The sequence below is a fragment of the Sphaerodactylus townsendi genome, linkage group LG07, assembly GCF_021028975.2.
Source record: "Sphaerodactylus townsendi isolate TG3544 linkage group LG07, MPM_Stown_v2.3, whole genome shotgun sequence".
Taxonomy (NCBI): domain Eukaryota; kingdom Metazoa; phylum Chordata; class Lepidosauria; order Squamata; family Sphaerodactylidae; genus Sphaerodactylus; species Sphaerodactylus townsendi.
In genome coordinates, this window is record NC_059431.1 from 12,714,216 (window position 1) to 12,857,818 (window position 143,603).

Here is a 143,603-nt window from a genome sequence, read left to right on the forward strand (position 1 = left end):
ACTCCACTGACTGTACAGCTAGATGCTTTCCAGACTTACCAAACATAAGAACATAAGAAAGAGCCTGCTGGATCAGACCAGAGTCCATCTAGTCCAGCACTCTGCTACTCGCAGTGGCCCACCAGGTGCGTTTGGGAGCTCACATGCAGGAGGTGAAAGCAAGGGCCTTCTGCTGCTGCTGTTCCCGAGCACCTGGTCTGCTAAGGCGTTTGCAACCTCAGATCAAGAAGGATCAAGATTGGTAGCCAGAGATCGACTTCTCCTCCATAGATCTGTCCAAGCCCCTTTTAAAGCTATACAGGAGCTGGTGTAGAGTACTTGGTTGCCCCAGAATCCGGGAGGTGCATGTTTGAATCCTCACTCACGCTGGGTGACCTTGGGTCAGTCACACACTCAGTCTAGCCTACCTCACAAGACGGTTGTGAGGATAAAATGAAAGGAAGCATAAAACTGTAAGCTTCTTTGGGTCCCAGCTGGGGAGAAAGATGGGATAGAAATGTGCTGCTAACTTGCCTAATTTTGTATTGTCGAAGGCTTTCACGGCCGGAATCACTGGGGTGTTGTGTGGTTTCCGGGCTGTGTGGCCGTGTTCTAGTAGCCTTTTCTCCCTACGTTTCATCTGCATCTCTGGCTGGCACCTTCAGAGGACCATCACCTAATTCAGATGATCATTATGTAATGTTATGCATTAAAAAAGAGTAACGTTGACAGTCAGACTGCTTGTGTACTAAAAACAGCTTGTACAGTTTCGTCTGCGCACAAAAAAAGCCCAAACACCCACTTATTCCAAAATCTTTATTTCCAGTTTTTTGTTTACGCACAGCTGAGTGTCAGCAATTATTTCCGTCGTTTTCCTGCAAACAAAAGATGCTGTTTACGTATTTATCCGATGTGGAAAAATATCTCTTATATTAGCAGTTCTATTTCATCGCTGGTTTTGGGGTGTACCCAGTGGTGGGATTCAAATTATTTAACAACCGGTTGTTTACAAGCAACATTTTAACAACCGGTTCTGTTGAAGTGGTGCTAACCGGCTGAATCCCTCCGCTGGGTGTATCCTCCCATTTCTTGAGGTTTTGTGTTAATACGAGAACGTGTGTGTGTGTGTTTTATTTTAATACGAGAACGATAACTTTTAATGAAGCCTGACGCTTGGAAATCTTGCAGGACAACGTTGGTTATTCTGAATTCCTACACATTAAATTCCTGGGAATCTGAAAAGCCTGGTACCGTTGCCAACCTGTGGGTGGGGGCTGGATCTCCCAGAACTGTGAGTGATCTCCAGACTATAGGGATCAGTTCTTTTGGAGCAAATGCCTGCTAAGGAGGATGAACTCTATGAGAGTATATCCCACTGGGGTTCCTCCAAAATCTCCAGGAATTCTGAGAGCAGGCAATCTTAAGTCGGTGCAGTTGTAATGTTAATAAGTCATGGTTAGAAGAAAGGGAGCAGACGGTGGGATATAATGTGCTCCTTCGCACTTTCTCACTGCAATACAGATTTGTAGGGGCTTCAAATACAGATGTGTAGGGAGCCAGCATGACGCAGTGGTTAAGAGCAGGTGGATTCTAATCTGGAGAACTGGGTTTGATTCCCCACTCCTCCACCTGCATGGCAGAGGCTTATCTGGTGAACCAGATGTGTTTCCACACTCCTACATTCCTGCTGGGTGACCTTGGGCCAGTCACAGTTTTCTCAGGACTCTCTCAGCCCCATCTACCTCACAAAGTTTCTGCTGTGGGGAGAGGAGGGGAAAGGAGCTTGTAAGCCACCTTGAGTCTCCTTACAGAAGAGAAAGGTGGGGTATAAATCCAAACTCCTCCTCCTCCTCCAGTGGCATGGATACAGAACGAGTTGATGCTCACCAGCATTCCCTGGCAATTGGTATTTGAAAACAGGTTCAAAGCTGGCTGGAAAATCCCAGTTAAGAGGATGCCTAGTCAGCATTCATCAGGTTAGCTGTGGTGCTGATCAACTGTGATTAACGGCTACAATAACAAGGGGTGAGGGAAAGGGAGCACACATCGCCTCAACCTGTGGACCAGCACTCTGCATTGGCCCAGTGACTAACCAACGCATGAGCTTTTTAGCAGGCACAAGTCTGTTGCCAAATTCATCAGTCAAATTACATCCACCGTTCTCGCAGAGATCAGTTCACTGTCTGGATTTGATGACCAGCATCTCTTCCTGGAAAGCAGCAATAGTGCCTGCCAAGAGAGCTATGGCAAGTAGGCAGCAATGTGTGACGGTGCAGATCATTTGGGCTGTTAATATTCCACACATGCTGACCATTTATCATCTATCTGCCTTGAATATGCCGGTGGCGAAGCAGGTGTGGCAACCTTCATCTCTGCCGACTACATCACCAAACGCATTCCGGTCAGGCAAATACAATCAGCAAAGATTGTCAACAGTTCCCCTAAACAAGTTATTACAACTGTCCCTAAGATGTTTGCTGTTTCAGCAACATTAAAACAGCATGGGATTTGTTAGATCTAGGAAACTGGAATGTCCTTTCCTGTGGGCCAGCACCTATTTTGCTGGGTGTGTGTTAAGTGATGTCAAGTCACTTCTGAACTATCGAGACCCTGAGAATCAATGTCCTCCAAAACCTCTTATCATTAACAGAGAAGGGAAAAGGGAGATGATTTTCCCAGTAGTAGCAGGCTTTTTCCAACTTCAGCACAGTCCACAATACATACAATAGCTACCTGCTGGGTTTAAGGAAAGGGTTTGTTGGAAGAATAGGACCAACGGAAGAGTCTTGGGCTAGTAAGAAGAAGAAGAGTTTGGATTTATATCTTCCCTTTCTCTCCTGCAGGAGACTCAAAGGGGCTTACAATCTCCTTGCCCTTCCCCCCTCACAACAAACACCCTGTGAGGTGGGTGGGGCTGAGAGAGCTCTGAGAAGCTGTGACTAGCCCAAGGTCACCCAGCTGGCGTGTGTGGGAGTGTACAGGCTAATCTGAATTCCCCAGATAAGCCTCCACAGCTCAGGTGGCAGAGCTGGGAATCAAACGCAGTTTCTCCAGATTAGATACATGAGGTCTTAACCTCCTACGCCACTGCTGCCATTTGGGCAGAAAGGGCAAGCCATAGTTTCATTAACATCTGATTTTTTGAATACTCCCCACCTGGTCATTTTGGATTTCATTGCTTTCTGCAGGGTCTTGTTGACGAAGCAAAGATTGTACGCAGGGATTCTCAGCTGATGTGGCTAATGCTGTCATTCTCCAGCCTCCAGCATCGGTCATTTTCAACAACTGTATATCAAAAATCAGCCTTCCAAAATGTAATCAAGACCAGGTATGTTTGACGAGGAAGGCTCTCACTTTACTTAAAGATTAGACCCCTTTCCCACTCTGAACTGCTATAAAAGAGCAAGGTTCGAGCCCAGGGGCACCTGAAAGGTCCCACAAAATTGACAGAAAATGAACTTTTGAGACTGAAAGCCCTCTTTGCCAGGTATTACTGGACTTGAATCTCGCTCATCTAGTGCAAACCAAGACAGATGGTTTCCGCACAGCCCAAATATAATGAGCGGAGGAAGCAATTTATCCCGTTTGGGGAAAGAACTTTGCACAGGGCTGTTCTCCAAAATGGGTTCAAGCCATTAAATTTCCCTCCACCCGGGTTCTCCAAAAATTGCTACGCTAGTGATCTTTTTTTGGAGAAACCAAAGGGGCCACTGCAACCTGGACTGTTTGCGTTCGTTTCCTGGAGGGGTGAAATCTCCTGTGCAAAGGCAAACAGGAAACTGGGTTCATTAATAACGTGTTACAAGCGTCGTTGGTGTGCCGTGCAGAAACCACCACTGTTACCTACCAGAAACTAACTACAGTTAAGTTTTGTGGATTTTCTAATTTTATTAACTTGGCTGCCAGACAGACCCAGGAAACTGTTTCTTGTGATGATAACTGAATACATAAGCCGCAATTTCACATTTTTTGCAAATCCTGCCTATTAGCAGGTGGTTTTGAAGGTAGAATTGCGCTGATAATATCAATGCAAAATTGGGCTGATACATTCATGTCCCTGATGAACAGTGTTTCCAAGTTTACTTTTATTTATAGCCTGCCATTCTCCTCAATATGGACCCAATCCAATATGGACCCAATCCTATCCTCGTTTCTGTTTACATCTTTTTATTGATGGAGCCAGCAGTCTTCCCATTTAGGGAGGGTTTTAAAATGGGTTTGCTGGGCGCCCGATTTCGATTTTAAACTTTGTATTAACCGCTGCTTTAATGGGGATTTAGTAATTTATTTATATTGGAATCTACTTGTTTCCCCTGTTTCCCCTAATATAAGACATCCCCGAAAAATAAGACATAGCAGAGGTTTTGCTGAAGTGTGAAATGTAAGGCATCCCCCGAAAGTAAGACATAGCAAAGTTTTTGTTTGGAAGCATGCCCGACGAACAGAACACAGAAAAATAAGACATCCCCTGAAAATAAGACATAGCGCATCTTTGGGAGCAAAAATTAATATAAGACACTGTCTTATATTCAGGGAAACACGGTAGTTTTGATTGTATTTAGCTGTATTATGATTTCACTTTGTTGTACACCGCCCAGAGCCCTTCGGCGATAGGGCGGTATATAAAACTAAACAATAAACAAACAAACAAACAAAGCAGCTCACATTGGTCTCTTCTTGGTTTTATCCTCAGATCAACCCTGTGAGGTAGGCTAGGCTGAGCGGATGTGACTGACCCAAGGTCACCCAGCAAGTATCCATGGCAGTGTGTGTGTGTGTGTGGGGGGGGATTGAACCTGGGTTTCCCAGATCCTAGTAGATCTGGGTTTCCCAGATCCTTTTAACTACTATCCCATGCTGGACAGCAAAATGCTTTCCAATCAACTTTGTGTCCGTAGGTTGGTATCTCACAGAGTGTGGGGGAAGGTTTTTGTCTGGCACTTCCACATATCAAAAATCAGGTTTTTTTAAAAAAATTGGGGGATTCTAAAAAGCTTCTTGGAGAAAAATACACACATGAATCTGGCACTGCTAGACAGAGGTGTAGCAAGGGGGGAAGCGCCCGGTGCACTGGTGCGTCCTTTGCCCCCGCCCCGCCCCGGAATGCCCCTGTCCCGCCCCGGAGCACCCTCACCAACGCCATGCAGGGGCGCACGCCCGGTGCATCACACACCCCACCCCGTCCCCCTGGAGCTACGCCTCTGCTGCTAGATGACAGCTATTGTTTACTATGTGCCTTGAAGTTTTTTTAGGTTTATTTTTTAGTCTTTTTGAGTTTTTAAAAAATGCATTTCTAAACGTGGCTGAATCTGTTTCCAGTTTTGTCTGCCTACGTATAAAGGTCCCCCAGGCAATTTTTGTGACATTTTAAGTGTTTGCCGCAATTATAACATTTTGTTCAGGAACAAAAAAACCCCACCGCCAGAGAAATTGAGAATGACAGTGAAAAGGCACGCAATCAGAAACAGTAAAAGAAAAATGAAATAAATGACAACATCCATATCTCTTTGAATTGTGCGAAAACGTTTTAAATGAAATTAACATGAATGATTTAGCAAGAGGGAGGGGGAAAGGCATTTTGTGCATGGCAATACAAGCGAATTGGCTTCTTTGTCAAAGCAAAGTCCCAGATATCTTAAAAACAGATAACATAAAAATCACATATACTGAAGATATTTAACATGAGATCCTCAGGAAAGAAAATGGAAAAATTTGCAGATAAATATTAAATATTTACTCCGTTCCTATGCCTTTCTATACTAACCGTTTAAGATTTCTTTTTTACATATACATAGATATAATACATATAAATTAACTTCTCTGCATCAATGCAGCAAAATACCATCATCTTCTGGGAAAACGTTACCACGCTCTGCAATTTGTAGGATCCCTGGAAAAGTAAATTCTTCAGATTGCTTTTAATTCGGCCTGCCTGATTAGAATTGTTCAGTGACCCCATCTGGAAACTGTGCAGTGATTACGATGCGCCAGGAGGACATCATTACACATCACAACATTGGATAAGCTCCGACTGGTGTGGCTTACACAACAAGAACAGCTTTGTGGACAGGGGTGGTCTTGTGTGAATACAGTGCCCCTGGTTTGTCTAGAGAGCAGGGCAATGCTAAATGTTGCATCGCTCCGGAGAAATCAGAAGCGTTGGCCCCCGGCGGTACAGCCCGCAGCCCAAATAGCAAAGCTGCTCAGCAACTGGCCCATTCTGTGTTGGGGAAGTACTTCGGGGCAACGTCAGACCTTCTCAAGGTGCCCTAATTCGGAGAGGCAAAAAAATCCCCCAAACGCAGCAGTAGCGAACACAGCTTGTATCCTGCTAATTAAGACCGAGTCTTGCTTTCGTATTGTTTCTATGACGATGTGTTGGCCAACAAAGAGGATTGTGAAAGTACAGTTTTAACATGCTTTTGTGGCAGTTGGAAAGAAGGAGCCTCGGTGGAAATAAAGAAAACACGGCAAGGGCAGAGAGAAGGAATTTGTTCCACTGCAAAAGACCAAAAGAGCCCTGCTCCTTTTCTCAAAGTTAATAGTGGCAGAGAGGGTATGCTGAAATTCAAAGAAGCCTTCAACTCTTGTTAACCTAAGAGGCGGATAACTGCTGTATTCAAGGTTTATCTGGATGCCCCCGAGAAATCACACAAGAACCGAGTCAGAACTGGCCGGCTGCTTCTATTACCAGGGTCTGAACGTTGACATTTGGGGAAATCTGTGATTGAGTGGGAAGCAACCCAGCCAACTCCATGAGCACTGGCTACCTTTGGCCAGGCTACTGGAGCAAGAGCTGAAGGAATGTAGCTTCCCTTTCTGGCTTCCAACGTTTGCTCAACTGCTGTGTTCGTGTACCGAGGTGTTGCAGAAGCAGATAAACGCACATCGGTTAAATGTGCGGAATTAAAAGGAATGCTCTGTTCTACGAGGCAATTGTGGAGTTTTGTCTGTGCCATCTTGGTGGGCACAAGTGGCGGGTGTTGACATAACTCAACCTGAATCAGCACTGGTGGCTCCTGGGTTCGTTTACTTTCCAACGGGCTGGCGCCCAGATTTTTCCACAAATGGGGTCAGGATGCTGTAGGACAGTGGTGGCGAACCTTTGGCACTCCAGATGTTATGGACTACAATTCCCATCAGCCCCTGCCAGAATGGCCAATTGACCATGCTGGCAGGGGCTGATGGGAATTGTAATCCATAACACCTGGAGTGCCAAAGGTTCGCCACCACGGCTGTAGGATAAGCCATTTAGTGAAGCTTCGTTCCATTGTAAAGTTAGGTTTGCAAGATAATTTGTGTAACTAAAATAAGGCTAGGAAAAATGAACGCACACAGTTTGCCACCAGAGATGTATTTGCCACCAGAGATATAAGCGGAGGTTCATTTTTTTTTAAAGACTGGACTAAGCAACCAGTAAACAATATCTCTGTTGAAATGGGCCAGCTGTCATAGCACACTGTCCATTATTCTGAAGGGGCTGCTACCTCAACATTGCAAAATTATGAATTCTGCCATTATCCCTTTGCCGATAGATGAGGCTTGAATGAATCTGTAGGGGCGTGCCTTTTTGAAAACTTGGATAGTTTTCAGAGCAACGAAAGAACCCTTGGGAGGGGCAGGTGTATTTTAATGCCAACATAAGAAGGGGATGGGGGAAACGAATTTATATTAATAAAATTTTAAAGAGAACCCTTGCGTCAGAAATGTTTTGACTCGCTGTTCACTAAGTCTTCGGCAAGTGGAGATGATTGAAGCAGTCTTATTCTTTACCCGGCTGGGAATGTAGCTCAATGTTTTACAGTGTTGTCAGTTGCTCAAATAGCCCTGCCAGGGTTTCTGTAGAAACTTTTCCAACCCTCACTTGTTTGCTTTAAAATGCTGACAGGCCTGTAAGTTTATTACAGCTAGTGATGTTCTCTGTGAAGGCCTCCGTTTCAACCAAGATTTTGCCACTGAAGCTGGGGCAGAATCTGAAGATTGTGCATATGCATCTGTGGCGGGAGATGGAGTGTTGTCCGTAGCTGGCTTTGGAAACTTGCCAGAGTTAGCAAGTTGACTGACGATAGATGCTCAGCTGCTCCAATAGAAGATTCATAAGGTGACTTTCAGGTCTACCAATGATACATCACTGAGGCATGGAAGAAAATAGTGCCCTAGATTGGCGTTTATCAGTAGCGAGGTCACGCTGCTTGTGAATTCCACACAACTGTTTTGGCAAGGTGTCGTCCTCTTTTGTGAGGTACAGGGCTGTTTATATACCACAGTGCCATCTTCCGTACATGCACAGTTAACCAAAGTAGTCCAACACACATTATTTGGATTAAGCAGGGGTACAGCCGTTACATGCCGCTGACCTAGATTCTAGGTTGGCCTAAACATCCCTACAGCAGACAACAGTAAGAATTATAATCCACGGAATTACACTGGCACAAAGGGCCCCATAACCTTTCTTTTTCTCCCATGTTAATGGTGGATGGAGAACTTTGCCAATGGCCACTCCCAGGACAGAGGCAGAAAGATGCTGGAAGGATGTTGAAAGAACTATCGGAGTCATCTTCCGAAGCTCCAGGCACTAGAACCAAGTATCCTTTTTTAAATGAAAAACAAAAAACAAAACCAGAACTTTCCCCCATTTAAACTATAAAACGGGTATTTATTCTGCCTCCTGCAGCTTTTATTTCCTGAACCAATCATCATAAAAAGAACCCAACAATGTAGTACAGCAGCAACTGTGGATCATGTCTCGGATACGTGCAAAACCCAGAATCAGCAATGGTTTGAAGACTGGTGGCCATTTTATGCTTCTATTCTGATATTTCACAATTGATATCGGTGACCAAGAGATTCTATGAAAATAAAAAAAAAATAGGATTTCCCGCTTGCCAAAGCTGTCACCTTAAACGGCAGCCAGGAAACGTTATTTTTGGAACGCTTATCAAGTCGTAGAAAATCCCCGTCGTTTCAAGTGTTCTCAGCTGCGAGATCGACCCTCTCAAAAAATACCGTACCAATTAAAAAAAAAAAGCATCCAACCCAAAATACAAGATTGTTTCTTAGGTTGTACAGTTTAGCACTGATAAATTTAATTGTATTGGTTCTCTTGACAATTTGTTTGGTCCCACGCGTGAAGAGATCTTTAGATTCCATTTTGTGTTTTTTTTGCTTGAGTTCTTGGGGGAAGGGCAGGGAGTCGAGTTCTCTTCACACTTTATTGAGGAACTCCAAGTTGAGAGAAGCGGGGATGTGAATTGAGTCCATGGTTAAAGAAGAAGGGTAGAATGGGAATAAAACGGGGAACGTGTACTTGAAGTCTAACAGCAGCGTCGGAGGATCGTTCCGTTCTTGCAACTGTGCCTACGGGAAACAAGGAAGGCAGGAAAAAGGAAATCAGTTTGGCTTGAATGCATTTGCAGTCTTTGAAAGAGCACCCATTTGAAACACCCTTGCGCGCAGTGGTGGGATCCAAAAAAAATTAGTAACAGGTTCCCATGGTGGTGGGATTTAAACTGTGGCATCGTGCCAGTGGGGATGGGCGGGGCACAACGGGGGCGTGACTGGGCATTCCGGGGCGGGGCATTCCTGGGCGGGGCTGTGGCAAGGACGCAGCCGCTGCACTGGTCCTTGGGCGGGAAACAAATGCACGCAGGCGCAGGCTGCCACACACGCCGGTGCACCTCCTGCTAGACTGCTTCAAATTCTGAGCGCTACTGCTGAGAGGAGGGGCGTAACTAAGGCAAAAATCATGTGGCAAAATCACCAATTAGTAATCCCCTCTTGGAACACACAAATAATTAGTAACCTACTCTCGGGAACCTGTGAGAACCTGCTGTATCCCACCTCTGCTTGCGCGGTCAGGCTCTAGCATTGGGTTGGCTTTGCAGAGGACCAGGTAGCTAAAGCATGTGATGCTTAAACTATTTGAATCCTAATCAGTTTGCCACTGCTACATACCCCTGACCTCACCAGCCAGATGTGAAATTCTGTGCCAAGGTAACTCCAGCTTATGTGCGAAAATAAAACTGGCTTCAGGGACCTGCGTCAGTCAAGCAAACACAGATGTCTCTCTACTTTCTTATTTAAGGTATTTATAGTCTGGCAGAGTTCACAAAATAAGTCAAGGCGGAGTACACAAAATAAGGGGATCTGATCAGTGGGTCAGGACATCTGATAGATAGCGCAACAGGATTTGACTTGGAGAAATCTGTAAACTAATCAGGAGTGAAGCACAGCGTTGGGGTGAACACAACATGCTAAAATGAATGTAAAGCGGCAGATGGTATGAACAATACACAGTGGTGTAGTCTAAAGTCTCTAACTCTTTACTCCGAGCTTCTTTCTGAATCCTGTTGCTGCACTGAGGCCTGATTTCCTGTGCAAAAAAAGCTCAACTGAATCATTCCGTTTTGCACAGTATGCAGAAAGCTAGGAGGGTGGGAATCTTCCTGACCTTCTCAGGTAGGCCATTCAACACGATGGGGGACGCAATGGAAAAGAACATGTTCTCAGGGGCCTAATGCTCATTGGGCAAGGTGGGCAGCTGCCCAGGGCATCACCTTGTGGGGAGCATCAAAATGCAGGGTTCGTTTGGGGGTATTTTTAGTGGTTTTCCATTTTTGGCCTGCAGGGGGCGCAGTTTTTAGGCTAGCGGCACCAAAATTTCAGCGTATCATCAGGAGACTGTCCTTATGCTACCCCCCAATTTTGGTGAGGTTTGGTTCAGGGAGTCCAAAGTTATGGTTCCCCATCTCCCATTGTTTCCAATGGGAGTTAATAGGAGATGGGGGCTACAGTTTTGAGAGTCCATAACCTTGGCCCCCCTGAACCAAACTGCACCAAACCTGGGGCGTGTCATTAGGGCAGTCTCCTGATGAGACCATGAAATTTTTGAGACTGTGCCTTCAGAAATGTGCCTCCCCCAGCCTGCAACCCCCATTGACAGCAATGCAGAAAACTCAATGCAGAACAAAGGTTCTTGGGCAAATTTCTGGGATGTTCCTGCAGGGGGTGCATTTTTGGACGTATCAGCACCAAAATTTCAGGGTATCATCACCAAAATGTCAGGGTATCATCTGGAGACTGTCATGATGGCACCCCCCAAGTTTGGTGCAGTTTGGTTTAGGGGGTCCAAAGTTATGGACCCTCAAGAGGGTAGCCCGCATCTCCTTAGCAAAAACTTTGGACTCCTTGAACCAAACCTCACTAAACCTGGGCGGTAGCATAAGGACAGTCTCCTGATGATACAATGAAATTTTGGTGCTGATATGTCTAAAAATGCACCCTCTGGTGCAAAAAAAAATTTGGTCGTGGTGGAGTGGCCGCCCATTGGGGGGGGCGCGGCATCCAACTCAAGTTTTGCCCAGGGCTACAGTTTGCCTCATTACGCCCCTGCATGTTCTGGCAGGGTTTTTCTGCCCATTTGCAGTGTGGCACCTGTGGAAGCCCTTGTGCAAATCAGCAAAGATGTCGTGGGGAAGTGTAGAGGGAGAGGCAGTCCCACAGATATGAGAGGCCAAGTCCATGAAGGACTTTGTGTGTGACAGCGAGTCCTTGAAACAGAACGTTAACTATTCTGTGTCTAGTGAACTCCAAATGCAGAGAGAAGCAAAATGCTTATCTCTGAGGTCCCCTGCGATATTTGGGCCAGCACACTACAAGTTCTGCCTTTTGCATTACTCTGTTCCGTAGAAAGATGATAGTAGGGTCCTCTGCCACAGAGCAAAGCATGTAAAATTTGCGGTAAAATGCTCTGGTGCCTACCTAGCCCTGTTCCCCCTTATCGGTTTGAAAGTAAAAATACATTTTGGCATAAATGCTCTTGTATCAAAGTACCGTGTTCAATAAAGCACAAAATAATAATTTTGACAAAGACAGCATGTAGAAATGAACAATAACGCTCATATTTCTTCAGGACTATATTCTAACGCAGAAGCATACAATTTTCTCGATGCTGCACCTCAACCGACTGAACGATCATCGTTCTGTGGAACAGAGTATAGCATCGGTATAAACCCGGGTGGCCCATCCAGCAGTGATCACAGGCTTCGTGGAACAGCGCGTGCTCTGTATGAAGGAGTCTCAGATTGAGTTCTTGGCATCTCTAAGTTAAAAAGATCTCAGGAGGTAAGGGTGGGACAGATCTTTGCCTGAAATTCTGGAGAGCTGCCCCCAGCTAAAATGAGAGGCACTGGGTGTCGTGACAAGGACTCCCTATCACAGTGATGGCGAACCTATGGCACGGGTGCCAGAGGTGGCACTCAGAGCCCTCTCTGTGGGCACACACAAACAGAGTCCCTCCCCCCTCCCCCAACACACATCCAGACTGGCCTGGGCTGCTGGGCTCGATTATTAGCATCAAACCTCAGACCTAGTTTTGGGGAAGCAGTGTAGTTAACCCTATTAAGCGCTGTTAAACCCCACTGATTTTCATGCAAATAACTAAAGTGCGATCCTTTACCTGGGAGTAAGCTCAGTTGCTGGCAGTGGGGCTTGCTTCTGAGTAAACCCTCCTAGGGTCGTGATTCACCCGTTGGAAGAGTTGCACGGTTGCTTCAAAGCAAAGCCACCGACGACCACCAAGCTTACTCACGAGTAACGTGTGCCTCGGAGCCAACCGTTTTTTCTAAACTAAAACCTCAGTATTCAGGTTAAATTGCCATGTTGGCACTTTGCGATAAATAAGTGAGTTTTGGGTTGCAATTTGGGCACTCGGTCTCGAAAAGGTTCGCCATCACTGCACAATCACCTCGGGGACTGTCTGCGGGTCCCAGATGTTTTCAGCCTGGGGTAGGGCCCTGTGAGCCACTGCTGGTGGTTGACTGGCCTCACAGTGGGCAGCCACCAACTAACCTTCTCCTCCCTGACCCTCCGGCTCCCTGAGGCTTTAATAGCTTCCTTCTCCTCTGAGCCCGCCCCTTTGGCCGGGCCCTTCCGGGGCCTCCACCTTGAAAGCTCCGGTGGGCCCTCCTTGGGTCTTTGGTTCCTGGGAGGAAAGGGGTGTTCCGGCTGCTGGACCTGCTGCCTGCTGGGTGTGGAACTCTGAGACAAACCTCACCTTTGCTGGCTTGGGATAGCTGCCTGCCTCTCCCACCTCCTTGGGATGCCATGGCTTTCCAAGTCCTGCGGGTAAGTGGCTTGGGGCAGGGTTGCTAGGGTTGTCGGGGAAGTCTGGAGGCCCCGGCCTCAGACACTGGGCTGGTTGTATCACAGGCTTGTGTGGTTTGGCATGAATAGCATTGTACGAGAGGAGGGAACTGCCAATTGGAATCAGCAACGCTGATGCTCTTCTGTCCCCTTGGAATATACCGTATATACTCATGTATAAGCCGACCCGTGTATAAGCTGAGGCACCTAATTTTACTGCTCAAATCCGGGAAGACTTATTGACTCGGGTATAAGCCAAGGGTGGGAAGCTGATGTCACTGCCCAAACAAGGAGCACCCCCCTGATGTCACTGCCCAAATAAGGAGCTCCCTCTGCGGGGTTTGAGGAAGCCCAGCCAGCCAGGGTGCCTCAGAGTTCCCCCTTCACCCTCAACAAGCAGCTTCCCAGTGGCAGGGGGGGTTTCCCGGCCCGCCCCCAGCCTTCTTGTGATGTATAGAAAATGGTGACTCGCGTATAAGCCGAGGGGGCTTTTCTCAGCCTTTAAACAGGGCTGGAAAACTCGGCTTATACGCGAGTATATACGGTACTAGGGTGTTGGTTTGGCTTTAAAAGCCGTGCTTGCTTCCAAGTTCCTGACCGGCCCTGGTGCCCCCACCCCACCCCACCCCACCCCACCCCACCCACCACCACCGATGTGTGTGACCAGGAACAGGGAAACACAACTGTCCTCTTTTTCCTTCCCAGGCACTGAGAAACCTGCCGTTTTTCCCCTCGATGCAAAACTCACCTGTACGGTTTTTGTGAAGCTGCCTGTCACCCGCTCTTCAAACTCATTCACGGGAGTGTAGAGAGTGAGTATTTTTACAATCTGCCAGTGGGGAAATAAGATAGGGATTTTACTGAAGGGGAAACGAGGGGAGAACCACTATAGAACATTTTGTGCCAGCAGCATTGTGAGCAGGCTTCTCCTTTGAAAAGGAAGAGGCCGAGCTGAGCAACTATGGGTGCGGTAGCATTTTATAGCAGAGGATTCCTAGATCCACCCCTTCACCATTGCTGTTTTTTCCCTGATAGACAGGGAAAGGCTTGAGAAGACCCCCCCACCCCCCGCAATTGTAACAGTCACCTTCTTTTTGTATAACAGTGTCAAGCACAAATTTAGAAGTATGAAAAATGGGAGAAGGAAGGGTTTTTAGATACTAGAAACACTGAAAATGAATAGACAGTTGGAAAAATATAAAGTCTCCTGCAGGAGACTCAAAGGGGCTTACAATCTCCTTGCCCTTCCCCCCTCACAACAAACACCCTGTGAGGTAGGTGGGGCTGAGAGAGCTCCGAGAAGCTGTGACTAGCCCAAGGTCACCCAGCTGGCGTGTGTGGGAGTGTACAGGCTACTCTGAATTCCCCAGATAATCCTCCACAGCTCAGGTGGCAGACCTGGGAATCAAACCCGGTTCCTCCAGATTAGATACATGAGCTCTTAATCTCCTACGCCACTGCTGCTCCTAGCAAATATGGTAAAACTAGCATATATGATAGCATATATGATAAAAGGACTTAGTTCCAAATGTTGGCACTGTGGAGACCAGGAGGCATATTATAGTCATATGTGGATAGAATGTGCAGAAGTGAAAAAAAATTGGGCAACTGTATTGTTATATATTGAGAAACTGGTGAGGATTAATATTGTTTTAAATAATGATTTAATGTTCATGGGTGTAATGGAGGATAGAAGGGTGGATAAAAATATAGTTATATGTATAAAATAATGATTAAAGCAGCCCATGCAACAATAGCTTTGGGCTGGAAAGAAAAGAAAAAAATTGACAATTCAGAAATTGGGACTATATTTGGGAACAAGCGACACTAGATATCTTTGATATAATAACGAAAAATAAACTGTGGCAAGGTAAACAGAGCGAAATTTTGAAGATATGGACAATATATGTGGACTGGATGAAAGAAGCTCGAGTCAATGAAGAACTATGGGAGAAGAGGCTACAAAGAATGAACTTACTGCTGTTTGTGTGATAAATTTATGAAGAAGATATAATGGGGAGGGACAAAAGGGGGAAAATGTATTGTTTGAAAATATATGATGAAGGATACTTATATAAAATGGAAAATTCAACTGATACAATAATTTTTTTAAAAAATGTCGAAGTTTGGTATAGTTCTGTGATGTAGTGGTTAAGAACAGGTGGATTGTAATCTGGAGAACTGGGTTTGATTCCCCACTCCACCACACTTCACCTCTTGACTGGTGAACTGGGTTTGTTTCCCTGCTCCTACAGCAAGGGGACCCAGGTGCCATCTGGACATGGCCCACCCACCCTAGGAGAGGGAGGGGAGGGAGGGGTGGCATGCAAGGGGAGTGGGGGAGGGAATGAGGGGTGGCATGCAAGGGAGGGGAAAGAGGGGGCCCGGCATCTGGACATGGCCCACCCACCCTAGGAGAGGGAGGGGAGGCATGCAAGGGGAGTGGGGGAGGGAATGAGGGGTGGCATGCAAGGGAGGGGAACGAGGGGGCCCGGCATCTGGACATGGCCCACCCACCCTAGGAGAGGGAGGGGAGGGAGGGGTGGCATGCAAGGGGAGTGGGGGAGGGAATGAGGGGTGGCATGCAAGGGAGGGGAAAGAGGGGGCCCGGCATCTGGACATGGCCCACCCACCCTAGGAGAGGGAGGGGAGGGAGGGGTGGCATGCAAGGGGAGTGGGGGAGAAAGTGAGGGGTGGCATGCAAGGGAGGGGTGCGCCCGGGGACATGGGATACCCTATGTCCCCATTAGCGATACGCCACTGCTGAAGGTGAGAAGCCCCTTACCTGTTGTGTGGTGAGGGCCGTGCAGAGGGAGCATATGGCCTCTGCGTCTTCCGAGGTTTTCTTTTTCAGCTGCAGGAGCTGAGCTGCCTGGATCAGGGGCTCCAGGGTCTCCACCGCCTTGCTCTGATGCAGGTTCTTCCCTCGCAGCCAGTCTTCCAGCTGACTGATGTTAAACCTGGACCCAACGCGAGAAAGCCACGAGTCAGAAGTCGGCACACATCAGGCCCAGCCTCAGGAAGTGGCTGGAAAGGTTTGGCATTTCTCCTCTGCACGAAAACGTACAGATTTTACCCAGCCAGTGTGATCAAATGGCCAAAGAATTAATTTTAGGTCTGTGTTCATGTCCTAATTTGGTTGTGGACAGTCCTGCCCAGGAATTAAAATCCCAAAGAGAGAGCCTCTGTCAAGCCGCTCTCGTTATTTCCTTTATTTAAGCCTCAGTTATACCCTTAGATAGAATGGGCTTAATTGTTTTTGTACAGTATTCTGTGGGAGGGAACTTTAATTAGACCCTGTCCCAGTGTTTCCCAACATTTTCGACGTCATGGTACCCTTGACCTCACTCTTCATATCTCACGGTACCCCTGCCATCCCCCCCATCTTTCCCTCCCAGTGCCCCTGCTTGCCACCATCCCCCACCTTCTCCTCCCACGGTGAAGGGAAGAACAGGGTGGGGCAGGAAGTGGCTGCTGACCTTGCATCAGGTCCTGCCCCCTGGGCCAGCTCCATGTCCTTGCTGGCACCAGCGGAAGACACCACAAAAGTGAGGGGGGCTGGTAGTATTGCTGCGGTACCCCTGGGACATGCTCACGGAACCCTGGTTGGGAACCACTGCAGTGTCCCTTTAAGAAGCCCTCTAGAGGCAGTTTTGTTCTAGTCTCAGGTGTCTGGGGAAGGCTGGAGACAGCAATATCTCAGACATATTAGGTGTTAGAGATCCATAGTATTTTGAGTTATCTTCAACAGAATTGCAGGAAAACCAAAGTCCAGATAGAGGACACCTGGAGAACTCAGAAGCGGCACAAGCAGTGCAGACTTTCTTAGAAGCAGTTAAGGAAGAATTGGTGTCTGCAAGCTCTTCAAATAATCTCCAATTGTTTCCAGCATTGCAAGTATTTCTTATTAGGTAGACTTCCTGGGAGGAGTTAGAGTTCTAAATCCCCAATACTATTAAATTTGCTTTTGAACCGCTGTTCATTTGTCTACAGGTCTCACACTCTGTTCTGGCCAAGTGCAAGGCACCAGATATTAATTTGCTTGGGGAACAGAACACCCTCTTGACTATTCCACCTAGCAAAGAAGCTTGTTCGGTGGTTACAGAAGAGAGGTTCATTTTCAGTGGCAGCCCCATGATTCTAGTACAACCTCCCAGCACTTACAATCTTTAGGAGGCAGCTGAAGATAGTTTTATTTGGATCAGGGGTGTCCAACTCTGGCCTTCCAGATGTTCATGGACTACAATTCCCATCAGCCCCTCTCAGCATGGTCAATTGTCCCAGGTTGCTATGCAGACACAGGGAATGGCAAGCCACCTCTGAAAATCTCTTGCCTTGAAAACCTTCATGGTATACTGAGACTTGGTGGCACTTTCCATCACCACAGTATCTGAGTCAGTGGCGGAGTCACAAGGGGACGGGGGTGTGTGCGCTGTACACCGGGCGCATGCCTGGGGGGCATGGAAAATGGCCCCCATGCCCCTCCCCCTTCCCCCCACGGCGCCCCCTTGCTGCGCCCCTCCACCCCCCTTCCAACGCTTACCTTAGTTCCTTTCCTTTTCCTATAACTTTTTCAGGCTGGAAAAAAGGCCTGTTCACAGTACAAGCTGAGGAACTACAGTTCCCAGGAGACCTTGGGGCTCAAAGGTTTCCTGAGAAGTATAGTTCCCATCAGGCCGTTTTTAAGCCTGAACTGCGAATAGGCCTTTTTTTCAGCCTGAAAAAGTTCTAGGAAAAGGAAAGGAATTAAGGTAAGTGGGGGAAGGGGGGCGGCGCAGTGGGCCATGGGGGAGCGCCGCGGGAGGGGGGGGGAAATATAGACTGCGCACTGGACACAGTTTGGCCCAGCCACGCCTCTGACCTGAGTTGTAACCCTGTGCTCCACGAACAGACGTCCTTCCTCAGCAGCAGGTTGTTCAAGGCCACGGCGTTGATCATGTAGAAGAGCTGCTTGAAGGTCTGCTGGATGATCTCTGGGTCGAGGCCGTGGTCGCACACAACTCCGTGGAACGTGCTCAGCTGCTGGATGAGCTCCTCCAAGCTGTACGCGTTATCCACCTCCCCCCTGCTGGAGGACCGCTTTCGGTAGCCCATCGGCTTCACCCCCGACAGGCCCTGGATGCTCTCGTTTTCCAGCACCGCCGTCACTGGGGGAGAAAGGAAAACCGTTCTTAAAAGGCGAACGGGGAAGGCCGAGAAAAGCGGCAAGGGTAGCATTTCAGAGCTGAGCATCTTGGGGCAATCGGCTGCAAGCCACAGTTCCCAAACCGCCAAGAGTGATGTCTTTAAATTACATGTAATTTGCATCTCAGCCCCGTGAGCAAATAGTCACGGGTTGTAATTTTAGTGGCAATTAAGCACAACTGTTTGGGTGGACTGTGAGGAGTGGCGAGAACCAGGAAATCTCGCACGGAGTTGAAGCTTGGTTGCTACCGGCACGTAAAGGATAATTTTACTCCGTATTTTTGCCCTGTCCTGGATGGCCCGGCCCAGCCTGATCTTGTCAGATTTTGGAAGCTAAGCAGGACTAGTCTGATTAGTATGGAATGCAAAGCCTCCAAGGAATACCAGGGTTGTGATGCAGAGGCAGGCAATGGCAAACCCTGGACATCCCTGGCCTCAAAAACCTGCTTGATGCCCCAAAAGCAGTGGTGGCGAACCTATGGCTCGGGTGCCAGACGTGGCACTCCGAGCCCTCTCTGTGGGCACGTGCAAACAGAGTGCCCCCCCCCCCAACACATCTAGGCTGGCCTGGGCCGCTGGGCTCGATTATTAGCATTAAACCTAAGACCTAGTTTTGGGAAAGCAGTTCAAATAACCCTGTTAAGCACTGTTAAACCCTAGTGATTTTCATGCGAAGAACTAAAGCGCAATCCTTTACCTGGGAGCAAGCTTGGTTGCTGGCAATGGGGCTTGCTTTTAAACAGCCACAACTACAAGCTGTTGGAAGCGGTGGCTAAATTTTAAAATGGTGTTATTTTAACTCGTCAGAAGTTGTAAAGGCTGTTATTATCTGTTCAAATGATCTGTAGCGGCTATTCTGCAATTACAAGCTGAATTTCAGGAACCCGAATCTCCCCGGATAGGCCACTGTTGTCAAATCACAGCCCTGGTTAGCACTTGGAGGAGGAAGTCCAGGGCTGTGACGCAGAGGCAATCAGTGGCAAACCACCTCTGAGTGGTTCTTGCCTTGAAATCTCTACGAGGTCGCCATAAGTTGGCTGCCCCGTGACGGCCCTTTCCTCTGCCAGTTCAGGGAATGGAACCAATGTGGACATTCGTTCTCAAAATACCCCAACCGCGCTGAGTCAATGGCGATTGCTGTGGCCGGTTCACCTATCATGGGTTGCAAGACGCCTCCGGCGATCTTGATGAGCTGCTGGTAGATCTGGATGGAGAGATCGCTGAGGACCTGGCGATACTCGGTGAGGTCGAAGTTCTTCAGGCAGTGCTCGTTCTGCTTGGCGGTGTTTTCAGTCATAAAGCCCTAAGAAGAGAGAAGAACCAGTCAGCCACCCAGAGTTTATCGCTTCAGCTTGAGACTGAGCTGCCTGCGCAAGCTCCCCCTATTGGGAGGCTGCTCAATCTACAACAGCACCAACAGGTGTGTGGCCACACAGCTTACGGGGAACGTTGGATACACTTGATGCCAATGGCCACCCCAACATCCAGTTTTCTTTTACAGTAACAGACAACAGGAACATGTATTTTAGCTATGTCTACTTTTGGGTCCAGTAACACCTTACAGACCAACAAGATTTTTGGGGGTATGAGCTTTTGAGAGTCAAAATTGCCTTTTTGTCAGATACGTTTCTCCCTTGCTTTAATCAAGGTGATTACCTTTCGAATTGTGCCTTTGCTTTCTTTTTTACAGTACCTCTTCCACCTTCAGATTGGAATATACGGACTAAGAGATCTCCATCTGATGAAGGAAGCTTTGACTCTTGAAAACCCGTACCCCATTAAATCCTGTTGGTCTCTTAAGGTGCTGGCTGGATTCAAATCAATCAATCAATCAATCAATCAATCAATCAATCAATCAATCAATCAATCAATCAATCAATCAATCTCTCTCTCTCTCTCTCTCTCTCTCTCTCTCTCTCTCTCTCTCTCTCTCTCTCTCTCTCTCTCTATCTATCTATCTATCTATCTATCTATCTATCTATCTATCTATCTATCTATCTATCTATCTATCTATCTATCAAATTTATAAACCGGCCACCCCGAAGGGCTCTGGGCGGTGTACACTGGGCCAAACACAATGGCCAAAACAACAATACACAGAATAAAATAAATTAGAGCAGGTTAAACCAATTTACAACATTCATAAAACTAGCAGCATCAGTACAGTATATATAACAATAAGATTATAAAAATGTGTGGCGCCCGAACCCAAGGCCGGGCGGGAGTAGCAGTGTAGATTAGATGTTATATTGGGCGTGCCGGTGATGGAATGGCACGCAACATAGGGGCATCCCAGAGGGGGAGTCCGCAGCTGGCCTCACCAAAAGCCCGGTGGAACAAAACCATTTTACAAGCCCTGTGGAATTCACCAAGGTCCTGCAGGGCCTGCACATCTGATGGAAGGGTGTTCCACCAGGCAGGGGCCAGGGCTGTAAGAGCCCTGGCCCGGGTAGATCTTGCTCTTCTGCTGTAGTACCACATGGCTACCTGGCTATGTCTGGGTTTGTTGTGTTTAAAGCCCCTCCCCTAACCCGATCTAGCTTCCTCTCCCCTTGGGGCCTGGAATAAAATTAAAGGCAATTTGTTAAACATGGAGTTCTGCAACCTCCTTGCTGCTACAAACAAAACCTGCTCCCCTGTGAGTGTTGAGATTCCGGCCATACGTAGATGTGTAGCTTATTACCTTTTCACTGTATGGAACTCTAGATTCAGGAGAGCACTTACTCTGGCTAGATTCAATGTAATCCCTTCTGCTCTCCTGTACAGCAAGTGTGATCAGACAGTAAAAGAGAGGAGATTTTGTTCCTGTGGTTTGGGAAACCCTGGAACACACTCTTTTCCACATACTCAACTGAGGATGAAATTTTAAAACACTTTATTTGTTAAGCGCTCAGGCCTGTCTGACGACCACAAGTTACTTTTCTTTTTCAATAATGAGGATACTGCACACTGTGCACTAGTTGCAAATTTATCATTAAGACATTATAGAGACTCAGCGTATGGTTTAGAGATGCAAACTGCATTTTGACTACTTGTTACTGTTTTTGACTTTTTATGTGTAATCAGTGGTGGGATCCAAAAATTTTAGTAACAGGTTCCCATGATGGTGGGATTCAAACGGAGGTGTAGTGCCAATGGGGCTGGGAGGGGCACAGCGGGGGCGTGGCCGGGCATTCCGGGGGCGTGGCATTCCTGGGCGGGGCTGTGGCAAGGACGCAGCCGCTGCGTCAGTCCTTGGGCGGGAAACGAATGCGCGCAGGCTGCCACGCATGCCGGTGCACCTCCTGCTAGACTGCTTCAAGTTCTGCGCGCTACTGCTGAGAGGAGGGGCGTAACTAAGGCAAAAATCAAGTGGCAAAATTAGTAACCCCCTCTCGGCACACACAAATAATTAGTAACCTACTCTCGGGAACCTGTGAGAACCTGCTGGATCCCACCTCTGTATGTAACCCTTTTCTTTCTTTTTCCTTATGCCAATAAAGGCTTACTTGGCTTGACTTGATCTAGCCTCCCTGAATATTCAAAATCTCAGGCACGTCATCTAGTTTCAAGACCAAATCCAAAAAAATGGCAGAGCATCTTGGACCAAATTCAGTAGCAACTATGCCAGGGCAAATCCCACTGAGATGAGAAATGGCCCACAAATTGAGCTTGTTTCAGAGGGGAGGTTCCGGACAGTGGACTGCGTGATGAATCAGGGAGACGTTTTCAGCAGCTAGACAATCCATCTACTCTTCCAGAGTTCTCTCACCGCATCTCCGCTGTATTGCTTTAGACAGTGCAGGAGGCGACAGGCGTTGGACAGCCAAAACGAGGTCATCTCAAAGTCATCGCTATGCTTCTGTGAAGAACCCGAAAACAAAACACTTATTTTATTTATTTAGAACACTTCTGTGCCGCCTTCCCCCACAAACAGGTGTGAGCACCAACTCACTGAAAGATGTCAGGGTTACAACATTTAAAGAAGGTGAGAATCCAATTTGAATCTCCCTGCTTTTATATATAAGCATTTAAGCATTTATTTATTGTCATTGTGCACGCACAACGATAATTTACAGCAGCATTCCTCGATGCACACAATTCCAGACTCATACCCCATCCTCACTTTCCCCTTCCTCCACCCATCACTACACAGCCCCAAACACATCAACACAAAGCCCCGGAGTTCAGCATCGCCACAGCTCTAGAGTAGAAGCTGTCTCTAAGCCTCTTTGTCCTAATTTTTATAGACCTGTATCGTCTGCCAGATGGTAACAGTTCAAAAAGAGAGTGCGCTGGATGAGACGGATCTCTCAGAATATTTTGGGCTTTCTTTAGGCTTCGGGAATTATAGAGTTCTTCCAAGGAGGGGAGAGGGCAGCCGATAATCCTCTGTGCAGTAGTGATCACCCTTTGGAGCGCCTTCCTCCAACTGGGTCCACCAATTGCCTTCATTCCTTTGTCAGTTACGGATAAGTAATCTGACTGCTTTACAATAATAAATTCCAGTGTGGTGTAGTGGTTAAGGATCTGGAAGACCCAAGTTTGAATCCCCAGTCTGCCATGGAAGCTTGCTGGGTAATTCTGGGCAACTCACACACTCTCAGCCTACCTCAAAGGGTTGTTGTGGGGATAAAACAAGAGGACAGGCAAACAACGTAAGCTGCTTTGGGGTCCCATCTGAAAGGTGGGGTACAAATGAGGCAAATAAATCTTCCATTATATTGTCGAAGGCTTTCACAGCCGGAATCACTGGAGTGCTGTGTGGTTTCCGGGCTGTCTGGCCGTGTTCTAGCAGCATTCTCTCCTGACGTTTCGCCTGCATCTGTGGCTGGCATCTTCAGAGGATCCTCTGAACCACACAGCACCCCAAATCTTCCATTATTTCCAAATTTGTTTGTGATGAGCTATTTGGGAAGGAATGCTGGATCTCTTGGGCAACAGCAGAATGGGAAAGAAATGATACTAGTGGAAGGACCGAGATCGGGGCCATTCAGGTTTCTGGACTTTGCAGCCGGAACTCCTAACTTGCCTCCTTACAATGGTCACAACGCTGAAAAGGATGTGCCCAGCTATCCCTCCTTCTATGTGAGCCTTCTGGTTTGCAGAGTCACACCTTCCCCTTATTCACAACAAACCGCTCCTAAGTTTGCATCCCATTATTCAGAACGTGTTATGCTTTCTCAATCCATAGCAGAAGCTTAGCAATAGAAATTCTGAGAAACAAACAAATACATAATTTAAACGCCAGCGTATTGTCGAAGGCTTTCACGGCCGGAATCCACTGGCTATTGTGGGTTTTCCGGGCTGTGTGGCCACAGTCTGGTAGTTTTTGCTCCTAATGTTTCGCCTGCATCTACAGCTGGCATCTTCAGAGGCATGTCACAGTGAGACGAGTGTGGAGATTTAAACATTAGTCTTGTAGAATTCCTGGCATTGACAGACATCTTTCAGGACTTTGCTACCATCTTCAACAGGGCTCTCGGTATTTGCAGGACAGCATTTCTGCACATGCTTGGCTCCAGTCATGTGCTACTTCCCCACCTTGTTAGGTTGTGGATTCTTCATAACTGGATGTTTTCAAGTATCCATCTGGATACCTATTTATCAAGAATATTATAGCTGTAGATTGGATGGCCCCTTCCAACTCTGAGATTAAACAAAGAAAAAACAAAAACTTCTATCAGGAAAGAGGCTTTGCTTTATCTTTGGCGTTTATTTTGCTTACCTTTAATACTTTTTTAACGCCGTTGATGGTAGACGTAAGCAAGGAGTGAACTTTGTGGTCATCGTTGATGTAGTCCGCATGCCTGATGCACATGTATAAAATATAGGCTGGAAGACACGGCACTGTGGCAGAGACCGCCTGGGGCTTCAGTTCTGTAAAAGCAGAGGAGGAAGGCTTACAAACAATGTGACACCCTAGCAGGGGCGTAACACCCAAGGGGACATATGGGGTCAAATGTCCCTGGGCTACAGCCATTTAGTCATGCGGGGGGTGAAAAAATTGCCCCCCACGCCCCTCCTCTTCCTCTCTGGATCCATACACTGACTTCAAGATCTGGTGCAAAAAAAGTTGTTTGATCGTGGTGGGGGAGGGTGGCCGCCCATATGGGGGATGGGGGGGAGGGGATGGGATGGAACACTCAGGTTTTGCACCAGGCTACATTTTCCTTAGATACACCTCTGCATCCTAGCAGCATGAATAAATAAACCACACTTGTGCATACATGCTGGTGATCAAATGTCACAATTGCTGGCGTTTTTCTTTCAGTGATCTCACCCCCACCAATATTAAAACAAACAAATTTTCTTTCTAGGGCTTTATGACCGAAAAATTACTCATGCATTTCAGACATAATTGAAACTGTGTAAATGAAGCTGGGCTGGGTGAAGAAGAAGACAAAAAAACCTGTTCAAATCTTTTGGCAGGTTCAGAGTTGACCTCTGCAGGTCAAGTTCAAGGGGCCCTCAGAGAGATACCTGAGTTTTGGAAACATTCCCATTACATTTCATAGCCAGATGAGTGGTTATTGACAGCCATGCGTTATGCACAAGTTCACAGCTGCATTTTGCTAGAATGAGTGGAAGGAATTAGTACCTCCTAAAGATTTTTTCTGGCATGAACACACATGAAGATGCCAGTCATAGATACAGGCAAAACATTAGCAGGCTAAAACTACCTGACCACGGTTGCACAGTCCAGAAAACCCACAACAGCCAGTTGATATGAGAGCCTGCGTGGTGTAGTGGTTAAGAGCAGGTGCACTCTAATCTGGAGAACCGGGTTTGATTCCCTGCTCTGCCACCTGAGCTGTGGAGGCTTATCTGGGGAACTAGATTAGCTTGTGCACTCCCACACACGCCAGCTGGGTGACCTTGGGCTAGTCACAGTACTTCGGAGCTCTCTCAGCCCCACCCACTTCACAGGGTGTTTGTTGTGAGTAGGGGGGGAAGGGAAAGGAGATTGTAAGCCCCTTTGAGGCTCCTTACAGGAGAGAATGGGGGGATATAAATCCAAACACCACCACTACTACTACTACTTCTGGAAATCGCAGTTATACTGGGCGAACTTAAGGTATGCCTTACAACACCCTTACCTGTAGACGTAAATTTCAGGGAAAGATTAGTAAGTTTTAGGCAATCACTTTTCAGGAAACCCTTTCTACCGTTACATTGAGTGTCTCTGCTGGAAAGCTTCGGGGTCTCTCTGGTGCACTGTACGAAAACTGCCAAGCTGTGAAATGAACAGACAGGTTGACGGCAAACCGAGAGCGCTTTACCTGTAATGAGATTCCGGATGAGAAGCGGCTCATCTTCTTTGTAATACTCCAACATGCCCTGGAATTCTTTCTCCTTCCTTTGGACGGCGACCTGCCTGGTGAGTTCGTGCTGTTGCTTTTCGGTCTGAATGGTGACTTGATTGGCTGAGAAGACCACAAAGATTCAAACAGGAACATAGAATGAATGAAACTGTGGAATGCAGTATCATTAAAATAACATACAGGCAGGCTGAAACAGTGATCTTTAAAGACCGTCGGCACCACAATCCTAAACAGCACCGCAATCCTAAATCCTAAATTATTAAAAGTAATAGGATTTAGGATTGCGGTGCTGTTTAGGATTGTGGTGCCGATGGTCTTTAAAGAGCAGGCTGAATAGCCCAGTTTAGTCCAAGGCCACCAGGACCAGGAAGCTAAGCAGAGTTCATAGTTAGGACTCGGACAGGAGATTACTGAAGAAGTTCTAGGTTGCTATGCAGAGGCAGGAATGGCAATCAACCTCTGACTCTCTCCTGCCTTGAAAATCCCCTGCAGGGTTGCCGTAAGTCAGATGCACTTCAGAGCCACAGGGCCCTGATTTGGATGGCCCAGGCTGCCTCGATCTTGCCAGATCTCAGGACCTAAGCAATGTCAGCCCTGGAGAGAGCTTAGATGGGAGGCCACCGAGGAAGCCCAGGGATGCGATGAGAGGCAAGCAATGGCAAACCATCTCTGAACATCTCTTGCCTTGAAAAGGCTATGGGGTTGCCATAAGTCGACCATGACTTGATGGCAAACGAAAAAAGCTGGCTGAACTCAAGTGAGTTGGATTGACTTAATATAGGAAACCCATGGCCCCCAGACTCTTGGTGAAGAGGAGGTTAAGAAGAGGAGAAGAGTTTGGATTTATATCCCCCCTTTGTCTCCTGCAGGAGACTCAAAGGGGCTGACAGTCTCCTTGCCCTTCCCCCCTCACAACAAACACTCTGTGGGGCTGAGAGAGCTCCGAGAAGCTGTGACTAGCCCAAGGTCACCCAGCTGGCATGTGTGGGAGTGCACAGGCTAATTTGAATTCCCCAGATAAGCCTCCACAGCTCAGGCGGCAGAGCTGGGAATCAAACCCGGTTCCTCCAGATTAGATACGCGAGCTCTTAACCTCCTACACCACTGCTAGCCCTGTTTAGATAGCTGAAGGGATGTCATGTTGGTGAGGGAGCAAACTTGTTTTCTGCTGCTCCAGAGACTAGGACCAGGAGTCATGGGTTCAAGGTGAAGGAAAAGAGATTCCACCTAAACATCAGGAAAAGCTTCCTGACCGTCAGGGCTGTCCGACAGTGGAATGCACTTCCTCAGAGTGTGGTGGAGTCTCCTTCTTTGGAGGTTTTTAAAGAGAGGCTGGATGGCCATCTGTCGGGGGCACTTTGATTGTGTGTTCCTGCATGGCAGGGGGTTGGACTTGACGGCCCTTGGGGTCTCTTTCAACTCTATGATTCAAGGCTGCTAGCAATCAGAGGTTTTGGAAGTCATTAACTCATAGGGTTGTCATAAGTCGGAAGCAACTTGACAGCTCATAATGTTCGAGATTAAGCTCTGGCAAATCTGAGTCAGCCCAGACGGAACAAAACCCAACCCTCTAATTGCCTGCAAAGGTGGTAACTGTCCTGGTTATCAACCAGTGTTATTACCCCCACTTTGACAAGCGGCTCCTGGCAGCATCTGACCTCCGGGGCTCCTGGGCCAAGGAACGCAGTTGCAAAAATTTATTAACCGAGTGGAGATTAAGACACGATCCAAATAATGCGGTGTCAGTTTGAAGCAAGTAAATTACGACGACGGGAGCCATCTGTGCCAGATTCAGCAGCACAAAATCCTGACAACTCCCCCAGCCCTCCGTTCATTCAGCTTAATTTCATTTAATGACCAGCTTTCCAAAACTGGTCCTCAGGATCACAGCCTGCCGTAGCTAATCAATCTGTCCAGGCTCTGAGGCAAAAAGCTTAACGGGCCCGTGCAGATGTCGGCTTTTCTCCATCCTTTCTTGCTGAGGCATTTTGACTACGGCTGGGGAAAAAAAACCCATACAGGGACCCATTACGCACGGAGTGTTTTTTCCTCACGGCTCTTCACTGCACAGCGGGGTCATAGTGGGGTCTCCTTGTGTTTCTCTGGAGCAGCAGTGGCGTAGGAGGTTAAGAGCTCACGTATCTAATCTGGAGGAACCGGGTTTGATTCCCAGCTCTGCCGCCTGAGCTGTGGAGGCTCTCTCAGCCCCACCCACTTCACAGGGTGTTTGTTGTGAGGGGGGAAGGGCAAGGAGATTGTAAGCCCCTTTGAGTCTCCTGCAGGAGAGAAAGGGGGGATATAAATCCAAACTCTTCTTCTTCTACATGTGAGGAGGCGCCCCGCACCCTGCTGCGCAGCTGGGCTTCCCCCGCTTCTGGGTGGCTCCCGGTCATTGCAAGATTGCTGGCTTTGTTTTAAAAGCCCTTTAAATTTTTCTGTGGATATTTCTATGCTGTATCGTTGTTTCTGTGTTTTATTGATATATGTTATATCGATACTTTTGCGCTTTATTGCAAAAGTCGGCCATAGATTCCATGGAAATGCTTGTGAGGAGTTGGGCGGGGGGTGAGTGAAAACACCGAAGCGAGAAAAAACACTGGCGTTTCCCCACTCTCACTAACCATGGGGCTTTCGGGACATGTGGCATGGTAACACAGAGTGCCTCAGTACAGAAATCTCTGCCGAAGGAAACATTCCCTCGCTGCAGGGCACAGCGGCTGTGTATAAACAGCCAGGGATTCTGAAAGTCTCTGAATCATTCCATTAAGCCCCAGTTGTGGAGCAGAGCAGCAGTGTATAAACAGACAGGATTCTGAAAATTCCTGCTTTATTCTATTAAGCACCAGCAGGTGGAGCAGTTCCCCCTTGGTGTTGGTAGCAGCCCAACTCAGAAAACGGATTGGGGTGGGGGCTGAATGTATGAAATATGCACCAAGACAGCAGAACTTTGTGTCCACTCAAGAAAAGTATACTAGAAGAAGATTTATACTCTGTTTTTCCCAGCTGTAAGGAGTCTCAAATGGCTTACAAAGTCCTTTCCTTCCTCTCTCCAAACAGACACTTTGTGAATTAGATAGGGCTGAGAGAGTTCTGAGAGAACTATGACTGGCGCAAGGTCATCCAGCAGGCTTCATGTGGAGGAGTGGGGAAACAAACCTGGATCACCAGATTAGAGTCCCCCCCTCTTAACCACTACACCACACTGGGCTCTCTAGATTATGTAAAGCAGCGGTTCTCAACCTGAGGGTCGTGACCCCTTTGGGGGTCGAATGACCCTTTCACAGGGGTCGCCTAAGACCATTGGAAAACGGTCTTTTTATATTTTATATATACCAATGTTATGGTTGGGGGTCACCACAACATGAGGAACTGTATTAAAGGGTCGCGGCATTAGGAAGGTTGAGAACCACTGATGTAAAGGAAGACTGACTACAGTCATGCAATCCTATTATTTTGGACCAACAACCTGAAGGGAAACAAAACTCAACCTGTAAAATCAGCTGGAAACCAAAAAGTTGAGAGAAAAGGAAATTTGAAAAAAATTATATTCTAGGTTTTATTGCACAGTGCCAAATAACTAAAACTTTTTAAAAATTATTTTGTGTGTTTTTAATTATAATCATTTGGCATTGTGCGCTAAAATACGGAACTTTAAAAAAATGTCCTTTCCTCTCAAGCTTTTGGTTTCTAGCATCATTATTATTTTGGCCACTAGCCCGGAGCAAACAAACCAGGAATAAAAATGACGGCCTGCTGCTTTTGACAGTGCCTTTGTTCTAAATGCGGTTCTCTTTATTTTTTCAGTCAAGATCTTGAGCTGCATCTTAAAAGTGAGAGGTCCTGCAAACGTAGGCCACTGCACTGTATTTTTGCCTCAGTTCTGTTTTCAAATTTTCAGTTGGTGCCAAGACAGGATTGTTTTCCAGGTTCCCGAGAGCTCGAGGGAACAGAGTATAATGTATTGTCGAAGGCTTTCATGGCCGGAATTACTAGTGTGTTGTGGGTTTTCCAGGTTGCATGGCTGTGTTCCAGTAGCATTTTCTCCTGACATTTCGCATGCATCAGTGGCTGGCATCTTCAGAGGATCCTCTAAAGATGCCAGCCACAGATGATCCTCTGAAGATGCCAGCCACAGATGAAGGCAAAACGTCAGGAGAAAAGAAGAAGAAGAAGAAGAAGAAGAAGAAGAAGAAGAAGAAGAAGAAGAAGAAGAAGAAGAAGAAGAAGAAGAAGAAGAAGAAGAAGAAGAAGAAGAGTTTGGATTCATATCCCCCCCCCTTCTCTCCTGCAGGAGACTCAAAGGGGCTTACAATCTCCTTGCCTTTCCCCCCTCACAACAAACACCCTGTGAGGTGCGTGGGGCTGAGAGAGCTCCGAAGAACTGTGACTAGCCCAAGGTCACCCAGCTGGCGTGTGTGGGAGTGTACAGGCTAATCTCAATTCCCCAGATAAGCCTCCACAGCTCAGGCGGCAGAGCTGGGAATCAAACCCAGTTCCTCCAGATCAGAGTGCACCTTAGCCACTGCTCTTAGCCACTACGCCACTGCTGCTCCTGCTACTGGAACATGGCCATGCAACCTGGAAAACCCACAACACCCTAGAACAGAGTATAACTTAGTGACAGCTTAGAATCCATCAGCATGGAGTAATAGAGTTGCCAGTTCCCCCTTTATTGTGGTGTGAAGACTGAAATGTGAGAAAAGAAACAATTGTTTCACAACCTTGGCATCTGCCCCACCTTACCCACTGCTGATGCCCCTACTGGGACTATTCCAAGATTTTTACAATCCAAATCCTACAGCACTAATACCAGATGTCCCTATCCTGTTGACTGTTAGGCCTCTGCGTAATCCACCTTCAGTCTCAAAAAGTCAAACTATAAATAATGCAACAAACTAAATAAATTTCAGGTGCAGTAGACAAACACTACGACTTACCTGGATCTAATTCAACCTTTGAAATATAAAGAGCTCCCCCCCATCCTTTTTGTTAAATATCAACAAATTTTCCAGCGGCCCCCAAACTATTTCCCCTCATAACTGAAAAGCAGCTGTGAGCAGTGGTGGGATCCAAAAATTTTAGTAACAGGTTCCCATGGTGGTGGGATTCAAACTGTGGCGTAGCAGCAATGGGGCTGGGAGGGGCACGACGGGGGCATGGCCGGGCATTCCGGGGGCGGGGCATTCTTGGGCGGGGCTGTGGCAAGGACGCAGCCACTGCGCCGGTCCTTGGGCGGGAAACAAATGCACGCAGGCGCAGGCTGCCATGCACGCCGGCGCGCCTCCTGTTAGACTGCTTCAAGTTCTGTGCACTACTGCTGAGAGGAGGGGCGTAACTAAGGCAAAAATCACGGGGCAAAATCACCAATTAGTAACCCCCTCTCAGCACACACAAATAATGAGTAACCTACTCTCAGGAACCTGTGAGAACCTGCTGGATCCCACCTCTGGCTGCAGGCCTTCTCATCTATGATGAGTGGGGCTTGAGTTCGAATTCAGCCTTACCTTCGTAATCTTGGACTTTCTTCATGTAGATCTTGAGTTGTTTCTTCAGTTTCCTTTCATTCTTTTCTAGTTTTTCTAGCAGCTCTTTCAGGTCCTAAAAGGCAGGCACAAAGAAGGCAATCCACACGTCACACAAATGCACACTCACAAACGTGCTTTGAATGCACAAGTATGGGGGAGGATCACAGTTCACCAAACTTCCTCAGGTGTTTGAACTAAACGGCTGAACTCGCTAGTATCAAAAAGCTGGCTTGGGGTGGTAATTAAAGTCTCATTCTGTAAGTGGGCTTCAAACACCTCCTCAGAGAATTGCTGTGACGATAAAATGGAAGAGGAGGGAACCACATACGTTGTTGAGTGATCCATGGAGCAAGGGAGGGAAAGAAAAGATAAAAACACAAGATTTCCCATCCTTGCTTTCAGGGTCAAGGTTTTACAGCAAATTTGAAAACTCAGGCTAATTTCAATGGCTAGATTTAAGTCCAGTAGCACGTTAGAGATCAACAATACTTTGGGGGGTGAGACAGCCAACTCCTCCTTCATCAGATATGAAATTATGAGCTTTGACTCTCAAAATCTTGCTGGTCTCTATTGTGTTACTAGACTGGTGGATTCTAATCTGAAGAACCGGGTTTGATTCCCCAATCTTCCACCTGAGTGGCAGAGGCTTATCAGAGGAGGCGTAGCTAGGAAAAATGGAGCCTGGTTCAAAATCTGAGTTTTGCTCCCCCCCCCCCATGTTTGTTTGCGTTTTTTGTCTTTTTAGGTTTTTTTCAGTTTTCAGCCTGCAGGGGGTGAAGTTTTTAGGCTAGCAGCATCAAACTTTCAGGGTATCTTTAGGAGACTATCCTGATGATACCAGCCCGGTTTGGTGAAGTTTGGTCCAGGGAGTCCAAAGTTATGAACTCTCAAAGGTGTAGCCCCCATCTCCTATTAGCTCCCATTGGAAACAATGGGGAGGGGGGCACCCCCTTTGAAAGTCCATAACTTTGGACCCCCTGAACCAAACTTCACCTAACTTGGGTGGTATCATCAGGAGAGTTCCCCCAAAAACTCGTGTAAGTAGACGCTGTTATAAATCTTCCCTGGGTGTTGATATTCAAATTATTCTCAGATGGTTTGTCACAAGAAACCAAAATTAGAAAGGGTGCAGCAGCATGGATGTCAGACTTAGGCCCCAATTCAGATTCCTCTTGAGTCATGGAGGTCACTGGTGATCCTGGATGAGTCCCAAGTTCTCAATTTGACCTACCTCACAGAGTTATTGCGGAGATAAAATGGAAACCTTCCTGCACGCTACTTTGATTATTTTGGAGAACCAACAGGATCCAATGCAATTCTGGGCTGTATCAGTAGGAGTATAGTGTCAAGATCGAGGGATGTAATTGTACCTCTCTATTCTGCATTGGTTAGACCTCACCTGGAATATTGTGTACAGTTCTGGGCACAGCAGTTCAAGAAGGATATTGACAAACTGGAACGGGTCCAGAGGAGGGAAACCAAAATGGCAAAAGGTCTGGAATCCATGCCCTTACGAGGAGAGACTTAGGGAGCTGGGTATGCTTAGTTTGGTGAAGAGAAGATTAAGAGGTGACATGATAGCCACTTTTATATATTTGAAGGAATGTCATGTTCGTGAAGGAGCAAGCTTGTTTTCTGCTGCTCCGGAGACTAGGACCAGGAGTCATGGGTTCAAGGTGAAGGAAAAGAGATTCTACCTAAACATCAGGAAAAAATTCCTGACAGTCAGGGCTGTTTGACAGTGGAATTCACTACCTCGGAGTGTGGTGGAGTCTCCTTCTTTGGAGGATTTTAAACAGAGGCTGGATGGCCATCTGTCAGGAGAACTTTGATTACGTGTTCCTGCATGGCAGGGGGTTGGACTTGCTGGCCCTTGGGGTCCCTTCCAACTCTATGATTCCATGATTCAAATTGTGATAAAATTAAAATTTTAGCAGCACTTCTTGGGAAAGATTTGTTTGTTTTTCAACTGAAAGAAGTTGCATTTTTCCTTGCGAAGAGCTAAAAAAGTTGAAAACACAAAACCGAAGATGGCCTTTGAATGCACAACCCGGCTTTTTAAAGCCATACATTGATTTCTCTTTCAGGGTCTATTTCAGCCGGCACCAGGCAAATCAATCTTGCCTCATGAGCTTCTCGCAGAACACACCGGAGCCCGTCATTTGTCAAGTAGAATAATGTGAGGCTGAATGATTTTGAAAACCTGGCTGTCCTGTTCTCTTCAGTGCATAGGCTGGGCTGGCTGCTTGACGCAGCGGCACTGAAATCCAGTTTTCATAAAGATGGAGGCTGTGTTGTTCAGCACATGTGTGGGCCAGCACTGGAGTCTCTGGATCTCAGGTCTGCCATTCAGAAACTCTGAGTACTGAGGCCTCTCCTAGATTAGTGAGAAGGCGGCCTATTTCAACACTCCACCTCAGAAAAAAATAGTCTTCTCCTCAGGGAGAACCACTGAGCACAGGCGTAAGAAGGGTGAGGCAAGGGAGGACTCTTATCCTGGGTGCCAGTTACCTGGGGGTGCCCTGACCACTCCTCCTCCCCACCCCTGCAAAGAAAAGCCTGTGGTTGCTTTAAAACAGTGATGGCAAACCTATGGCATGGGTGCCAGAGGTGGCACTCAGAGCCCTCTCTGTGGGCACGCACAAACAAAGTTCATCATGTGGAAGGGAAATCGGCCCCCCTTCCACACACACACACACTGGCTTGGGCCGCTGGGCTCGATTATTAGCATTACACCCAACACCTAGTTTTGGGGAAGCAGTGTAGGCAACCCTGTTAAGCGCTGTTAAACCCCACTGATTTTCATGTGAAGAACTAAAGCGCGATCCTTTACCTGGGAGTAAGCTTGGTTGCTGGCAATGGGGCTCGCTTCTGAGTAAACCCTCCTAGGGTCGTTGATTCACCGGTTCGAAGAGTTGCATGGTTGCTTCAAAGCAAAGTCAACAACTACCACCAAGCCCTACTCACTGAGAGTAATTAGAGATGCCTCAGAACCTGAACCCGTTTTTTCACAAATCTAAAACTACTCGAGGTATTCAGGTTAAATTGCCGTGTTGGCACTTTGCGATAAATAAGTGGGTTTTGGGTTGCAGTTTGGGCACTCGGTCTCGAAAAGGTTCGCCATCACTGCTTTAAAATGACGCTTAATTTCCTTACAGGTAAGCAGAACAGTAACCAGGAGGAGACTGAGGATGGACACAGGAGAGGACAGGCCGCTGCTCACCTGGAAGTAAATGAAGCTTAATTTTAAAGCAACATTTTTTTTGGCAGCGAGGGTGTCGGGGCTGGGGGAGAAAAGTGTCCTATGTTCACACTTTGCCGCTGCCCAAAAAAGGCCTGTGGTTACTTTAAAATTATGATTAACTTGCGTCTAGGTGAGTGGGGGCTGGGAGGAGACTGGAGGAGGGAGAAGGTCAACAAAAGAGCACCCACTCTGGTCTGTACCTGCCCCCAGTCCTCTCTTGGCCACCACTTGCCTAGAAGCAAGTTAATCTTAATTTTAAAGCAAAACAAGGGGTTTGGGGGCAGCACAGGCTGCAATGGTGGGGGTGGCGAGGGGGAAAAGTTTCCCCTCACCCCCCACTGTTGAAGTTCTTTCTTCCCCCCTTCTTCTCTCTTCCCAGTTCTGTCCCTTTCTCCCATTCTGTCCCTTCCCCCTTTCTTTCCCTTTCCCCAGTTTCTCTCCCCTCCCCTTTTCTCTGCCTTTCCCCCTTTCTCTCTCCTCCCCCTTTCTCTCCCTTTCTCCTTTTCTTCCGCTCTCTCTTTCTCCCCCTCCTTTCTCTCTGGATTGAAAATACACTACTGATTAGTAGCGTGAGAACAAGATCTTGGGGTATGGGTGGACAGTAAGTTAAATATGAGCAGCCTGTGTGATGCAGCGACAAATAAAGCTAATGCGATCTTGGGGTGTATCAACAGAGGCATAACATCCAGGTAGCAAGAGGTTGAGAGTCGTTTGAGAGCTGGCCCCAGGCGCCATTTTGTGATGGGCCTAATTCCTTCCCCAGCATCAAGCTTGGAATCTTTTGGGCACCGAGCAAAAAAAATGCTTCTATTGCCCTGAGCCTTGGTCAGATGTGTTCCTATTTTGAAATGAGTGAGTCACACAAGCCGTGTGGTAGTGAGTGGCTGACAGCTGCTACCAGGCCTTGAAAACTCTGCAGCACAGGTGTCAAACTCGCGGCCCTCCAGATGTTACGGACTACAGTTCCCATCACCCCCTGCCAGCATCGTGCTGGCAGGGGATGATGGGAACTGTAGTCCATAACATCTGGAGGGCTGCGAGTTTGACACCTGTGCTCTACAGGATTGGCAGCAGCTGACTGCAATTTGACAACACTTTCCACCAACTACAGTCTCATGTGGCTATCCACCTGAAACTACCTTTCAAAAACAAAGGTGAAGATTTTGGGCATGGCTGAGAAAACTGTGCTTGGACCACCCTATTTCAGATCATAGATGAATGGGCTCAGATTTGAACAGATTCAAGTCTGGATGTTTCGCCATGGTAAAGGACTCGCACGTAGAAAACCAGTGTAACAGGGAAAAGGATTCAGCTTAGCCTTCTACCTGGCGGGTCATTTCCCTATGCATCGAGCTCCCTGCAACGAGAGCATCCAAGCACAGCAGGGGCCTTATTTCTAATTTGAAATGGTATAGATCAGGAAGGGCTTTAACTCACTCGATTCTGCTGAATGTTTACAATGAGCCTCAGGAAGTACACAAAGGTTATAAAACACTCCGCTAATTAAAAGTGCTGCAGAAATGATAAACGGCTGTTCAGGTCTAGAGGTTGAAGGCTGTCAAAGAAATTGGCTGACATCGGCTCCGCTCTCTCCCTCACTTAGCGTAGCTTCTTTCCGATGGCTGCTTTTTAGAATAAAGACTGATTTGATTTAAAATTTACAGCTCTATTTTGTCATTCACTATGGTTACAGGCAAGCTATTTTTTTTTTTTGGCATGGCTGAGTCCAACTCAGCAATAGCAACGCAGACCGTTTCCCCTCTATCGCTTTTTTAACCTGAAGAAGCTCAGGAACTTTACTCATAGAATCATAGAGTTGGAAGAGACCCCAAGGGCCATCAAATCCAACCACGATCAAAGCACTACTGTCAGCTGGCCATCCACTCTCTTTTTAAAAACCTCCTAAGGAGGAGACTCCACCACACTTCGAGGTAGTGAATTCCACTGTCCAACAGCCCTTTTTCCTGATGTTTACCATGTTTCTCCGAAAATAAGACAGTGTCTTATATTAATTTTTGCTCCCAAAGATGCGCTATGTCTTATTTTCAGGGGATGTCTTATATTTCTGTGTTCTGTTCGTCGGGCATGCTTCCAAACAAAAACTTTGCTACGTCTTACTTTTGGGGGATACCTTATATTTCACACTTCAGCAAAACCTCTACTACGTCTTATTTTCCGGGGATGTCTTATATTCGAGGAAACAGGGTAGGTGGACTCTCTTTTCCTTCACTTTGAACCCATTACTTCTGGTCCTAGTCTCTGGAGTCGCAGAAAACAAGCTTGCTCCTTCACCAACATGACATTCCTTCAAATATATAAATGTGGCTATCATGTCACCTCTTAACCTTCTCTTCACCAAACTAAACATCCCCAGCTCCCTAAGTCTCTCCTTGTAGGGCATGAATTCCAGACCTTTTACCATTTTGGTTGCCCTCCTCTGGACCCATTCCAGGCTGTCAATATCCTTCTTGAATTCTGGTGCCCAGCAATGAACACAGTATTCCACGTGAGGTCTAACCAATGCAGAATAGAGAAGTACGATTACATCCCTCAATCTAGACACTATACCAGTGTTGGCGAACCTTTTTGAGACCAAGTGCCCAAATTGCAACCCAAACCCCACTTATTTATCACAAAGTGCCAACCCAGAAATTTAACCTGAATGCTGAGGTTTTAGTTTAGAAAAAAACGGTTGGCTCCCTCTTCCTCCGTTCTACCCGCTTGAGCAGGGGCCAGCCTGCTCTAGTCTCCAGCAAGTCCTGTGCCTCTCTAGCATCTCAGCCTCCTCTGCACTCTCCCCCCTCGGGCAGCAGCCACCCAGAGCACAGGCACCAGGCCCGCCAGCCGAGTCCTTCCTGCTCACCGCGGTGTGTGCACATCATGCTCAGTAGCCTAGATGTATGTGTGTGTGCAGGGGTGTGTGTGTGATTTTCCGCCACCCACATGACGAACTCTGTGTGCAAGTGCCCACAGACAGGGCTCCGAGTGCCACCTCTGGCACCCGTGCCATAGGTTCACCATCACTGCACTATCCTCACTTCCTTCCTCCCCACCATTTCTCCCCAACAACCACCCAGCGAGAAAGGTTAGCTGAGATGTAGCCATTTGTCCAGGATCTCCAAGGGAGGTTCACGTCTGAGTGGTGGTGTGATCCTGAATCAGATCTCCCCAACATCGAGCCCACGAAATGATTTTTCCAAAGTGGGCAGAATCAGCTGGGGCTTTTGCCCAGCAAGGCTTCTGATTGTCCATTTGAGATTTATTTGGCTGTGCAGATTTTTTAAAAATGTGGCATCTGCCACTGCAATGCAAGGGATCTTCACGTGTGACCAAGGGGGAGCTGCAGCCACCATGTGCTTTGCCTCTTGCGGCAGCCGTTTTGTGTCAGAATTCCAAAGGTACTTATAGGCTGCAAAAGGTTGGAGATCCCTATCCAATGTCTTTCCCATCTGGACTCTCCTAAACAAAAGGACATCCCTCCCGTGCCCCACTTCTCTCTGGTTGAATCACCATTCTCTACAGTTTGATTTACATGCTGATGAACAATGAAGGTGGGGTATGGGGAAGAGGTTAAGAGCTCGTGTACTCTAATCTGGAGGAACCGGGTTTGATTCCCAGCTCTGCCACCTGAGCTGTGGAAGCTTATCTGGTGAACTAGATTAGCTTGTGCACTCCCACATACGCCAGCTGGGTGACCTTGAGCTAGTCACAGCTTCTCAGAGCTCTCTCAGCCCCACCCACCTCACAGGGTGTTTGTTGTGAGGGGGGAAGGGCAAGGAGATTGTCAGCCCCTTTGAGTCTCCTACAGGAGAGAAAGGGGGGATATAAATCCAAACTCCTCCTCCTCCTCCTCCTCCTCCTCTTCTTCTTCTCCTCCTCCTCCTCCTCAGCCGTATCAGGTACTCATATAAGGCCTACCTTGTGTTATTAATTTCTGTATACCCTCTAGCATTTTGGAGAGGCTTTACAAATAATCCTAGCAAGACAACAGCAAACAGATTTAGACCGGTAGTGCCATAATAGCCAAGCTAACCACTAAGGCCCCCCCGTGTTGGATTTCATGAAATGTCACTTAAGATAAATAATTAGATTAAAAACTATAAGGGAATTGGCAACTCATCTGTCAGGGGTTTCTCCTGCCAATTACGGACAACTGTCAGTCAGAAACTAGACAAATGCTCTCGGATGCTCCCCGGAACATCTCCAGGTCACTGATTCCTGACTCCTCCAGGAAGTATTATACCACAAATGATAATTTACAATTTACCACCTCGGTGCTTTTGACTCAGCTCCTGACATTCACATTTAAATGATTCTGACATGTCTGCTTGAAGGCGATAAAGTTCTCCTAATAAAAATGCCACTGTAAGAGTTGAAGTGCAATCAGTACGCCCTGATCCACAAAAGCTCGGGCGGTGAGAAGAGATGATACCCTATTCTATCAAATGCAATATTCCCAAGCGCATCATTTCACAGGCACAGAGATGACAGGTGATAGCAGAGGAAATATTAGCTTCCTCCGCCCACCTGAAACCTCCCCAATATATGGAGCCCGCAGGGATGAAACGTCTAAGTGGATTGGCGCTCTTGACACCTGACTGGCAGGGACTTCCCCGGGTCTCAAGTGGAGGTGTTCTGCTTCCAGAGGAGAATTCAGACGCGTCGCAGCTGTTTTCTCTCCAACGCAATGGGTCAATTTCTCGAGTGCGAATTTGTGGAAAGGCAGATGCTTATGATTTCTGCGTGAATCACCTGCCACGCACCACGACACTGGACTGTGGCAGAGTGAAACGTCAGAGATCTTGCAGTGTGAGCTGTTCTACATGACCAACTCCCCATGTACGGAATAGCTGCCACGTAATAGCAGCCATTGGGCCATGACTAATTATTTAAGCCTACCCCAATAGCATTTGTCTGCTGGTGGAGATTATGAGTTGGATCGACAGCCAGTTGGGGGGGGGGGGGGTTTGCACAGACTTTCCCCAGCTCTCCTCAATATTACAGCTCCCAGCTCCATGCCACATGGCGTAGGAGGTTAAGAGCTCATGTATCTAATCTGGAGGAACGGGGTTTGATTCCCCGCTCTGCCGCCTGAGCTGTGGAGGCTTATCTGGGGAATTCTCTGCGCTCCCACACGCCAGCTGGGTGACCTTGGGCTAGTCACAGCTTCTCGGAGCTCTCTCAGCCCCACCTACCTCACAGGGTGTTTGTTGTGAGGGGGGAAGGGCAAGGAGATTGTCAGCCCCTTTGAGTCTCCTGCAGGAGAGAAAGGGGGGATATAAATCCAAACTCTTCTTCTCTTCTCTTCTTATGTCCACGTTGAAGAAGAGAAGAAGAAGGGTTGGTTTCTATATCCCACTTTTCTCTAATGCAAGAGTCACAAAGCGGCCTACCATTGCCTTCCCTTCCTCTCCCCACACCGGACACTTTGTGAGATAGGTGGGGCTGAGAGAGTTTGGAGATCACCGACTAGCTCACAGTCACCCAGCAGGCTCCATGTGGAGGAGTGGTAAATCAAACCCAGCTCTCCAAATTAGAGTCCACCACTCTTAACCACTACGCCATGCTGGCAAGGTAGGCACACGATCTTCGGCACAGCCATTTGGGGAAACCAAGAGGGTGAATCTTTTCTCTGTTTTTCACCCAAGCCAAAGGCTGACATTATAAGCCAGTGACGGTGAACCTTTTCGAGACCGGGTGCCCAAACTGCAACCCAAAACCCACTTATATATCGCAAAGTGCCAACACGGCAATTTAACCTGAATACTGAGGTTTTACTTTAGAAAAAAACGGTTGGCTCCAAAGTGCGCATTACTCGGGAGTAAGCTTGGTGGTAGTCGGTGGTTTGGCGTTGAAGCAATCATGCAACGCTTCGAATGGGTGAATCACGACCCTAGGAGGGTTTAGAAGCAAGCCCCGTTGCCAGAAACCGAGCTTACTCCCAGGTAAAGGATTGTGCTTTAGTTCTTCCCATGAAAATCAGTGGAGTTTAACGGCACTTAACAGGGTTACCTACATGTCGTGCCCAGCGGCCCAGGCCAGTCTAGATGTGGGGGGGGGCAATTTTCCGCCCCCCAATGACAAACTGTGCACGCGTGCCCACAGAGAGGGCTCCGAGTCCACTCGAGAAAAGTATACCAGAAGAAGATTTATACTCTTGTTTTTCCCAGCTGTAAGGAGTCTCAAAATGGCTTACAAAGTCCTTCCCTTCCTCTCTCCAAACAGACACTTTGTGAATTAGATAGGGCGGAGAGAGTTCTGAGAGAACTATGACTGGTCCAAGGTAATCCAGCAGGCTTCATGTGGAGGAGTGATAGGTTCCATAGGTTCGCCACCACTGTTATAAGCAGTCCTGAGGGGGGATTTGTGTACAAAAGATGTCCATAACCTCTGAAGCCCGATAAGGTAGTTCCTCCCACCTAAACAACAGGAAACCCCGCCAACCCGTCGGCACCAACAGCAGGGAGTTTCGCCCCATTGTGCATACCAGGTTTTCTTTTGTCAGCCTTGTGATTTCCTGCTGTATGCCGAACTCCACTTGGGCATCTGACGGGAGCTGCAGTGTCTGATAGAAGATCTCCTGCTGCTTGTTCAACTCTTCCCTCGAAGCCTCAATTTGGTCCTTCAAGGCCTCCACCTCCTCTTCATGCTCCCTCCGCTGATCTTGGAGCTGAGCCTCGAGGAGCCTGGAGAGAGGGAAAGGAGGGGAAAGGAAGAGCAAAATCAATGTTATCATTCAGAACCAGAAGGGGACTGAGGTATAAAGAGTGACCACGCCATCAAAAACACAATCGTGGCTTAGTGTTAGAGCATTCGCTTTTTCCACGGTTCAATCCATCCGATTAAAGGATTTCGGATAGCCAGTTGGGGCTTCCTTCTTCAGAGACCTTAGAGCACAGGTGTCAAACTCGTGGCCCTCCAGATGTTATGGACTACAGTTCCCATCACCCCTGCCAGCAACATGCTCGCAGGGGAGGATGGGAACTGTAGTCCATAACATCTGGAGGGCCGCGAATTTGACACCTGTGCCTTAGAGAGTCGTGGCTAGATGGACCAATGATCTAATCTGGTTGACGGAAGAGTCACCTGAATAGCTAATGGACATGTATGCACTCCACAAATTTCTCACATCCTTTTCTTCAGCCCTCACAACTTCAGGCAACAAATTCTTTTAGAATACAGAAACACACCCTCCCCACAATAAAAATTAGTCTGGAGCCTACGGCAATCAGTCTTCCTTGGGTGATTCAGAATTTTAGCATTGTCCTTGTGGGAAAGAATAATGAATTAATTCATCTTATGGCTACAATTACTTTATTTTCCTGGTCAGGCTCTAGGCCTCTCTGGAAGGCCTTTGAGAGAAGGAGTATGAGACAGTGGTGGGATCCAAAAAATTTAGTAACAGGTTCCCATGGTGATGGGATTCAAACTGTGGCGTAGCGCCAATGGGGCTGGGCGGGGCACGACGGGGGCGTGGCCGGGCATTCCAGGGGTGTGGCATTCCTGGGCGGGGCTGTGGCAAGGATGCAGCTGCTGCGCCGGTCCTTGGGCGGGAAACGAATGCACGCAGGCGCAGGCTGCCACGCACGCCGGTGCCCCTCCTGCTAGACTGCTTCAAGTTCTGCGCGCTACTGCTGAGAGGAGGGGCGCAACTAAGGCAAAAATTACGTGGCAAAATCACCCATTAGTAACCCCCTCTCGGCACACACGAATAATTAGTAACCTACTCTCGGGAACCTGTGAGAACCTGCTGGATCCCACCTCTGGTATGAGACCACTGCCTCCAAAATGTGGCTTGGGCAGTAGTTGCCACCACAGCACAAGGATGTCAGAATTCTCAAAGTGCCCACAGGCTCACAAAAGTTGGGACTCCTGCTTTAAATTATCCTGCAAGCAAGTCCTGTTACCACACCTTTCTCCACACCTTTTTTGCCGGTTGGCAACTGGGAGTGTCAGGCCCAATTTGGCCGGAGGGCTGCCAGTCGCCAACTCTTGGCACACCCGTTCCAGCAAACAAAAGATCCTTTTTCAACATTAACAACCACTGCCCACCCAAAACTGGCCCAATCACAAATCGTGTACCTCATAATCTTGGAACAACCCATGATTTTTGAGAGCACCCTAAAACCAATTCTATTCGGAAGATGGAAGCAACCTATTTTCAAGTTCCCTTTAAGATGCCTCCAGCATCCACTAGTTGTTTTGAAAATTGAAACTCTGACTTTATAACTGTTTGTGTGTCCTGCTGACTGCAATACGGATGGAGGATTTGGGGGGGGGGAATTACACGAGGCGACTCGAAAATAGGAAAAAAGGGAGAGGGGAGAAGTAACTGCAGAGGTTGAACCAACGGGAAATTAAAACCCAGGTTTTCTATGGAGAAAGGTGGGAGAGGGATTAAAAATCACAAAAAAGCACGCTTTTCTAAAGGGACACACACTGTGCCGTTCTACAGAAACGAGAAATTAAGGAACGAACTGCACTTTCTGTAAGAGAGCCCTGCGTGGAACCATTCTTTCGTTGTGTTCCTGACTCCCTTTCCCACCCATTCAAGTGAAAAGGGTGATTCATCGCTGAAAAGGTTACAGGCCTTCTGTATATGCCAACGCCGTTGAGTGCGCTGATAAGCCCGACGTTTGGCGAACCAAACTGATTCTTAAAGGTACCAATTAGAGTCCGCTAAATTGAAATCTCCCCCCACCCTTAATCCTTTTCATAGCTATTTGAAGAGGCTCGGGGAAAAAAGCACAACTGCAAAGATCTATCAAGTCGGCCTACGCACACTGCAGAGTCAGTGCATTGAGTGGCCCCCTGTGCCATGCCTGTGGCACGTGTGTTGGGTTCGAAAAGTAACAGATCAGGGAGAGAGAATCTGCCCTAGTCTGATCTTTGCTATGTTATTCAACTACAGAGGCTGGATGGCCAACAGGCAGGATTTCTTTCGTTGTGTTTTCTTGCATGGCAGGGGGTTGGACTTGATGGCCCTTGTGGTCTTTTCCAACTCTAGATTCGATGATTCTACTTGGAAGAAAGGTCTTCAACACACACACACACACACACACACACACACATATAGCACCACCGAGATTCTATATACCAATCTGACACATTTGTAAATAGCTACATAAGAACATAAGAAGAGTGAATCAGACCAGTGGTCCATCTAGTCCTGCATCCTGTCTGACGTGGTGGCCAACCACTTTGCCACAGGGCCCCGGCCTGGTGGAATGTCCTGGCCAATAATAAAAGGAAACACTTCTTCACACAACGTGTGATTGGTGTTTGGAATATGCTGCCACAGGAGGTGGTGATGGCCACTAACCTGGATAGCGTTAAAAGGGGCTTGGACAGATTTATGGAGGAGAAGTCGATCTATGGCTACCAATCTTGATCCTCCTTGATCTCAGATTGCAAATGCCTTAGCAGACCAGGTGCTCAGGAGCAGCAGCAGCAGAAGGCCATTGCTTTCTTACATCTTGCATGTGAAGGCTCCCAAAGAGCATCTAATTTGTGAAGGACCCACTCTTGTAGTAGCAGAGAGCTGGACTAGATGGACTCTGGTCTGATCCAGCTGGCTTGTTCTTATGTTCTTATGTTCTCATGTTCAATGAGTCGAGGGCCTTGTGGGATTTATTACAGTTCCACAGAACGCATAAGACAGAGCTGTTCCAGCAGGCATATGGTTGAGGCATCTATCTTGGTTTTCTATCTTTGCCTCCTTCCTCCATCCGTCCGATCACCCTGTTTTTAGATAACACCTTTTGTTTTCATCTGCCCCTTCTTTTTAGGATTTAGTGGGGCCCAGTGAAGGAGAATGTTTTCATCATCTTGTTTTTAGTTGATGTATGTATAGTTTTAAAAACTTCTGATTCACAGTGGATAATTATAGTTGCTGTATTTATTATCTATATACTGTGTTGGAAACCACCCTGAGTTCAAAAAGCAAGGGGCGGAATAGAAATTTAATAAAATAAAAATAAAATAAATAGAGGCTGAGGTCTTCCTCCGCTGCTATCTCCCAAAACTCATATTCACCGGTTTGGTTCTTTTGAATATGGAGGTTCCTGTCATGCTCCCAGAGACACCCTCGTCATTTTCCTTATTTAAGCCTCAGTTGTCCCCTAAGTTAGAATGGGTTTAGTTGTCTTTTCTACAGTATTCTGTGGGAGGGAATCTTAGCTAGATCCTGTCCCTTTCAGAGGCCCTCTAGAGCAGACCTGGGCATTATATGGCCCGCGGGCCACATCCGGCCCGCCGGATGACCCTGACTGGCCCCTCTGCCGTGCTGGGGAGCAAGGCGTCTTTGAAAGCCCCGCAGAAGCCGGTTGCCTTGGCTGCTGGCTTCTGCGGGGCTTTCAAAAGCGCCTCGCCCCCTGCCTTTTGGCCTGGCCTTCCACAATATTTTCTGTTTCTTATGCGGCCCCATGGAAAAAATAATTGCCCACCCCTGCTCTAGAGGGAAAGCACTATAGCGTTCTTATTCGTTAGTAGTTCCTGTTTTACAGTCTGTTTAGTTTTTCAGGTGTCTGGGGAAGGCTGGAGAAAGTAATATCTCAGATGTATAAGGTGTTATGTATTAAGTGTTAAAGACCCATGGTATTTGAGTTATCACGTTTCAACAGGATTGCTGGAAAACCAGAGTCCGGTTAGAGGACAGCGGGAGAACTCAGAAGAAGAAGCAAGCAGCGCAGACTTCCTTAGAAGCAGTTAAGGAAAAGTTTGTGCCTGCAAGTTCTTCAAACCATCTCCAATTATTTCAAGCATCGCAAGTATTCTTTGTTTAATCAGACTTCAGGGGAGGAGTCAGAGTCCTAAACTTTCAATATTATTAAACTCTTTTTGAACTGTTACTCATTCGTCTGTGGGTTTTACACTCTGTTCTGGCCAAGTGCAAGGCACCTGATAATAAATTGCTTGGGGAACAGAACAGTTCCCATTAGTTACCATGGCTAGCAGCCATTAATGGAACTCTCCTCCAAGAATCTGTCTAACCCCATCTATGTTCTATCCATCACGGGGGTTTCAGCTAGAGATCATATTACCCCAGTGTTGTGATGCCTGCATTGGCTCCCAGTGGAATACTGGATCGTCTTCAAGGTGTTGGTTTTGACCTTTAAGGCCCTTTACGGCCAGGGGCCCTCATACCTACGGGACCGTCTCACCCCATATGTCCCAAGTCGCTCAGCGAAGGCAAATTTGCTGGTGGCCCCTGGCCCCTCCATGATGCGGCTGGCCTCCACGTGGGCCAGGGCGTTTACTGCCCTGGCCCCTGCTCTTCCTCCAGCAGTTAGGGCCCTGCGGGACCTTGGAGAGTTCTGCAGGGCCTGCAAAACTGTGCTGTTCCACCGGGCTTTTGGGGGGGGGGGGCGGCTGCTGAGCCCGCCCCTCTAATTGCCCTGAGCACTGGCTATATATTTGATCATCTGCCAACCCCCTCCCTCCCAGGGTTTGATCACTGGGGTGTGATACCAGACGTCCCCTGTTATTAATTAATTCATTAATTATTTACTGAAGGTTACTGCTGCTATAGTTTTAAGGTTTTATATTATTTTTAACTGGGACTATTCGATTTGTTTTATTGTGTTGTTTGTTGTACACCGCCCTGAACCCCTCGGGGGTAGGGCGGTTTATCAAATCGAATAAATAACAACAACAACAACAACAACAACAACAACAACAACAACAACAACAACAACTGTCTCTGGTAATTTTGTATTTACTAGGAGGAACCCGCTTGAGATATTGACATGGGACTAAGCTCAGCCTAGAGGGCAGATTCAAGTCAGTCAGCCATCAGCTGGACACTCTCTCTGAGTCTAATACATAATCAATAATGTACCACCAAGCTGCTATTGACTCAGGCATTCAAGGGAAGAGATAAGGACAGCAGCCCCCTCTCCCTTGGCGGTCTCCCATTCAAGCACTAACCATGACCAGGCCCTGCTTAGCATCCAAGCCCTGATAAGCACGGCCTAAACTACCCTTCAGTTATTGCCCAGTTCTCTGGGGCGGTTCCAGCTTCAGCTGAGGAGCTGTTGCTAGTTATGACAGAAGCTTATGACGGTGTCCAGTTCTGGTCGCCGCATCTCAAAAAGGATATTGAGGAGATAGAAAAAGTGCAGAGGAGGGCAATGAGGATGATTGAGGGACTGGAGCACCTTCCCTATGAGGAGAGGCTGCAGCGTTTGGGACTCTTTAGTTTGGAGAGGAGACGTCTGAGGGAGGATATGATTGAAGTCTATAAAATTATGCATGGGGTAGAAAATGTTGCCAGAGAGACATTTTTCTCTCTTTCTCACAATACTAGAACCAGGGGGCATTCATTGAAAATGCTGGGGGGAAGAATTAGGACTAATGAAAGGAAACACTTCTTCACGCAACGTGTGATTGGTGTTTGGAATATGCTGCCACAGGAGGTGGTGATGGCCACTAACCTGGATAGCTTTAAAAAGGGCTTGGACAGATTTATGGAGGAGAAGTCGATCTATGGCTACCAATCTTGATCTGCCTTGATCTCAGATTGCAAATGCCTTAACGGTCCAGGTGCTCGGGAGCAACAGCAGCAGAAGGCCATTGCTTTCACCTCCTGCACGTGAGCTCCCAAAGGCACCTGGTGGGCCACTGCGAGTAGCAGAGAGCTGGACTAGATGGACTCTGGTCTGATCCAGCTGGCTTGTTCTTATGTTCTTAAGCCGCAAAGCAGGAACTGAGACTAGAACTTCTTTCGATCGATTTCCCTTTAGCCTTGTGTGTAATATACCCATTTCCGATTCCAAACGAAAGTGGAGTAAAGAAGAAATGCAGGAAAAGTGACAGTAAGAGAGACGCCGAAGAAAAGAAGGGAAAGTCTTTGACCTGGCAACTTGCTTTAGGCCCTGATAGGCCAAGCCGAGTTCTCCGTCTTCATTCAGATACCCCCAGTCCTCAGTCTTGCTAGAAATAAAGGACAGAGGAAAGGGAAACAAGAGAGACAGGAAGGAAAGAGAAGACAAGGGTCAGCTGCAAGAGATGGGAATATAAATAGCATGGTCACCATTACATTGAGGCAGGCAGGCAGGCAGGGAGCATGGTGGGGGAGAAGAATCGTTATTGTGTCCGCTTGCTGTCACTCTCTGGAACACCCAAAATGCCCACTACGCCACAGAGTGTGGTGCTGTGGTTAAGAGTGGTGGACTCTCAACTGGTGAACCAGGGCCCTTTCCCCACTTACCCATGTCGGAGGGTTGCTGCAGGCAATTCACAGCACGTGCAATTCCTGGCGGGCGCCCCGACTTCCCCCACGACGTCATCAAAAGGCACCATTTGAAAAGGCACCAGGAATTGCGCGCGCTGAGGGGCCGTGAGAGAGGCAGCGTCAGGGCAGCTACATTCTCGCCGCCCCTGAAGTGGGGAGTGCAGCTGGACCCCGCGCTACTTTAGGAGAGTAGCGCGGGGCTTAAGGTAAGTGGGGAAAGGGCCCAGGTTTGATTCCGCACTCCTCCACATGAAGCTTGCTGGAATGACCTTGGGCCAGTCACAGCTCTCTCGGACCTCTCTCAGCCCCACCTACCTCATAAGGTGTCTGTTGTGGGGAGAGGAAGGGAAAGCAGTCTTCACCACTACACCGGCTCCGAATCACATGGGTGATTCGGCACGCCCTGTCAAAAGTCAATGATTCTCCTCTGAAAGCACCCAGAAATTCTGGACCATTCCAGAATGAAGCTAGTTCAAGGAAGTGCCTCTGGTCTTATAGAAGAAGAGTTTTTATGCGGTTGTGGTCTCCTTTCCACTGAGAATACATTCCCTTCAGGTTGTATTCTTCTACGCACACAATTCCCCCTCTCTGAAACTCACTGCGCTCTCAGATATGAGAAAGTATGTGGTTTTCGAAAGATCCCAAAGTGCAACTTCTCAGGGAATGAGAAGGGAATCAACATGTTTCTCTTGCTTTGGGTTTTCTCGGTTCTTCTGTCTTTGCTTGCACACACTGAATCATACAGTTGGAAGAGACCACAAGGGCCATCAAGTCCAACCTCCTGCAACGCAGGAACACACAATCAAAGCACTCCCAACATATGCTGATCCAGCCTCTGTTTAAAAACCTCCAGAGAAGGAGACTCCACCACTCTCTGAGGCAGTGAATTCCACTGTCGAACAGCCCTGACGGTCAGGAAGTTCTTCCTAATGTTTAGGTGGAAACTCTTTTCCTGCACCTTGAATCCATTACTCCGTGTCCTAGTCTCTGAGGCAGCAGAAAACAAGCTTGCTCCCTCTTCGACATGGCATCCCTTCAAATATTTAAACACACAACACACAAGCACACAACAGCAGCTCCTCCTGCATTAACCAAACAAGGTAGTGGAGGACGCGCCAAATGGTGGATCGGCTTGGCTGTGGATACTTCACTTCGGGCCTTCCCCATTTAAACAAAAAACCACGGGGAAAAACCCACACAGCCGCGAGGTAAGCATGTCATGCAGAAACGGCCAATGGTTCGCAAGAGACAAATTCAGTACCCACATTTCTAAATGGAAAACAGAAGATCACATCAGCCAATGAAGCAGTCCCCCCCAGAGCAATTTGTCTTCAAGCCTACCATTTTAACTGACATTACCCTGTTGACTCAATACAGATTCATTTGCACAAATCTGTGAGGACGGGAAAACATTCATAATCCTATTAGTCTGCAGCAGCAGCAGCAGCAGCAAGGGCGTAATGCCCATTGGGCAAGGTGGGCAGCTGCCCAGGGCACCACCTTGTGGGGGCATCAAAATGCAGGGTTCGTTTTTGGGTATTTTTAGTGGTTTTCCATTTTTGGCCTGCAGGGGGCCTGCAGGGGGTGCAGTTTTCAGCGTATCATCAGTATCATCTCCTTAGCAAAGAATGGGGGATGGGGCACCCCCTTTGAGGGTCCATAACTTTGGACCCCCTAAACTAAACTGCACCAAACTTGGGGGGGTCCCATCAGGACAGTTTCCAGATGACACCCTGAAATTTTGGTGCCGATACATCCAGAAATGCGCCCCTTGCAGGAACATCCCAGAAATTTGCCCAAGAATCTTTGTTCTGCATTGGGTTTTCTGTATTGCTGTCAATGGGGGTTACAGGCTGGGGCGGGGGGCACATTTCTGAAGGCACAGTCTCAAAACTTTCAGGGTCTCATCAGGAGACTGCCCTGATGATACCCCCCAGGTTTGGTGCAGTTTGGTTCAGGGGGGCCAAAGTTATGGATCCTCAAAGGTGTAGCCCCCATCTCCTATTAGCTCCCATTGGAAACAATGGGGGATGGGGCACCCCTTTTGGGAGTCCATAGCTTTGGACTCCTTGAACCAAACCTCACCAAACTTGGGGGGTAGCATAAGGACAGTCTCCTGATGAGACCCTGAAATTTTGGTGCTGATATGTCTAAAAATGCACCCCCTGCAGGCACCAATGTTCTGGTGCAAAACTTTTTTTGGTTGTGATGGAGTGGCCACCCATGGGGGGAGGGGCATCCAACTCAGGTTTTGCCCAGGGCTACAGTTTGCCTCGTTACACCCCTGAGCAGCAGCAGCAGCAGACACTGTATCCAGACAGCATGCACTATATTAAACTAATTTAAGGACAACACTTTAAATTGCAAGATATTTGGAGGTGCTAATAAGAAAGCCCAAAAATAGAGAGCTGGACTTGTGATCTCCAAATGGCCCTGCACCCAAGCCAGGTGGGGCAAGTGAGCAGGGTCCCAGGGCAGACAGCTCTCCGCTACACGTTTCTGGAGAGTGGTTTGCTATTTTTCACTGCAAGAGGTTGGCAAAGAAGTGTCTTGTTGGCTGCTTAGCAACAGCCAAACACTTCTCCAGCAACCACAACAGCAAGCCCCCAAGAATTAGTACCCTCTCATACGAATGTGACAGTTCGGGGTGGGAATACATTTGTTTGTGTACACCCAAGTTGAGTTACAAGAATGGGGGCTTGAACATCTGTTGTTGTTTTTTCATGATCTTCCCACTGCTCAGTAACTTTTAACATTAGGCACTGGATCCATGGGAAACACAGTAAATCTGAAAGGGTCAGCTCTGCAGTAATCATGTTTCTGTCCGGTTTCAAGAACTCTGCCAACCAAAGTGTGACAGCCTCAGAACCAGTTGTGAATTTAACATTTTCCCCATGGACTTAGCCCAGTGGTGGCGAACCTTTGGCACTCCAGATGTTGATGCAGATGTTGATATGGAAGGGGCTGATGGGAATTGTGGTCCATAACATCTGGAGTGCCAAAGGTTCGCCACCACGGACTTAGCCCATTGAAACCATGATAGGACGTGTCACTGACTTTGTAGCCAAGGGAGATTTCTGAATCAGCAGGGTTTCATCTGCTAACCTCAGTCCCTGATATGTATCACAATGATAACAAAAATGATGAACCTCGTTACTTTTTCTCCTGTTCCAATTAACATTAGTGTGAAGTTTCACATGTTTTGTAAGATCATGGGTTCAATCTCTGTCATCTCCAGACAATCCCAAGATGAAAGAGAAAGATCTTGGAACAAGAAGCCGGAGAATTGCTGCCAGTTTCTGCAGTGAATTGGAATGGCTGTTGGTCTTTTTCTCATTGTATGTTCAGTATACTGGGATGGATCCAGTCATCTTTGAAGAACACTTTCTTCAGCCTAAAAAGCCTTTCTCCAATTTAAGGGGTTCCTCCTTCCACAGAATGGTAGTGTCAGCGTGAGAGCCAGCGTGGCGTAGTGGTTAAGAGCAGGTGCACTCTCATCTGGAGAACCGGGTTTGGTTCCCTGCTCTGCCACTTGAGCTGTGGAGGCTTATCTGGTGAACTAGATTAGCTTGTGCACTCCAACACACATGCCAGCTGGGTGACCTTGGGCTAGTCACAGATCTTCGCTCTCTCAGCCCCACCTACCTCACAGGGTGTTAGTTATGAGAGGGGAAGGGAAAGGAGTTTGTAAGCCCCTTTGAGTCTGCTTACAGGAGAGAAAGGAGGGATATAAATCCAACTCCTCCTCCTCTTCTTTGTATGTATCTTGGCAAGGTAGGTCAGGACCCAAACATACAGAACAGAAGGACAGCTGAACTAACTGAAAGTGAAAAGGTAGCATAGCAGGACAGGAACTAGGAATAAATACTGCACAAATTAATTATAGCTAAGCACATGAATATTTATGCCGGCAATACTTGTATTAATTTTCCAGTTTATCCCTCCTCCTCCTTGGTTTGCTCTATTTTGAGTCCTACCAGATAAACAGATGGGAAGCCAGACAGAAATATAAATCTCTCTCCTTTTCTTGTTTTTATAAAAGGAAGACACAAATCCAGGGAATTAACTCTCACCGTGGGAAACCGGTAATCAAAGAGGAATCGTGGCTCGGAGCTAAGTTACAAATTTAGCTGCTAATGTGGGTGATGAGCTGCTAAGAGAACAGGGATATGCATGTATCAGCTCATTTCAATAAATTTTTTTTAATCCAGCCAAAGGGAATATAGGCTGACAGCAGTTTCATTAAATGTATTTTCCTTGCATGGATCTTTGAATGATGCAAACGTCTCTTCCAACTTTCCTCGACTGCTACTGAAGTAGCTACAATATAAGGTCTGTTCTATAACTCTTTAATACTGGGTAGAGGGCTTGTTAATCCAAATTTTGTGCCGTAAGATTCAATTGGACATAAGCACCCCTAAAGTGGGCACCGTGAAATAGATGACAGGATCAATTTGGTCTGGAAAGACTTGGGTTCGAATTCTTGGGTTGGTTTTTGAATGGGCTTTATTGGTCTCACAGTGCTGTATTTGCGTGAGATGCCCTTCGTTGGGGTTGCTTTTAGAAGAAGAAGAGTTTGGATTTATATCCCCCCTTTCTCGCCTGCAGGCGACTCAAAGGGGCTTACAATCTCCTTGCCCTTCCTCCCTCACAACAAACACCCTGTGAGGTAGGTGGGGCTGAGAGAGCTCCGAGAAGCTGTGACTAGCCCAAGGTCACCCAGCTGGCATGTGTGGGAGTGCACAGGCTAATCTGAATTCCCCAGAGAAGCCTCCACAGCTCAGGCGGCAGAGCTGGGAATCAAACCCGGTTCCTCCAGATTAGATACACGAGCTCTTAACCTCCTACGTCACTGCTGCTCCTACGCCACTGCTGCTTTTAGTGGTGGATTCTCAGCTTCAACATCACTTTCAATTCTTGGGTTGTATATTGGGAAAGGTTCTCCAATTTTACATCTATTGAATTTCCAACAGCTGTCCTATTGGGGGTTTCATACAATCCTAGAGTTGGAAGAGACCCCAAGGGCCATCAAGTCCAACTCCCTGCAATGCAGGAACACACAATCAAAGCACTCCTGACAGATGGCCATCCAGCCTCTCTTTAAAACCTCCAAAGAAGGAGACTCCACCACACTCCAAGGCAGTGCATTGGGTCGCTGCCTGGGTATTCCAACCTCTAGAGCAGCCCCTGTTCCAACCCATCAGACCAATGGCTTGGTGAAGACAGGCTTACCGGTTTGTCTGACATACTCCATGATAGGCCTCTATTGCATCCTCGGGATCCACGTGTTTGTCACTGTTTGGCCAGCTAGTTTGCATGTGGATGTTTGACTCCTTGGGGAGAAAAAGAAAAGTCCACCATGAGATACTACTGTCCCATTCAATAACCTTACAACACTTTGGCACGCCAGTAATACTTCTTTAGAGATCATTTATGCAGCAAAATTAGTTTGAGATAGGAGTTAGTAACCTTTGCTATCAGACGGCAAAGCTTGGAAATAGCTGCGAGAAAGGAAGGGCCCCATGCGAGCCAGCTTAGCAAGAAATTAAGACAAGCGATCAAGAGTGTGTGTAAGTTGTTTTATGCAGTCACAATTGTCATGGTCCCCCCCCCCCCCAGGAATCCTGGGAACTGCAGTCTACGAAGAGGCGGAGGGTTCTTTGATGGAGATCCCTCTAGTAGGCTTTACGCGGCCTGGGACCCTCGTATCTTCGAGACCGCATCACCCCATATGTCCCTACACGGCCTCTTCGTTCAGTGGAGGCCAACTTACTGGTGGTCCCTGGCCCCTCGATGATGCGGCTGGCCTCCACAGACCAGGGAGCCTTTACAACCCTATTGCGGCCTGGTGGCGGACAGCATCTCAAACCAGCTGTCCCGAGGCCCTGCGGGACCTCGGGTGAATTCCGCGGGGCCACCTGTAAGACGGAGAGCTGTTCCGCCCGGACTAACTGGAGGGACGACGGCAGCTGATGGTGCCCCACCCCTTGCAAGCTCTTACATCCGAGAACCTGACAGTACCATCTCAAGAGGGGACTCGCCCGATCCCTCCCTTTGGAAAAGAATTTAATAATAATGGGGAGTTACTGAAGGCAAACGCTACTTTTATAACTATTAGCACCACAGTTAGTCTCTCGCTGCTTTTATAGATTTTAATTAAATTAAGATGGTTTTATGATTGTATTTATTACATGTTGTTCACCGCCCAGAGCCCTTCAAGGATAGGGCGGTATAAAAGTCCAATCAATCAATCAATCAATCAATCAATCAATCAATCAATCAATCAATCAATCAATCAATCAATCAATCAATCAATCGATAGTATAGGTGTCAAACTCATGGCCCTCCAGATATTATGGACTACAGTTCCCATCATCCCCTGCCAGCATCATGGCGGAACTCACGTTCACAGATATCTTTGGGACTTCTGGTTCAAAATCTGTGGGCGTGGTCAATGAGGGATGGCTTGGTATGTGCATCACAGGAAACCTGCACAGATTTCGAAACCCGAAATCCAAATTAAACCGGGGGCGATTTAGTTCTCAAATGTAAATCCAGGGGGTGGCGGGGGTAAACATCTCACATCTGCCGAAACCCTGCTTCTCAGCAATCTGTCTCCAGTACCAGTCTGGTCAATGCAGAAAGTCCAAGGCACAACTCAGAACAACTTGACTCCGATTATTTTTCTTCTCTTGCTTACTTCCTAGGGCTATTTTTAAAACAAGCCTCGCAATACGACAACTCAACATCACGGGTTCCCTGCTGAGCTGCCTCTAACCAGAGTTGGTAGCACTACGAAATTAATCCGAGCATCCACTGCAAAGTCCGAGAGCCCCAACTTTCCTTTTTAAGGGGTCGTGTTACCAGCTGTATTGGATGTGGGGAGAAAGACTTCCAAAAGAGGGGTGGGTGGGAAATCACTACAAGCAACATAGTGAAGGAGAGTTTGAATTAATATCCCCCCTTTCTCTCCTGTAAGGAGACTCAAAGGGGCTTACAAGCTCCTTTCCCCTCCCCTCACAACAAACACAGCGAGGGGCTGAGAATGCTCCAAAGAACTGTGAGTAGCCTAAGGCCACCCAGCTGGCATGTGTGGGAGTGCACAAGCTAATCTGGTTCACCAGATAAGCCTCCACAGCTCAAGTGACAGAGCGGGGAATCAAATTCGGCTCTCCAGATTGGAGCGCACCTGCTCTTAACCACCACACCATTCTGCACAAATTAGACTTTCCAACTCTATGAGTCCAACTTAGGGCCATTTTACACATCGCCTTGAGCTTCAGAGCTGATCCCGCATTGCACGGGCACATGCAGTTCGGAGCATCCTACGCAGCTGAGGTACAGACAAGAACACTGGTCAAGGTAATGGGCCTCAGTGGCCCTAGACCTCAGTGGCCCGAGGTCCACCACAAAACGTCCACCAGTCTGGGCTCAAACTGCAGCCTCCTGATTCTCGTCCCGGTTTCCCTTCCACTGAACCACTCAAGATCGCATAGTGAAGGACGGAGGAACTTGATTGCCCATTTCAGTCCTATCATGATGCCCTTTCAAGAGAACATCGCTGGCTCCTCTTGACCTGGACTGGTGAGAAACTGGGGCCTGGCAGCTTAGCCGCCGCCTTTTGACCTTGCCCGTCTGTTGCCTGCTCTGCATCTAATTCCAGCCTTCCACGGAACGAATCTTTGCTAAGACCCTTGCACACAAAGGACTTTGCCCCATCTGCTCTCTCACGGCCGACCCACATTCAGGCTGTGCCCGAGACCCAGAAGAACAACACTCTAGTGACGGCTCATACCTAAAAGTCCTCTACAGTTTTACTGCTGCAGCATGAAAATCCTCAAACTATCTATATCAGTGGTGGTGAACCTATGGCACGGGTGCCAGAGGTGGCACTCAGAGCCCTCTCTGTGGGCACGCGCAAACAGAGTTCATCATGTGTGTGGGGGGGGGGAAATCCCCCACACACATCTAGGCTGGTCTGGGCCACTGGGCTCAATTATTAGCATTAAACCTAAGACCTAGTTTTGGGGAAGCAGTGTAGGTAACCCTGTTAAGCAGTGTTAAAGATTTTCACGCGAAGAACTAAAGCGTGATCCTTTACCTGGGATTAAGCTCGGTTGCTGGCAATGGGGCTTGCTTCTGAGTAAACCCTCCTAGAGTCATGATTCACCCATTGGAAGAGTTGCACGGTTGCTTCAAAGCAAAGCCACTGACTACCATCAAGCTTACTCCCGAGTAATGCACACCTCAGAGCCAACCATTTTTTTCTAAACTAAAACCTCAGTATTCAGGTTAAATTGCCGTGTTGACACTTTGCGATAAATAAGTGGGTTTGGGGTTGCAATTTGGGCACTTGGTCTCAAAAAGGTTCACCATCACTGATCTATATTATCAACTTTACAATGTAGGGTGCAGCTCTCAGCCTCGAGTTCGCTAAGCATCACACACGCTGTCGGCAGATTTCCCAAACTCCGTTTGCATGCATAACGCAGAAAATCAAACCCGGCTGATTGGATCCAATCATCACACGGCCGCGCGCAGGACTGACGGCTGTTGCGCCGCTCCCTCTGCAGCTGATTACAGCGCAGGTTTTAAAACACAGATCGCTTTTGTTTCTTTGCCGTTTCTTTTTTTTGCCCGAGAAATCCTCTTGAGAATTCTGGGTCAGCCACAAACCACAGCAATATTCAGGGACATGGTGGAAAGAAACCAAAAGCACGGTTGGGATTGTTTTTTTGTCTTTTCCATTACCATGTTTCCGCCTCTATCTTTTTGCTGGGCTGACTTTATGATCTGCGTCCTCAGAATAAGCACCTCTTCCTTCCGCACTTCCAGCTCTTCGCTGGCTGACCTGAGCTGGTTCAGGAGGAGGCTGTAACTGTCCTGCGTGTCGCGGGAGGAATTGTTCTGACCCGCCTGGTCCGCTATAGCCTTCCTCAGTTCGTTCAGCTCGTTTTTCAGTTTCTTGTTCTCAGACTCCAGCTCTTGCCTCTGTGGGAAAGGACATTTGGAAAAGTCACCCTGCCCTGCTCCACACGTCACCGACCGCAGCTGCCTTCGTGCCTCTGAAGGAAGAGCAACCAAATGATCATCTAGACCGGTGGTGGCGAACCTATGGCACGGGTGCCAGAGGTGGCACTCAGAGCCCTCTCTGTGGGCACGCGCAGAGCCCCCCCCCCCCCACATCTAGCATTAAACCTAAGACCTAGTTTTGGGGAAGCAGTGTAGGTCACCCTGTTAAGCACTGCTTTTCATGGGAAGAACTAAAGCGCAATCCTTTACCTGGGAGTAAGCTCGATTGCTGGCAATGGGGCTTGCTTCTGAGTAAACCCTCCCAGGGTCGTGATTCACCCGTTGGAAGAGTTACCCGGTTACTTCAAAGCAAAGCCACCGACTACCACCAAGCTTACACCTGAGTAACGCACGCCTCGGAGCCAACCATTTTTTCTAAACTAAAACCTCAGTATTAAAAACCTCAGGTTAAATTGCCGTGTTGGCACTCTGTGATAAATAAGTGGGTTTTGGGTTGCAGCTGGGCACTCGGCCTGGAAAAGGTTCGCCATCACTGATCTAGACCAGAGATGTCCAACTATGGCGATTCAGATTTCATGGACTACAATTCCCATCAGCCCCTGCTGGCTTGGCCAATTGGCCATACCGGCAGGGGCTGATGGGAGTTGTAGCCCATGAACCTCTGAAGCGCCAGAGTTGGGCAGCCCTGATCTAGACCAGGGGACCCCAACATGGCGCCCGCTCACTTGTTTTCTAGTGCTCCGCCTAGTCAGCCTAGTGCATAGGTGTCAAACTCATGGCCCTCCAGATGTTATGGACTACAATTCCCATCATCCCCTGCCAGCATCATGCTGGCATGGGCTGATGGGAATTGTAATCCGTAACATCTGGAGGGCCGCAAGTTTGACACCTGTGGCCTAGTGCCATGGAGGCAAACCTATGGAACTCCAGATGTTCATGAACTACTATTCCCATCAGCCCCTGCCAGCATGGCCAATTGGCTGATGGGAATTGTAGTTCATGAACATCTGGAGTGCCATAGGTTCGCCACCACTGGCCTAGTGGGTTTATGAAGTGGGCAGTGGGTTTTTAAAGACTGTTTTTTTCCTTGGGAAAACCTATCCCCTAAATTATTACCAGGTACAAAAAAAAAGGTATCCTTAGGAAACACTCCATATTTTTCAATCTGTTGAGCTGCACTCATTGAGAATATAAACATTTTCCTGGATAAAAATATGAATGAATCTCAGGCAAACCAGAATCTGTTGTTTTTCCTGCTGGAATCCCAATCCAAGAAAGACACTGACAAGCTAGAAGAGGAGGGCAGACACCATGGCAAAAGGTCTGGAATCCATGCCTTATGAGGAGAGCTGGGTGTGCTTGGTGAAGAAAAGGTTAAGAGGTGACATGATAGCCACGTGCAGATATTTGGATGCCATGTCAAAGAGGGAGCAAGCTTGTTTTTACTGCCTCAGAGATTAGGACACGGAGTAATGGATTCAAGGTGCAGGAAAAGAGATTCCACCTAAACATCAGGAAAAACTTCCTGACTGTCAGGGCTGTTCGACGGTGGAATTCACTGCCTCGGAGAGTGGTGGTGTCTCCTTCTTTGGAGGTTTTTAAACAGAGGCTAGATGAACATATGTTGGGAGTGCTTTGATTGTGTGTTCCTGCATGGTAGGGGTTGGACTGGATGGCCCTGGTCTTCCAACTCTATGGCTCCTTCCGCACATGCAGAATAATGCACTTTCAAACTGCTTTCAGTGCTCTTTGAAGCTGTGCGGAATAGCAAAATCCACTTGCAAACAGTTGTGAAAGTGGTTTGAAAACGCATTATTCTGCGTGTGCGGAAAGGGCCTTTGATTCTATGATATCAAGGGCCTCTCACCCTGCTAAGAAGGGGCCAGAGAGCCATCCATTCAAACCCACCCATCAAATTTCATTCAAGGCAGAGTAGCGGGAGGTGGATGGGTTAGGGTTAGGGTTAGGGTTACCCAATGCTTGCATATGGGACTACCTTTACTTAAAAAATGTCATGAGCTGTTTGGAGGAACTTGTGGTAAAAAGGAGAATTTAAATCTGATAAATAACATGAGCATCTTCAAGAGCAGAGCTCAGAACCTATACTGATTGTATATTTTTATGTTGTGACCTGCCCTGAGCCCTTGGGGATAGGGCGGGATATAAATTTGATAGATAGATAGATAGATAGATAGATAGATAGATAGATAGATAGATAGATAGATAGATAGATAGATAGATAGATAGATAGATAGATAGATAGATAGATAGATAGATAGATAGATAGATAGATAGATAGATAGATAGATAGATAGATAGATAGATAGATAGATAGATATTTTCCCTCCTCTCACGGGCGTTCCTGAGAATATGGGGTCCAAAACAAAGGGGATAAATACAGGTTTGACTTTCCTCTATTCCAGTTTTGACAACTCTCATCTGAATTCATCCCACCCTGGTTTGGTGTTGCAGGAACCCCAGGAGTTACACGTAACTCTCATTTCTCTCTTCAGTACATTTCCCCCCCTTCTTCAAAGATTATTGATTTTTAAAGTCTCGAGGGAAAATGGAACATTGGGGCTGGGAGGGGGAGTGTGGGAGAAGAGAGAAAATGATTTCTTATCTTCCTGATGCTTTATTTATTATTATGTAAAATTCTTTAAGAAGAAGAAGAAGAAGAGTTTGGATTTATATCCCCCCTTTTTCTCCTGTAGGAGACTCAAAGGGGCTGACAATCTCCTTGCCCTTCCCCCCTCACAACAAACACCCTGTGAGGTAGGTGGGGCTGAGAGAGCTTCGAGAAGCTGTGACTAGCCCAAGGTCACCCAGCTGGTGTGTGTGGGAGTGTACAGGCTAATCTGAATTCCCCAGATAAGCCTCCACAGCTCAGGCGGCAGAGCTGGGAATCAAACCCGGTTCCTCCAGATCAGAGTGCACCTGCTCTTAGCCACTACGCCACTGCTGCTCCTTAATGCTGCCTTTCCACCTGATCTAGGTCCCCACTAAACCTACTTGAAGGAATTTTTTAAACAAAAACATCCAAAGGAAGTAAAATCTTTTTTTTCAGGGTGATCAAATAGGATTCAGGATTTGCCAAGTGCAAAGGAAAGATTTTAATCCCCTATCTATCTGATTTCATTTCAAGATAAGCCTATTAGTACAGGCACCCAGGACGCATCCTTTACATTCAAAGCGTCCATCTCTCTAGTGTCCTCAAGGAATTCAATTTTTTTCACTTGTTTCAATGGCTGCTCAGTCCTATTTGCATGATAGAAGTTTCCCATTTTTATTCGGCATGCACAGGAAGCGTGAAAGTGAATGAAAAGTGATAGCATCAGGCAACTCTACCACATTTACAAATATATATACATGCACTGATTCTAGAAGAAACTTTAATCATGATGAAATAATACAACAAATCTTTTTCTCTACCCACACCTTCTGAGCGCCTGAAAGAGAAATTCTCTCAGTTGGTGCACGCTGAAGATTTATCAGGGAGTTCCAAACACCTCTGACATTAATTGTGAGCCTAAGACGCACAGACCAAAATTCCTTCAGAAAAAAAAAATACACAACTTATTCAGGCAAAAAAAAGGAAAGAGCAAATTCTATTTCTGTCACTTCCACTGGAGAGTTCGGCACCCAGATTAGAAAGAGTGCGAGGGGAGAGCAAGGGAAACGTGTTCTGTTGCTAAAGATAGAGAAAATGGGGTAAAGAAGCAAGAGGGCAGACTCTGTATTTTGCTTTGACAACCAACATTAATCTCATCCAGTGGTGGGATCCAAAAATTTTAGTAACAGGTTCCCATGGTGGTGGGATTCAAACTGTGGCATAGCGCCAATGGGGCTGGGCGGGGCACGACGGGGGCGTGGCTGGGCATTCCGGGGCAGGGCATTCCTGGGCGGGGCTGTGGCAAGGACGCAGCCGCTGCGCCGGTCCTTGGGCGGGAAATGAATGCACGCAGGCGCAGGCTGTCACGCACGCCGGTGCACTTCCTGCTAGACTGCTTCAAGTTCTGCGCGCTACTGCTGAGAGGAGGGCGTAACTAAGGCAAAAATCACGTGGCAAAATCACCAATTCGTCACCCCCTCTCGGCACACACAAATAATTAGTGACCTACTCTCGGGAACCTGTGAGAACCTGCTGGATCCCACCTCTGATCTCATCCTGTCCTTCTGTCAGGACCGCAGAACAGAGACGAACTGTCCACCCCCCCCCCCATACACACACCAAAAAAAGAGGGAAAGAAATCAAACTTCCTAGCCAGATCTTAGCCAGTGCTGAAAACTCAAGTTTTCAAACAGGTGTGAAAGATTATATGGGGGACCCTGGGCCACCCCTACGCCAGTCTACATCACAGGATTGTTGTGAGGATAAAATGGGACAAGAAGAGGATTGTGTATAATGCTCAGAGTTCCTTGGAGGAAGGAAAAGGACAAAGGGGTAGCCATCTTCAGGTCTGTGCAGAGCAATATTGGGCATGTTTACTCAGAGGTAAACATGCGGCTCACTTCAGTTTACTGGAAGCACAGATGGCAACTGAGCCTCAATCACATATGCAGCATACAGAAAACTGTTAGTGGAAAAAGGCGAACAAAAGAATCACGGATACTTCTTTTGGGGTGCTGTGTGGTTTCCGGGCTGTCTGGCCGTGTTCTAGCAGCATTCTCTCCTGATGTTTCGCCTGCATCTGTGGCTGGCATCTTCTGAAGATGCCAGCCACAGATGCAGGCGAAACGTCAGGAGGGAATGCTGCTAGAACATGGCCATACAGCCCTGAAACCACACAGCATCCCAGGGATTCCGGCTGTGAAAGCCTTCGACAATACTTCTTTTGTTAGTAAACAGCAGATGAGGTTGTAAAAATGTAAAAATGTTCAGAGGTTGTATAACTTCAGGGGAATATAACAATTCTAGGCTCTCTTCCAAGGCTTAAAAAGACATATATATGCACATTTGAGAAGATGATTTATATCCTCGCATTTCCCCCATTTCTGCCCCCTCCCTCACCCCCATGCAGTGAAATGCAGGAACAATTTATTTATTGCTTTTATTTCTTTCCGGCCAATTGTGACTTGCCAAGGAAATCAATATCATACAAAGTATGAGCAGATAAAAATCAATTCAAACAGCATGCAAATCACTGTACAGCAAAACTAAAGGTGCCTCTGAAACAACTGAACCAATGCCTACCTAACAGGGAAGGCGTTAGGAAGAGCAGCCCCCACCAAACATTTTGAGCCTGTGGGCACCTTTGGAATTCTGACACAGGGTGGGGGCCACAGCCACAAATTGACCACCACAGGAGGCAGAGCCATACACACAGGCAGTTCAAGTGCAGGAGAGAAGTCGAGGAGTTAATTTAAAAAACCAGGGGAAAATCAGTGTGAGAATAAAAGGCAGATGCTGCCAAAACAATATTATTTTAATCGGCACAGTCCATCAGATTTCCAATGGCCAATCAAGAGCCTTACTGGGCAGAAGCCCCTCTGGCCACAACTACCTCCTAAAATACTTGGTGAAGAAGAAGAAGCGTTTGGATTTATATCCCCCCTTTCTCTCCTGTAGGAGACACAAAGGGGCTTACAATCTCCTTGCCCTTCCCCCCTCACAACAAACACCCTGGGCTTGTGGGGCTGAGAGAGCTCCAAAAAGCTGTGACTAGCCCAAGGTCACCCAGCTGGTGTGTGTGGGAGTGCACAGGCTAATCGGAATTCCCCAGATAAGCCTCCACAGCTCAAGTGGCAGAGCAGGGATCAAACCCGGTTCCTCCAGATTAGAATGCACCTGCTCTTAACCACTACGCCACTGCTGCTCCCACCAAGAGAACCAAGAAAGGTGTCAGGAAGTGAGAACCACGCTGGGGACCAGATCTATAGAGATAGAAGAAGAGTTTGGATTTATACCCCGCCTTTCTCTCCTGTAAGGAGTCTCTAAGGGGCTTACAAGCTCCTTTCCCTTCCTCTCCCCACAACAGACACCTTGTGAGGCAGGTGGGGCTGAGAGAGTTCCCAAGAACTGTGACTGGCCCAAGGTCACCCAGCAGGAATGTCAGAGTAAAGAAGACAAACCTGGTTCACCAGAAAAGAGTCCACCGCTCATGCGAAGGAGTGGGGAATCAAACCTGGTTCTACAGATTAGAGTCAACCTGCTGTTAATCACAACAACAGCTGAAGTATGCTTGCTCGCGAAAGCTTATATCAAGAACAAACCCATATTAAGGGGTTGCCGTGCTTTAAAGAAAAGGAGTTTGGATTCATACCTTGTCTTTTTTCTCCGGTTAGAAGCCTCAAAGCGGCTTACAAACTCCTTTCCCTTCCTCGCCCCACAACAGACACCCCATGAAGTCACTGAGGCTGAAAGAGTTCTGAGAGAAAGCTTGATGGGGATGTGCATGGATGTGAAGGTTTCACCTAAAATATGTACCCCAAATTATGGCTGCTAAAATGAAAGTCTAATCTGATGAAGACTACTCGAAAACGGTTAGAATAAGCGCATGCCATTCATGTTGCACAGACGGATTTGGTTGATTCTCTGGCACTCCATTAAATGAGTTGCTACAAGATAACGATGTTTCGTCAAGTTTAACAGCACGTCAACGCAGATAACGAACTGGTAATACTGCGTATGAACGAACTGGGTATGAACGAATACTGCGTATGAACGAACTGGTAATACTGCGTATGAAGGCAGATACTTTTACAGCTGAGACTTGTTGCAGCTGGGAACTGTGTCTCGGAAGCTGTCGAGTGTATAGAGCCTTGCTGTATAAAATTGTTGCACTTGGTTTGATTTGTATACATGCACTTTATTGTTTATGCACCTTTTTAAGCACATAAAAAGCGGTGGATGCAACGCGTTTTGTGATTGTGTATTAGTATTAGCCTTAACGTTGCATCAGTTGACTTTCTTATAGAACTGTGACTGGCCCAATGTCACCCAGCAGGCTTCATGTGTAGGAGGGGGGATCAAATCCAGTTCTTCAGATTATAGAGTCTACAGCTGATGTGGAGGAATGGGGAATCAACCCCGGTTCTCCAGATTCGGGTCCACTGCTCTTAACCACTACACCATGCTGACATAGGGAGAGCTCTGTCACAGGAAATGCTGTCCCTGGCATCACTATCCATGATGCTTCAGAGAAGAAGGATACCCTCAAGAGCTCCTCGACAGATCTCAAGGCACACAGAAGGGTATGGAGGAGTCGTTTCTACAGAAATCCAGGGTCCGCACCATCGAGAACTTCAAAGTTAAAATCCACTGGGAAAAGATGGCCCCCCCAAATTGTGGATAGGAAGTACAACTGTACCAGAATCTGAGGGAGGCTAATTCTGCTAGACCAGGGGTAGGGAACCTGCGGCTCTCCAGATGTTCAGGAACTACAATTCCCATCAGCCCCTACCAGCATGGCCAATTGGCCATGCTGCCAGAGGCTGATGGGAATTGTAGTTCCTGAACATCTGGAGAGCCGCAGGTTCCCTACCCCTGTGCTAGACCAAAGTGCCTCTGCTAGCGGAAAGGACCCACTGTAACCAAGCCCATGTTTTGCCACCTTCTGCTGTTTGTCTGGGCCAGGAGTAGGGAACCTGTGGTTCGAGAGCTGCATGCGGCTCTTCTGCCCTTGCACTGCGGCTCCACGAATCGAGCCGCTGGCCCCATCCTTGCCCGCCCTGCAGGCAGCAGGACGGGCGCATCCATGCGCTTCTCAGAATGAGCGGGATAAAAGGTTAAAAAACCCAATATATACAGTGTTATCTTTATTTTAAATGTCAAAAATTATTTGCGGCTCCAAGTGTTTTCTTTTCCCATGGAAAAAGGGGCCAAATGGCTCTTTGAGTGTTAAAGGTTCCCTACCCCTGGCTCTGGGCACTCACCTGTCACTGCTGGAATATATATTCTGTTGGTTATTCTGCAACATTGCACCCTTGTTCGGCCATTTACAGGGTTTTAACTGCTGTATGTTGAACTGTTACCCTATTTCCAATTTCACCAATTGTAAATTCACGCTTGAGTGCAGAAAGAGTTTTTTGATGTGTGCACCAGTCTACCTTTGCAGTAGCCTTTATTCTGCTCTTTATGGTTACCTTAGCTGTAGTGATTTTTAGTATTGGGAGTTTATTTAGATTTTGCTACCAGTCAGCCGCTTTGTGTGCTGTTGGGAGGATGTCTAGATTGGAGTTCAGTAGCACCAACAAGATTTTCAAGGTACGGGTCAAAGGTCCCTTTGTTAGATGAAGGTAGGAATGGCAGTCCCTGGGCCCTGATATGCCAGTCAGAAAGGGAGATGGGTACTGGAAAGAAGGGAGTCAGGATGCAAAAGTACAATGCAAAATGCAATCAGTTAGCTCAGAGCAGGGGAGAAAATTTTCTGGGGACAGAAAATCAGGATCTGTAGCGAGATGTAGTAGAGAATGTGGCTTCCTAAGGATTTCTAAGTAGAGGGCACTAGACCTAAGAAACTAAGAAGGGTTGCACAGTCCCCTGCACGCACTTAGAAACAGAGAGCTGGAAGGAACCTCAAAGGTCATCTACTCCAGCCCTTTGCACAATGCAGGGAATTCACAACTACCCTCCCCTACTCTCCCAGTGACCCCTGCTCAGTGATGGGATCCAAAAATTTTAGTAACAGTTTCCTATGGTGGTGGGATTCAAACAGTGGCGTAGCGCCAATGGGGCTGGGCGGGGCATGAAGGGGGCGCAGCTGGGCATTCTGGGGGCAGGCCATTCCTGGGTGGGGCTGTGCAGACGGTTGCCGTGTCCTTGGGTGGAAAGCTTATCGCACGCAGGCGCAGGCTGCCACGACGCCGGGTGCATCTCCTGCTAGACTGCTTCAAGTTCTGGCGACTATTGCTGAGAGGAGGCTGCACCAAGGCAAAATTGCCAATTAGTAACCCCCTCTCGGCACACACAAATAATTAGTAACCTACTCTCGGGAACCTGTGAGAACCTGCTGGATCCCACCTCTGCCCCTGCTCTACGCCCAGGGGAAGGCAAAAAAAATATCCAGGATCCCTGGGCCAATCTGACATGGAGGATAATTGCTTCCTAACTGCGAAGTGGCAGGCAGCACTACCCTGGGCACGTAAGACAGCCACGAGAGCCGAGCACTAATTAATCCCTTTCTGTCCACTTTGTCTTCCACAGAATCAGCCCGGCCATCGGGTAGCCACCTAGCTCCCGCCTAAAGACCTCCAAAGAAGGACAGCCTGCCCCTTTTTGAGCAAGTCTATTTCACTGAGGAACCGATCTGTCAGGAAGTTTGCAAGCCAAAAACTCTTTGGGTTTAATTTCCACCTGCTGGTTCCGGCCTGACCTTCTGGGGCAATTGAAAACTTGATTCAAAGGACAAGATGATTATCGTCAGGGCACAAAGCACATCTCGGTGGCAAGCTTGTTAGATGGAAATCCAGCCAAGTTGCAAAGCGAAACTGCTCCTTCTCTCCCCACCAATTTAAACTCAGGGCACCGAAAGTCTCACCCAAAGAAAAGGGGACAAGCAAAACAATGGGACTGTAAAGAGTTAAGATTCTTTGGCGCCACACCGATTTATGGAGGTCGCTATCACCAAAGCCTTTGCAAGTTATTAGCACCTGTCACCCAGCAGCGTTTTGGGTTGTGTTTTTTTTTTTAAATCCCTTGTTCTGTAACGTCTTTTACCTTCAGACTGTTGTACGCGAGATCTGTATCGCGGTCCAAATCCATTTCGTTCTTGATTTCAATTACCTGGGCAGATTAAGAAGACAGAAAGAGATTCGATCAGACGGCAGCCGAAAGCGGAGGGCCTTTTGACTGGCGCTCTGGGTCACCTTATAAAACCTAGGATTTGCTGGCAACGCAATTTGGCCATCCAAAGAAGACGGCAAAGGTGAAGGTTGTTTCGTAAACACAGAAGAGATGAGGAGGGAGATTACCAAAGGCCCAGCCCATGAGAGACCTCGGAAGATTTTCCTGTTCCTGCTTTGTACCATTTAGCTACATGCTAATAGCCGCCTGTACCTGGAGTACCCTAAAGAAGAAGAGTTTGGATTTATATCCCCCCTTTCTCTCCTGTAGGAGACTCAAAAGGGCTTACAATCTCCTTGCCCTTCACAACAAACACCCTGTGGGGTAGGTGGGGCTGAGAGAGCTCTGAGAAGCTGTGACTAGCCCAAGGTCACCCAGCTGGCGTGTGTGGGAGTGCACAGGCTAACCTGAATTCCCCAGATAAGTCTCCACAGCTGAGGTGGCAGAGCGGGGAATCAAACCTGGTTCCTCCAGATTAGATACACGAGCTCTTAACCTCCTACGCCACTGCTGCTCCTGCTCCTATAAGGGAGCTGCACGTGTTTTGAGTGTGTCACAGAGGAACAGTGGTTATTTACATACTTAAACATTTATATGCCACCTTTCCACCCAAATAAGTTCTCCAGGGTTAGAGTGCTGGATAAATGCTACACAACCATCAGGTATATTGAAATTGGGCATCTATTTGGCAAATGGTTTTTCAGTGGGCGGGAACTCCCGTTTCGGCAGTTGCATCATGAAACTGACTCAAGTTCAACCTTGGCTTCATAATAAATGCTACATGATTTCATTATAAATACTACAAAGAGATTCTACCTAAACATCAGGAAGAACTTTCTGTCTGTCAGGGCTGTTCGACAGTGGAATTCACTGCCTCGGAGAGTGATGGAGTCTCCTTCTCTGGAGGTTTCTTAACAGAGGCTGGATGAACGTATGTTGGTAGTGCTTTGATTGTGTGTTCCTGCATGGGAGAGGGTTGGACTTGATGGCCCTTGGGGTCTCTTCCAACTCTGTGAGTCTATGATTCTATAATCCTGACTCCCCATTTCACATGTTCTACCACCAAGTCAAGTAAGTCCTACGGAGCAGCAGGGTCAAGCTTGAACAAATCCCTCTACCTAGCATCAAAATGTATTTGAAATGTTCTATTTATATACATTTTTGGCTCCTTATTGGTTGCTTATCTCTCTCTTTTTCCACCTTTCTTTCTGAGAAGAGATAAAACGGGCACTGCGCCACGCTGAGGAAACAAGATTGTTGGGCAAAAGCTTTTTTTGTTTGCCTGCATCCAATGTGCTGGTTTCAAGGCAAATACTGAAATGAGGAAACATCAAGAAATACAGAATGCCAATCCTGCTCTTGTGCATCCTCCAGTAAACCCCAGGGTGCTTGAAATGTCTTTAATGCCATGTCAAAACTACGGGCAAATGCTGTGCGTAGGGAACGCATTCCGCATCGCTCCACATTTCACTTAGTAGCTTACAAAACAGGACTCCCTGTACCTACAAGATGTGTGCTATGTTTCTGTCTGATGTGAGCTGACTGCCTATATTTTTTATCACAACGTGATAAAAAATTAATTGCAAAAAAAGAGGGACAACGAAAGAAATGCAGATCTACAAGGACCCTGCTTAAGAACAGCATGCTTTTAAATAAACAATCCCCTTTCCTGTCTGTCCCAGGAAAACAAACCAGTGTGAAAAACAGAAGTTGCTCATCTGCAGGACAAACATGGCCTAAACAAAGGGAATGGCAGTAGGAGCTGGCCGACCCAGGTCCCAGTGCTCACTCTGCCATGGAAACTTGCTGGATCAGAAGCATATTTTCAGCCAAACCATCCTCACAGGGTTGCTGTGAGGATAACCATACAGGAGAACAATGTCAGCAGCTCTGGTTCCCCAGGGGGCAGAAACGCAGGATACAAATGAAGTAAAAGAATCCTGGAATATTGTGTACAGTTTGGATACCGCAGTTCAAGAAGGACATTGACAAGCTGGAATGGGACAAGCTGGAGGGCAACCAAAAAGGTCAAAGGTCTGGAATCCATGACCTATGAGGAGAGACTTAGGGAGCTGGGTGTGTTTGGTGAAGAGAAAGTTAAGAGGTGACACGATAGCCATGTTGAGATACTTGAAGGGATGTCATGTTGGTGAGGGAGCAAGCTTGTTTCCTGCAGCTCCAGAGACTAGGACCAGGAGGAATGGGTTCAAGGTGAAGGGAAAGAGATTCCATCTAAACATCAGGAGGAACTTCCTGACAGTAAGGGCTGTTGGACAGTGGAATGCACTACCTTGGAGTGTGGTGGAGTCTCCTCCTTTGGAGGTTTTTCAACAGAGGCTGGATGGTCATCTGTTAGGAGTGCTTTGGTTATGTGTTCCTGCATTGCAGGGGGTTGGACTTGATGGCCCTTGGGGTCTCTTCCAACTCTACGATCCTATGATTCCATGAAACACATCTTAGTCACTGAGATTCTGGTAGAAGCAGCCACAGATAATCAATTAAGGCAAAGGCCAAAAGATGGTAAACACTGGGGATGAAAGGGAGGATCTCTTTTGGATCTGGAATTCATGGCAGCCCATTTATCAAAGCTGCCATGAATTCCAGATCAGAGACAGAGTGGCATGGGGACAAATCCAAGATAGGACGTCTTAAAGTACCACTTTTGCTCAGGCCGAACATTTTCCCTTCCTGTGCCTGATAACAACTTTTGTGAAATTGCTGAACACAGAAGAGCCTTGTGGGTCCCAGAAGTCTACTGAAGCCTACAGCAGAAGCTTCCATGAGCCAAAGACCACTGCCAGAGGCACAGAACATAATGCAGGCTCCTAAAAGCTTACATAACTAAAAAAAAATAAGTTTTGTCAGCATTTGAGGCATTATTTTGGCCATACCCAGACCTGACCCAATAATCTTCTGAGAAGGCTCTTTTTGCAAAGGAAAATTAACTCTGACTTCTGCAGGGGCAGCTTTCCCATACCTGCCCACCTCACAGTGGTAAGAACCTGTTCTCAAGACCTACTCTCTATGCCCCTACCTGTGGAAGCAAGGCATGCAGAGACGAGCCAGAGCCTTCTTAGTGGTGGCACCTAACCTTTGGAATGCCCACCCTCTTGAGAGCTGGTGTAGTGTGGTGGTTAAGAGTGGTGTGGACTCTAATCTGGACAAATGGGTTTAATTCCCCAAGTGAGCGGTGGATTCTTATCTGGTGAACTGGATTTGTTTCCCCGCTCACACACCCTGCTGGGTGACCTTGAGCTAGTCACAGTTCTCTCCAAACTCTCTCAGCTCCACCTATCACACAGGGTGTGGGGAAAGGAGTTTGTAAGCCACCTTGAGTCTCCTTACCGGATAGAAAAGTGAGATATAAATCCAAACTCTCCTACTTCTTGAGGCTCAATCTGGCGCTTACCTGATTCCACTTTAAGCACTAGACCTAAATGTGAGTTTTGCCCAGATACTTAACTGAGTGGTTTGTAGCTGTTTTATGATCTGTTCTTAGTTTGAGGATCGAACATGCACTTGAGCTTCAATACTCTCTTCTTGGCAATCCTGGCTCTAACCCCTTCAAGCAGCAGCCATGAAGGACTCTGTTCTTTGCTACCCGTACACAGAGTACCCTGCAAGACGTGGCTGCTCCACCAGGCTTTCTCTACCTAGCCAGCCGGATTAAACCACATGGAATTACATCATCTCTTTTTGGCCTCCAGGGTGTGTGTGGGGGGGGGGGGAGGGGAAGAGTGATGGTGGAGATTATGTACTATGTATTAGTGGGGTGCTGTGTGGTTTCCAGGCTGTATGGCCGTGATCTAGCAGCATTCTCTCCTGACGTTTCGCCTGCATCTGTGGCTGGCGACTCAGATCCTCTGAAGATGCCAGCCACAGATGCAGGCAAAACGTCAGGAGAGAATGCTGCTAGAATACGGCCATACAGCCCGGAAACCACACAGCACCCCTGTGATTCTGGCCATGAAAGCCTTCGACGATACATCCCTTCAAATATTTGAACATAGCTATCATGTCCCCGCTTAACCTTCGCTTCTCCAGACTAAACATCCCCAGCTCTGGAGTGCTGTGTGGTTTCCGGGCTGTCTGGCCGTGTTCTATAGCATTCTCTCTGGCGTACAGAGCCACCGTGGGCGGCATCTTCAGAGGATCTGGAAGAGAAGATGCCTCTGAAGATGCCAGCCACAGATGCAGGCAAAACGCCAGGAGAGAATGCTGCTAAGAACACGGCCAGACAGCCCGGAAACCACACAGCACCCCGGTGATTCCGGCCGTGAAAGCCTTCGACAATACTATGTATTAGTTACATCAGTTTTTAACACCTTTTAACCATTTTTGCATCAGATGCTGTTTTTATTGTTAAATTGTATTGTTTTAATTGTGAATTATTGGATTGATGTTTCATTAATATGAGTTATGTGTGTATAACTGATCCTATTTGTAACCCGCCCCGAGCCCCATGGAGATAGGGCAGGATATAAATCCGATAAAAATAAAAACTAAACAAAATAAATAGTGCCTAGCTGGGGGGAAAAACGGCACGTCGCTGTTCACCTGCCCGTCACGTTTCAGGACAGAAGCCAACTATGCTTCTGCACAATAGGCCGGGACATTCAAGTCAATGCTGCCTTTTCACCAGCTGGCTTCAAATTGTCAAGACTTAATTCAGGACTCAAATTTCCCCACCGGCCTCGGAAAACAGAAATCAATGATGCTTTCAGATTCAGAATAGGAGAGAACACGACCAGTGCCATGCCAATTAACCCTGTGAGTGAGATAAATCATTCTATCATCGATTGCGCATTCCATTGATCCAAAGAGCCTCTTCCAGGCGAGGGAGAGAAGTAACAGAATAAAGCATTGTAATTATTAATGAATTAAAACAGAACAAGTTGGGGGGTAGGATGCCAGCCGTAGGAGGGGGACGACAGGACACAGGGAAGGAAATTTTTAAAAAGGTTTCTGACAAATTACAAAAAATTCTCAAGAAAAAATTTGAGATGATACCTGAATTTTACCTATTGGGTTTCTACAGGGGAAAGATATTCAGACCCTACACCAGTGATGGCGAACCTTTTTGAGACAGAGTGCCCAAATTGCAACCCAAACCCCACTTATTTATCACAAAGTGCCAACCTGGCAATTTAACCTGAGTGCTGAGGTTTTGGTTTAGAAAAAACCGGTTGGATCCCTCTTCCTCCACCCCACCCGCTCGAGCAGGGGCCAGCCTGCTCTAGCCTCCAGCAAGTCCCACGCACACCGCTCTGTGCCTCTCTAGCATCTCTGCCTCCTCTGCGCCCGGGCAGCAGCCACCGGGGCACAGGCACCAGGCCTGTCAGCCGAGTCCTCCCTGCTCACTGCGGTGCGCGCACGTCGTGCTCAGTGGCCCAGGCCAGCCTAGATATGTGTGTGTGTGTGTGGGGGGTGATTTTCCACCCCCACATGACAAACTCTGTGTGCGCGTGCCCACAGAGAGGGCTCCAAGTGCCACCTCTGGCACCCGTGCCATAGGTTCGCCATCGCTGCCCTACACCAAACTGTTCACCTATTTCACTGCAGCAGCTTGAACCGAAGTGGCAAAACTTTGGAATACAGGAAAAGACCGTTCTCTGCCTCAGCAAATCCTCTACCTCTCATACAGAGCTGGATGGTCCTCACTGGACTTCTGGTAGCTTCAAAAGCCTATTATTGATTTGTAACTATTATCGACAGCTACGACACGCCATGTTCTTACCTGAGATTTCTTGTTTCCATTCTCTTTCTTCTCCAGCTGGGTCTGCAGTTTCCTCCTCTCCTGCTCGAGTTCCCTCACTCTCTTCTGCAGCTTTAGGAAGAGGGTCATGTCCATAGCTGCTTTCTCCAAGCCAATCTCCTGTGGGTGCGGGGCAGGGAAGGATACGTGTAATGTCATTGAGAACATATTCAAACTTGGAGCAAGGGTTATATCTAATGTCCACAAAGGAACTTCCCGAGAGACGGGCTTAACGTTCTTGTGGTGAACGGAAAGCCACGTTGAGCCGCACAATTTTCCCACCCTTAATCTGAAACTACACAGCAGGGCAGAAAGGAAGGTAATAAATAATAGACAAATGCCCTCAAATGTTCTTTCCATAGAGCCTGGAACTTGGATGGCGTTGACCACATAACACTGCCCCAGTGGCGTATTTAGGGAAAATGTAGGCCGTTTCCCCACTGACCTGGGTGAGTGGTTGCTGCGCGCTACTCCCAGTGTGCGTCATTTCTGATGCGCGCCTGGGTTTCCCCGCGACCCTGCGCTCTGCGCGGGGTCATCAAAAGGCGCCGTTTCAAAAGGCGCCAGGAATGTCGTGCGCTGAGGGGGCGTGACAGCGGCAGCGTCGGGGCGGCTGTGTTGTCGCTGCCCCTGTAGTGGGGAGTGCCGGGGGACCCCGCGCTACTTGCCTACAGTAGCACGGGGCAAATGGTAAGTGGGAAAACGCCCATAGCCTGGTGCAAATTTTGAGTTTTCCGCTGCATCCCCCCTCCCCAAAGTATGGGTGGCCACCCTCCCCCACCATAACCAAACAGCTTTTTCTGCACTATGTCTTGAAGTCAGTGTATGGACTGGGGGGGGGGGGGAGGAGGAGGAGCATGGAGGGTGATTTTTTGGCCCCCTCCACATGACTGAATGGCCACAGCCAAGGACATGTGACCAGAGGTGGGATCCAACCAGTTCTCACCACTTCTCTAGAAGTGGTTACTAATTTTTTCTGAGTGCCGAGAAGGGGTTACTAAAGCAACCTCCCTGCCCAATAGGGACTGGAGGTGTGTGTGTGCGGCGGCGCCACTGTTTGAATCCCACCACCATCGGAACCTGTTATGAAAATTTTTGGATCCCACCACTGCATGTGACCCCATATGTCAGTGATGGCGAACCTATGGCATGGGTGCCAAAGGTGGCACTCGGAGCCCTCTCTATGGGCACGCACACATAGAGTTCGTCATGTGGGGGTGGAAAATCACCCCCCCACACACACACACACCCATCTAGGCTGGCCTGGGGCACTGAGCACGACGTGTGCGCACCGTGGTGAGCAGGGAGGACTTGGGTGGCGGGCCTGGTGCCTGTGCTCTGGGTGGCTGCTACCCGGGGAGGGGGCGCAGAGGAGGCAGAGATGCTAGAGAGGCACCGAGCAGTGCGCATGGAACTTGTTGGATCCTACAGCAGGCCGGCCCCTGCTCAAGCGGGTGGGGCGAAGGAAGAGAGAGCCAACTGTTTTTTTCTAAACTAAAACCTCAGCATTCAGGTTAAATTGCCGGGTTGGCACTTTGCAATAAATAAGTGGGGTTTGGGTTGCAATTTGGGCACTCGGTCTCAAAAAGGTTCGCCATCACAGCCATATGTCCTCCTGGGTGGTACGCCCCAGCACTGCCCTCTGTTAAGGCAGACGACTGTTCTGCTCGGCACAGCCTGCTCTGGTGGGCAGCAGCTCTTCAGAGTCTCAAGCATTTCCCTGCTCTGGGAAACCTGAGACTCTCGCAGGAGACGTCAGGGACCGAGCCTTCCACGTGCCAAGCTGCCGATCTACTGCCAAGCCCCTTCCCTCTTTGCCCCCCTTAACCAATGAAAACACACAACTGCCTTTTCGTGTCACCGTACCATCGACGGCCAATTATGCTCTACGTGCATCAACCAACCGATTTTGGAAAATGCGATGAAATGAAAAAAAAACAGTCCTCGAGGAGGGGGGCTCGAAAGGAAGGCTCAGCGCTCCTCTTCAAAAGCAAAATTATGGAATGTATTATTAACCAGCGGCTTTATTATTAATCATTGTTAAACAGCGCTCTCCGGGTGCAGCCTTAAGTGTTTACTAGAAGTGCGCATTTAAAAAAATTAATCCTTTCTAATTGGCTTAATTAAGGATATAAACACAGTGTGACTTCATCAAGCCAAGACTGAGGGGCCTGACATTTGTAGCTCTGTGTGTAATTAGTGCTGGCTTAGCCACAGCAGAAGGAGCGTGAGAGTCGCACTTCAAAACTGGGCTTCTTGGCTGCTTCCCCCACTTATTCAGTACCCAAAAGGGTATGCGTGCTCCTCTGTCAACGGCTGCTGGGCCTGCCCAGACACTCGTTTCCTTACTTCCACTTGCTGGATGGCATCTTCCGTGTCTCCAACTTCAGACGTGGAAATCGATGGGTAGTTGGAGTCGGACTCAAGGCTGCTTTGGTTAGATGGGTTTCTCCTGTGCCCTGGGGTTTGCTATTCAAAAAAAAAAAGGAAAAGATGTTGTCAGCTATTTCATAGAAGGAGAGACCAAGGACAGGGGATTTCCAATGAGTACCAGCACAGCAGGGGTTACTTTATTGGCAGAGGTGGGATCCAGCAGGTTCTCACAGGTTCCCGAGAGTAGGTTACTAATTATTTGTGTGTGCCGAGAGGGGGTTACTAATTGGTGATTTTGCCACGGGATTTTTGCCTTAGTTACGCCCCTCCTCTCAGCAGTAGCGCGCAGTAGAACTTGAAGCAGTCTAGCAGGAGGTGCATCACCGTGCTTGGCAGCCTGTGCCTGCATGCATTCGTTTCCCGCCCAAGGACTGGCGCAGCGGCTGCGTCCTTGCCACAGCCCCGCCCAGCAATGCCCCACCCCCGGAATTCCTGGCCACGCCCTGTTGTGCCCCGCCCAGTCCCATTTGCGCTATGCCACAGTTTGAATCCCACCACCATGGGAACCTGTTACTGAAATTTTTGGATCCCACCACTGTTTATTGGAATGGGTCACAGTTGTGTCAGAATGTGCCCCCTGACATCAATGAATGGGACTTAGGTGCAACGACTCACACCTGCCTATGGGGAGGGGGATGCTGTCTTCGCCTTCTGACATGTTAATGGATCTTTTCTTGCTCTTTTGCTTTTCTTTGATGCTAGTAACTGTAGCGAATACCCTGACGCCTTCCCAGCAGGGGGAGGTGACAGGTGGCTAAGAACTATCACTGCGCTGGCCTTGAGATGCTCAACTCCCAAATATCTTTCTTTTCGTTGTGTTGTTCTCACATTCCATGGGAAACAGGGAGGGGGTTTTATGGCGGGAACTCTGATAGGATAAAGGCAACTGTATTTTCATAGTCAGGCAGAACTGGCTTTTCGAAAGCCAGGTATGAGCTGGGATCAATAAAGACTTCTGATCAAGCATCCAGAGTCTGGTTATTGCCTCCAGTTCTCAGACCTGACAGTACAGCACAATTTTGCAGCAATGTGGAAAAAGACAGAGAAGGATGCGGTACCATTATCCCCCCAAATTCGCTTCTCTTAGGACTCTCTCTGTTTGGTATTTTCATCCAAATCCCAGTGGAATAACTTGTGCTAATTAAGAAAAACAACCACAATTTTTGTTTGCTTTCCCTAATTTCTACAGTTGTCAAATCCTGTGTTTAATTTACTAGAAGAACTGGTTCCAAAAGGCAAAGGAGACTTCTGCACCTTCTTCTGCATCAGTTCTTTAGGAAAAGTCATTCTCTTTTGGTCTTAACTTGACTCGGAAGGTTGGTGAAATGTTTTAAAATTTACACTCTAAGGCTCGTTCCGCACATGCAGAATAATGCACTTTCAAACTGCTTTCAGTGCTCTTTGAAGCTGTGCGGAATAGCAAAACCCACTTGCAAACAGGTTTGAAAACGCATTATTTTGCGTGTGCGGAAGGGGCCCAAGTTTCAGGAATGGGACACATACAATAATATGGGCTACTTTTAAAGACTTTGCAGGGGGTGTAAACATTATTTATTCATTTAAAGTGTTTCCATACAACCTCTTCAGAGTCCTCTTGTAGGCTGCTTACAAACAGCAAAACACACAAAACAGCATAAAAATACAAGAGGAGCTTAAAAACACAAGCAGCATAAAAACATTCATAAAAATAGAAACAGACTATTTAAAAGCTGGTGAGATAAAATCCCTAATTAAAAATCTGGGTAAAAAGATGTGTTTTAACTGGCTAAAAGGAAGTAAAACAGGTGCCAAGTGAACCTCTCGAAGGAGGGCATTCCGAAGGTCAGGGGCCATCACAGAAAATGCCCTGTACGTAGTCACCTGTCTCTACTGTGGAACATGTTTCAATATTTGAAGGGATGTCATGGGGAAGATGGGGCAAGCTTGTTTTCTGCTGCTCCAGAGGCTGGGACAAGGAATAATGGATTCAAAGGACAGGAAAATAGATCCTACCTAAACGTTAAGAAGTAGAAGAAGAAGAGTTTGGATTTATATCCCCCTTTTCTCTCCTGTAGGAGACACAAAGGGGCTTACAATCTCCTTGCCCTTCCCCCCTCACAACAAATACCCTATGAGGTAGGTGGGGATGAGAGAGCTCCGAGAAGCTGTGACTAGCCCAAGGTCACCCAGCTGGCGTGTGTGGGAGTGTACAGGCTAATCTGAATTCCCCAGATAAGCCTCCACAACTCAAGCGGCAGAGCTGGGAATCAAACCCGGTTCCTCCAGATCAGAGTGCGCCTGCTCTTAGCCCCTACGCCACTGTAGCATAGAAGAACTTTCTATGACTCTATGTTTACACATTTCCTCTTAAGGAGCAGCCTCTGAACGTCCTGTCGTTTGTGTGCCATCAGCCTTTCTGGACAGAGGAGCACATGCCTTAAAAGGGAGCAGATTTATTTCCAGGGATGAATCAAGTTGCCCCCAAGTGCCTCCTGTCTCACCACTCGCCAGAGCGCTGGTGGGTAATCGGCCTATCTCAACCTAATCTACCTCACAGGGTGGTGGCTGTGAAAATAAAACAGAGACAAGGAAACAACCAAGCCAGCCGCAGCTCCTTGGGAGAAGAGCTGGACAGAACGAATGGACGATGATCGTCACACGTGTGGTTTTGTCTTTGAATTTCCACACCAGCCGCAGAAGATCGGCAGGATTGCAAACATCTTTCGATGGGAAGCAATTACAGAAACATTGCCAGTGACAGAATACAAAATATCTAAACACCGTACTGCGATTCTGTGCTTCTTTGTTACCTTCACGATAGTCATCTCGTCTCGCAAGTTGTCATATCTCTGTTCTAGAGTTGAATACTCCTTCACGAGGTTCTGGTACCGGAATCTCTCCTCTTCCAGCTCCTTCTTCATCAAGACATTTTCTTCAGCGGTGTTTTGTGCAAATTCATCTTTTTTTAAAAAAGAAAGACAGACAGACTAGTGAAATAAAGTGAAATAAAACAGCCGTATCACTTGAGTGAAGACCAGATGTCAAACTGTTGCTAGTGTGTGACTTGTCCTTGAAACTTTCCCGCTGCCCGTCTCTGGCTTTCTGCCTGAGTTGGGGATTTTCGCTTGCATGTTATCTTTGCTTGACCGTGTGAAACTATGCATTGTTTAATCTGTATTGGCGGGAAAGTGTTTTGCTACTATTGAAAACTATTATCAAAAGTCTGAGTCCTTCAGATCTCGCATCGCCTGTATCCGACTATGACTGCCAGCACAATAAAGAACTGAGAACGGTTACTTTTGCCTGGACTATTCTAGTTCGTTACACCAGAGGGGACAGGTTATGATCTGGAGAAAGAAGAACTGCAGTCACCTTCACCCTGGAACTACGGAGCAAATGGCTTCAAAACAAAATTCGAGTCCTTAGAGGTCAATAAGATTTTCCAGGATATAAATTTCTGAGCCAAACCTCACTTTGTCAGATACAAGAATAAAGACCCATCAGCCCTTATGCCCAGGTCAGAATGTGGGGAGGGTGTCACCATGATGGGCCAGTTGGTGGTACAATGCAAATAGTAAGCAACTTGATTACAGCTGGGAAACATATACAGAGGTGGGACATGCAGGCAATTAGCACTTGCAGTGACACAAGAATCCTATGACCCTGTTCAGTCCTGGCAGATCCACTATCATGGATTCATAGTTCTGCAATTTCACCTTGTAATCTCCCTTTGAAGCTTCCCTTTAAGGATAAGCCTTAAAGCAACAGTACCAATAAACCACAGTTGGGTCTTTCACTCCCTTACTCGTCCTAATTCTAACCACGTTTGATCCAAAATAAATGTGAATGCTTTTTGTGGATCTTACTTTTGAATATAAAAGAACTATAGTCATGTACAGCCAAAAGGACAAATAAGAGGGTTCAAGATCAAATAAGTCATGAGCTCTCCCTAGAAGCTGAAATAACTAAACTGAGACTATAGTACTTTGTTCACATTATGAGAAGACAAGAGCCACTGGAAAAGACAATAATGTTAGGAAAAGCTGAAGGCAGTAGGAAAAGGGAAAGACCCAACATGAGATGGACTGGCTCAAGGAAGGAAGTCCTCAGTTTGCAAGACCTGAGCAAGGGTGTTGATGGCAGACATTTCAGAAGTCATGAATTCACTGGGTTGCCATAAGTTGGAAGTGATTTGACAGCACTTCACACACATGAGTGCGCAGGTGTGCACAAAGGACCTGCAGCTACCTTGTCCGAAGCAGACAATGTAGTTTGTTAGAACCCTTGCTTTTGATAGCATTCATAACTCTATGTTTCCTGCCTATTCACTTGTTTGACCCTAGACACAATTGTTTCCCAATGTCATGACCCACTGGTGTCTTAGCCTGGGTCCTGCCATATTTCTGTCTACTGAATGCTTACTGCCATATCTCTGTCTACTGAATGCTTACTGCCATAACTCTGTCTACTGCTTAAGCAGGCCTGGGAATATTTCCCTGTACCAGTCTGCCCTTCTCTCTGCAGCTGCGGGAAGGGGTGGGTGGAAGCTGCGGTGTTTTCAGCCCACTTCTCACCAGATGAGGAATGTGTGTGCGTGTATGAAACAGTACCTTCCGGCTTTCTGTTTTATGTACTCTATTCTGACAATAGAAGTCATCACCTTTCCTATGCTTGCCATCAATACTTGAGAATTCTGCTTTCGAAGTATTGATTCCTTCCTTGATTAAGTCTGAGGTTATGACACCCAGTTCCAGTGGTGTTTCATTATGTAAGGGACAGAAAATGAACACTAGGACAAATTTGTATATTTGCAATGATGCATAGCCAAGATACAGATGAAAAGCTTGCAAATAAAAAGCAGTAATTCCCCTTTAACAATACAGGGACCATTGAATCATCAATCAATACAGTGAGACAAAGACTGAACCTCTAGCAATTTTATTCAACCTAAAATCTTATTTTTTTGCAATATGAATTTAAAGGACTAAGCGTAACTTTTCAGGCGCACATACAAAAGTAGAAGCACAGACAAAAATATATTTCAAAACAATGGTCCGTATTTGAAATCCTTCCCTTTGTCTAAACAGCAAGCTTAAAAAAATCTGGTAGCTTCCTACACAATAAGGCGGTCACTTATTTTAAAATGCTTTTCACTGACAACATTATAGCGTCTACCACTTGCAATATTGCACCACTTGCAATAACAATAATCATCCCAAAAAACGCTTGAATTTAAAAGCACCATCTTATATCCAATCTGAATTTTAGGGCAATTCTGACAATATAAGTCATCAGCTTTCCAAGAAGAAGAAGAAGAAGAAGAAGAAGAAGAAGAAGGAGGAGGAGGAGGAGGAGGAGGAGGAGGAGGAGGAGGAGTTTGGATTTATACCCCACCTTTCTCTCCTGTAAGGAGACTCCAGGTGGCTTACAAGCTCCTCTCCCCACAACAGACACTTTGTGGAAAGATGAGGCTGAGAGAGTTCGGAGAGAACTGTGGCTAGCCCAAGGTCACCCAGCAGGAATGCAGGAGTGCGGAAACACATTTGGTTCACCAGATAAGCCTCCGCCACTCAAGTGGAGGAGTGGGGAATCAAACCCTGTTCTCCAGATTAGAATCCACCTGCCCTTAACCGCTACACCTCGGCAGACAGATGGAAGATTTTAAGAGAGAATATTACATTATTTGCATTAGTCAATAGCTGTTACTTTCAAAATTTTGAAAAAAAAATGCTGAACAATAAAACAAGAGAAAATCCAGCAACACAATTTTTCTGACTTTGAACAAACCCCTATACAAAAACCCACTGGTTGGGGGTCTTTATTTAGTGTATATGTTATTTACCTATTTATGTCTTGCTGTTCTTTCTAATAGGGAACTTGAAGACATTTACAACATTCTCCTCTCTTTTTTATTATCACAGCAACCACCCTACAAGGTAGTTTAGGCAGAGAGTACCAGGCCCAACGTCACCCAGTGAGTTTCCATGACAGAGTGGGGATTCGAACGCGCATCTCCTAGATCAGTGGTGGTGAGCCTTTGGCACTCCAGATGTTATGGACTACAATTGGCCATGCTGGCAGGGGCTGATGGGAATTGTAGTCCATAACATCTGGAGTGCCAAAGGTTCACCACCACGGTCCTAGATCCTAGTCTTACAAACTAATCAGTTCACCATGCTGGCTCTCTAGCCAACATGCTCTGCCACAGAACTCCACAGCAATATTTTAAACTGAATGTGTGTATGTGCACGCACACCACTCACATACAATTCAGTCCAGTGAACAAGGGAAGGACAAAACCGAAGGTTGATATATTCCATTAGCTACTCAATATACAATACAATGATTTTATGAGGCTGGGTCCCTGCTGGCGAGATTTCGTCAAAAATAATTGTTTGCCTTTCCTTCCAAACCCACAATCTATGCTGCTGGGCACATAAATAAAATTCACTCCACAATCTCTGAATGAATAACTGATAATGAAGGAACATGCTTGAATTCAACTGGGAGCTGTTGCAACCCCACATATAGCATAAAGCCATCCGGCTCATGTGCCCGTCAGACGCTCCATGACTTCCCCTGCTGATTTGCCTCTCACTTTTTCAAAGTCTGTATGTGGTCTATCTGATAGACTCACTTGCCTTTTGCCCTGTTGTGTTAAAACAAGTTCTTTCTCATGTAAACCAAGAGTGCTTGTGGAAACATCTCTGTTCTTAAATTGACTTTCTGCATGCAAGCATTACACCCCGGCTCCCCCTTCTAGCTGCTCCAGTTAAATCGTAAACTGAACCCAAGAGAGACTAAAATATATCTTTACTGAGGCTTAACCCTGATGTAGCCCCCTCCCACAAGTGATTAAATGTGATGTCATGCCTACAGAGGCGTAGATGAATAGGAGTGCACCTGGGGTGTACTCAGTGTTTTCCGCCCCCTTGCATCCCCGCACATACCTTTTCCAGCTGGCAGAAAACAGCTTTCTACCGGCTGAAAACGGGCCAGGTTGGTGAGGTGGGGTCAGGTCTGGGGAGGTGGGACAAGGAGGAAAGGGGTCGGGGGCGATTTTCACACCCCCCCAGGCAAGCGCCCAGTGCAACATGCACCCCATTCCCCTTGTAGCTACGCCACTGTATGCCTACCCCCCATGTCTTCAGGGCAACTATTCAAACAAATATTTGTTTGCACAAGGAGGAGGAGAGGACCTTTGGAATACTACGGCACATTTCTGCTTATCATTCATAGCTGAGAATTGGGGGGGTGGGCTTGTAATAATTAAAAAAAATGTTAATCCTTCAGTTCGTTATTTACGTAAACGAAGCCATATGCTGTCCCTCCTTACCTTCCGACAGATGCAAGATTGTGTTGTTGAGAGCGTCTTTTTCCTCTTTAAGTAACGTGTTCTCTTCTTCCAAGTCTGATATCCGCTAAGGGGAAGGAAGAAAAAGAAACGATATTACCGCCCCACAATGTCGGCCAACCCAAGGTCAGCCAGCCCCGTACAGCCGATCGGGTTTCACCTGGCTGGCTTTTATAGCGAAACAGGTTTCTTTTCTTTTCTTTTTTTTGTCCTCATTCAATCACTGAAGTAATAGAAATTCCACCAAACAATGAAAGGGTTACCTTCCTTTCTAGCAAAGGAAACTGCATCCTCCATAATAATAATAAGTCATTTTACTTACAGTCAGCGACCAGTAGTACAAGATCAGGGTACATCAGTTTCATGGTACCGTTAGCATAGTGTGTGTGTGTGTGTGTGTGTGTGCGCGCGCGCGTGTGTGTGTGTGTGTATAGACAAAAGAGTACTAGAAGCACTATTCAAATGTTGCATAATCTATAATCTATAATAAGAGTACTAAAAGCACTATACGAAATATTACATAGTCTATGGTATTTACAAGAAGGAATATTTGCGACACTAATATAATTTTTATTATATTTATACACAGTCAGTGACTGTTTACTAAAAGGTCAACTCGCGAAAACTGCATCCTCTATACAGAATGCAACTGCCCAGTTTTGTCTTTTTTTTTAATAGCCAAATTTTTGTGATTTCTTGTGTTGGTGATGGGGGGAAGAATCCAACCATCCTCCAGTGAGCATTCCTGTAATTCAGTGGTTTCCAGCCTTTTCTCACTTGCATGCCCCTTGGCAACTCATTTTCCTAAAATTGTACCTCCATATAAACAAACCCATTTCATAATTTTTCACGTACCCCCAAATGATCTGGTGGATACTTCTGGGGTACACGTATCCCAGGTTGGGAACCACTGCTCTAACTGAAAGAGTCTTCCTTGAACTTAAGTGGATCTTTCGCCAACGGAAATCCACTTAGGTTGGAGGAAGGTGTCAAAACTTAGGGGAACGGTAGGATAGCGGTAGGATCCTCCCTGGTGATTTTCCTCAGCCTGTTTACCAGATAATGCTTGAGTTCTCTGGGTCTTTATTAAGGTTTCCTCAGTGATGGGACTCCGAATGATTAACCCAGACCTGGTGTCAAACTCTGGGACCCAGAAGCAGTGGCGTACAGGGTCCAAATGGTACCCAGAGACCAAAAACCTTCCGGGCGCCCCCCCCCCCCCGCGGAGCCCCACTTACTCACAGGTAAGCGCCGCAGCACTCACTCGCACAGCGCCTTGTCCCCCTCACTCATTCTTTCCTTTCCCCACAGGCTCTGAGGCTCGACTTCAGGGAAGCTGCCTCTCGGGCAGCCTGTCTCTATGACTTTCTTAAAAGGGCAATGCTCCAAAGATTTCAGCCAGAAAAAAAAATCAGCAATAGCAGAACACATGATAAACCAACCTGGACATAGAATATTATTTGAAAAAACAGAAATTCTGGACCACTCTGAAAGCCACTACGTCAGACTACACAGAGAAGCAATTGAAATCCATAAGCACATGGACAATTTTAACAGGAAGGAAGAAACTATGAAAATGAACAGAACTTGGCTGCCAGTGTTGAAAAATACTAGAGTCAAGACAGTGTCTAACCAGCTCCACACAAACACAGGATGACCATAGACAAAAGAAACAAAGGCCAGGATACTTCTATTCAGATGCTCCCACCAGTGACCTTGCTATCTCCAGGGTTACACCCATGCTATAGTCTTCATTGTTACTCATACTTCTATTCAGATGCCCTCAACTATTGACCTGGCTGCCTTCTTTGTTACTCACAGATAGGTTTCTCCACCTACCCTGGACACTCCAACAGATATATATACTCCACTTGCTTTCCCAACATCAGATCCTCTGAAGATGCCAGCCACAGATGCAGGCGAAACGTCAGGAGAGAATGCTACTAGAACACGGCCATACAGCCCAGAAACCACACAGCACCCAAGCTCCAAAGATTGCTTAAGCTTAAGATTGCTTAAGATTGCTTAAGAAAGTCATAGAGACAGGCTGCCCGAGAGGCAGCTTCCCTGAAGCCGAGCCTCAGAGTCTGCGGGGAAAGGAAAGGGTGAGTGAGGGGGCCGGCCGGCTGGGTAGGCAGGCGGGCGGCAGCGGGGGGTGGGTGGGCAGGAGCCTGCTGGGCGCCCCAACAGGCATGCGCCTGGCATCATGGGTGGCCCCATGTCTCCATTGGCGGTACGCCACTGCCCAGAAGGCACCTTCCCAGGCTGAGCTGAGACACAGAAAAGATAGGCAAATAAATGGCAGTTCTCATAGTTGCCAATAAGCAGTTGCCACCACTAAGACCAAGAACTGCTATTGGCTGGCTTGCTCTGAGTGGCAGCAGCTGCTGCTTCTTGTAGAAGGTAGGCAGGACTAATTATCTGACAGAGGAAGAGGAAAGCGGCATGTATGCCAAGTCAGAGTAGGAGACATGGCCCAGTCGTTCCAGATGAAGGCAATTCTTCCAGAGGAACTCACTGCCATCACAGCCACTACCCAGAGAGAGGGGGCATGTTGTGATCAGAGGGACACAGTGTTGGGCCCTCTCAAGTGGTCGAATAATGCCAGCCCTATGAGCATTCCTAAAAAGACCACCGCTACTGGTTTTAAGCTGCAATGTGAAGTCTGAGGAAATGGTTGGGTGTGTTTTAGGGCACACTCAGTTCATCCAGGTCACCTTCAGGCCTAACAGGCCTATCCATGGACTAAGTGTGAGTCCCTTCCCATGGTAAAATCACAATAATCAAGGATGGGAAAATCCTCAGCCATTCTTTAAAAACGACAATAAAGCCATTCAGAAGAGAGCTAGAATTCAGGAGAATCTTAGAGACCCACAACATTTTCGGATTATAAGAGCAAGATTCAAAGCTCCCTTCATCTGACGAAGGCAGCTTCTTCTTCTTCACTGAAATGAGACCGTCTGCCGCTCCTGAGAGCATCCTGACACAGTTCTGGTACATTTCAGCCAGGCATGCGCAGCGGCTTCTGTCAGTACGTTGTGACTTAGCGTGTGAGAGGGTGTCAGAGGGGATGCTGTTTTTCAAGCAGAAAAAGCCTTTGGGTTAGATTCGTCACGTCGCCCTGATCTTATCCAGGCTGTCAGAGAAGACACAGACGTGGCAGATGATTCTTGTGTCCACCTTGGGTACAGTTCAGTGCTTCACTGAAGTTTAGAACATAAGAACATAAGAACAAGCCAGCTGGATCAGACCAGAGTCCATCTAGTCCAGCTCTCTGCTACTCGCAATGGCCCACCAGGTGCCTTTGGGAGCTCACGTGCAGGATGTGAAAGCAATGGCCTTCTGTTGCTGCTGCTGCTCCTGAGCACCTGCTCTGCTAAGGAATTTGCAATCTCAGATCAAGGAGGATCAAGATTGGTAGCCATAAATCGACTTTCCCAAAGAACTTTAGCCTGGAGGAACAGATAAAGTTGGGCTGGCTTCAAATGTTGGGACACCAGGAAAGATACTGTCCAGCCTTTCTAGGGCTGGCAATCTCCCCGTTCCTCCAGCAGATTTCCTGCTATTTTAACTGATTTCCAGACAACCAGGATCCGTTCCCCTGGGAAAAACGGCCACTTTGGAAGGTAGAGCCAGCGTGGTGTAGTGGTTAAGAGCAGGAGGATTCTAATCTGGAGAACCGGATTTGATTCCCCATTCTTCCACCTGAGTGGCGGAGCCTATCTGCTGAACCAGACGTGTTTCTGCACTCCTACATTCCTGCTGGGTGACCTTGGGCTAGTCACAGTTCTTCTGAATTCTTTCAGCCCCACTTACCTCACAAGGTATCTGTTGTGGGGAGAGGAAGAGGAAAGGAGATTGTAAGCCACCTTGAGTCTCCTTACAGTCTTCAGGTGTTTTGAGGGAAGTCAAAGATTCATGTGCGGCCTTATGCTAGTGACACTCCAGCTACCGAAAACCGGATTGCCTGTGTTTTGTTTTTTAATTGTTTGTTGTCTGCCACAATCAGAAGAATTAATTCTCTTGTACAATGTCTACTAGAAGCACTTGCTTTTAGACAGTTTGTAGATAAACGGTTTGGTGCATCTTGAAAGCTCGTCATGCCCCAAAGTCAAGATGGGTCAAATAAGAGTTATTAAGGCCCACCTGAGGCAATTCTATCTATCAACAGACCTTTTACTTGACTGAATAGCTTGGCACATTTTAGAGTGTTCAAATGGTGCTTCTGTTACACTGCCCATGGGCGCAACTGTGGGCCATAGCCCTACATTTCACCAATTCAAGCTTGGAGCAGAACAACTGTTATTTGGGAAATTGCAACATGAATGGATGTAGATTCCAAGCCTCTTGCGAAAGAAGCGCTTTATACACTGGCATTATAAAAGAGGGCGAGGGTTTCTCCCCTCCCTCTTCTTTCGGAAAGGCTAACAATACACCCCTGCTAAGCCTGCTAAATCTTTACAGGTAGCCTAATTTCACTGGCGTTCACACTCCATTCATCAGCCTCGACAGGCAGAGGTATTTTATCAATAAGCGTAAGTGCCGTTTGGATTTTAAAAACCCCCTGAATGGGTAGCAGAGGCTGGCGGAAAGCAGAACGTCTATTACAATAAGAGCTCAAACTGCTTTGAAAAGAGTTACTCCAGGGACTGACGCTAAATATATCTACATAATACAGAACCCCGTAGAAAGAAAACTAGTGCAGCTTTTAAATCAAAGGTTGTCTTCAAAACCAAGTCCCCCCTCCACATCTGAGCAGCACAGCTGTAAGGGCTGGTTCCAGGGGTTTTTTGGGGGGGGCTGGGCAGGCAGTGCTCAGGCCCCACCCATTCAAGTTCACCTTTACAGATGCCAGCTCCATCCATTTTTCCCCACTGTGCCAGGCAGTGTGCATGGCAGGGAGCATGCAAGGTAAAATATTTGCAAGCAAGAACGAGGAGTAAGGTGTCAGAACCAAGTCCTAATTCAGTGGTGGCGAACCTATGGCACGGGTGCCAGAGGTGGCACTCAGAGTCCTCTCTGTGGGCACACGCGCACAGAGTTCATCATGTGGGGGGGGGGGCAGAGAATCCACACACACACACACACATCCAGGCTGGCCTGGGCCATTGGGCACGACGTGTAGGTAACCCTGTTAAGTGCTGTTAAACCCCACTGATTTCCATGGGGAGAACTAAAGCTCAATCCTTTACCTGGGAGTAAGCTCGGTTGCTGGCAATGGGGCTTGCTTCTAAACCTTCCTAGGGTCATGATTCACCCATTTGAAGCGTTGCACGGTTGTTTCAAAGCAAAGCCACCGACTACCACCAAGCTTACTCCCAAGTAATGTGTGCCTCGGAGCCAACTGTTTTGTCTAAATTAAAACCTCAGTATTCGGGTTAAATGGCCGTGTTGGCACTTTGCGATAAATAAGTGGGTTTTGGGTTGCAGTTTGGGCACTCGGCCTTGAAAAGGTTCACCGTCACTATCCTAATTGGTACAATGCATTTGAATGTGCTCTGTTTGATCTGTACCCCAATGGATATGTGCTGTGATTGATGCGTAACAGGGGCTCTCCTTCCCTTTCCTCTCTGTACCTCTCTCCTTGATGCTTATGGCTTCGCACTGATTTTCACGCTCTTACTGGGAAAATGGGAGGGGGGGTTAGAAACGGGATCAAACATCATCGGAAAGCCAGATCCCACAGAACTGGCTTTCTCAAGCTAGGGACTTGTTGCCTTCAATAGACACTTCTGATTAAGAATCCAGAGTCTGTTTATTGGTCTAAGCTCCGAGACCTAACATTTTGTTGAATCCCACCCAGTGGTGGGATCCAAAAATTTTAGTAACAGGTTCCCATGGTGGTGGGATTCAGACTGTGGAGTAGCACCAATGGGGCTGGGCGGGGCACAACAGGGGCGTGGCCGGGCATTCCGGGGGCGGGGCATTAATAATTTCTCTGTTACTGTAAAAAACTCTTACTGTAAAAAAAGTTCCTGATTTCCAGCTGGTATCTTTCTGTCCATAATTTAAACTCATTACAGCAAGTCCTATCGTCTACTGCCAACAGAAACAACTACTTCTCCTCTAACTGACTGCCTGTCAAATACTTAATGCTTTCAAATATTTAATTTTGTTTCTAGAAATCAAAAGAAGGATACTTTCCTTAAACAAGGAACTTTACCATATTTCTAAAACATGTTTTTACAACAGCACAACAGGGAGAATTATCCCGTTTTCTACCTTCGCTAACCAGCCACACAGGAAACAACAGGTCTTTATGATTTTTGGACCGAATGGAATTTCTAACGGAAAAGCAGACCCAATTAGTAACCCCCTCTCGGCACACACAGATAATTAGTAACCCACTCTCGGGAACTGGTGAGAACCTGCTGGATCCCACCTCTGATCCCACCTCACCTCCTGGATCCCTGTGCGTACTGCCACTTCTACAGCTATGGATGTAGCGATGGGCGGAACTGATACCGGCAATGGTGGGGACACCAACAATGGAACTACCACTACGGCGACCATGCGCAGTGGTTCGGGAGAGAGAGCTCCTTTTACGTTTCAATCACAGTACATATCCATTGGGTTACAGATCAAACAGAGTACATTCAAATGCACTGCACCATTCAGGACTTGGTTCTGACATGAGGGGATGCAAGTCATAAGCACTGCCCCCTGACCCCAAAGCCCTGCACCCTAGCAGTTGCCCCACCTAAGGTATGTTGATGCTTGGACCAGAGGTGGGATCCAGCAGGTTCTCATAGGTTCCCAAGAGTAGGTTACTAATTATTTGTGTGTGCCGAGAGGGGGTTACTAATGGGTGATTTTGCCACATGATTTTTGCCTTGGTTACGCCCCTCCTCTCAGCAGTAGCGCGCAGAACTTGAAGCAGTCTAGCAGGAGGTGCACCGGCGTGCGTGGCAGCCTGCGCCTGCGTGCATTCGTTTCCCGCCCAAGGACTGGTGCAGCGGCTGCGTCCTTGCCACAGGCCCGCCCAGGAATGCCCCACCCCCAGAATGCCTAGCCATGCTCCTGTCGTGCCCCGCCCAGCCCCATTGGCGCTACGCCACAGTTTGAATCCCACCACCATGGGAACCTGTTACTAAAATTTTTGGATCCCACCACTGGCTTGGACTCCTCCTCTTTTTCCAAGTAAAAATTTGGAAATTGAATGGAGTGCTGTTCTTAAAACAACTCCAAAGAAATACTCTTCCCTTTTTAGGAAGGAGCGAAATGCTTTCAGTCACAGTTTGTACTTAGGGCGTGTAGTACAAAGGGTGTTTTTTTCTTTTGGAAATGCAGGACAACCTACAGCATTAGGTAATAACTCTTGTGTATGCTTCGGAGAGATTTAACATGTCATCAAGCATTGATGTACGAGTTAAATGTAACTCATTTTGCCACAGTGCGCTGGCTTTCGAGTTTCGTAAGGAGTATCATCTTGGAAGAAAAGGAAACCACCTCAGGAAGCTCCAAAGGTTGGGCTTGATATTCCTCAGAATCTTTGCTTTCATTTAAAAGAGACACAGAAAGTTTCTACTCTATCCAGGTTTGCCAGGCACCAAGCATCCAAATCTGCAGCAATAATTTTTTCAGCAGGGAAAAAGAGCCCTCATCGATGTTACAAAAGGCCTCGGACTCTTTTAATACTGACCAGACTTTGTTATTTTTTTTTTTCAATTAAGCGCTTTGATTATCTGGCACAGACTGTGAGAGTTTTGGGGGCAATCAATCTAGACATTGCATTGCAACTGGAGCCCTGAAAGCAATTATCTACTGAGATTTTAAGGCTGCCCAATTCAGATATGGACATCTATCCACTGCATGTATCTTCTTAGCTAAGGGCACAGAGAGCACGACCAAAATATAAGATATTGGTCTCGTACATATGAACCAGACTGCTGGTCCATCCCTTGTCTTTTTAGACTGGCAGTAATGCTCCAGAGTCCCAGAATGAAAAGAGGTCTTCCCCCTACATTTGCTACTGAAAGAGTTCCGAAGAACCGTGACTAGCCCGAGGTCACCCAGCAGGAATGCAGGAGTGTGGAAACACATCTGGTTCACCAGATAAGCCTCTGCCACTCAATGGAGGAGTGGGGAATCAAATCCGGTTCTCCAGATTAGAATTCACCGGCTCTTCACCACTACACCACGTTGGCTGGGACCCCTGGTGTGCAAAATATGTGATCTATGAACAAAGAGCTTCAATTTAGATTTCAACAACTGGCATTACTCCAATCTTTAAGGAATGGAGGTTTTAGAAAGGGATCCTCGACGTGGTGCCTGTGGGTGCCGTAGTGCCACCAACACCCTTTCTGACACCTGCCAAGTGTTTTTTGGAAGTAGATGGGACCAGGTAAGCCTTTTGGCCATCAAGTCTTCTGATTGGCTATTGGAGATATCTGTGGCTGAGCAGACTTCAAAAAATATTGTTTTGGCAGGAGCTGCCATCACAGCACGAGAATCTGTACTAAGTAACTGACATTAAACAGTAGCGATCGTTTTGTGGCTGGCTCCAACTCCAAATTTATGGAGGAGCTCTGGCTCCCAATCTTGATCCTCCTTGATCTGAGGTTGAAAATGCTTTAGCAGACCAGGTGCTTGGGAGCAGCAGCAGAAGGCCATTGCTTTCACATCCTGCTTGTGAGCTCCCAAAGGCACCTGGTGGGCCACTGCGAGTAGCAGAGAGCTGGACTAGATGGACTCTGGTCTGATCCAGCAGGCTCTTTCTTATTTTCTTATGTGCCCACAGGCCTAAAAAAGTTGGCGACCCATTTTAGGGTATCGATACGAAGGCCCCAAGATGCCTCTCACCTCAACCTCTATATGGCTAGTTAAAAGTGTTCATGTGATAGTATAGGTCAGTGATGGCGAACCTTTTTGAGACCGAGTGCCCAAACTGCAACCCAAAACCCACTTATTTATCGAAAAGTGCCAACATGGCAATTTAACCTGAATACTGAGGTTTTAGTTGAGAAAAAATGGTTGGCTCTGAGGCATGCATTACTCGGGAGTAAGCTTGGTGGTAGCTGTTGGCTTTGTTTTGAAGCAACCATGCAACTCTTCGAATGGGTGAATCACTACCCTAGGAGGGTTTACTCAGAAGCAAGCCCCATTGCCAGCAACCAAACTAACTCCCAAGTAAAGGATCACGCTTTAGTTCTTCGCATGAAAATCAGTGGGGTTTAACAGCGCTTAACAGGGTAACCTACACTGCTTCCCCAAAACTAGGTCTTAGGTTTAATGGTAATAATCGAGCCCAGCGGCCCAGGCCAGCCTAGATGTGTGTGTGGGGGGGCGATTTCCCCCCCAAATGATGAACTCTGTGTGCACGTGCCCACAGAGAGGAGGAGGAGGAGTTTTGGATTTATATCTCCCCTTTCTCTCCTGCCGGAGACTCAAAGGGGCTTACAATCTCCTTGCCCTTCCCCCCTCACAACAAACACCCTGTGAGGTAGGTGGGGCTGAGAGAGCTCCGAGAAGCTGTGACTAGCCCAAGGGCACCCAGCTGGCGTGTGTGGGAGTGCACAGGCTAATCTGAATTCCCCAGATAAGCCTCCACAGCTCAGGTGGCAGAGCTGGGAATCAAACCCGGTTCCTCCAGATTAGATACACGAGCTCTTAACCTCCTACGCCACTGCTGCTCCTGCTCTGAGTGCCATCTCTGGCACCCGTGCCATAGGTTCGCCATCACTGATATAGGTCCACAAGATGCTCTAAAGTTGTGTAGATGGACCCAGGTGAAAATATCCCGTGACTATGGAAATGTCTGCTGGGTCCCCACTAGTCTCCATTCGGATGGTACCCAACCACTTGAAATAATTTGGCTGTGTGGGTCATCCTGGAGAAATGTACTCTAGGCATCTTTGGACGAGGCCTTGTTGAGTGACATATCAACTATGTAAAAAGAGAGCATGAGTTCAGCCAACTAACAAATCACGACTTCTGATGATTTCACCGGCACCAAAGAACAGGAATTCCCCCAACAGCTGTGGTCCAGGGAGCCAAATGATCCCAATAGAGTATTACCTTTCGGAGTATGTCCTTCTCTTTGACATAGGTATCTTCCACAATCTTCCTTTCACCGTGAGCTTTCTCCAGGGCCAACCGGAGGGAGTCTATCTCTTCTTGTAAGCTTGTGATTTGGTTCCCATCCCCGCCCTTCCGCTGGTATCGTTCCAGTTCCTTCTTTAGCTTCTCCAGCTCCGAGGAGTAAGTAGAGGCGGTTGTGGAGAGCTGTTCGTTCAGGTGTTTGTATTCTTTGTTCTACAACGGGAGAAGAGAGGACAACATATGAACTGAAGCCAAGCACCAGATAGACCTAGTTGCAGAAAAATGAGTGCACCAGGAGCTCTAAGAGCATAACAAATGATAAGGTATTGGTACTATATGCTTATAGGTTTCTAGTGGGATATTGCCACCCTTGAGAGGCAAACAGAGAAATTCCAACACAGAGAGCATTCCCTCATAGATAGGGAAGTCATCCCCAAACACATACAAGAGACAGACAACCCCCACCCCCCTGAACATAATGCTGGAACTGGTTGTGGTGGGTTTTTCAGGCTGTGTGGCCGTGGTCTGGTGGATCTTGCTCCTAACGTTTCGCCTGCATTTGTGGCAAGCATCTTCAGAGGTATATCACAGAGGGAAGTCTGTTACACACTGTGTCCAGAGAGAAGGAAATGTTGTGGAGAAAAATGGAAATCGACAGCTTTTTGTGAACAGAGACGGACATTGAAAAAGATTTTAAAAGGATTTAGTTTGCCTGGAATATTATATTTGTTGTTATGCTTATACGTTATGACACTGATTATAATTCAAGGAAATATATGGTTTGTTGTGATATGACTAAATTGACTAGGTACTTTAAGAGTTATAGCCCATGCCAGCGTGTGACGCGATTGTTTGCTGATCTTCAGAGGTGCACCACAGAGGGAAGTCTGTTACACCAGCCGTGAAAACCTTTGACAATACATAATGCTGGAAGTTTAGCAAAGCCACACCCAACCTCTATTATTGCCCCAATTATCAAGGAGAGGAATCTAATCAAGAAAGATTACTTTGCTACTGTGAAGGACATTGTATAAAGCAAGTCTTAACCTTTCAAGAACAAAGATTTTAAAACATTAGGGTAGTGGGATTGACTTCTAAATGTATCTGTCTTTTTCAAGACCCATTAGCAAAGTGACTACACACTTCTCCCCGACCCCGACCCCCATACCTAAAATACAGGAAAGTTACATCAGTTAACATCCCCCCTGTATTTTTCTCTCCCATTTGAACGAGGCCACTTGGCACACTACCTGTATTGCTTAATAAACCCTGCTTAAAGGAGAGCCATAATGCTCGCCAGGTTTAATGTTATGCCTTCTGCCTTGTTATATGGCAGATTCAATAAGCAAGAAAAGGCTAAAAGATTGTGCCCTTGTAACAATGGCTCAGTTGAATCTCTGGCCCGCCAATTACTACACTGTCTCAGATTCAAGGAAATCAGATCCAAGTATGTGAATCTTACTCCTTTACATTTACCCCATCTCCCCGATTTAATTAGATTACACTACTTGTTGGACAATCCTGATCCTTCTCTCTGTATGATAGTGGCAGACTTTCTCCTGGAAATTACTAAATGCCAGTAGATTTCCTTCGACCTAACATTTATTTCCTGTATTTTATGTGCTTTTTAATCCGTTTTTTATTATTATTGTGCTGTTGTATATGCCAATAAAGGCTTGCTAAATAAAAAACATCAGTTAACCCAGTACAGCTTTGTATTTTATATTTCATGGAAATGATCCCATGGACCAACAGAGAAGGCTCTTCCCTCCAGTGGGAGGCGCTTTCTGCTAAGACAAGAGTCCCTTGCTGATGGAACAGATCCATGAGTTCCAACCCAGTACTAACCAACATATAGCATTACTGAGAAACATGCCATACTTCATGGAAATTTCACAAATTTATGAAACCTAAATTCATCACTGAGTGTCTCACAGACGATTTCCAGAGCATCTCTCCTTCTTCATCATGGTTTAAGACCCATTTGTAAGAGATTTAGTATGTATCCACTTTCAGGTCTCAATCCAAAGAAGGGCACTCACCTACCAAAAGGCTATGCTGGAAATCACTCTACCTGCATAGACTAAAAGTCATGGAAGAACCGAGGCTGCAGTGAGGACAGGGTAAGTTAGGCACGATTGCCCCATCTTTCTCTTGCACCAGCAAAAAAGAAGAAGAGTTTGGATTTATATCCCTCCTTTCTCTCCTGTAAGGAGACTCAAAGGGGCTTACAATCTCTTTTTATTTTCCCCCACAACAAATACCCTGTGAGATGGGTGAGGCTGAGAGAGCTCCGAAGAACTGTGACTAGTCCAAGGTCACCCAGCTGGCATGTGTGGGAGTGCACAAGCTAATCTGGTTCACTAGATAAGCCTCCAAAGCTCAAGTGGCAGCACGAGGAATCAAACCCGGTTCTCCAGATTAGAATGCACCTGCTCTTAACCACTACACCACGCTGGCTCCCAAGCTGGTAGGATCCAATCTAATGATTCAGGATTTAATTCTTGGCCCATTAAAGCTAGTCAAAATTCCCTGGGGTTTTAGTGTGCCCTTAATTTCTACCCAATTGATGAATGATATGTAGTTTGCAGCAAGGCAGAAATTTAGTGAGCGCTGCCACTTCCCAGCAATTTTTCAAAAATGTGGAGAGAAATGTTCCAATATGTTGCCATTTACCAGCAATTCTCAGAGCCAAAGGGTCTCAACATTATCTCATTTCCATCATTAACCATTTAAGCATGTTTAATGTTCTTGGAGCAGCAGAAGCATGTTGACATTTCCCAGAGGTCCTCCTAAGGCCGTGGTGGTGAACCTTTGGCACTCCAGATGTTATGGACTACAATTCCCACCAGCCCCTGCCAATTGGCCATGCTGGCAGGGGCTGATGGGAATTGTAGTCCATAACATCTGGAGTGCCAAAGGTTCACCACCACTGTCCTAAGGACACCCACTTTTAGTAGCCTCAACAGCCCAACACCTCTCCTAAGAGATTAATTTCTAGATTGATTTATTTTATCCCACTACTTCATACACACGCTACACGGCTGGCTAGTGAACTTCATGCGAGCGTGTAATGGGAAATTTTAAAACAGCTACTGAAAATCCCAAACTGATAATTCATTGCAATTGTTCATGCCAGCAATGATTAAGTCCTCATACAAGCAAATTAAAATGGCAAATATACAGCATAAGCCTAGCAGAGTTATATTCCTCAGGCAAAACTCAGAAGGGAATTTCTACACGGTAAAGTCCCATGGCGGAAAGCCCTTGGATTCAGTTTTAACAAATGTTCTGAAGATTACACACTTCCCTACTCAAACAATCTTGCAAACTTACATTTCAGCAATGTTAAAACTAACTTGACATTTTCGGTTTTAGCAACACAATGGGTGGCAGACAACAGGCCCAAATTTGCCAATGGTCAGCAGTGTTCACAACCCCCTCATCTTGGTTGTAAAAAAATCTGCCATGTGGTAATTGCCAAGAAGTTTCATGTCAGCAAGCTTAAACCTGCAGCCATAGAAGAAGAAGAAGAAGAAGAAGAAGAAGAAGAAGGAGGAGGAGGAGGAGGAGAGGAGGAGGAGAAGAAGGAGGAGAAGGAGGAGGAGGAGAAGGAGGAGGAAGAGAGGAGGAGGAGAAGGAGGAGGAGAGGAGGAGGAGAAGGAGGAGGAGGAGGAGAAGGAGGAGGAGAGGAGGAGGAGAAGGAGGAGAGGAAGAAGGAGAAGGGGGAGTAGGAGGAGAGGAGGAGGAGAGGGAGGAGGAGAGGAGGAGGAGGAGAAGGAGAAGGAGAGGAGGAGGAAGAGGAGGAGGAGGAGTAGTTTGGATTTATATCCCCCCTTTCTCTCAAAGGGGCTTACAAACTCAAAGGGGCTTACAAACTCCCTCACAACAAACCCCCTGTGAGGTGGATGGGGCTGAGAGAGCTCTGTAGAGCTGTGACTAGCCCAAGGTCACCCAGCTACCATTCGTTGGAGTGCATAAGCTAATCTAGTTCCCCAGATAAGCCTCCACAGCTCAAGTGGCAGAGCAGGGAATCGAACCCGGTTCTCCAGATTAGAGTGCACTTGCTCTTAACCACTACCCTACGCTGGCTCTCATTAGAGTCAGATGTTCCGATCATGAAGCGTTCCTGGAGCATATAAACAGGTGGGCAGGCTGGTGATACAAACAGCAGCTGGAATCAACTGGCTGTTGTGGGTTTTCCAGGCTGTGGTGTCGGGTCTGGTAGTTTTTGCTCCTAATGCTTTGCCCGCATTCATGGCTGGCACCTTCGGAGGTATGCCATGGCGAGATGTGTTTCTCTCCGTGGCATAGTGTCGACAGTAGATCAAAAGTCTCCAGACTGTGCCATGGAGAGAAACACATCTCGCCATGACCTACCTCTGAAGATGCCAGCCATAAATGCAGGCAAAGCATTAGGAGCAAAAACTACCAGACCACGGCCACATAGCCCAGAAAACCCACAACAGGAACTTCATTCCATAATTGGCTCATATGTCTGGCCTTGGTTCTCTGAGTTGTGGCTTTTCCAAATCTTATTCTGAATGTTTTTTCCCCTCCAAAAATATAAACATAATTTGCTCCAGAGGTGAGGTTTGTACAAATAATTACTGTGTCTTCCTGTCACATTAATTCGATTTCTTCAGAAGTAGTCACTTACTAGCTGTCTTAAATGCAATTAATGAGTCTCCCAAACCTCTCTTCAGTCTCATTTCATTTCAGCGCCTGCCTGATGGTTATTGGCTCCTGCTGATTTTGATGTCGGCCCATTACAAGCGATTCTCCTAAGTATACCCTATTCAGCATTTAAAAGCAAAGCTGGAAGGGCTGAAGACTGTTATTGGTGTTGGGGCAGCCATTTTCTCCACAGTCCAGCTGACCTGGAACTGAAATGTTGTGATGGACACATGGAGTCACTTTGTGTGGATATGATTTTCAGTGGCAGATACTGCCAGCCAGTGTAGTGGTTAAGACTACAGGTGGATCTAATCTGGAGAACCGGGTTTGATTCCCCACTCCTCCACCTGAGTGCCAGAGGTTTTATCTGGTGAACCAGATGTGTTTCTGCACTCCTACATTCCTGCTGGGTGGCCTTGGCCTAGTCACAGTTCTCTCAGGACTCTCTCAGCCCCATTTACCTCACAAGTGTCTTGTGGGGAGAGGAAGGGAAAGGAGTTTGAAAGTTACCCTGAGTCTCCTTACAGGAGAGAAAGGTGGGGTATAAATCCAAAACTCTTATTGGGGTCTTTAGCTACGATTATAAGACTTTCTTGCCTGACCTGAATGTACCAGGCTAGCTCTTTCTTGTCTGGTCTTGGAAGCTAAGAAGGATTGACCCTAGTTAGTACTTAGATGAGAGACCACCAAGGATGTCTGGGGCCACTATGCAGAGGCAAACCATCTGTTCATCTCTTACCTTGAAAACCCCATGTGAACTGATAACAGTTTACATATGTAACTATGGCCCTTTCCTACTTGGTAGGTTTATGGCTGACCTGGAGTTGACGAGCAAGCAGCTGTCCCCAGGAGAGCCGATTGAGACAGAGGGCGCAGCTGCTTGAAGCCGCTGTTTAGCCACAACCTAAGCTTGCCAAAGCGAGGTTGTTGAAAGCAATGACCTTGGGAGCACCGTCTGCGTCTTGCGAGCTGGCTTGGCGGCTTCCAGGCGCCTTCCCTCCCCCCCACCGGGCGACTCACCTGTCCTGCGGCCCTCCGGTGCGTCACCGAGGCCTGGGGACACGCCCCCTTTGCCCTGTGACCCTGAAGCGGTCGTGCAGGGCAGGGGGGCGTGTCCCATAATAGCCTATAGCGGCGATGCTGGAGAGCTACCCAAGTTGACTGTCATCCCCTCTGGCAGCCCAGCGCCAGCTTCTGCGCCCCGTCGTCTACGGCTTGAGTCTAGGACTACTAATCCATGTGAGACAGTCCCAGAGGGGTGGGTTGGCTGATGAATTAGCGCCGACCCGACCCCTTCGCCCTCATCTTGGAAGAGCTTGGCCTATGACTGGATGGCTTTGAAGTAGCTAATCCTCATTACCGGGTCTATTCATTTGCTGTCCACACTGCCCAATCCTCCCTTGAAAAGATTATACAGAGATGACTCAAGGCACTCTGATGAATCACGTAATAGGAAAGACAAAGAGCAAGGTTTGTACCGGATCTGATGCAACTGTTATGGAAAACAAAATTTTCAAGAAGAAGGGACAGCACTTCACAGATTTCTCTTACAAATCTAATTTAAAAACTCAAGATTGTGTAGGCTATTTCTTTAAATAATGTTCTATTTGTTGGCTCGAAAACTTGTAGTTCAGTATGCGCAGCTACCCTATTGGTTCTGCTGATAATTAAAGATTATGTTGGCACATATTTCGGAGGAGCTCGCATATCACTCTGATTAGTGGAGGGGGGACTTCTTCATCTCTTTTTTAATTTAAAGTTCTTTTTTTAAAAAATAGTAATGATAGGACATTTTGGAGGACACCGATTCACAGGACTGCCCTCAGTCGGAAGAAACTTGGTGGAACTTAACACGCACAATATACAACACTCTGAGAAAAGCCTTTCCGTCCCATAAATTTTCTCTCCCCTAGCTCTGTACAGCAGGAAAGAAGAAAAGGGAGAGGGATACAAGACGAAATGAAAGGGGGAAAATCTTGCCAAAAATAAAATGGGAAGAGAGGCCGTGAACCTTATCCAAACAGATAAAATAGGTTCTTATCAAGTTTCACAGAGCTCTAAAAACTCAAGACAAAAAAGCACATTCTTTGAGGCTTTAAAGAAAATTGCCCAGTGTCTAAGCTCTGCAAATTTTTGAGTGGGTTCTAATTTAGATCGGAATCAACACAGCAAGAAGTTGAGAGAGAATTCTTCGTGTTCGGAAGTAGCCCTTTTGTACAGCATGCATTGCTTTTAGCAGGCTGCCTTTCCTACAGCCCTAGAAATAAGAATAGACAACTTCTGTAGTATGAATCAACAACTGAGGGTGGGTATGTCTGAGGTCGTTCCATTTTTAGATTTACACCTAAGAAAACCCAAGCGTGTGTCTGCAGAGATCATGCAGGAAAGATATAACGGAGCGGTTGGAAATATGTCTGTTGTACGTATCCCAGACTAGCCCAAGCTTGCCAGATATTGGAAGCTAAGCAGGGTCAACCCTGGCTAGTATTTGGATGGGAGACCTCCAAGAAATACCAACGTCATGACATGGAGGCAGGCAATGGCAAACCACCTCTGAATGTCCCTTGCCTTGCAAAGCTGTTGTGAAGAAATGCCCCCCACCCCTCCTTGAGGTTTGAAGGGAATGTTTTAAACACTTTTTCCCTCTGGGCAAGAGACTTTCAGCCCTGCCCAGTCACCTTTTAGAAATGCTAATACATGTAGCCAGGGACAATGGGATGGGTTAAGATCAGTGGTGGGATCCAAAAATTTTAGTAACAGGTTCCAATGGTGGTGGGATTCAAATTGTGGTGTAGTGCCAATGGGGCTGGAAGGCCCGAGGGCACCTGACGGCAGGCGTGTAAGCCACCATGCATTCGAGGGAGCCAAAGCATTCCCTGAAATGAAGCGAGGGCTGTGGCAAGGCAGCCAGCCACTGCGCCAGAATCCTTGGGCAGAAAGCGAATACTGCGCTTGGCGGAAGGCACTGCCATGCTGCCTTGGTGCACCTCCTGCTAGACTGCTTCAAGTTCTGCGCACTACTGCTGAGAGGAGGGGCGTAACTAAGGCCAAAATCACGTGGCAAAATCACCAATTAGTAACCCCCTCTCGGCACACACAAATAATTAGTAACCTACTCTCGGGAACCTGTGAGAACCTGCTGGATTCCACCGCTGGTTAAGATCCTCCCTCCCTTCTCCAAGCAGGTATGATAGATTTGGGGGTCTTAAAAAGGATGGAAGGGTTTCATGAAGAGGGTACCTGGAGATAGCAGCTTCCTTGACTCAGAATGACCAGGTCAGGGGGGTGGGGACTGGGAACTGATAAAACTCTTTGGAGGAGGAGGAAGAGGAAGAGGAAGAAGAATAGGAGGAGGAGTTTGGATTTATACCCCACCTTTCTCTCCTGTAAGGAGACTCAAGGTGGCTTACAAACTCCCTTCCCTTCCTTTCCCCACAACAGACACCTTCTGAGGCAGGTGGGGCTGAGAGAGGTCCGAAGAACTGTGACTAGCCCAAGGTCACCCAGCAGGAATGTAGGAGTGCAGAAACACATCTGGTTCACCAGATAAGCCTCTGCCACTCAGGTGGAGGAGTGGGGAATCAAACCCGGTTCTCCAGATTAGAACCCACCTGCTCTTAACCACAAAACCACGCTGGCTCCCCTCCCCTTCCAAAATCTTCGTTGACTAGAAAACCCTTCCATTATTTGCCTGTCTCCTTCAAATATAGACTTAGGCTTTCTCTTCACAGTCACCCATCAGAAGCGGCATCGTGAGCCACAGATCAGTATATCTTTTGTTCTCATCTTAGCTCCACTTTTCTGGCAGGCAAAAGCAGTAAGTGGCGGAGTACGGAGATTAAGCGGAGAAAGCTCAGCAGCGGTTTCCTTTTAGCATCCCGGCAAATCTGCACCCAGGGAGAGATCTCTCCTCGAGAGCTCTGAATCTCTTATGTAAGTTAGTCTGAGCTAAGGTTAAGCAAGGCTACACTTTAAAAGCACACGCACACAAACACACACAGATCGCAAGCTGACTATTTCTTTTTGGTAGTTTGGACCTTGAGTAAGAGTGTTCTTTGCCAGCTCTAACAACGTCGTGGACGTTGTTTTGTACAGAACACACAGCGCCCTGCAGCAGTAAGACTCAGGGGTTCTTCAGGGTGATGCGGTACATGCTTCTCTGATACAAAGGAGTTTGCTAGTTGCAAACATTTTCAACTCTCAAGCAAACCCACAGGACCCAAACAGGCCTCTCAGCTAGCTGGAAATCCAATATAACCTTTGCCTTAATGAGATCAGCACCAGTCGTGGGTGGTCAGCGACTTAAGTCCTCGATCTAGCCCAGGGGTCTGCAACCTGTGGCTCTCCAGATGTTCATGGCCTACAAATCCCATCAGCCCATGCCAGCATGGCCAATTGGCAGGGGCTGATGGCCATGCTGGCAGGGCCTGATGGGAATTGTAGTCCATGAACATCTGGAGAGCCACAGGTTGCAGACCCCTGATCTGGCTGACCTAGCACCTTCAGACAGCTTTGGTTTTCTCCTCTCCACGCATCAAAGCTGCTCTTTCTTCCAGAAAGCCTGGGTTGTACAGTAGTTATAATGCTGGACAAGGAAATAGGAGTCCAGAGTTCTAATCCCGAGAAAGTTCACTTTGATCCTGTCACTCTCACTCAGCCCAATCTACCTCTGCGATGGTTTTTTTTAACCAGTGTTTTTCTTAAGCAGTGATTTCCTGCTGACAGAGTTAGCAGCGGTAGCACCTCTGAGCATGTACAGAGTGCAGGATAAAGGACTGGAAACAAGTAGTTCAACCAAAGAAAAGTTGTATTAAAGTAGTTGCAAATATAGAGTATCCTTTAGTAAACTGACAAAGCCTCTGGCTTGAGACCTGCCCTCAGCAAGGACAATAGTACACTGAACCTTACCATATACATACAGTTCAAGAACCAATGCTTACAGCAGTTACATACCATGTGACGCTTAACAAGCAAATGGGGTATATTAGCTGACTCAGCAGGAATACAACAGAAACACAGTCAGGCAGTTGTTACCAATTTGACTACTGACACTTAAAGCAGTGATTTATACACAGTGAAGTCAGTTGCAAAGAACAGGGAGGGATGCCAAGATGCTTAGCCTGGAATTGTGCACAATAACAAGCCAGTAAGTGCTTTGATAGGAAACAAGGATAAGCAGTCACAACATGGGTATTTTAGGGGTGGTCCCTGAGGAAGGTGAAGTTTAGGGAGGGGAGTGACTTCAGTGGGATATGAGGCCATAGAGTCCACATCCCAAATCGGCTTTTCCCTCCGGGTGAACTGATGCCTGTTGCCTGGGGATCAGATGGAATTCCAGCAGATCCCAAGCCCCCGCCTGGAGGTTGGCAACGCTACTGGGAGAGCTGGAAACTTTTCAGACAAAGCTCAGTTCAGGGTCTGAATTCGGGGGATCCTTGAAAGCTCTCTGGTAAACCAACCTCGATTCGCTATCTTCTTATTTCTCCCCGCTAATCACGGAAGTAAAAAGTATTCTGTGGATACAGAGAACTCCCCCACAGAATAGGCTTATCTAGGAAAAATGGAGCCCGGGCCAAAATCTGAGTTTTCTGCCTCCCCCCTCCCCCGGCCGGGCACCATTTTCCACAGATACATGGGAAGGAGAGAGAGAGATCGAGTTGTCTGCTGATCTCACGGAGGAGCACCAGGTTGGCGACAGTGCCCAGGTCTACCACCCGAAGCGGGCGACGGCGCCCAGGTCTGCTGTCTGGAAGCAGCGACAGCATCCAGGTCTACCGTTCGGAGCCTGCAATGGTGCCTAGGTCTACCACCTGGAGCTGGTGAGTGCAGCCTGGGCACCAAGGGAGCCGCTGGGCGCAAGGAGCCGCCCAGCGCCCCCCCCCCCCACGGGATTCGATGGCGTGTGCCTGGGGACATGTGACACTCCATGTCCCCATGGGCAGTACGCCCCTGGTCCACAGAGTGATGGCAATGAGAATTTGAGATATTCACAACGAAGTGAAGAGGACTTACCTGCTCATCTATCTTCCTCTGCAGCTGAACGACCTTGTTTTCCATGCCGACGTTGAGCTTTTTCAAGTGCTCTGCTGACCGAGCCTCGATCTTCAGGGCCTTCAGCTCTTGCCTGGCCTTCATGCGCCTGAAGTAGCACTGGATAACCACAGCGGCGCTTCTGAACCTGAGGAAGTGCTTCCGAGCCAACCAGGCCCGGACATTCTTCTGGATGATGGTAGCTTTGTGCTCTGCGAGCACCTACAGAAAAGCAAAACAAACATAGACCAGTGGTGGCGAACCTATGGCACGGGTGCCGGAGGTGGCACTCAGAGCCCTCTCTGTGGGCACGCGTAGAGTTGCCCCCCCATATCTAGGCTAGCCTGGGCCACTGGGCTCGATTATTAGCATTAAACCTAAGACCCAGTTTTGGGGAACAGGGTAGGTAACCCCGTTAAGCGCTGTTAAACCCCATTGATTTTCATACGAAGAACTAAAGCGTGATTCTTCACCTGGGAGTAAGCTCGGTTGCTGGCAACGGGGCTTGCTTCCGAGTAAACCCTCCTGGGGTCGTGATTCACCCATTGGAATTGTTGCACGGTTGCTTCAAAGCAAAGTCACCGACTACCACCAAGTTTACTCCCGCACGCCTCGGAGCCAACCGTTTTTTCTAAACTAAAACCTAAACTAAAATTCAGGTTAAATTGCCGTGTTGGCACTTTGCGATAAATAAGTGGCTTTTGGGTTGCAATTTGGGCACTCCGTCTCGAAAAGGTTTGCCATCACTGACATAGACACATAGGAGGAGAAATGATCCCTCGGGAAATAAACCAAAGCAGGAACAGAAGTATTCAAATTCATCTCTTTTCCTGCAACTGTGATGGATTATTTTAATAAGAGTTATGGGGGGGTGATATGTTTATTTATTTATTTTATTTATTTTTCAGTTTTTTATACCGCCCCATCCCCGGAGGGCTCTGGGCTTTCCGGCCGTGAAAGCCTTAAATTTCATTCCACATATTTTATATCACAGCTGTCAACACAGGGATGTTAGGAAGATCTTAGGAAGAAGAGAAGTTTTACTTGGGTGTTGCGGGGTTTTCCAGTTGTATGGCCGTGTTCCAGCAGCATTTTTTCCTGACGTTTCGCCTGCATCGGTGGCTGGCATCTGGAACACGGCCATACAACCCAGAAACCTCACAACACCCAAGTGATTCCGGCCGTGAAAGCCTTCGACAATACAGAAGTGTTTTAATTTATATCCCCGCTTCTTCAACCACAAGGAGTTCCAACACGGCTTACAAACTCCTTCCTTTTCTCTCCCTGCGACAAACACCTTGTGAGGAAGGTGGGGTTGAGAGAGTTTGAAGAGAACTGTAACTGGCTCAGGGTCTCCCAGCAGGCTTCATGTGCAGGAGCTAGGAACAAAACCTGGTTCTCCAGATTAGAGTCCACCTGCTCTTAACCACTACACTATGCTGGCTGTCATCAGTCAGTCCCTGAACACTGAGGACTCAGGTGTAGACTGAATGAGTTTGACGACCCATTTAGAGTAAGGTGACCAGACGTCCCGCTTTTGGCAGGACAGTCCCACCTTAAACCAATCTGTCCCACATCCCGCGGGGTTTTTTACCTGTCCCGATTTTGCCTTCTGGCCCCCCCCTTTTCCCACCCTGTTACAGGGCAGGAAACAGGGTAGCGCCCCAGAAGGCAGTGCGGCAGCCTCCCGCACACATGGCTGCAGGAGCGCACTGCCTTCTGGGGTGCTCCCGTTTCCCGCCCTGTCACGGGGCGGGAAACCGGGGAGCGCCCCAAAAGGCAGTGCGCTCCTGCGGCCGCGCACACGCACCCCCATCCCGGTTTTAAAAGGTGACAATCTGGTCACCTTACGCTAGAGGAAAAAGAAGGCCTTGTCCCTGTGAAGAAATGGCTCCTCCCCCCTTCTTCCCTTCTCCAAGCAGGTATCATAGACTTGGAGGACTTAAAAATGCTAGAGGGACATTAGGAAGAGCTACCTGCTCCCAGGGGTTTATTCAATTCCCCAGCCCCACCCCTCTCTCAGGGTCACTCTGGGTTAAGTTATCTTCCCCTCCTAGGTCAGGTAGCTCTTCCTGATGTCCGTCTACCATTTTTAAGTTCTCCAAATCTATGATACCTGCTTGGAGAAGAAGGGGGGGAGGAGCCATTTCTTTGCAGTCCCCGTCCCCCCTCCAAAGGTGGAAAGTCATGAGCATGAACTAATGTAAGCAAACAACTGCATTATCAGGACAAGCCCTGTTCTTTCAGGTAAGTTCCCGGCAGAAATGATATTTTTGGATTCCCGTTTTTGCCTTGGGGCGCCACTCTGTGAACAGCTTCATTAAGCCAGCCCTCGAGAGGCAGCAGAACAATCGCTTTAGCACATACAGCTTGAGAGTAAAAAATAATGGCCGTTAATGCTTCTGGAACCTGCGAACGTGCAACGTTCCACTTCAAGAAAGAAACAACACAAAAAGTGGATAAAATCCTTGCCACGAGAAGGAAATCTGTGACCACATCATAGGACAGTGGTGGCGAACCTATGGCATGGGTGCCAGAGGTGGCACTCAGAGCCCTCTCTGTGGGCATGCGCAAACAGAGCCCCACCCCCCCACCCCCCGGCTGGGCTCGATTATTTGCATTAAACCTAAGACCTAGTTTTGGGGAAGAAGTGTAGGTAACCCTGTTAAGCGCTGTTAAACCCCACTGATATTCATGCGAAGAACTAAAGCGTGATCCTTCATCTGGGAGTAAGCTCGGTTGCTGGCAATGGGGCTTGCTTCTGAGTAAACTCTCCTAGGGTCGTGATTCACCCGTTGGAAGAATTGCACGGTTGCTTCAAAGCAAAGCCACTGACTACCACCAAGTTTACTCCCAAGTAACACATGCCTCAGAGCCAACCATTTTTTCTCAACTAAAACCTCAGTATTCAGGTTAAATTGCCGTATTGGCACTTTGCGATAAATAAGTGGGTTTTGGGTTGCAATTTGGGCACTCGATCTCAAAAAGGTTCGCCATCACTGTCATAGGAGAAGATAGTTTCATATGGGTACTGTTATGGACTGCAGTAGAACTAGACTTGAGGACATCTTACAGATGAAGCAGAAGAAGAGGAGTTTGGATTTATATCCCCCCTTTCTCTCCTGTAGGAGACTCAAAGGGGCTTACAATTTCCTTTCCCCCTCACAACAAACACCCTGTGAGGTGGCTGAGAGAGCTCCAAAGAACTGTGACCAGCCCAAGGTCACCCAGCTGGCATGTGTTGGAGTGCACAAGCTAATCTGGTTCCTCAGAGAGGCCTCCACAGCTCAAGTGGCAGAGTGGGGAATCAAACCCGGTTCTCCAGATTAGAGTGCACCTGCTCTTAACCACCACGCCACACTGGCTTTCAAGGTTTTCATGGAATGAACTTCTAAGAGTTAAAGCTTTTGGACATGTGAAGAATGGAGCTTTGACTCCCTAAACTTGTGCCCTGAAAATCTATCAGTTTCCCGGCTTCATCCCTCTCTCAGGGTCACTCTGGGTTGAGGTATCTTTTCCCCCTAGGTCAGGTAGCTCTTCCTGATGTCCCTCTAGCATTTTGTGTTGTTTGAGTGTGTGTTAAGTTTGTGTGCGTGTTAAATGCCATCAAGTCTCTTCTGACTCATGGCAACCCTATGAATCAATGTCTTGCAAAACATCCTATTGTTAACAGCCTTGCTCCAGTCTTGCAAACTGAAGTTACAGAGTCAATCCATCTCATGCTGGATCTTCCTCTTTTCCTGCCACCTTCAACTTTTCCTAGCATCAGTCTTTGCCAGTGACTCTGGTCTGGAGCAGCAGTGGCGTAGGAGGTTAAGAGCTCGTGTATCTAATCTGGAGGAACCGGGTTTGATTCCCAGCTCTGCCGCCTGAGCTGTGGAGGCTTATCTGGGGAATTCAGATTAGCCTGTACACTCCCACACATGCCAGCTGGGTGACCTTGGGCTAGTCACAGCTTCTCGGAGCTCTCTCAGCCCCACCTACCTCACAGGGTGTTTGTTGTGAGGGGGGAAGGGCAAGGAGATTGTAAGCCCCTCTGAGTCTCTTACAGGAGAGAAAGGGGGGATATAAATCCAAACTCTTCTTCTCAGAATGTGACCATAACGAAGGTGCTACTAGACTCAAATCTAGCTCTTCTATGGTAGGAAAAGGAAGTCGAGGCAATTCACAGAACGCTTCTTTGGTACTGACCCAAAGAAAAAAAATACCAAGACATGCCAGGGTATTGATCAGTTATTTCCCAAGCTTCTTGTATTTCTCAAAGCAAAGATATTTCCAGGCATAAGCACTTCCAAAGCAACACACGCACCTTTCGAAAGGCCCTTCGGACAAACATTCCTCGTGTGAAAGACTGGATTGTGATAGTGGCCCCACGGATCGTCCAGTACACTCGGCGGACCCTCAACATTCGGTAGCGTTTCTGGAAAACGGTGGCTGCTTTCGTTTTCCTCAGATGGTCGGCCAATCTGTTAGACAGCAAAGAAAGTCAGTGCTTGGTGAGAACTGCAATCTAAGCTGAGAAAACCACTGTTCAGTCTTCGGTGTACGGACAGATCCTTTCCAAACCTGTCCTGTTATCCCCCTGTAAAAGTCAACTCATTTGTTAGACCACTCAGAATCTCCAAAGTGTTTTACAATTTGCATGGTATGCTCCTGATGTCAGTCAATGGCTGTGATTGGTGTTTGGAATATGCTGCCACAGGAGGTGGTGATGGCCACTAACCTGGATAGCTTTAAAAGGGGCTTGGACAGATTTATGGAGGAGAAGTCGATTTATGGCTACCAATCTTGATTCCCTTGATCTGAGATTGCAAATGCCTTAACAGACCAGGTGATCGGGAGCAACAGCTGCAGAAGGCCATTGCTTTCACCTCCTGCATGTGAGCTCCCAAAGGCACCTGGTGGGCCACTGCGAGTAGCAGAGAGCTGGACTAGATGGACTTTGGTCTGATCCAGCTGGCTTGTTCTTATGTTCTTATGTTCTCCGCTTTGCCGAGCAGGAACCGAGGCTGAGAATAGACAGCCATACATAAACCACCTTGAGACTTGTGGCATCTGTGCAGTGGTGGGATCCAAAAAATTTAGTAACAGGTTCCCATGGTGGTGGGATTCAAACTGTGGTGGAGCGCCAATGGGGCTGGGCGGGGCATGACGGGGGTGTGGCCGGGCATTCCGGGGCGGGGCATTCCTGGGCAGGGCTGTGGCAAAGACGCAGCTGCTGCGCCGGTCCTTGGGCGGGAAATGAATGCACGCAGGCGCAGGCTGCCACGCACGCCGGTGCACCTCCTGCTAGACTGATTCAAGTTCTGCGCGCTACTGCTGAGAGGAGGGGCGTAACTAAGGCAAAAATCACGTGGCAAAATCACCAATTAGTAACCCCCTCTCAGCACACGCAAATAATTAGTAACCTACTCTCGGGAACCTGTGAGAACCTGCTGGATCCCACCTCTGCATCTGTGTGACCTGAACTAAGCCATTTCATTTGCATCTGACTTGATTTTTAAGGTACAATGTTATTAAGGAGGAGAAGGCGTTTGTATTTATATCTCCCCTTTCTCTCCTGCAAGGAGACTCAAAAGGGCTTACAATCTCCTTTCCTTCCCCCCCCCCCCCCACAACAACAAACACCCTGTGAGGTGGGTGGGGCTGAGAGAGCTCCAAAGAAGTGTTACAAGTCCACAGTCACCCAGCTGGCACATGTTGGAGTGCACAAGCTAATCTGGTTCATCAGATAAACCTCCACAGCTCAAGTGGCAGAGTGGGGAATCAAACCTGGTTCTCCATATTAGAGTGCACCTGCTCTTAACCACTACACCAAGCGGGACTGACACGAGGATGGTAGAGTGAAGAAAACGCTAGCCGCTGGCCTTTCTCCCTTGAATTTCAGTAGCAAATGCGGAGTTACAAAACCAAAGGCTTGACCTAGGACTCATCTTAACCCTAACCACTAGGGAAGGGGTCCCTACCATAGTGCCCGTGTGGGTGCCACAACACCCACCATCACCTTTTCCGGCGCCTACCAAGTGTTTTTAGGAAGTGGGTGGGGCCAGGTAGGGCTTTTGCCAGTAAGGTTTCTGATTGGTTGTGCAGTTTTTTTTAAAAGTATCGTTTTGGCAGCAACGACCACCACAGCACTGGGATCGTCACTGTGAGTGAAGGTAAACTGTGGCAGTAGTGTTGTTGCTGGCTCCACCTTCTGTCAAAATTTTCTCTCTTTCTCACAATACTAGAACCAGGGGGCATCCATTGAAAATGCTGGGGGGAAGAATTAGGACTAATCAAAGGAAACACTTCTTCACGCAACGTGTGATTGGTGTTTGGAATATGCTGCCATAGGAGGTGGTGATGGCCACTAACCTGGATAACTTTAAAAGGGGTTTGGGCAGATTTATGGAGGAGAGGTCGATTTATGGCTACCAATCTTGATCCTCTTTGATCTGAGATTGCAAATGCCTTAACAGACCAGGTGCTCAGGAGCAGCAGCCGCAGAAGGCCATTGCTTTCACATCCTTCATGTGAGCTCCCAAAGGCACCTGGTGGGCCACTGCAAGTAGCAGAGAGCTGGACTAGATGGACTCTGGTCTGATCCAGCTGGCTTGCTCTTATGTTCTTATGTTCTCCTTTAGAAGATGGGCTCTGTGGCATTATATCCCATTGAAGTGCTCACCCTCCCCAACCCCCCCCCCCAAACCCCACGTATTTCCCAACCCAGAGTTGGTAACCCTAATTTCAGACCAACATGGCTACTCTCCAAAAATAGATTTTTGTCCGTTCCTGCTCTTGAAGTTTGCAACTCAGAAGACCTCCTTATCAAGGTTAGCTGTTCCGGACCCTCCAGCACCAAGAGCAAGCGAAGCGCAGCGTAACTGCGGCTTACAGGATATCCAGGGCAACAGCGGCAAATTGATTTGACATTTAAAGCGACGTCCACTGGCTTCGCAACTTTCAGAAGCATGACTCCAAGCAATTCCTACATGGCACTTAATTTGGGATGTGGTTTCTGTTCTCGCATACCCTTGCAATTGAGAACCTTTACTTGGGGAATTTACGACCCACTCATTACTCTCGCTGTCTCAATAAATATTTATAAAACCCCAAGTTTTTAAAGACAGTTAAACTCGCTTCATTGGAATTTATGACTATCCTTTGCTTGGAGCATATGGGGGTGGGGGGGAAATTTGTGAAAATGGAAATATCTGATCCACTTTCCTGCGGAGTTTTTGACCCCGGTGAGGTGCCCCCGTTTCTTCCTACTTCTGAAGATGGGATCTTTTGCAAAAGGAAATAAGTGCCCATTGGAATGAGATCCAACCAGATTGACACAAAATACTTTGCAAGCTTTTTTTGCTCAACGGCCCAATTTTGAACCTGTGTTTTGATTTTGCCTGCTGGGTGACCTTGGCCCAGTCACAGTTCTCTCAGAACTCTCTCAGCCCCACCTAGCAGGGAGCAGCAGTGGCGTAGGAGGTTAAGAGCAGGTGCACTCTGATCTGGAGGAACCGGGTTTGATTCCCCGCTCTGCCACCTGAGCTGTGGAGGCTTATCTGGGGAATTCAGATTATCCTGGGCACTCCCACACACGCCAGCTGGGTGACCTTCGGCTAGTCACAGCTTCTTGGAGCTCTCTCAGCCCCACCTACCTCACAGGGTGTTTGTTGTGAGGGGGGAAGGGCAAGGTGATTGTAAGCCCCTTTGAGTCTCCTGCAGGAGAGAAAGGGGGGATATAAATCCAAACTCTTCTTCTTCTTCTTCTACCTCACAAGATGTCTGTTGTGGGGAGAGGTAGGGAAAGGAGTTTGTAAGCCCCTTTGGGTCTCGTTGAAAGAAGAGAAAGGGGGTATAAATCTCTTCTTCCTCTTCCTCGTCTTTTTCTTCTTCTTCCACACAGTGTAAGTCAATGCAATCAACAGGACTTTCACTGCAGTGAATACCTCTTCAGCCATATTCCACCCCACACGCAGAAATGTGGACCCAGCGTGGTATAGAATGCAGGTGTATTCTAATCTGGAGAACTGGGTTTGATTCCCCGCTCTGTCACTTGAGCTGTGGAGGCTTATCTGGTGAACCAGATAAGCTTGTGCACTCCAACACATGCCAGCTGGGTGACCTTGGGCTAGTCACCGTTCTTCAGAGCTCTCTCACCCCCACCCACCTCACAGGGTGTTTGTTACTGGGGGGGGGGGGAAGGGAAAGGAAATTGTAAGCCCGTTTGAGTCTCCTTACAGGAGAGAAAGGGAGGATATAAATCCAAACTCCTCTTCTCCTTCTTTGGCATTACCAGAGGCTTACGGAAATGTGCTGGCTCAGAGCAGACAATATTGGGCTGCTAGCAAACCAAAGGCAGCTATCTATTTTCATATGCACTAGATCAGTGATGGCGAACCTTTTTAAGACTGAGTGCCCACATTGCAACCCAGACCCCACTTATTTATCGCAAAGTGCCAACACGGCAATTTAACCTGAATGCTGAGGTTTTAGTTTAGAAAAAACTGGTTGGCTCCCTCTTCCTCTGCCCCACCCACTTGAGCAAGGGCCAGCCTGCTCTAGCCTCCAGCAAGTCCTGGTGCACTGCTCTGTGCCCCTCTAGCATCTCTGCCTCCTCTGCCCCCCCCCTCCCCCTCGGGCAGAAGCTACCTGGAGCACAGGCACCAGGCCCAGTCCAGCTATGAATCCCTCCCTGTGGTCACCCATGGTGCGCCATATGGATGTGCTCAGTGGGCCCAAGAGCCACCCTAGATGTGTGTGTGTGTCTGGGGGGGTGATTTTCCACCCCCACATGACGAACTCTGTGCCAGGTGGCCTCCAAGTGCCACCTCTGGCACCCATGCCATAGGTTCACCATCACTGCACTAGATTAAAGCCTGCATTGTATTTTGGGATCGTTTTCAACACTATCGGTGTCACTAAACCAAGCTGGCAGTCAGTTCTTCCTGGAGCCTCGCCCAAAGCTTACCTTCGGGCCAGGTGCCCTCGAGTGTGCCTCTGGATGAGGATGGCTGCCTTCCTGGCCCGTCTGTACTTCAGCCTCTGCAACCAGCCACGCACGGTCTTCTGTATCATGATGGTGGCGCTGCGGAACTTGTCCGCCCGCAATTTCTCTAGGTAGGCCACCTGGCCAGCACGGAAGAAGATCTTGGTCCGCCCAAACTGGAACTTGTCAGGATCCTGTTCAAAAGCGCAAAGGGAAATGAGGGTAACAAAGAAATGTGCAACTTCTGTTGGCCCGCAAGGGATGAGATGCGATCCTACAACTGGGTGAAATGAAGAGAAGAGTTTGGATTTATGCCTCGCTTTTCCCAACCGTAAGAAGTCTCAAAGGGGACTTCTCAAACCGTAAGAAGTCTCAAAGTATTGTCCTTGGACTCTGGAACCAAATCGGCACTACAAACTGATTGTCAGGGGAATGCTATCTAGGTCAGTAATGGCGAACCTTTTTGAGGCTGAGTGCCCAAATTGCAACCCAAGACCCACTTATTTATCACAAAATGCCAACACAACAATTTCACCTGAATACTGAGGTTTTAGTTTAGAAAAACGGTTGGCTCTGAGGAGTACGTTACTCGGGAGTAAGCTTGGTGATAGTCGGTGGCTTTACTTTGAAGCAACCAACTGTTCCAATGTGTGAATCATGACCCTAGGAGGGTTTCTTCAGAAGCAAACCCCATTGCCAGCTTACTCTCAGGTAAAGGGAGTAAGTTCTTCGCATGAAAGAACTTTAAGCTTTAGTTCTTCGCATGAAAATCTGGGATTTAACAGCGCTTAACAGGGTTACCTACACTGCTTCCCCAAAACTGGGTCTTAGGTTTAATGCTAATAATTGAGCCCAGCAGCCCAGGCCAGCCTAGATGTGGGGGGGGGGGGGGCAACTCTGAGCATGCCCACAGAGAGAATGCCAGCTTCGTCAGAATGGGTTTTGCCAAGTGTGGTGCTTCAATGTCTATGCTTCGATGCCTATTCAATAAACGGTACTGATTAAGTCCATTTATTGGCTTAAGGTCGCGAAACCTAACACTGATCACAATCCCCACCCCCATATTTAACTGTCAAGGTTTCCCCCCTCCCTTCTGCATGAATTTTGGAATCTGTGGTAGGATGAGTGGTGCAGAGTAATCTCAGAGATCCCTACATGGTCACCCCCCCACCCCTAGAAGGGAACTACAATTCCCAGAAATCCCTGGGAAGAAGGAATGGTTGTTAAATCAGATTCTAGTTCAGATCGAATACCAGCTTGAGCTTTAATGGGATGAGACAAAAATGGGGCACATGGGAGATACTGCCAGAGCAAGTTGCAGAATTTATTCTGTATTTTTAAAAGGTTCTTTCAGACTAAAGGTAGAGAAACAGCTCTCATAGACAGCTTCCATTCATTCTTTTTTAACTCTGCTGACCAGAACGATATTCTGCAATGTTTCTTTCGTGTCACGTCCCTCATGTGAACCAGACAAAGAAAAGACAACAGTAGACAGCAGGTGGTTTTTAAGCATAAAAGCCATGCTCAGAGGAACCGGGGGGGGGGGGGGGGCCTTCATTCTAGCTCACCTTAATCAGATTCTCCAGCACAGTTTTGCAAATCGCCTTCCTGTCTGCCTTTTTGGAGAGGTCCTTTTTCTTCATAAGGACTCGATACCTGTTGAAGAAGTCGTGGTAGGTCCACCTGAAGAAAAAAATACATGGCTAATTACAGATTCAGCCTAAAGATGTTGCTACACGACAAGCAGGAGCTCATCGAAAAGCTGTAGTATGACACGGGAAAATGCTGCTCCTCAAAATACACAGACATAGCAGGCTGGACGAGGACATCCTGAAAGGCAGGCATTCTTGGGGTTGCCACCTCTGGGTTGAGAACACCTGGAGATTTTGGAGGTGGAGTCTGGGGTTTGGGGAAGGACCACAGCAAGGAGTCAGAGTGGTGTAGTGGTTAACAGCAGGTGCACTCTAATCTGGAGGAACCAGGTTTGATTCTCCGCTATGCCACTTGAGCTGTGGAGGCTTACCTGGTGAATCAGATTAGCTTGTGCACTCCAGGACGTGCCAGCTGGGTGACCTTGGGCTAGTCACAGTTCTTTGGAGCTCTCTCAGCCCCACCTGCCTCACAGGGTGTTTGTTGTGAGGAAGGAACAGAAAGGAGATTGCAAGCCCCTTTGAGTCTCCTACCGGTGACTCCCATCCAAGTGGTGGACTCCCATCCAAGTGAGACTTTCAAGCTCCACTATGCTCAGACTAAGCTGGACTATCAGACTAGGCTGCTTATCAAAGGGTCTTACATGTACATGCAGAATAATGCACTTTCAATGCACTTTCAATGCACTTGAAGCTGTGCGGAAAAATCCACTTGCAAACAATTGTGAAAGTGGATTGAAAAGTGCATTATTCTGCACGAGTGGTAACTCTAGCAAGGGGTTTTCGAAGCAAGAGTTAAGCAGAGGTGCTTTGCCATTGCACTTGTCTGAGTAGCAGCCCTGGACTTCCTTGGTCGTCTCCCATCCACGTACGAACTATAGTCAACCCAGCTTAGCTTCTGTGATTGGGCTAACCACCTGCCAAGGCTGGTGAAATACGTGATTGGGCTACCCCAATCATGCAGCAGGGAGCAGCAGTGGCGTAGTGGCTAAGAGCAGATGTACTCTGATCTGGAGGAACGGGTTTGATTCCCAGCTCTGCCACCTGAGTTGCGGAGGCTTATCTGGGGAATTCAGATTAGCCTGGACACTCCCACACACGCCAGCTGGGTGACCTTGGGCTAGTCACAGCTTCTCGGAGCTCTCTCAGCCCCACCCACCTCACAGGGTGTTTGTTGTGAGGGGGGAAGGGCAAGGAGATTGTAAGCCCCTTTGAGTCTCCTACAGGAGAGAAAGGGGGGGGGGGATATAAATCCAAACTCTTCTTCTTCTTCTACCCACCTGCCAAGGCTGGTGAAATACGTGACTGGGCTACCCACCTGCCAAGGCTGGTGAAAGACGTGATTGGGCTACCCACCTGCCAAGGCTGGTGAAATACGCTAGCAATGATATGTGAAAAGCCAGGCGATGCGGGGCAATACGCTAAAAAGCCTATAGACCTCATTTTGATTGTGAGAGGCACATATATTTGTAAACCACTTTATGATAATTAACAGGACACTGTGATTCGTCATAGCTCCCTCCTGCAGATCCACACATTTGGTCACTCATGTTCATTTTTGATGTTTAATTACCCTAGTAAAGGAAACTGACAATCCAGCTGAACAGACGTGGACAATTCCAACAGAAAGGAAGAAACCTTGAAAATGAACAGAACTTGGCTGCCAGTGTTGAAAAATACTAGAGTCAAGACAGTGACTAATCAGCTCCACACAAACACAGGATGACTATAGACAAAGGAAACAAAGGGCAGGATACTTCTATCCAGATGCTGCCACCTACTGACCTTGCTATCTTCATTGTTACTCCCATGCTATAGACTTCATTGTTACTCATACTTCTATTCAGATGCCCTCACCTATTGACCTGGCTGTCTTCTTTGTTACTCACAGACAATGTTTCTTCACCCACCCTGGACACTCCAACAGGTATATATACTCCACTTGCTTTCCCAACATCAGATCCTCTGCAGATGCCAGCCACAGATGCAGGTGAAACGTCAGGAGAGAATGCTGCTAGAACACGGCCATACAGCCCGGAAACCACACAGCACCCAAGGGGGCAATCTGCCCGTGATAGGGTTGCCAACTCCAAACTGGGAAATTCCTGGAGATTTGGAGGTGGACTCTGGGGAGGGAGCTCAGCAGAGCATAATGCCAGGGTTGTACCACCCAGGGGGACATATGGGGTCAAATGTCCCTGGGTGGCTGCCGTATAGTCATGTGGGGGGCAGAAAATCTCTCCCACACCCCTGCTCACCTCCATGCCAGAGTCTGGGGGTGACCCCCGCTTTGGACTTGCCCAGCCACCCCACCCCAGCTACCCAGCAACGTACCCCGAGCCGGAGGGCAAGCCAGGAGCGGAGGCGGAGAGTGAGAGAGACCGGGGAGGGCAGGAAGCCTGCGGCCACGACAAGCAACTTGGTAGTGAGCGGCCCCTCAGCGGGCGGCTCAGGCGTGAGCCTCAAGAGCCCAGCGGCCCCAGGTGAGCCAGCAGGCCCGAGGATGGCCCCCACGCTCACATGGAGATGGGCAGAGCCTGCATAATAAGAAGGGGTCGGGGCACTAATTGGCTGGAGGGGGTGGCATGGGCACCGAGGGAGAATGGGGAAGATAAAGGGGGAATGTGAGAAGGTGGAGGAGGGCGGCCACCCATACCAGGTTTTGTGTGTGTGTCTGTGTCTGTGTGTGTGTGTGTGTGTGTGTGTGTGTGTGTGTGTGTGTGTGTGTGTGTGTGTGTGTGAGAGAGAGAGAGAGAGAGAGAGAGAGAGAGAGAGAGAGTGAATGAATGAATGAATGAATGAATGAATGAATGAATGAATGAATGAATGAATTCGGGCTCCATTTTCTGTCGATATGCCACTGCATAATGCCATTGAGAGAGAGAGAGAGAGAGAGAGAGAGAGAGAGAGAGAGAGAGAATGAATGAATGAATGAATGAATGAATGAATGAATGAATGAATGAATGAATGAATGAATGAATGAATGAATGAATTCGGGCTCCACTTTCTGTCGATATGCCACTGGGCTTACTGTCCAAAAAAGCCGTTTTCAACAGAAGAACCGATTCCTATAGACAAAAGGTCAATTGTAATTCTGGTAGATCTCCAGGCCCCGCCTGGAGGTTGGCAGCCCTAGCCATGACCTGCCATCTGTGGTTCCTAATCCCATGACGCCGAAGGTTCTGACAGGTTCCAACTACAACTTGCCAAGTTCTGCCACTCTCTGCACCTGCCTGGCTCTCGCCCTTTCTGCTTGGCGTTTCTAAAATCGCGCACCGGCAACCCGAGCCTCGGCCCGTCAGTCGAGAAATTAAGGGACTTTGTTCTTGCTCAAATCCGGCTGAGCCGCTCTTTCCGGCGAGGCGTGCAGAGTCAAGGGGAAAAACAGACTGCCGATTTATTCAGCCATTAAACCCAAAATGCAGACAAATGGTGTGGAATGCGCCGGACTTAATGCTTCGACTGGGGTGCGTCTCCAAGCCTGCGTGCAAATAAATCAGGTCGATTTTGCCTCCTAATCATCCCCCTGTTGAGAGAACACGGCCCCTTTCACCACAGATGCTACTAAACAAGGGAAAGAGGGCCGCTCCCCAGGCCTTTGTTAAACCCGCCGTTTCTGATTTAATCTTTAAATTAAATCGTTGGGTAACGGCCTGGGGGTGACGCTGAGCCACCGACTGCGGCCAAGTTTTAATTTGAGGAGCCGGAGCACTACGTTTTACTGCTTGGTGGATGCATCTCCTGACACCGGGCTGAGATTTAGGGCCCGCAGAGTGGATTCCGAAATTGGCTCACTGTCTGCCAAGTTTCAGCCGGCTGCAAATTAGAAGTGCTGAGTTATGGACCCCTCAAAACAACCTTTTCAAATGGCATCGCCGGGGAGTTTCGGGGGCTGCCAACGATCGCGATAATTAAAACATGTTCAGTTTTTTTTATTTTTAAGTGGGGGGGGGTGGACAGTGAACCCCTAAACTTCCGCAGGACTCTTGAAACAGGGATGCAGCGACGCTTTTGCAGACGGCCTTTTGCAGCAGCTGGAAGGAGTCCAATGAAAGTGAAGGAATGAATCCCATTTCCCCTTCTTTCCTAGGTATACTAACCCGACTTCTAATCCTCCTGTTAAATGCCAGCGGCACTATCTTCTTGAAAAAGGAACGACACGGAAGGAAGGGCATGCATCTGGCAACCATCAATTCATGTTGCGGCGACTGCCTGCAGAATTGTGACGGCAATCAGGAGCGAACAACGCCTAAACCTTGCGCAGGGCAGATTATGTGGCTGGCTGCTCGCAAGAAGCACTCGCTCTTTCATGCATAATTTCTTTTTCCTTGCACTGACATAACCTAAAGCTTTTGTTAAAACATGTAAAAGATCCAAAAAGTACCTGTAGTGCATAGGTGTCAAACTCGCGGCCCTCCAGATGTAATGGACTACAGTTCCCATCACCCCCTGTCAGCATCGTGCTGGCAGGGGATGATGGGAACTGTAGTCCATAACATCTGGAGGGCCGCGAGTTTGACACCTGTGCTGTAGTGCAATTGGACATTTAAAACAAAAATTAGTTTGAAGAAGAAGAAGAAGAGTTTGGATTTCTATCCTCCCTTTCTCTCCTTTAGGAGACTCAAAGGGGCTTACAATCTCCTTGCCCTTCCCCCCTCACAACAAACACCTTGTGAGGTAGGTGGGGCTGAGAGAGCTCCGAGAAGCTGTGACTAGCCCAAGGTCACTCAGCTGGCGTGTGTGGGAGTGCCCAGGCTAATCTGAATTCCCCAGATAAGCCTCCGCAACTCAGGCGGCAGAGCTGGGAACCAAACCCGGTTCCTCCAGATCACAGTGCACCTGCTCTTAGCCACTGCTCTTAGCCACTGCGCCACTGCTGCTCCCTTCAAGACTCAAGTTTGGCCTTGAGTCTTGGGTTTTCAAATCACTTAACTTTGTTTTACAAGATGTTACAAGAAGAAGAGTTGGTTTTTATTACCTGTTTTTATCTACCGTAAGGAGAATCTCAAAGAGTCTTAAGATCACAATCCCTTCCCCTCCTGACAACAGGCACCTTGTGAGGTAGGTGGGGCTGAGAGAGTTCAGAGAGAACTGTGACTGGCCCAAGGTCACCCAGTAGGCTTCATGTGGAGGAGTGGGGAAACAAATCCAATTCTCCAGATTAGAGTCTGTTGCTCATGTGGAGGAATGGGGAATCAAACCTACTTCTCCAGATTGGAGTTTTATTGTGGAATAAAATAAGGCAAAAGAGGTGAATGATGGCACAGAGTTTGTGACCCAGCAGACTGTTATCATCGATTTTTTTGCAAAGTGGGGAGGGAAATATAATGTTTTTCTGACAGCCATTTTAGAGTGGTGCTCCTGGCCCCCTCTCAAAAGGCACCCACAGGTTCAAAAGGGTTGGAGATTCCCGGCTTCATGGCTCGAGCCACTCTCTGCCTCAGCACCCCCTAGTTACAGCCGTTGCCAGGCAACCTTTTCTTATGAGCAACCCTAAAATGGCGGCCTCAGAGGGCTGGGCCTTATGGTCCAAGTGCCCCCTTGGACAGAACGACATCTTTGGAAGAAAGGGTGCAGGCGAGACAAATTGGCCTGACAAAGTGGGAGAACCTGAGCCCCAAGAGAGCAGCCGGCATTAAAAAGTCTCGTCTTGGTTCCAGCTAGTGGTTGCATGGGTCTGAGAGATAACATTGAGGCTCTACCATTTATTGCCTCATCAAAACTAGTGGGCCAGTGCCTCAGAAGTTCTTGGAGAGAGAATCCAACCCTGCACACCAAGCACATAGGCCAGGGGTTCCCTTATACATCTCCAACTAGGGATGCCAGCAGAGGTGGGATCCAGCAGGTTCTCACCAGTTCCCGAGAGTGGGTTACTAATTATCTGTGTGTGCCGAGAGGGGGTTACTAATTGGGTCTGCTTTTCCGTTAGAAATTCCATGCTGGTCCAAAAATCATAAAGTCCTGTTGTTTCCTATGTGGCTGGTTAGCGAAGGTAGAAAACGGGATAATTCTCCCTGTTGGGCTGTTTTAAAAACATGTTTTAGAAATATGGTAAAGTTCCTGGTTTAGGCGAGCATCCTTCTTTTGATTTCAGGAAACAAAATTCTGGCGATTGAAAGTGATGGAAGTATTTGACAGGCAGTCAATTAGAGGAGAAGTTGGCAGTAGACAATAGGACTTGCTATAATGAGTTTAAATTATGGACAGAAAGATACCAGCTGGAAATTAGGAACTTTTTTTTACAGTAAGAGTTTTTTACAGTCACAGAGAAATTATTAATGCCCCGCCCCTGGGATGCCTGGCCACGCCCCCGTCATGCCCTGCCCAGCCCCATTGGCGCTACGCCACTGTTTGAATCCCACCACCATGGGAACCTGTTACTAAAAATTTTGGATCCCACCACTGGATGCCAGCCTCTTAGTGGGACCTGAGGGTCCCCTGAAATTACAGCTATCCTCCGGACGGTAGAGAAGAAGAATTTGGATTTATACCCTGCTCTTCTCTCCTGTAAGGAGACTCAAGGCAGCTTACAAACTTCTTCCCTTCCCCTCCCTACAACAGACACCTTGTGAGGCGGGGTGGGATGGGGTGGGGCTGAGGGAGTTCTGAGAGAACTGTGACTAGCCCAAAGTCATCCAACAGACTTCCTGTGTAACAGCGTAGAAATAAACCTGTTTCACCAGATAAGAGTCCGCCGCTTTTACCCCCACTGGCTCTCTGAGATCAGTTACCCTAAACCAGTGGTGGCGAACCTTTGGAACTCCAGATGTTATGGACTACAATTCCCATCAGCCCCTGCCAGCTGATGGGAATTGTAGTCCATGACATCTGGAGGGCCAAAGGTTCGCCACCTCGGCCCTAGACAAAACGGCTGTTTTGGAGGGTGGACTTTTTAGCACTGTACCGCATTGAGGTCAGGCTCCAACGCTGTATCTCCAGGGATTTCCCAACCCTGTTCCCAGCTCAGAGATTCGTTTCTTTGCCACAGTAGATCGTGACAAAGCTGGAACATGCTGGTTACGCCTCACGAAAGATACAATGCCCAAGAATCTGTCTTAGGAAGCAAGTCTAGCTCGTTGGCCCAGGAGTCTGCGGAGCAGCGTGCTTGTGTAACCCCTATGATCAGAATGGGTTGACCCAAAAAGGGGTGGAGACTCAAAGCAGCAGAAGGCTGCAAAAACTGGTGAAGTTGGAGGAAGCTCTGAGGCTACCAGGCTGGGACCTTGATGTAATTCTTTATAAGCTCTTAACACCTTGTTTAAGGTAACTGCAAAGTTGTTGGGAACTAGTGGGAAGGGAGTTGGTTATTTTTGCTATATTTGTAAATGTCAGAATTTATTGTTTCAGGGCTTGCTGTGTGTGTAGTTGATGGGAGTTTGTTTGGGGACCTTCATCATCTTGGATCCCATTCACCAAGCCTCTGAAGTCTTCATAAGCCAACCACCAGCAAAGAAGAATTGGACTTGGCATTATCAGTAGACTGTAAATATAAGGACTTGAAATGCAACCTAGAAGGACTGTAAATTGTTAACGTTAAATGTTAATGTTAAAAGTGTTATTTGTTAAGGAAGTAAACCATTTTGTTTTAAAATTTAGTTCTTTGCAACTCCTTCCAAGTTCTGCCCCACAGAACCCACAGTTAGAGGTTATACTTGCAAAACCCAAAACTTTTAACGAATACAACTCATCCTTTTCTTATTTGTAAAACAAGCAAGCCTGATTGGTATCTACGTTAATTTATGGGCCGCGCTTCTCTAGCAGGGATTGCAAGGTAGCTGGAAGGCGCATTATGAAAAATAATTCTGCAGAGAGGAGAGCCGGTGGAAAACATTTCAATTATGGATGGGCAAATGCCTGTATAGCTCAGCAGCTGTGATTTTTTGCTCCAAACCGGTACGAGGCTGCCGCGTCCAACAGACAGCTCGAATAAACGAAAGCGGCAGGAGTGAGAAGTGTGGAACATTGAAGAAAGGACCAGAGCCACCCCGGCTAGATGAGGTTATGTGCCTGTTAGTTGAGGTGAGCTCAGTACCAGTAAGGACATGATAGCAAATCCAGGAAATGGAGATCTGGTTCTTGAGGAGGATGCAGAAGTCACTGTTATGCTTAAGATCCAGCAGGGATAGTTACTGACTTAATGCAGATCCAGGATTTCTCCACAATGAGGACTCGAAGCAGCTTATGTTGTTCCCCTGTCTTTCATTTTCATCTCCCAAGTAAGTTAAGATGATCTGAGCCAGTGTGGTGTAGTGGTTAAGAGCAGCGGACTCTGATCTGGAGAACTGGGTTTGATTCCCCACATAAGCAGATTCTAATCTAGAGAACAGGGCTTGGTTCCCTACTCCTACACATGAAGCCTGCTGGGAAGCCTTGAGCCAGTCATAGTTCTCTCTGAACTCTCTCAGTCCCACCTGCCTCGCAAGGTGTCTGTTGTGGGGAGAGGAAAGGAAGGCAATTGCATGAACTGGATTTGTTTCCTCACTCCTGCACATGAAGCCTGCTGGGTGACCTTGGGCTAGGCACAGTTCTTCCAAACTCTCTACCTCACAAGGTGCCTGTTGTGGGGAGAGGGAAAGGAAAAGGGGTTTGTAAGCTGCCTTGAGTCTCCTTACGGGAGAGAAAAGGGGGTATACATCCAAACTCTTCTTCTTCTGAGTGAGCGTGACAAGGTCATCCAGTAAGCTTTATGACATGAGTGGGAATTCGAACTCAGGTTTCCCAGAATTGTATTCCGACACTTTAGCCATTGCACCACACTGGTTCTTCTTTAAGAAGCACAATAGATTTCTGCACACACAGGGGAATAATAATAATAAGAGTTTGGATTTATACTCCGCTTTTCTCAACCATAAGGAGGCTCAAAGCAGCTGATGAACTCCTTTCCCTTCCTCTCCCCACAACAGACACCCTGTGAAGTAGGCGGGGCTATGGGAGCATTGAGAGAATGGTGTCCAGTCAAAGGCTTCATGTGCAGGCTTCATGTGTAGCAGTGATGGAGCAAATCTTGCTCACCAGAATAGAGTCCGCCACTCATGCGGAGGACTGGGGAATCAAACCTGGTTCTCTGAATTTGAATCCACTACACTTCACCACTACACCACGCTGACTAACCTGGGTTTTGATAGCTCTTTCCTCCAGCCACACCCTCTTCAATCACATCTCATTCGATTCCAGCTTGTGTGAGCGTATGCTTATGCACGCGTGCACAAAAGGGTAATAAAGTAAGGAGGGGGTAGAGATTTAAATTTATTAAATTTGTAGCCTTCACTTTCCTGATTATAGTGAGGTTCGGGACCCCTTACATCAAAATTTGAACAATAAATTTAAAAGATCGACGCTGTCATTAAAAACCTTTGTACAGAATTTGTCATGCACTTCTCTGGAACCCCACCCTACCAGTCATTCTCAAAGGCCACAAAATGACAGTCATCAGCCACTATCTGCAAAGGACCGGCACCTCCTTCCAAAAAGTCATTTCTTTAAGTGTATGGAAGAAGAAGACTGCATGTACTTCTTGAATATATGCTGGGGCATATGCTTTTTTCCAAAACTCTGACAGGTCTGCGCACATGCCATACAAAATATTTTTAATGAAGATTGTGCGCCCCGAGGCAGTTAGAATTTTGCTACTGGCATTAAATTATGCAAGCTGGGCAGCTGTCTCTTAACTCTGCCTAATTGAGTCTGCTGGTTTTACTAGATGGCACAATTTATCCTAATTCTACTAGTCCGGGAAGGGGACTAATGTAAGACTCCAGAGCCTTGCCCTGGCCACTAGAAGAAGAGTTTGGATTTATATCCACCCCCCCCCCCTTTCTCTCCTGTAGGAGACTCAAAGGGGATGACAATCTCCTTGCCCTTCCTCCCTCACAACAAACACCCTGTGAAGTGGGTGGGGCTGAGAGAGCTCCGAGAAGCTGTGACTAGCCCAAGGTCACCCATCTGGCGTGTGTGGGAGTGCACAGGCTAATCTGAATTCCCCAGATAAGCCTCCACAACTCAAGCGGCAGAGCTGGGAATCAAACCCGGTTCCTCCAGATCAGAGTGCACCTGCTCTTAGCCACTGCTCTTAGCCACTACGCCACTGCTGCTCCTAATTAAGCTTCTGAGTTTTTAACAGGAATCAGCCATGTGCAAATGCCAAGGAACTGACTTCTTTAAAAAAAAGTTTTGTTGTTTGCCCATTCCTTCTGAACTTTTACATTAACACCATGCAACTGATTCATGTCCTCAATACAACAAAATTGCAAGAGGCGAGAAAGCTAAGGTGGAATCATAGCTCTGTATATTCCCAACACATTTTGGATATCTTCATTGGACAAATTTATTTTGCAGCTAGCGAGACACGAAGCTCCAATGCCTTTTAATGTACCACTTATAAGAAAATTAGAACAGCGCTGCTGGAGCAGGCTGGTGGCAGGGATGTATCTGCCAGAGGGACATGGGGGGGGGGGCGACAATTGACCCCGGGCACCACCCATTAGATCACATGGGGGCGCAAAATCGCCCCCACATGATCCAGTGGTGGGATTTTAACAACAGGTTCCGATGGTGGTGGGATTCAAATAATGACTGTTAAAAAGTATTTTTAAAAATATTTTTCATATCACTTTTTTATTTAAAGTATTGAAAATATTAATAAATTAATAAATATTAATAAATTAATAAATATTAATAAATTAATAAACATTAAATTAATAATATTAATAAAAATATTTTAAGTATTAAAAAACTGAAAAGGGAAATTTTAACAACAGGTTCTACAGAACCTTCGGAACCCCCTGAATCCCACCTCTGCCCACATCCCTCCAGTGGACAGGCGCCCCCACCTGGGCCAGGAGCCTGCTAAGGGCCCGCTGGGCGAACCTTGGCTGGGACCTGCCAAGCCCGGCCCTGCCAGGCTGCCCGAGACCACCATCGTCCTCCTTTGCCTGCTAAGGTAAGTGGGGGGCGGGGGGGCAGGGGTTGCCCTGGGCACTACTTTCTCTCAGTACACTTCTGGCTGGTGGTCCGTTTAGTTCAGCATACCTGGCACACAGAGGCCAAACCAGTTGCACTGTGGGGCCAAACAAACAGGGCAAAGAGGTTGAGGCCTTTCCCTCATGCTGCTACAGAGGGTTCCTGCCTCGTAGTATGGAGGTTTAGTTTTAAAAGGGGCTTGGACAGATTTATGGAGGAGAAGTCGATTTATGGCTACCAATCTTGATCCTCTTTGATCTGAGATTGCAAATGCCTTAACAGACCAGGTGATCGGGAGCAACAGCCGCAGAAGGCCATTGCGTTCACATCCTACATGTGAGCTCCCAAAGGCACCTGGTGGGCCACTGCGAGTAGCAGAGAGCTGGACTAGATGGACTTTGGTCTGATCCAGCTGGCTTGTTCTTATGTTCTTATGTTCTTAGGTTTCCTTTCCTCCCCATGGCTTACTAGTCATTGATGGACTTCTCCTTACAAACAAAACAAACAGAAAGGCTTTAAAAAAAAACAGTCTTAGGAGGGAAAAGTCAAATGTTCAAGGACAGAAAGTACAACCGGCTTTGCTGTAGCCATGCAAACAGCAAGGGAAGTTATCATCAGTGTAATTTGTCTCCAGGTTTCCTAAAAAGCATCCAACCAGCCACACTTTAATTCAGAATGCTGACTAGACGGACGCTGGCCGGGTTATTTTGCACCTGCTGGGTGCATAGTTAAGGCGCACTCTTCTGACATCCAAAATATTTGCAAACCAAGGAAGGGTTCTAAAGTCAGGAGCACGAACTATTCAGTTTCATGCTCGGCCAGGATTAGTTTTCCATGTAGCTGGAGCTTCTAGAAAGAAAGCCAATTGATTCGCGAACAGTTTCAAGAAGAAAGAGCGAAGGCTCCGTGTTTAAAACAAGATGACTGTGATTGATACAGTGGCTACCTTTCGGAGACCACGCGCATTCATCATGGTGCATTCTAATAATGCATTTACCCTTCCGCTCCGGTGCAGTGAATCAAATTGAATGATGCGTTTTTCAACCTACATTAAAATGTGCCCCACTCTTCCACGAGACAGTAAATCCATGCCCAAGCATACCTCTGTGCCCCAGAGGTGGTGACCTCAGCCAAGCAGTTTCTTTCTTTCCCAATCTAAAAGGTTCTCTCTCCCTCTGTGGCCCCTGGAAGAACGAATAAATTACCGTGGACTCTGAAAGGCCATCATAAGCAAGAAGAATCTCGCCCTATTCAAGTCAAACAGACGGGGTGGACAGGCTTTTGCGAAAAATATTTGGCAGTTTTGTTGTAGCTTTGCCTTCATTTGCAGAAGGCTGTGTTTTTATCTAATCATAAACAAGGCTTTGCTCTTGTTTTTCCAAGTTATTTTTTCCACCAAAAAGAACATAATAAGAACATAAGAACAAGCCAGCTGGATCAGACCAGAGTCTATCTAGTCCAGCTCTCTGCTACTCGCAGTGGCCCACCAGGTGCCTTTGCGAGCTCACATGCAGGATGTGAAAGCAATGGCCTGCTACTGCTGCTGCTCCTGAGCACCTGGTCTGCTAAGGCATTTGCAATCTCAGATCAAAGAGGATCAAGATTGGTAGCCATAAATCGACTTCTCCTCCATAAATCTGTCCAAGCCCCTTTGAAAGCTATCCAGGTTAGTGGCCATCACCACCTCCAGTGGCAGCATATTCCAAACACCAATCACACGTTGCGTGAAGAAGTGTTTCCTTTTATTAGTCCTAATTCTTCCCCCCAGCATTTTCACTGTATGCCCCCTGGTTCTAGTATTGTGAGAAAGAGAGAAAAATTTCTCCCTGTCAACATTTTCTACCCATGGCATTGCCTATTGGGAACACTCATCTGCAAAAGTAGATATGTAATTTTTTACAAGGGTTGGATTTCCTGACAGTGTAAAACCCAAATCTAGCCAAAATGCCCGGCATTTTTCAAAGAGATGAATGACCTCCTATTTCACACAATACTGAACTGTTTGTGTATCCTTGTTCCCCAACAAAAAGCTTAAGGGGCTGCTGTTGCTCATCATGGTTCCCTGTTATCCAAATGATACTGCATGTCTACTCAAAAGAGGACTATTGTTTGAACACCTAGTGTTTGAATCATTGAATCATAGAGTTGGAAGAGACCCCAAGGGCCATCAAGTCCAACCCCCTGCAATGCAGGAACACACAATCAAAGCACTCCTGACAGATGGCCATCCAGGAAGGAGCTGTCAGGAAGTTCTTCCTGATGTTTAGGTGGAATCCCTTTTCTTGCACCTTGAACCCATGACTCCTGGTCCTAGTCTCTGGAGCAGCAGAAAACAAGCTTGCTCCCTCACCAACATGACATCCCTTCAAAGGTCTAAACATGGCTATCATGTCACCTCTTCACCTTCTCTTCACCAAACTAAACATCCCCAGCTCCCGAAGTCTCTCCTCGTAGGGCTTGGATTCCAGACCTTTGACCATTTTGGTTGCCCTGCTCTGGACCCGTTCCAGCTTGTCAATACCCTTCTTGAAGGACTGGTTCACAACCTGTCTGCCAGTCGTGAACAGAGAGCGGATTTTTTTTTTACTATCCTGGCTTTTAAATCCTTTGCTTCAGATCTGTTCATGTAAGTATTACTACAACTTTTTCATTATACTCTTTTCATAAATTGTTTTATTATTGGCTATTGGCTATTATTATTATTATTATTATTATTATTATTATTATTGTTGTTGTTGTTGTTGTTGTTGTTGTTGTTGTTGTTGTTGTTGTTGTTGTTGTTGTTGTTGTTGTTGTTGTTAATAATTTATTTCATTTATAACCCACTTTCTCCCCAACGGGTACCCAAAGTGGCTTTACGTCATTCTTCTCCCCTGCTTTTTTTAAGTTCTAAGGCCCCTTCCGCACACGCAAAATAATGCGTTTTCAAACCACTTTCACAACTGTTTGCAAGTGGATTTTGCTATTCCGCACAGCTTCAAAGAGCACTGAAAGCAGTTTGAAAGTGCATTATTCTGCATGTGTGGAATGAGCCTAACTCTGCCTTTGTGTTTTTATCTATGCAGCTTTGAGCATGCGGGGGAGACTCTATTTCCTGCATCCTCTTTGACTGTCAGCTTCATAAGGACTTATGGGAGAAGCGTATTGCCCCAGTGGCCCAGGTCAACCCAACTCAAAGCAAAAAGAAGCAACTTGCTCTCCTCCTGTCTGACAGAGATCCACAGTTTACCAGCTTGGTGGCTCAGTACTTCTCATGATTTTAAAAATGAAAAATGTAATTATTAAATCTTTTTTAAAAAATGTAAGTGAAGACTTGTATGAATTACGAATGAGGATATAACATAATCACCAATGTTATCTTTTGTACATCAGTTTTAACCACAACTGTAACCATTTTAATCTATAAATCTTTCTGACTCTAGGTGTATTTTAACACTTTGCCAATAAAGGTATTTGTATTTGTATTTGTACTTGTTTTCAATTAAGAAGAAGAAGAAGAAGAAGAAGAAGAAGAAGAAGAGGAGGAGGAGGAGGAGGAGGAGGAGGAGTTTGGATTTATATGCCCCCCCTTTCTCTCCTGTAGGAGACTCAAAGGGGCTTCCAATCTCCTTGCCCTTCCCCCCTCACAACAAACACCCTGTGAGGTAGGTGGGGCTGAGAGAGCTCTGAGAAGCTTCACTGTGTACACTACATAACAAAGATGTTTATTTTTGGGATAGAGTTTATCGTGTTCAGCTCATCCTTTGTTGCTCTCTGTATTGTCTTGGATAAGTTCTTTCCCTCGTTTCAGGGTTTGATTGTCCATCTGCATAGTCCGTAGTGGAGCCAAGGGCTGCCAATCCATTTGAATCAGCAACATCATTGTACATGCACAGCTGTAGGGAAACCTGACGCAAAACAGTTTGGCAGCATTTTGCAAGCACTCGGCACAAACTGGGTGGCTGTCTCACATGTGACTGCTACCTTCAAATGCAGTAAAGTCGATAGTTGATTGTGGGGTGCCTACTCTCAATTTTGTGTACTGGTTTAAGCAGTGGTGGGATCCAAAAATTTTAGTAACAGGTTCCCATGGTGGTGGGATTCAAACTGTGTATGAGCTACTTCAATGGGGCTGTGGGCAGGGCACTGACGGGGGCGTGGCTCGGCATTCCAAGGCGGGGCATTCTCTGGCTGGCTGTGGCAAGGACGCAGTCATTAAGGCTGCCATGCCGTCCTTGGGCGGGAAACGAATGCACGCAGGCGCAGGCTGCCACGCCCACCGGTGCACCTCCTGCTAGACTGCTTCAAGCTCTGCGCGCTACTGCTGAGAGGAGGAGCGTAACTAAGGCAAAAATCACGTGGCAAAATCACCAATTAGTAACCCCCTCTTGGCACACACAAATAATTAGTAACTTACTCTCGGGAACCTGTGAGAACCTGCTGGATCCCACCTCTGGGTTTAAGGGTAAAACAACCTGTGATTGTTCAAAATCTGTTTTGTTTGCAGTTCCTATCCGTTGCTGTGAGTTTCATGCACCCCAATATGCAAAATCCATGCTTACAGAACTTTGACAAAGAGGCCAAAATGTAAAAGAAAACAAACCACAGATATATTACCACAGTTGCAATGGTAAAATATTTTCCATGACCTTTTGGAAGGAACGGATGAAGAGTTTGGATTTATACCCCCACCTGTAAAGAGTCTCAAGGCAGTTTTCAGACCCCTTATTTTCCTCTCCCCATAAGAGACACTTTGTGAGGTAGGTGTGGCTGAGAGTTCTGAGAGAACTGTGACTAGCCAAAAGTCACCCAGCAGGCTTCATGTGCAGGAGCGGGGAAACAAATCTAGCTCACCAGATAAGATTCTGACACTCATATGAAGAAGCAAGGAATCAACCCCAGTTCTCCAGATTAGAGTTCACCACTCTTAACCACTACACCAGTGATGGCGAACCTTTTAGAGACTGAGTGCCAGGGGCAGAGCAAGGGGAAACTGCGTCCGGGGTATGCGTGCACCCTGTGCCTCTGCCACGCCCCCGTCTGCCCCCGCCCTGCCCTGGAATGCCCCAAATACCCCATCACACCTGTGGAACGCACTTGCCATGCTCTAGCAGGGGCCCACGCCCAATGTGTTGCGCACCCCTCATCCCCTTGATGCTATGCCACTACCAAGTGTCCAAATTGGGGCGATGGCGCGTGTGCCCACAAAGAGGGCTCTGAGTGCCACCTCCGGCACGCATGCCACAGGTTCACCACTGAACTACACCATACTGGCTCTGTAAAGCCTGTATAGTTTATAAAATTTATACAGTCTATAATATAAGCCAGGCCTACTGAAACATTTCCAAAGAAAACATTGTACAATAAAAAAGTCTGAAAAAGTTTTAAGCACTTTGGTGCATCTCCTCACAAAAGGACATCTCTTTTCATGTCACCTTGAGCTCCTTGAAGGAACCGCAGATACAAGACTCGACAAATGGAAAGATAATGTAATAGACTCCTCAGGTCTCATTCCCCTGCCCTTACAAAAACAGGCACATACCCTTAAACATTTGCTCATGGCTTTTTCTGCACCCATTTAACTCAGCAAACACTGTTTTCCTATGCAAAGCAAGTTTCCCATTACGCAGCTCTGAAAGAGAGGGCAACCTTGCAACAGCACAAATCCAAAGCGAACAAATCCATTTATTTCTTCACTCTCCCCACCACAGGATCATATTTTGACTTCAAATGCCGTCTAGCAAATTAGCTTACACAGGAAATTCTACTGTAGCTCAGAGATTAATCAGCATCTCAACATTTTTAGTATGATATAAAATGGAATGGTTTCGTGGTTCCATTGTCAGCTATTAGAAGAAGAAGAAGAATTTGGATTTATATCCCCCCTTTCTCTCCTGCAGGAGACTCAAAGGGGCTTACAATCTCCTTGCCCTTCCCCCCTCACAACAAACACCCTGTGAGGTAGGTGGGGCTGAGAGAGCTCCAGAAAGCTGTGACTAGCCCAAGGTCACCCAGCTGGCGTGTGTGGGAGTGTACACACTAATCTGAATTCCCCAGATAAGCCTCCACAGCTCAGGCATTCGATACACGAGCTCTTAACCTCCTACTGCTCCTATTAGAAATGATTAAAAAGCTGGTGAGTCCCGAAGCCACTATCTTGTGAAAAGGTGTCAGAAAACACACCTGCATGTACCTGACCACAAGAAATATTACACTGGTAGCATGGAAGATTGTAAGGGCAATCCAAAACGCTCTGCTGAACTGTCCACCTTTACTAAGGGACAAAAGACAGGAACAACTACTTTCTCTCTCCTATTCTGTGTAGTTTATTTGGGTCAAACATGGGGAAACAAATCAATCCGAAGTATTTTATTCAAAAACCCTATCTTTTTTCAAAAACATCTGGGTGGGAAGCTGAACATCTGTCTGTTGAGAATTCTCCTGGCTTTGTGGCTGCAGTCTGGTAGTTTTTGCTCCTGATGTTTTGCCTGCATCTATGGCTGGCATGTCATGGTGACATGTGTGTCTCTCTGTGGCACAATGTGGAGTGATTGTGTGGTGGGGTATATGTTTTGTCCACCTCACAGGGGGGATGAGGCACATTTGAATGTGTCTTGGTGGAGTTCATTAATAGTTGCATTTGCTACCGCATTCACAACTGCATTTGCAGTCACATTTGAAATTGCGTTAGAACGTGTCTCGGTGATGGAGGTTGCCTTTGAATGTCCCTGGTTTTTGGTTTTGGTGTTTTTTAGTACTGGCAGCCAGGTTTTGTTGATTTGCTGCCTTTGTTGAAACTGTCCCAAGCCGAACATCATCAACATCATATAAAATGATGAACAGTAAGTATATCAACAGTGATAAGAAATACCAACAAGAACATAGAAGAAGAAGAAGAAGAAGAAGAAGAAGAAGAAGAAGAAGAAGAAGAAGAAGAAGAAGAAGAAGAAGAAGAAGAAGAAGAAGAAGAAGAAGAAGAAGAAGAAGAAGAAGAAGAGGAGGAGGAGGAGGAGGAGGAGGAGGAGGAGGAGGAGGAGGAGGAGTTTGGATTTATATCCTCCTGCAGGAGACTCAAAGGTTTGACAATCTCCTTGCCCTTTCTCATCACAACAAACACCCTGTGAGGTAGGTGGGGCTGAGAGAGCTCCAAGAAGCTGTGACTAGCCCAAGGTCACCCAGCTGGCGTGTGTGGGAGTGTACAGGCTAATCTGAATTCCCCAGATAAGCCTCCACAGCTCAGGTGGCAGAGCTGGGAATCAAACCCGGTTCCTCCAGATTAGATACACGAGCTCTTAACCTCCTACACCACTGCTGCTCCATACAAATAATAGACTATCTACATTGAAGACTGCTGTCCCAAAACCCAAGGCTTATGAAATATTGTTATAGCCTTTATAGCCCAGCTCTATCTCATCAGAGTTCAGAAGCTAAGCAGGATTAACCAGGACCAGTATATGAATGGGAGACCATCACAAATGACCTGGATTGCCACACAGAGGCAGGTAATGGTAAATCACTTCTGCTCATCTTTTACCTTTAAAAGCCCATGGTCCTGGATTCACCATGAGTAGGTTGTGATGTGACGGCACATAAATTATTATCTAACATTGATATCCCCCTCCCTACCAAAAAGACCGCTCCCTTAAGGAATTCAATCCTACATTCCCTCCAAAATGCAAAGTAGCTGCCTTCTTCAACCCTTCTGGGAATCTGTTCCTCAAAACAGACCTGAAAATAGCTGGCAAATAGGTGGCAGCTGACCCACCCTAGTCATGGATGAGTTAAGCAGCCATTCCTGCCCAATAGTCTTCTGCTCCAACTGGGCCATCCCTTGTCTTAGTAAAACCTCAGCTAGAATGTCTTAGTTGAGAGCAGAAGTTCATCAACAACACTGGACAAACCAGCAGATTCCAGAAACAAGACCGAGCAAAAATTCAAGCCATCCGTTATTGATGTCGCGAAGTCAAACCAGATCGGTCTTGAGCCATTTGTCTGTTTGCCAATTTTCCTAAATGTGGGGGAGTTTATTTGGAAATTCACCTCCCCCCCCCCCCCCCCGACACACCTTTGGGCCTGAAGTGGTAGATTCCAAGGTTGATTCTGCACTTGCGTTATCGACCTAAGTTCGAGCTGCGTTTGACCTAAGTGCTCCGCACAACCACTGGGATCGATGTGGTTTTGTACCAGCTTCGCCCCGTGTAGCGGTCAAATTTCCAACTCCAGTTGGGAACTACTACTTTTTCAGGGAACCACGCTCGAACTCAGCTTGATTCCAGTAAAGTGCGGAATCTCTGGTGCCAGGAGTCCTCCATTCAGCCAATCACAGCTGAGTGTTTCGGGCATGTGTACAGCTGGCCAATCAAAAAACGCCACCTTTGTCCCTCCATTCCTGTGGCAGTTTTTTTAATAACATGTGTGGGGATAGACGGAACATGGCCGTAGAACAGTAGCCAATCGGAACGGAGCAGCGAAGAGACACAGGATGATCCCACCCTTCGAACTGGGATCAAGCTGGTTGCAGTGGGGAACAACAATGGCTTCGACCTAGGTCAGTACCCTTCTCAAGGAACTGGGTCGAACCTATTTTACTCGTGTGCGGAATCGCCCCAAGAAACCCTTCCACTCCTTGATTTTGCTGGCTGCAAAACCAGCCCAGAGTTATAGGTCAGCTGTACGCTGAAGTTAATTGGCACAGACCTTGCCCACAGAACGCCTCCGCCAGTGATTAAAGCAGAGCTTTCATTCTTACAGGCCCTGTCAAGATTAAAGCACCGCATTTTTCCTGATCTTTTGACAGGTGACCATAAATATTATATACAGGCCTTCCGACTGCTTCTGAGGTAGCTTTAAATAGTAATGGCAAAGCCATTAAGACTCCAAAGCCACAAATCCGTATCGGGAAAAAATATACTTTTCTATTAAGATCCGCTGAATTTTATCTTAATGGAAGAAGACGTGGCTCCGGCCAACCACGAGAACCTGAGAAGACCAGCAGAGGGCTGCTATCGACAAGATATCCTCCTGTAACCGAAGAATGTTAAGCAGCATCGGTTATATCCCATCAGACTGCAAAAAAGGAAACCAAGAGAAAGCACCACCTGGTTTCACCGTAGAGACTGACAAGATATTCAGCGTATAAGTTTTTGAGAGTCAAAGTTCCCTTTGTCAGTTACCACTCAGTTTGTCTGCCCTACAGTGCAGCTGAAATTCCTTATGTTACCCTGTTTCCCCTAATATAAGACATCCCTGAAAAATAAGACATAGTAGAGGTTTTGCTGAAGTGCGAAATATAAGGCATCCCCCGAAAGTAAGACATAGCAAAGTTTTTGTTTGGAAGCATGCCCGACGAACAGAACACAGGAAAAATAAGACATCCCCTGAAAATAAGACATAGCACATCTTTGGGAGCAAAAATTAATATAAGACACTGTCTTATATTCGGGGAAACACGGTAAGTTGTTAGAACCGTAACCCAGAGTGAACCTGAAGCAGGGGCGTACCTAGGCAAACTGGAGCCTGGGGACAAAACCTGAGTTTGGTGCCCCCCCCACCGCCCGGCGTATGGGCGGCCACCCTCCCCCACCATGACCAAACAATGATTTTTTTGTACCAGCTCACAAAACACCTCCCACTCCCATGCTAAAAAAACATATATATGGCTCTTCCTCCCCACCTCAACTCTTTTCCTCATCACAACAACCCTATGAGGTAGGTGGCTGTTAGCCTGGAGAAACAACTCTCCTAAGCCAGTGCAAGTCGGTATTAAACATATATAAATCTCTCTCACAAATCACCCCCAGCAAAACATTTACCAAACAAATGTCAGCATCATCTCTCACAAAACACCTCCAGTGGAATCCACCCCCAAAACAGCATCACTTTCAATGGTGTTTAAACTAGGGAGCTCAGATTCTTCTTTTAAATCCACCTTTAAAGGGATAAGAATCTGTGGGTCCCCGGTTAAACAAAATTGAAAGTGATGTTGTTTCAAAGTGAATTCTCCCCAACTCTGAAACAGCATCACTTTTGAGGGGAGATTCCAGATGGAAACAAATACCATATTCAGCTGGAATCTGGGCAAATTTGGGCACATTCCGGACAAAAATTATCCAATTATGTCCGGCCCAAATATGAACAAATGCAAATGCAAGGTATTTGGGCCTTTGGGGGGTATTTTTTGGTGTTTTTTGGCCTGCAGGGAGCGCATTTTTAAAGCTAGCAGCACCATGATTTCAGGGCATCATCCAGAGACTGCCCTGATGATAATACCTCCGTTTGGTGATGTTCTGTCTGTTCGAGGGGCAGCAAAGTTATGGGATGCCCCAAATGGAATGCCCCCATCCCCCATTGTTTCCTTTCAATGGGAGTCTAACAGAGGAGATGGCACACCTTGGGCTACCCATTTGAGGGACCATAACTTTGGTCCTCCTGAACCTAACATCACCAAACTTGGTTGGCATCATAAGAATAGTTACCAGATGATACCCTGAAATTTTAGTGTCACTAGCTTTAAAAATACATCCCTTCCAGGAACCCCAAGAAATTTGCCCAAGATTCTTTGATTTACAGTGACTTTGCTCCATTGTAGCCAATGGGGAATTTCTGAATGTGTAGGCAGGCTGCTTGACAGCTTAGATGGATTTTATAATGTGCCAAGTGCCACCAGGAGCGATATTTCTTCTGCTGTTCTCATGCATTCTTCTTAGAAATTGTTTGTGGATTTGGGATCTCCAAGTTTTAAATGCCGGCAACAGGGGTGGGGGGTGGGGGGGGGGGGGGGGGGGGTGGGGTGGGAGGGTGGGGGGCGGGGGGGGGGGGGCGGGGGGGCGGGGGGGGGGGGGGGTGGGGCGGGGGAGGGGGCGGGGGGGCGTGGAGGGTGGGGGGCGGGGGGGGTGGGAGGGGGGTGGGGGGGGGGGGGCGGGGGGTGGGGGGGGGGGGGGGTGGGGGGGGGGGGGGGTGGGGGGGGGGGGGGGTGGGGGGGGGGGGGGGTGGGGGGGGGGGGGGGTGGGGGGGGGGGGGGGTGGGGGGGGGGGGGGGTGGGGGGGGGGGGGGGTGGGGGGGGGGGGGGGTGGGGGGGGGGGGGGGTGGGGGGGGGGGGGGGTGGGGGGGGGGGGGGGTGGGGGGGGGGGGGGGTGGGGGGGGGGGGGGGTGGGGGGGGGGGGGGGTGGGGGGGGGGGGGGGTGGGGGGGGGGGGGGGTGGGGGGGGGGGGGGGTGGGGGGGGGGGGGGGTGGGGGGGGGGGGGGGTGGGGGGGGGGGGGGGTGGGGGGGGGGGGGGGTGGGGGGGGGGGGGGGTGGGGGGGGGGGGGGGTGGGGGGGGGGGGGGGTGGGGGGGGGGGGGGGTGGGGGGGGGGGGGGGTGGGGGGGGGGGGGGGTGGGGGGGGGGGGGGGTGGGGGGGGGGGGGGGTGGGGGGGGGGGGGGGTGGGGGGGGGGGGGGGTGGGGGGGGGGGGGGGTGGGGGGGGGGGGGGGTGGGGGGGGGGGGGGGTGGGGGGGGGGGGGGGTGGGGGGGGGGGGGGGTGGGGGGGGGGGGGGGTGGGGGGGGGGGGGGGTGGGGGGGGGGGGGGGTGGGGGGGGGGGGGGGTGGGGGGGGGGGGGGGTGGGGGGGGGGGGGGGTGGGGGGGGGGGGGGGTGGGGGGGGGGGGGGGTGGGGGGGGGGGGGGGTGGGGGGGGGGGGGGGTGGGGGGGGGGGGGGGTGGGGGGGGGGGGGGGTGGGGGGGGGGGGGGGTGGGGGGGGGGGGGGGTGGGGGGGGGGGGGGGTGGGGGGGGGGGGGGGTGGGGGGGGGGGGGGGTGGGGGGGGGGGGGGGTGGGGGGGGGGGGGGGTGGGGGGGGGGGGGGGTGGGGGGGGGGGGGGGTGGGGGGGGGGGGGGGTGGGGGGGGGGGGGGGTGGGGGGGGGGGGGGGTGGGGGGGGGGGGGGGTGGGGGGGGGGGGGGGTGGGGGGGGGGGGGGGTGGGGGGGGGGGGGGGTGGGGGGGGGGGGGGGTGGGGGGGGGGGGGGGTGGGGGGGGGGGGGGGTGGGGGGGGGGGGGGGTGGGGGGGGGGGGGGGTGGGGGGGGGGGGGGGTGGGGGGGGGGGGGGGTGGGGGGGGGGGGGGGTGGGGGGGGGGGGGGGTGGGGGGGGGGGGGGGTGGGGGGGGGGGGGGGTGGGGGGGGGGGGGGGTGGGGGGGGGGGGGGGTGGGGGGGGGGGGGGGTGGGGGGGGGGGGGGGTGGGGGGGGGGGGGGGTGGGGGGGGGGGGGGGTGGGGGGGGGGGGGGGTGGGGGGGGGGGGGGGTGGGGGGGGGGGGGGGTGGGGGGGGGGGGGGGTGGGGGGGGGGGGGGGTGGGGGGGGGGGGGGGTGGGGGGGGGGGGGGGTGGGGGGGGGGGGGGGTGGGGGGGGGGGGGGGTGGGGGGGGGGGGGGGTGGGGGGGGGGGGGGGTGGGGGGGGGGGGGGGTGGGGGGGGGGGGGGGTGGGGGGGGGGGGGGGTGGGGGGGGGGGGGGGTGGGGGGGGGGGGGGGTGGGGGGGGGGGGGGGTGGGGGGGGGGGGGGGTGGGGGGGGGGGGGGGTGGGGGGGGGGGGGGGTGGGGGGGGGGGGGGGTGGGGGGGGGGGGGGGTGGGGGGGGGGGGGGGTGGGGGGGGGGGGGGGTGGGGGGGGGGGGGGGTGGGGGGGGGGGGGGGTGGGGGGGGGGGGGGGTGGGGGGGGGGGGGGGTGGGGGGGGGGGGGGGTGGGGGGGGGGGGGGGTGGGGGGGGGGGGGGGTGGGGGGGGGGGGGGGTGGGGGGGGGGGGGGGTGGGGGGGGGGGGGGGTGGGGGGGGGGGGGGGTGGGGGGGGGGGGGGGTGGGGGGGGGGGGGGGTGGGGGGGGGGGGGGGTGGGGGGGGGGGGGGGTGGGGGGGGGGGGGGGTGGGGGGGGGGGGGGGTGGGGGGGGGGGGGGGTGGGGGGGGGGGGGGGTGGGGGGGGGGGGGGGTGGGGGGGGGGGGGGGTGGGGGGGGGGGGGGGTGGGGGGGGGGGGGGGTGGGGGGGGGGGGGGGTGGGGGGGGGGGGGGGTGGGGGGGGGGGGGGGTGGGGGGGGGGGGGGGTGGGGGGGGGGGGGGGTGGGGGGGGGGGGGGGTGGGGGGGGGGGGGGGTGGGGGGGGGGGGGGGTGGGGGGGGGGGGGGGTGGGGGGGGGGGGGGGTGGGGGGGGGGGGGGGTGGGGGGGGGGGGGGGTGGGGGGGGGGGGGGGTGGGGGGGGGGGGGGGTGGGGGGGGGGGGGGGTGGGGGGGGGGGGGGGTGGGGGGGGGGGGGGGTGGGGGGGGGGGGGGGTGGGGGGGGGGGGGGGTGGGGGGGGGGGGGGGTGGGGGGGGGGGGGGGTGGGGGGGGGGGGGGGTGGGGGGGGGGGGGGGTGGGGGGGGGGGGGGGTGGGGGGGGGGGGGGGTGGGGGGGGGGGGGGGTGGGGGGGGGGGGGGGTGGGGGGGGGGGGGGGTGGGGGGGGGGGGGGGTGGGGGGGGGGGGGGGTGGGGGGGGGGGGGGGTGGGGGGGGGGGGGGGTGGGGGGGGGGGGGGGTGGGGGGGGGGGGGGGTGGGGGGGGGGGGGGGTGGGGGGGGGGGGGGGTGGGGGGGGGGGGGGGTGGGGGGGGGGGGGGGTGGGGGGGGGGGGGGGTGGGGGGGGGGGGGGGTGGGGGGGGGGGGGGGTGGGGGGGGGGGGGGGTGGGGGGGGGGGGGGGTGGGGGGGGGGGGGGGTGGGGGGGGGGGGGGGTGGGGGGGGGGGGGGGTGGGGGGGGGGGGGGGTGGGGGGGGGGGGGGGTGGGGGGGGGGGGGGGTGGGGGGGGGGGGGGGTGGGGGGGGGGGGGGGTGGGGGGGGGGGGGGGTGGGGGGGGGGGGGGGTGGGGGGGGGGGGGGGTGGGGGGGGGGGGGGGTGGGGGGGGGGGGGGGTGGGGGGGGGGGGGGGTGGGGGGGGGGGGGGGTGGGGGGGGGGGGGGGTGGGGGGGGGGGGGGGTGGGGGGGGGGGGGGGTGGGGGGGGGGGGGGGTGGGGGGGGGGGGGGGTGGGGGGGGGGGGGGGTGGGGGGGGGGGGGGGTGGGGGGGGGGGGGGGTGGGGGGGGGGGGGGGTGGGGGGGGGGGGGGGTGGGGGGGGGGGGGGGTGGGGGGGGGGGGGGGTGGGGGGGGGGGGGGGTGGGGGGGGGGGGGGGTGGGGGGGGGGGGGGGTGGGGGGGGGGGGGGGTGGGGGGGGGGGGGGGTGGGGGGGGGGGGGGGTGGGGGGGGGGGGGGGTGGGGGGGGGGGGGGGTGGGGGGGGGGGGGGGTGGGGGGGGGGGGGGGTGGGGGGGGGGGGGGGTGGGGGGGGGGGGGGGTGGGGGGGGGGGGGGGTGGGGGGGGGGGGGGGTGGGGGGGGGGGGGGGTGGGGGGGGGGGGGGGTGGGGGGGGGGGGGGGTGGGGGGGGGGGGGGGTGGGGGGGGGGGGGGGTGGGGGGGGGGGGGGGTGGGGGGGGGGGGGGGTGGGGGGGGGGGGGGGTGGGGGGGGGGGGGGGTGGGGGGGGGGGGGGGTGGGGGGGGGGGGGGGTGGGGGGGGGGGGGGGTGGGGGGGGGGGGGGGTGGGGGGGGGGGGGGGTGGGGGGGGGGGGGGGTGGGGGGGGGGGGGGGTGGGGGGGGGGGGGGGTGGGGGGGGGGGGGGGTGGGGGGGGGGGGGGGTGGGGGGGGGGGGGGGTGGGGGGGGGGGGGGGTGGGGGGGGGGGGGGGTGGGGGGGGGGGGGGGTGGGGGGGGGGGGGGGTGGGGGGGGGGGGGGGTGGGGGGGGGGGGGGGTGGGGGGGGGGGGGGGTGGGGGGGGGGGGGGGTGGGGGGGGGGGGGGGTGGGGGGGGGGGGGGGTGGGGGGGGGGGGGGGTGGGGGGGGGGGGGGGTGGGGGGGGGGGGGGGTGGGGGGGGGGGGGGGTGGGGGGGGGGGGGGGTGGGGGGGGGGGGGGGTGGGGGGGGGGGGGGGTGGGGGGGGGGGGGGGTGGGGGGGGGGGGGGGTGGGGGGGGGGGGGGGTGGGGGGGGGGGGGGGTGGGGGGGGGGGGGGGTGGGGGGGGGGGGGGGTGGGGGGGGGGGGGGGTGGGGGGGGGGGGGGGTGGGGGGGGGGGGGGGTGGGGGGGGGGGGGGGTGGGGGGGGGGGGGGGTGGGGGGGGGGGGGGGTGGGGGGGGGGGGGGGTGGGGGGGGGGGGGGGTGGGGGGGGGGGGGGGTGGGGGGGGGGGGGGGTGGGGGGGGGGGGGGGTGGGGGGGGGGGGGGGTGGGGGGGGGGGGGGGTGGGGGGGGGGGGGGGTGGGGGGGGGGGGGGGTGGGGGGGGGGGGGGGTGGGGGGGGGGGGGGGTGGGGGGGGGGGGGGGTGGGGGGGGGGGGGGGTGGGGGGGGGGGGGGGTGGGGGGGGGGGGGGGTGGGGGGGGGGGGGGGTGGGGGGGGGGGGGGGTGGGGGGGGGGGGGGGTGGGGGGGGGGGGGGGTGGGGGGGGGGGGGGGTGGGGGGGGGGGGGGGTGGGGGGGGGGGGGGGTGGGGGGGGGGGGGGGTGGGGGGGGGGGGGGGTGGGGGGGGGGGGGGGTGGGGGGGGGGGGGGGTGGGGGGGGGGGGGGGTGGGGGGGGGGGGGGGTGGGGGGGGGGGGGGGTGGGGGGGGGGGGGGGTGGGGGGGGGGGGGGGGGGGGGGGGGGGGGGGTGGGGGGGGGGGGGGGTTGGGGAGGGGGGGGGTGGGGGTTGGGGGGGGGTGGGGGGGGGGGGGGGGGGGGGGGGTGGGGGGGTTGGGGGGGGGGGGGGGGGGGGGAGAAGGGGGGGGGGGGGGGGGGGGGGGGGTGGATATTCGTTCGGGACTATATTCTAATGCAGAAGCATACAATTTTCTCGACTGCTGCACCTCAACTGGCTGTATTAACATCTTTTTCTGAGTAGAAGCTGTTGCACTAGAGGGGCCAACAGAGCATGGAGGCCAAGACGTTCTCCCTGATTCTGCCTCTTGACACTGGTTTGCGGTATTGGTTTATGAAGGCTGTTTTCAATCATCATGGCTGAGAGCCATTGATGTCTTTTCCATGAATCTGTCTAACCCCCAATTAAAGCTGTCTTGGCTCATGACCACCACTATCTATTGGTAATTCTCTCTGGTAAGAGATACCTTTGCGTTATCTAGCTGGACGGAAAGGGAGGCTGTCGGCATCTCTCTGCACACATGGTACAAGATGGAGAATGTGTGCAAGGATAGTGGAGAGAGAAGGAGAAGCAGGAAGGAAGGAAATTCCTTGAGATTAACAATCTACACATCAAAGGGACAGTGTCAGAGCAGTAGAGGAAAAAGTGCCCAGTGTCTTGACCCCTGCTAGCCATCTTGACTGACTGATCAGACCTCTGAAGATCTCTGAAGATCATCAGATCCTCTGAAGATGCCAGCCACAGATGCAGGTGAAACGTCATGGGGGGGGGTGGGGGGTGGGGGGGGTGGGGGGGGGGGGGGGTGGGGGGGGGGGGGGGTGGGGGGGGGGGGGGTTGGGGTGGGGGGGGGGTGGGGGGGGGGAATAATAATAATACATTAATAATAATAATAATCCCCCCCAAAGGGGCACTACACTGTGAGGTGTGATGGTGGGGCTTGTGTGCTCCAATGAGTCAGAGGGTTGTGCTGGAGGGCCACCTAAACCAGAGAGAGCCTCTGATGAGGAGCCAGGACTAAATGTGCCCAAAACCCAAAACCATGGTGAAGACAAGAAAAAGAAACTTTATAATCGGATCGGGTCAGTTAAGCCCGGGTCCAACAAGGACCGCTGGTCTAGTGCTGGAGTACCTGGGCACTTCTGGCGGAAAATGGGCTACAGGACTCAGTGGATCTTCAGTATTGAGAGCAACCAAGGGCTGAAGACTGCAGGACTACTGGAAGTACCGAACAAGCACGCCGAAAAAATATTCGGTAGGTGCAGAGAGAATAGAGAAATTCATGGCTTGCTACTACAAATCAAACTCCATCAAAAAAAAGAGGATACACTCAAAACGAATAATGTACCAAGTCTGGAAAGAACTTCACCCAGACACAAGAAAATTACCTGGAGCAAAGAGCTTGCTGATCAAAGAAGATATATTGAAAGGAACAAAGTTTTTAGTGCACTAGAACTAAAGCAGAAATCCAGCAGAAAAGCATACAAGACAATGGTATTGTGAAAAACATACCAAAGGAACACTCAAAGAAATTCAACAAAATTGGCAACAATTGGCAAAGGACTGCAAGAGACAGAGGGAGGAGGAAGAGGAGAAAGAAACAACAACCATCACACCTCCAAAGGAGCCAACCCAAAGTTCCCACTTGACAAAAAGCAACAAGAACTGATGCAGAAGATCCTAGAACACATGAGCAATACAAACGAACGCATAAGATTGCCACCATTGAAGATTGTTCCAGAAGGAAGGATCTGCTCAATTCACTGAAAAGGATGCAAACAAGGTCATTGCTGGAATCCAAACAATGTCACTGCATGTAGAACAAACCAGCTTATGTACAGCACTGCAGTAGTGATTACTAAAAAGAGCTTAGGGAGTAAAGAGATGTATCACCCAGAAAGAAGGCCGAAAATAGATACTTCCAAAGTGGCAAAAAAATCAGGACTGGGAAGAAAAATCAGCAAACTACGCATTCAGGATGCCAGCAAAACTGAAAAGCACATGAAGGAGAAGAAGCTGAAAAATGACATTAAAATCAAAAGCAGACCCTAAAGTTAAGAGGGTACCTGTTTACCTGGACAAGAGGGAAACTCAATGAGGCAATAGAAGGTGGTCAAACAAACAGATGGTGGCAGTTTCAAAGAAGATTGCAAGATTCGAAGCAAGGGTTGCTCTAATTCAAGCAGAATCAAACTTTTCTACTTCCAACCAGAAACGATCTCTACCAGGAATGTAAGTGGAGATGTGAAACGAAAGTCACAGTGAGAGCCAGACACAGAGGAACAAACGATTGAGTTCTTGGAGAAACATTTGGGACAAGCCCAAAGAACTACAAATCCAAAAAAATGCAAAGTTGAGCCAAAGATGTGGAGGCTGAACTGAGCAGCAAACAACATACGGGACAACCTGGTAATAACAACTAAAAAATGGTTGGAAAAAACGAGCAAAAAAAGGTGAAGAAAGACTGGACTGCCTCCCCAGGCAGTGATGAAGACTACATGGATTCTGGCTGAAGAAACTGACCAAACTTGCATGAAAGAATTCGCCCAACACCTAGTTATGAACTTCAGGTGCTGCAAACATGGGCCAAATTGAAGAAATGGATGACAACAGGGAAAACGTTTCCTGATAATGAAAGACCAAGAAAAGGGAGCAATCCCTATAATTACAGGCCAATCACTCTTGCCTTACCAACAACTCCTTTTAAGCTTTTACTGGCAAGTATTAGCTGGATGCAATACAAGACCACCTGGAAGGAAAGAACTTGCTGCCCCCCAGAACAAAAAAAGGCTGAAAACAAAGCGAAAACAGTAGAGGAACAAAAGATCAACTGCTCATAGATAAAATGATCCTTGAGAATTGCGGTAAAAAGAAGGAAACCAACTTGCACATGTAGCTTGATTGATTACAGTGAAAGCATCCGATTCACTGCTGCCACACAGTTGGATACTTTCCATTGCCTGGAGATAATTAAGGAGCCAGTGAAAACATCCAAGGAAATTGGTCAAGAATGCAATGCACACTTGGGAAAACAGAATTAATAGATCAAATGGAGCAGGAATAGGGGAAATCAACATTCGAAGGGGAATATTCCAAGGAGACTCCCTTGTCCCTCACTCACTCTTCATCATTGCTATGATTCCGCTCTCTATAATTCTGAACAGCAGGTCAAGGATATCAGACAAGCAAAGAAACTCACCAAAAAATTTCCTTACACCTTCTATTACATGGATGACCTTAAAGCTCTCATGTGGAAAAAAATCAAAAAGCAGAGATTGAGTCACTACTGAACACAGTGAGAGTCTTTAGCACTGACATTGCAATGGATTTTGGACTTGACAAGTGTGCAACTTTGGAACTCATTAAAGCGTAAACTTGCAACATGCTCGAAAGGTATGAATATGCCAAATGCCATAGAAATAAAAAGAGCTTACCTTCAGTGAAATGAAAAGCTACAACATACTTGGGGATACTTCGCAAGCAGAGAAGCACCATCAAGCATGCAGAAGTCAAAGGCTTAAATTAGGAAGGGAGAAATATCTTAGAAGGGTAAGAAAAATTCTTGAAATCAAAGTTAAATGGAGGAAATACAAAATAAAGGCAATTAATACTTAAGGAAGGTGCCTGTGAGTACGCTACACTGCTGGCATAATTAACTGGACACACAAACCGAATTGGACATCCTGGACAGAAAAACAAAGAAAATTATGACCATCAATCTGTTAAGCACTGC

The 143,603-nt window shown here is 48.9% G+C and overlaps 1 protein-coding gene across 4 annotated transcripts; it reads right to left on the bottom strand.

The window, feature by feature from the left end:
- Positions 1 to 8,614: 8,614 nt before the first annotated feature.
- Positions 8,615 to 113,350, bottom strand: LOC125436336 (unconventional myosin-Vb-like). 4 transcript variants are annotated; one of them, XM_048503249.1, is made up of 23 exons: positions 113,239 to 113,350; positions 111,653 to 111,864; positions 107,009 to 107,165; positions 102,682 to 102,921; positions 91,969 to 92,205; positions 81,934 to 82,018; positions 77,408 to 77,556; positions 74,535 to 74,654; positions 72,168 to 72,305; positions 66,305 to 66,370; positions 56,365 to 56,604; positions 52,846 to 52,946; positions 47,235 to 47,312; positions 40,867 to 41,065; positions 31,115 to 31,208; positions 25,569 to 25,712; positions 24,014 to 24,165; positions 22,058 to 22,147; positions 19,459 to 19,609; positions 17,984 to 18,269; positions 15,908 to 16,082; positions 13,871 to 13,951; positions 8,615 to 9,336 (listed from the first exon to the last, which is right to left on the bottom strand). In XM_048503249.1, exons 1-23 carry the CDS (start codon positions 113,311 to 113,313, stop codon positions 9,184 to 9,186), a joined length of 3,423 nt encoding a protein of 1,140 aa, XP_048359206.1. In that variant the 5' UTR covers positions 113,314 to 113,350; the 3' UTR covers positions 8,615 to 9,183. The 4 variants fall into 4 exon arrangements, with proteins under 4 accessions (XP_048359206.1, XP_048359208.1, XP_048359207.1 ...); XM_048503251.1 differs by lacking the exon at positions 56,365 to 56,604; XM_048503250.1 differs by lacking the exon at positions 47,235 to 47,312.
- Between the last annotated feature and the right edge of the window lie 30,253 nt (positions 113,351 to 143,603).

Coding starts and splice junctions, on each gene's coding strand:
- LOC125436336 (XM_048503249.1), bottom strand. CDS start 113,313: ATGAAGAAAAAGGACCTCTCCAAAAAGGCAGACAGGAAGGCGATTTGC. Junction 111,865..113,238: donor TGCTGGAGAATCTGATTAAG/GTGAGCTAGAAT, acceptor GCTTTTGAACAG/GATCCTGACAAGTTCCAGTT. Junction 52,947..56,364: donor AAGATAGAGGCGGAAACATG/GTAATGGAAAAG, acceptor TTTCTCCCCAAG/GAGTCAAACATCCACATGCA.